The sequence below is a fragment of the Perissodus microlepis genome, chromosome 5 (assembly GCF_051167445.1).
Source record: "Perissodus microlepis isolate ML-2025 ecotype Zambia chromosome 5, ASM5116744v1, whole genome shotgun sequence".
In the NCBI taxonomy this organism is placed as follows: domain Eukaryota; kingdom Metazoa; phylum Chordata; class Actinopteri; order Cichliformes; family Cichlidae; genus Perissodus; species Perissodus microlepis.
The window spans coordinates 23,762,715-23,896,666 of NC_140465.1; the positions used below are offsets into that span (position 1 = coordinate 23,762,715).

The 133,952-nt window shown below is 39.9% G+C and overlaps 6 protein-coding genes across 9 annotated transcripts; 3 read left to right on the top strand and 3 right to left on the bottom strand.

Annotated features, from left to right (window-relative positions):
- Window positions 1–1,800: 1,800 nt before the first annotated feature.
- Window positions 1,801–42,578, bottom strand: arhgef3 (Rho guanine nucleotide exchange factor (GEF) 3). 4 transcript variants are annotated; one of them, XM_084928971.1, is made up of 12 exons: window positions 42,333–42,578; window positions 32,270–32,336; window positions 26,395–26,457; window positions 11,395–11,502; window positions 10,563–10,814; window positions 9,792–9,854; window positions 9,606–9,702; window positions 8,583–8,659; window positions 8,234–8,491; window positions 7,750–7,920; window positions 6,946–7,135; window positions 1,801–5,985 (listed from the first exon to the last, which is right to left on the bottom strand). In XM_084928971.1, exons 1-12 carry the CDS (start codon window positions 42,365–42,367, stop codon window positions 5,312–5,314), a joined length of 2,055 nt encoding a protein of 684 aa, XP_084785097.1. In that variant the 5' UTR covers window positions 42,368–42,578; the 3' UTR covers window positions 1,801–5,311. The 4 variants fall into 4 exon arrangements, with proteins under 4 accessions (XP_084785097.1, XP_084785096.1, XP_084785098.1 ...); XM_084928970.1 differs by lacking the exon at window positions 42,333–42,578 and having other exon boundaries at window positions 32,270–32,426; XM_084928972.1 differs by lacking the exons at window positions 32,270–32,336; window positions 42,333–42,578 and adding an exon at window positions 28,621–29,131.
- An 806-nt stretch (window positions 42,579–43,384) lies between these two features.
- il17rd (interleukin 17 receptor D) lies at window positions 43,385–77,424 on the bottom strand. The gene is made up of 16 exons (XM_084928967.1): window positions 77,291–77,424; window positions 64,363–64,417; window positions 59,401–59,523; window positions 55,983–56,101; window positions 54,770–54,890; window positions 53,184–53,228; window positions 52,698–52,849; window positions 50,255–50,320; window positions 49,965–50,019; window positions 48,922–49,032; window positions 48,295–48,479; window positions 48,074–48,189; window positions 47,086–47,334; window positions 46,448–47,002; window positions 46,026–46,303; window positions 43,385–45,829 (listed from the first exon to the last, which is right to left on the bottom strand). Exons 1-16 carry the CDS (start codon window positions 77,408–77,410, stop codon window positions 45,702–45,704), a joined length of 2,478 nt encoding a protein of 825 aa, XP_084785093.1. The 5' UTR covers window positions 77,411–77,424; the 3' UTR covers window positions 43,385–45,701.
- A 3,830-nt stretch (window positions 77,425–81,254) lies between these two features.
- On the top strand, window positions 81,255–86,930 carry LOC146387382 (kelch-like protein 10). The gene is made up of 5 exons (XM_084928977.1): window positions 81,255–81,433; window positions 83,595–84,084; window positions 84,530–85,141; window positions 85,641–85,790; window positions 86,577–86,930. The coding sequence occupies exons 1-5, from the start codon at window positions 81,288–81,290 to the stop codon at window positions 86,928–86,930; spliced, it is 1,752 nt and encodes a 583-aa protein (XP_084785103.1). The 5' UTR covers window positions 81,255–81,287.
- Window positions 86,931–89,381: 2,451 nt separating this feature from the next.
- Window positions 89,382–106,194, top strand: appl1 (adaptor protein, phosphotyrosine interaction, PH domain and leucine zipper containing 1). Its single transcript, XM_084928969.1, has 22 exons — window positions 89,382–89,573; window positions 90,965–91,063; window positions 91,173–91,232; window positions 93,703–93,774; window positions 93,921–94,008; window positions 94,271–94,312; window positions 95,549–95,607; window positions 96,243–96,389; window positions 98,061–98,143; window positions 98,237–98,398; window positions 98,612–98,800; window positions 98,910–98,952; window positions 99,025–99,081; window positions 99,500–99,591; window positions 99,854–100,033; window positions 100,360–100,412; window positions 100,786–100,960; window positions 101,145–101,181; window positions 101,282–101,422; window positions 101,507–101,557; window positions 101,638–101,727; window positions 102,302–106,194. The coding sequence occupies exons 1-22, from the start codon at window positions 89,520–89,522 to the stop codon at window positions 102,452–102,454; spliced, it is 2,127 nt and encodes a 708-aa protein (XP_084785095.1). The 5' UTR covers window positions 89,382–89,519; the 3' UTR covers window positions 102,455–106,194.
- Window positions 106,195–108,735: 2,541 nt separating this feature from the next.
- LOC146387384 (ADP-ribosylation factor 4-like) lies at window positions 108,736–112,568 on the bottom strand. The gene is made up of 6 exons (XM_084928985.1): window positions 112,303–112,568; window positions 111,598–111,678; window positions 111,362–111,471; window positions 111,184–111,255; window positions 110,810–110,932; window positions 108,736–110,635 (listed from the first exon to the last, which is right to left on the bottom strand). Exons 1-6 carry the CDS (start codon window positions 112,367–112,369, stop codon window positions 110,549–110,551), a joined length of 540 nt encoding a protein of 179 aa, XP_084785111.1. The 5' UTR covers window positions 112,370–112,568; the 3' UTR covers window positions 108,736–110,548.
- Window positions 112,569–113,173: 605 nt separating this feature from the next.
- LOC146387385 (ADP-ribosylation factor 4-like) lies at window positions 113,174–117,581 on the top strand. Its single transcript, XM_084928986.1, has 6 exons — window positions 113,174–113,442; window positions 114,739–114,819; window positions 114,929–115,038; window positions 115,145–115,216; window positions 115,547–115,669; window positions 116,040–117,581. Exons 1-6 carry the CDS (start codon window positions 113,376–113,378, stop codon window positions 116,124–116,126), a joined length of 540 nt encoding a protein of 179 aa, XP_084785112.1. The 5' UTR covers window positions 113,174–113,375; the 3' UTR covers window positions 116,127–117,581.
- The last annotated feature ends 16,371 nt before the right edge of the window (window positions 117,582–133,952 follow it).

A 133,952-nucleotide genomic window follows, 5' to 3' on the forward strand; every position in this document is an offset into this window, starting at 1 on the left:
TAACTACATTTATTGCAATAAATAAAAACATTTATAAGAAACAAATATACAAAAATGGAAATTTTACACAAAAAAGGAAAGAAAAGACAAAAAAAAACTTTAAATAAACTGGCATGTTTATGAGGAAAAACGTGTCCAAATTAATCGACCCTGACGGATCTAAGAGGGCTCGGGGAGGACTGCCATAAGGAGTGCATGCTACAGACAGGTCAGTCAATCGCAGGGCAGACAAACATAGAGACAGCCATTCACACCTATGAACGATATAGAATCACCATTTAGCCTAACATTGCATTTCTTTGTACTGTGGAAGGAAGCTGTAGGACCCACAGCTCCACGACGCAGACTTCTCGAACACAGAGCTTAGTATGAAGCAACGGTGTTTCGTACTAAGGGAAAATGTTTATGAAAAAGTTGCCAATTTGTGGTAAAGATGACAACTTCACAGGAAAAATTAAAAATGTATTAAAACTATTTCTTCTCTTTTCAGTGTTAGGTTGGAAAGAAATTCACAGAAAATGATTCAGCCATCTATTGCGATTAATCCACCCTCGATGTTGCAAATTGTGGACAGACTAAAGGGGAATTTTACGTAACTGTTTACTGTGTTACTGGATTAGTTCTGGATATAAAAAAATACACTAAATTATACGGCAGCATGTTAGTACAGTGATTAAAGTATGAAGTGATTTTGGGAGCAGTGCTCCGCGTGACAGGAAAGTCATGAATTTGTATGTCGAATATTTGTTCAGTGTTGCACTTAAACGGTCCCTGCATATCAGCCGCACATATAGTCCTGCTTTAAAGGACAGCCTGCTGTAATTTCCTGGAATTCTGATTTTACTAAGGGCTGTACTGGATTCAACATCAAGCTGTACATCAGTTACCCTGATGGAGAGTCAAAGGAAAGGGGATTTATCTATGTGCAGGTAGATAATGCCTTGACCGCCTTCATTCACAATGTCCAATCGTCCCGCAGTGAGATCCCGCCTGCACACAATGTACCCTTTATTCCTGCACATCCTGCTTGTTCATGCTTTGATATGGACAGACAGTCAAGTACTCCAGCCATCGAGGCAGCTCTGCAGCAGGGGGGCGAGCATAAACGGGACTACTGTTTCTGGTTTGGCTGGTTCAAGTAATACAAACAGACACATCAAATGTAGTTTAGCACACGGTGTCTCTTGCTTTCTAAAAATACAGTTTCTGTATTTTCCAGTTGGAAATAAATGTATATTTATAATAAACGTATTTTATAGTGAAAAAGAACTGAGAGGAAAAACGTGAGATTCGTTTTGAAATATTTCCAATGCGTCATTGTTATTTGAGCAGTTAGTTTATCTGTACATGATCTGATTATTTCATACTGAGAATTTTTTTTTTTACAGCAAGTGAACGAAAATGATGTCATGCTATTCTGAGGTTGTAATGAGCACTGCACGGTTAACATTAATTCGCAGTAGTGGACTAAGCTGGGTTGTCTTAATGCGTGCTCTGTAAGGAAATCACACAATGTTCTAACATCTGTGAGAGAAATATTTCCCGTCTAAGTGACTTTTTCAGTCTCAGCTGACTGTAGCTTTCCTATACCTTTGAAAAGTACTTTTGCATAATGTCCATTGACTAACAATAGGCTGTGAGCTCAGTTTCATGATCGTTAATATGCAAATTGGCATGACCATAGATCAATGTCCATGAGCAGTCATTCACAGAAAGCCGGGAAATGGCTGCAATTACAGCATTGTGGTGGAAGATGTACAAACCCCCCTCACTGGTTCAGAGATGGATTTTTACTTTTTACATCGATGGCTTTCTTTACTCCGGCGGTCCTCTCTGTCCAGGATGTGCACATTCTCATCACTGAAAGGGTGGTCAGTGGACTGTAGGTGTAACTAGACTGTGGAGCCTTGACCTGATGAGGAACTTGTTTGGGTTCCTTGATGTACACTGCTCAAAAACATGACAGGAACACTTTTTATTCATAGTATAGTGACAAGTCAATATAACTTCTTGGACACTGATCTGATAATTTAAGTAGCAGAGGGGTTGTTCATCAGTTTCAGCTGCTTTGGTGTTAATGAAATTACCAATAGGTGCAATAGAAGTGCAACAATGAGACAACCTCCAAAACAGTAATGGTTTTACAGGTGGAGGTCACTTGTATTTTGACTGCCGTTAGGTATTAAGATGAAATGCACCAGCAGTTGTTCCTGTTGGTGCACAACAATGCCATGAAAATGACACCCGTCGTGATCTGTCTTTTTTTTTTTTTTACTTACCCCTGGTTTGGAAGATTTGAAGGCAATCAGAATAGCTTGTTGTAACTGTAGCTTTTGTGCATTTGAGTGATTGCATTTCTGTGTGTGCAAGGCGATAGGAATTTTTTTTAAACTAACAGTAACCATCCATCCAATGAAAGGCTTTCTATTAAAACAATTTATTAATGCTTTGTTCCTCACAATAATACTTCAACTTATAATCACCTTGTTCGTTTTTGCACAATAGTGTTCTCTGAGCAGAGATGTCCAAATCTCCTCTTATAAGGACTTTGCAAAAGTTTTGAGCCACCTCTCATTTCTTTACATTGTGCTCCCAATAAGTGAAAAATTAGTCTTTTTGGACAATTGCTGCTATTTCACTAATTTTCAGTCCAGTCCTTGTACCTGAACATTTTCAGAAGAATGTTTTTCTCTGTTTATTTAACCACTTCGCATTGACCTATGAAACATTCAAGCACTAAAAATGCATCTAACTCAATGGATGTACCAGTGTTGTCTACATATAACAAGTAAGCAGAAATACACCATTTGGTCCCATTTCTTTTGGCTTAATCTACAAAAATATGAGAATGGAGCAAAAAGCAGCCAACATCCAAAGAAGAGCTTTGAATTTCATTCAATAGGAATGGAAAACTATTCCCGAAGACTGCATAAAGAAATTATTAGAAAACTTGCCTAAGAAAAGGTGTTCATACCAAATATTGACTTTCCAGGGGTTTTTTTTGCCCTATAAACACTATTTCCATGTACGCTTCTACATTTTTGAATAAAGTGCTGCACCTATTTCCCATTTCCCTAGCAAGATATATAGAAAAATGAAGGGTGGTTCAAAGCTTTTACACAGTACTGTAATTCATTTAAAAAAATGGCAGCCTTAATTAAGTGTAAATGTCATTATTAGCATCTTCAGCCTTGCTAACATTGACAGCTGACAGCAATCATTCTGTGTGTAATATGTAAGCACGTATATAACAAACAGTAGCGCTTGTTTTTTTCCCCCTTCATTCATATTACACAAATACTTCATATACATTCTTTATATACATACAGTACATGTACAACAGGCTCCTTCTTTAATACAGAGTTGAACACAGAGTATTTCACTTAGCAGCAGCTTCAGCTGCTGCAGGCTACTTCAGTTTAACAAAATATTGTTGGGATACATGATAAAAACTGTAAATCTACAGAACACAGAAGATAAATAAAATCTGCTAACTCATTAAAAGTGAATGTACAGCTGAGTTCTCTCCAGTGTTTTCAGACATGCTTTAAAAAGTTTTTGAAACACAGCAGCAGAGGAGGAAGCGATCCCACATCTGAGAAGAAAACTAAAACAGGAGATGAAAACCAAGTGACGCCCGCCAGAGATGAAAAATGAAGCCAATGTACAAATGCCAATAACTGCAGTTCCTCTGATGGCCGCTTGGGGCTAGCTCCAAAAGGAAATCAATCCCCATAGTCTCCCCATGCAAAAATGCCCAACAACCACATATTTACAGCCTGGTACAATTAATGTTTTGGCTTCATTGGCTCCATAACAACTGTACGGGGGGCTTTTGGGCTCAAAGTAGGGGATTTGTTGCTTTGCTTTTAAAGGAATTTATCTAAGAATACTGTAATTTCCTGTTTGGTACAAACCATCCAACACATCTCTTCTTTAGTTTTGGAGACTGAAATTGTGGCATTCTGCAGACTTATTTTTCCAACCAGAAGAGTCCATGTTTTACATACAGTCTGTGTCTCCACCAATCTATACAACAGAATTGGTATGTAAAATATACCAATGAGCAAAAATACATGAGATGATGGCATAATTAAGAGTGTTTTCACATTTCCCAGTTTTCTGTTTTCCACTACTGCTCACCCTACAGGACCAGTGAGGTGAGCAGTAGCCTATCCAGGAGAAGCCTGTCCAGGAGCAACCCCCATACTTCTGTGTTCATAACCCCAAACATAAGAGTAACCAAATAACTGATGATCTCTACAGTAAATGGAGACATACGTTTTGTTATCATTCGGTGAAAGTAGTGTTCTCAGCCTGGTCACCACTATAAAGACTGTTGAGTTCTGTTGCTGGTAAGGGGTGGTTGGAACAGGATTTATTTCTTCAAAGGCGGGTCCAGTACAAAATGTGAGTTAATGTTAGCTATGATGGAGCCAGGGGGAAGCTGGAAAGGAAACCTGTGAGGGAGGGCCTTTGAGCAGTCTTTCAGCAGTGTGTGCCTGGTGAGCAACTTCCACAGGGTGTGGTATCCAGTCCTCTTAACAACATCCATGGCTAACTGCAGTTAGAACACAGCAGATAGCAGCACGGAAGACGATTACTGCCAATCCTCAGTCTTATGACCAACCTGTGCATACACCATTTAGCAACTGCTAACATCATTTCCTCTATTTCACTTTTTCAATTCTCCTTAAACAGTCAAAATTCTAAATTCACCAAGGTTTTTATAGGGACTTTTATTTTTGCATCCGTGGGTCAACCAGAGTGGGTGCAGCAGTGAGACTGTCCTGGGAGTATTTAACCTAAGGGAGAGGAGTGTCTCACTGCCTGCCTAACAATGTTTTTACATTGCTAGGGAGTGACTGTTTACTCCGATGTGGAGAATAAGTGTGTATCCTCCTGACTCATCTCCTTGAGATATACTTATTTCTAAATGTGTAATGTTTGCTGTCATCTTATCTCTGTTCTCATCAGATACAGTGGCCAGTTGTCTTCTTTATTTAATGTTTTTGATCTAATGTTGTTTGAATTTGGCCTTTTCTGAGTCTTTATTTCACCTGGAGCACATTTATGTTACTTCACCTTATCTCCTGGACTTTACATCTTACATACATATCACAGTATAAGCATTTACCACCTTCAGCTTAATTCTGAGCAGTATGTCTGTGAGCAGTGAGCACCGGTTGGTCTCGTGACTTCTCCCAAGAAGTTTGTTCATATACGTTTCATTTGGCTTTTTGTTAGTTACATCATTACTAAATACCAAAGTTGGTTGAGTTTAGTTCCAGTCCTGATTCGTGCCATCCTATCAGCACCTGTGGCACTGCAGTGAGTCCATCTCGCCAGTGTCCATACCATCCTCTCTTTCCTCTGCAGCACTGCTCCGCTCCTCCTCCATCACTTCATCCTCCACTTGTTTGGGAATTGAAGAGGAGAGGAGGGAAATGGAGACTGCATCTTCACATTTGCTGAGAGTCTGCCCCGCTTCATCCACCTTAAAGTCTGCAGTGGCTCCTGGTTCAGCTCCCATCTCCACACCAACACCCTGATTTCCCTCCATCTCCACACCTGTCTTTGCTTCACTGATCACAAGCTGTAGTGCTCCGTCCATCTCTGATTTACCATGCAAACCCAAATCTGCCTCCATCTCCTTCCCCGTCATTGTCTCTTGAGTTAAACCCAGCCCATCTCCATCCCTCAGTCCAAGCTCTTGCTGTCCATGCAGACATGCCTCTCCCTCCAAGCCCTGTCCTTTCACACCCCACAGCCCCACTGTTTCAACAGGTGGCCCTGGTTGTTCATTGACCCCCGTCTCTGGACAATGTCCCGTCTGTGGCAGCTGGTCTCCAGTCAGTGCTGCAGCTTCTTTGGCTTGTCTAATGCAGTTGATCCACTGTTGTTTGTTGAAGGCGTCACTAGCCTGAAAGCAGTGGCTCTGCAGTTGGCCTCCAGTACGGTATGAAACCCGAAAGAAGTTCTTTGCTGTGTGGAGGAGAAAATGAGGAAGAAGAAACAGGAGACAGAGGTGGTGAACATAAGCTGGAATTTGATAAAAATCCTATAATAAACAGAATAAACTGATATGTAAACATTGTTGCTAAATTATTATCAGAAATAAAAACAAAAACAAACAAATGACCAATAAAGGTGTATATTTACTAAAGCAAAAGTGAGCTGTGCACAACTTTTATAGCACAGCACAAAGTCTCTTAGTTTTCCTTGATATACCATTTCACTAGATCACAACCTGAACATCATGGTTTGATGGTACATCAATACATCTATCATTTTTATTGTCACTACTAAGTTCAGAACCCTAACAATAACTTTAAACCTAAAAAATGGATTTAACCCTTAAAACAGCCCTTTAAAGGCAGGCGAAAAGATAACGCAGGTCAAAAAATCCAACATAATACAAACTTTAATCGCTCTGATTTTATACACCCACTGATTATCACATGGACAGCTCTACCAGCATGTTTTAATATAATTTAATGCATTTTTCTGTCTCTGGAGTCATTTGACAAATGACACACCTCTTATCAAAATTGTAACTTCACGATTGTTTTCATGTGGCACATTCAGGGACACCCATAAAGTGTAGCTACCTTCCCAGAATGGGCAGTTTAAAAAATCCTGGAATCACTCATGTAAATTTAGTGCTACAACAGGCTCCTCTGGTTTCAGTCACAGACACTAGACATTCAATCTTTTGGCTACACGGACGTCCACTGCGTTCAGGACAAGATCATTGAGGTCCAACATTAAATACTAGCTTACAATCAGCATACTAGTTCATGTGGTGAGTGCGGAATATGACACATTTAGTTTCTACCACACAGAACTACAAAAACACTTTTGTAACCTTAACTTTGGTCACAAAGACATCCTCAGCATGCAGCACACCTGACACTGATTTAAATAGCTGTGTCCAGTACTGACTTCGTTCATTGTTGCTGAAGGCCCCTCTGATGGATCCGCCCACTCTTATCTCTCCATCTGATAGGTCTTCCAGGTCCAGCTGACGAATGGGGATTGGCTGGCGGCAGAGCTGATAGCTGACTGGCTGGTCGTTTGAAGACATGGATCTGGTGATGACCAGGACGTCCTGGAAAAGGAACACGTGGAGCTTCTAGAAAGAGAGAATCAGACAGAGTACAGGTTTTAATTTCTTCCTCTAGAGATACCAATAAAATATATGGATGATATTTATGAGTGATTTTGGTCATAAAATGGTAATGTTATGAAAGTATTAGAAGCATTTCTGTATAGCATTAAAATCAACCAAATTAAGGAATCACCTTTAAAAAGCTCACGTATGTCATGAAAATTCATATAATGCATATCACTGATTTCAAGAGTGAGTTGAAAATAAACATGTTTTATTGATTGGATTTAATCAGTGTTGTTGTAAATATTTTAGCCATGGCAACAATCCTCTCTATGACATCATAAAGACCCAAGACTAAAAAACCCATCTGAAACTATGTTACGCCCCTCTGAACCCCCCTGCTGTATACCTTGCAGTGGGACTACAATAGGCTTCAGGCATGTCTTCATCAACACCTCATCAGGTGCAATTAAACAGCAGAGCAGCCTGAAGCCTGAGCTTCCCATTCATAAGGATTACTTTTACATACAACGATTTAAATATCTAAAACTTTGAGGTCCATTTTGACCTTTGGATAAATTAATGAATGGATAAATGGGGAAGGGAGGACGATAAAGTTGTAGAATTGTACTGACGAGTCCTCTGTTGTTCTTCAGCTCTCCATGGCAACTGAGGGTCTTGGAGCGGTCGATGAGTTCGTCCCTTTGTCCGTCCTCTGTGTACACCAGACGATCCTTGTAGTATTGACACTCCGACTCTCCTGTCTGCCTGTTGATGTCCGCCACCACGCTTTGAACCATCAGCATCTGTGGGGCAGACACACAAACACACTGTTATCTCATCTGACATTTTTGGTCAGCTGAGTTGATGGATGGTTGGACAGTCATGGACTTCTACAGCTCTCAATCTTCTGCCAACACTGAAGAGGCAGCCAGGATTTTCTCTGTCTGCATCTTTGTCTATTGCCTTACTGTCCCTCGACTGTCTTTGGGATGAAGGTGCGTCTTGAGACATGTCTGCACTAAGCAAGTTTATGTAACAGTCATGAGTATTAGTCTTTTTAAAGGCTTTATCTGGTGACCCAAACTGATGAAGTATTGCAATCTTAGTTTTCCTCACCGCTTCGTCCAGGTGCTGTCGATCCGGGTGGTCGTTGGCTGTGTGCTTGAGGATCTCTCTGAGCAGCAGTGGGTATTTCACCAGCCGGCTGCGGGGGATGTCCAGGAAGTTCCACAGGTCCAGCTTCCTGCTAAAAGGTGACTGGAGACAACGCTGCAAGAAGTCCTGGACTCGCCGATCTTGCTTCTTCTGGTCCAACAAAGCCTTGGCTTTGACCTGGTTACTGCAGTACGGCGTGTAGGCAGAGAGGCAGGGCAGCTACAGCGACACAAAGACAAACACTGTGATAAATACTTGGTGAAGAGCTAATATCTGGATTCTGCTGTCTGTTGATTAGAAAAACGCTCACCCAGTCAGTTAAAATATGTCCTACATGTTCTGTGGACCCGTCAGGTTTTCTGGCATCTCGGAGGCGACTCAGCAAATCTGAGGTAAGACAGAAAAGTTAAAATTTATAAAAAGAGACGTCAGAGTGAGAATAATGGATGCTTTAAGGGCATCAAGTAATACAGAGAAAGGAAAACTCCACAAAATGAAATTTAGACTTAAACTCTAATATTTTATACAATAGAAGTGTAAATATGTGTCACGGTCCTGGGTCATTTTGACACAGCTCTTTGAGTTATGTTTTGGTTTGTATTAAGGGTTATATTCTTTCAGTCTGTCTCAAGTCCGCGTCTTTGTAAATTGTTTCTTTTTTCCTGTTTTATTTTGATAGTCCCCATCCTATGTCAGTGCATTCACTTTTACTTCCCCTGTCTCGTTAGCCTTAATTTCTCCCAGCTGTGTCTCTCTCCTGTTTTCCATTTCCTGATTACTCCACTGTGTATTTAAGCCCTGTAAGCTGTGTGTTTTGTCTCAAGCGCCTGGTCCATGTCAGTCCTTAGTTTCGCCGGTCAGAGTTTTGTTTTGGTGAGTTTAATTTATTAAGAGTTTTTTCTAGCAATAAAGCTGCGTTTTGAGTTCCAGTCCCGTCTTTGAGAGTCCTGCATTTTGGGTCCTTTTTTCCTGCCTGCCTGCACACAGCCTAACATGATAATATGTAAGTGTATATAAAAATGTATCGACCAAAAATAAAAAAAACCAACAACAACAAAAAAAAAAACAACAAAAAAACGTGGCCAACCTAAATCACTAATTGTTTTACTTTAACTGCCATGACTCCTCCACCTGAACGCTAATGAGGCTCGGTTTAATTTTAGTTAAGAAAGCAATGAATTATCAAACATCCATTACAGATTGTTTTTATACACAGAGCATTAAGGTTGTTATATATGTCATTCATCTGTATGTCTACATAAAGATCATGCAAATGACTAAAGATTCCTGTGAAAAGATGATGTAAATGGTGGTAATTAAAATATTTTCCTACCTTCATGCAGAGGTATAAGTGATTCCAGAGTACCAAAGATCTGGTTCAGTTCTTGCTCGGTCATGATGGATAGCTTGAGCATTGGGTCGTGGTAGGCCTACAGCACACACATAAAGAAACACAGGTGACTATACTGACACTGAAGGCAAGTTCTTCATTGAAATATAAATAAACAAGTTACTTCACCTTCTTGGCCAACTTCAGATCCTCCACCAAATCCTGCTCGCCCTGAGCCAGCTCAAATATAGCCTGCAAAGGAAGAACAATTACTTTGAGAACTCAATGCTACAGATTGACTTTAGTGTTAGCTTGGTTCAGTGGCTGAAAAATGAACATGCAGTATCTGGAGTGGCCACTTGAGGCTGACTTAGAAAGTGAGTCAGCCCCATTGACTCCCATGTTAAAATGCCCAACTTTACAGCAGAAACAAACATGTTTACAGTGTGGTATATAAACAGCTTTAGAATCTATGGATATTTCCCCCTTTATAACGGCTCTATGGTGAAGTTAGGTATGAGGCCCTTTAATTGACAGGAATGCCGACACAGCTGCAGTCAGCCGCTTTTTGAGTCAGACTGGACTCATTTCTGGTGTTGGTGCCTGTACAGCTGGTCCACGACGCTGTGCTTCATTTTGATGGGTGACGTTCTCTTTTTTCTTTTTCTAGTTTTATCACTAATTATGTGGAGTCCAAAAACAAATGGGTGGCAACATTGGCTACTTCCATTTTTTATACATACAGTCTATGATTCAGGCCAAAAAGTTCATTCATCATTGTTGTTTGGCAGTGTTTCCAAAATTTCGTTGAACATGTACAGTGACAAAAAGGAGCTATTCTATTCTACTGATCATTCTTGAGACTATATTCTAGTATTTAAATTATAATAATGAAATGAAATAATGTACCTGAAGACTTTTAAATAAGAAATAAACTGATAAAAATTCACTGATTTTCACCTCTTGTCGTTTTATCTCTTTGGGGCTCAGAGGTTGTGCCGCTCCCAGTCGGACGTCAAATGTCTCGCTCCACAGCTTGCTGTCCCGACGCTTGGAGGCCGGAGCAGCTGCGGTTGAAACCCTCGGGGCAGTCATGGAGGACGAAGGGTTCGAGAGTGTCGCTGAGATAACACGTGTCTTTGTTGTCGAGGAGGAAGGAGGAGGAGGAGCAGCTCTCTCTGCACGGCCCTCATTACGAAGACTGATGGTGCGCTGCAGAAACAGAAGATGGTTTAAATATATATTAGAACTTATTTCTGTTTGTTAAATTGTACTGTTCTGTAGCCTAAAACTTTTGTTGCCATCCCTGATTCTGGAAGTAAAAACTCATCAATTTTCCCCATAAATGATATTACTAAATAATATTATTTGACTATAAAACTGTTTTTTGAATTATGACCTCCCTCCACTCCCTCAGCATAGGTGCCAGTATACTGTAATGTCACCTGCTATTGAAGTCAAGCTGAGTGTTTTGGGTGTTGCCATTTTTGTGTTTTGAAATCGGACAGGATCTGGCTGCACATTCATAAGGTGGCGATATCTTCAGAGATTTCTGTGTAACCAGTCGTCTTTTTGCCATTAGAAAGAATGCAGTTTTAAGGCACTTCCACACTCACTTCACTGCTATTTTCTACTCTAAACTGTAGTATTCATAGCTGCCCCTGCACGAGATCTCTGATCTAATTTCATCAAACCTAATACTTAAAATGGGAAGCAGGATAAGAGCCACTCTCATTTCCCATCTTAAATAACCTACTACTAAAAAAAACTGAAGACGTGATTGTTGGTTTACCTGCAGTGTCTGGCCAATCCTCTTCAGCGGCGTTGTCTTGACGGGGGGCAGCAGGCTGGCCAGAGACGCTACCCGGGATACAGGCTTACTGCGCTTGGTGCTGGGCTCCTGGAAGGGGTGAGCAGAGCCACATGGTTACATTATCTCACAAAATCAACACACCTGGGATACAAACGACTCAAAGGGTTAACAAGGACATCAATTAATCAACCAAACATCAATACCAGCAGACATTTTTCTTGTTTTATATCAGCCAGTCAGAGGTTTCTGTGTGTGCAAATGTTCTAGTTGATTGTGGGAAAGCAGACTCTGGTTTGTTGACATATTAAACAATAGCATGACTCAAAAGTCTTTCCCTCAGTACCAGACTTTATCACACACGCAGTCATGTTTCACTAACTTATGTCACGCACACACTAAACAGGACGGTTGTTATGGTCACTGTGTGAGACTGGATGATCATGGAGACAAGAGGCTGTTGTGGTTTCATGTAAAGCTTAAATTTAACATGGATTTTGCTTTAGCCAATTATTTTTATAACATTGAAATCCCTACAAATTCATGTATTACGTGTAGCAGCTGATCTCAAAGCGAATGTGGACATCCATGTTAGTTCTATATTATTGAGATTACATGTAGATTGTTGTTTGTAAATAAAAAAAAAATAAAAACAATTTTTAGTGCAGTGACACTTTGGAGTCAATGGAATAAGTTTTCATACATATCTTTAAATACATTTTCATCAAAGAATGACACTAATAGTGCCTGTTATTGATTACTTTATCTGAATCAACGAATATACAGCTTGCAAAGACGAAGAATATATGTATTTATTATTCAATTATTTTGTGTTGATAAACAGCCGTTTTTGCCATCTCGTTATATGCAGTGACATAATGAAGATAAAAAGAGTAAAATTATCATTTCATAATGATAAATGAACAAAAGAAGTGAAAAGGTGCTGCAGGACTAGGACTGTTCGATATAACGATATATCGGCTGACGACATAACGTCTATCGTTTCATTTTACGCTATCATTTGTTTCGTGGTGTGGCAAAATAAACGTTTACGGCAATATTTTTTCATCGTTTTGATGGTCACTGTAGTGGCTATATTAATTTCTTAAAGTTCTCTCTTCCTCTTATATTTGATATAACCACACTATAGACGGACAAGCGCTGTCTTTAGCAACAACAACGATAAAACCATTGCGTGTCCGCTTGTTTATTTTCCACATAAACCTCTCACAATAAAGCTCAAGATCCTGTTGAGACTTTTCAAAATAAACCAAATCATGTTAAAGAGTATGCAAAAATATTTACGGATAAGAAGCAAAAAAGAGACGTCAGGTGCTAAAAAATAAACCTTAGACTCAAACGTTAAGTTACAACTTATGTCTAAAAATGTATAGTTTCATGCATTGGTTAAAACACTCGACTCCAGGTACACGACGCTCAGCTGGAAACACTTCACGCAAATCAAGCCGCCGGAGATTCACAGAATTTACAGAAAATGTAAAATTTTTGTGATTTATATTGTTATCGGACGATAGATGTCTTATATCAGGATATGAGATTTTGGTCGCAGGACTACCAAAAACCGCATTATAACCATCCCTTTATTAGGTTATTGGCTCAGATTTCTGGGGAAGTTCCCATGATTCACTGACCTTTTCTCCTCTACCTTCCTCTTTTGACTCCCCTTGTGTTTAAACGTTATCATTATCTTTTTCCCTTTATCCATCTCTTCCCTTTCTCTTCAAAACCCAACTCAACCTCTTTCGAGGTGGTAAAAAATGTAATTAGAATGGTTTAAAATAAAATCGACACCGCGGGGAGTGAAATTATTTAAAATTCAACTGCATTTGTTCTCTTTATTGGCTGAAAAAAGTACTTCTACAGGTACTTAAATGCATTGGAAAACTGCTGGAGAGGGCTAGATGCTGACAAAAAAAACACCAATCCAAATCAGCAATGCAATATCTGTGATACAGGGACACAAAACAAACAACAACCATGTCGAATCCTTCAGTTGTTGGAGAGTTTTTAGTCTCATTCATTGCAAACAGTGTTTTATATGCTCAGAATAAACTTTACAGTCAAAATGTTTTTGCTCAATTTTAAGTTTGCAAATTAACTGGAAAAAGACATCTTTGTGGCTGTATTTTGTTACAACAAACTGCCGAAGGTTGAGTGTAAAGCAGAATCAGCATCACAGCTCGTTTAATAACAATGCACACAGTTGTTAATAATAATAATAAGCAAAGTTATCTACATAGGGATGTCACCCCAGCATTCATACTTTATGCTTAATGTTTTAAGTGTGGAAAATATCAGATTTAATGTATTTCAACATGTTAAATCTCCCAAAAATATTTTTCTATGGCACATGCATTGAGATGCAACCGCTCCATTTTCAGTTTTTATCAGAAGCAGCAGCTTGACCCAAGCTGGATCTCAAAAATAAGATTTAATATGTTGCAAGTGGTAGCTGATTGTTTAATTAAAAATCCATTTAAGCCTAAAAAGGCTTGTTAAAGACTAGGTACTTTTTCACTTGGTTATTTGTAGTCGTTAGTCGTAGTAGTGAGTCTGATGGATCTGAGTCTGTAAACAGACAGACTCAAAGCCCTGATTAGGACGGCATCTTGTAAACAATAGGGACACCTGGTGTGCACCTGGAGTTTCTGCAGTGGAAAGGGTACATCTCTTAGTGTGAAACTGCCTCTGGGTTATCTGCACTGAATGGAGACTTACAGTAAATCAGCGTGTTTGTGTGTCTGTGTGTGTGCAGCTCTGCCTGGCAGCTCACTGTCAGCTGACCTACTGGAACACAGGAACCATCAGCTCTCACAGCCAGGAACCAGCTGCCTAAAAATAAATCAACCTGTGAGATAATTTTCTTTTTTCCTTCACCTTTCGATTTAAGTTCACCCTCCAAATCTGGAAATAGAATTTCCACAGTTTTCAGCAACTTCTCAAAAAATGATGAGTCAGTGATGAGTCTCTAAAATACTCATGAATCACATGGAAATAAAGTCAGTGTCATTTCCTGGTGAAAGTTATGAGCTTAGATGCATTGCAGCTGTTTGGTGTTTTGTTTTGTTGTTTTTTTTGTTTTTTTTGTTTGTTTGTTTTGTTTTGTTACAGATTTCAGGTTGAGTTTGGATCATAAACTATCCGCTTATTTGCTTCATGCTCAAGAACTTTCCATTGGACAAACTGTAATGGGTTCTCTGTGGATGATGGTGCTTCAGCTGATTCGAACTGACAGCAATCAATTCAATACAGCTCGTCAGCAACTGGCTGGTTATTTAATTACAGCAAGTTCACAGCAGGTTGACTCCGGTCTGCAGTTTGAATCATTGAATCATTGAACTGCAACGTTTGTTCAGTCATTTGATATAAAGTATAAATAATAAAAAATAATAAAAAGAATAATAAAATTAAACGACTGAACAGACGTTGCAGTTCAGGGATTCAAACTGCATTTTTATAGGTCTTTAGTGATACCTAGCATGACCCCAGACTTTCAGGAAATGAAAATTACTATAAAGAACATTTTTGAGGTGTTGGTCATCATAGTTTCACTTCTCGTTTCTTGTTCAGTCTTTTTAGTTTAAAGTAAATGACATTAAATGTAACTAGTGCTGGTTTTGATATTAGTTTGTTGAATTAGACCATATAATATCAGATTAGATCACATTTGATTGATTCACATCAGTCGTGTAATAGAGTAAAGTAGGCCCAATCAGATTACATCATATAAAACCAGAATACAAGTTACTAGATCAGATCAGATTCTGTATATTTCTAATTAATTACTGTACAGATAAGTACATATGTGAATATAAATAAAGTGATAAATACATATTTAACATATACTGTGTTGATAAGAAAACTGATGTCACCTATTGGTTTTGGGGGGGGGGGGGGGGGGGGGGGGAACTATATGTGAGCATGTCTGGTAATAAATTAGACTGGTTAGTATGAAAGTGAAGATGTTTCAAAAACACAGACACCTGGTAACTACCGCAAAGTAACACATGAATAAAACACTGTTAATGCAATCAACTCCACATCAAGCCCCATTATTTTATCATTATTGTACCATCAGATATTCAGTGCACTCAAATAAGCAACAGCTCAAACAAGGTTAAAGCGCCCATTTCATTGACTTCGGTTAGAGGAGATGAGGCCTAGCAGCGAGCTATGGTAACTTAATACCATTAGAAAAACATAAATGGTCTAGTTTAAAAAATTAACCCCCTGTGCAGTGCATGAAGGTGGAAATGATGTAAAATGTCTTTTATGCTGGGCTTATTTTCTTTATGTTTATTTCTGCTGTAACGTTGGGACTCTAATATGACAGTCTATGGGGATTAACTCAGTTTGAAGTCAGCCTCAAGTGGCCAATAGAGGAACTGCAGTTTTGTCACCAGCTTCATTGCCAAGATTTTTTTCATTTGTGAAAATTACAAATGTTAAATGCTACCAAATCAAGAAAAAATGAATACATTTGACTGATGAAAACACACACAAACAAAAGAATCCAATTTATCTCACAAAATTAACACACCTGAATCCAACCAGGCTGAACAGAAGAGTAAATGTTTCATCTTACCTCAACCTCTTTTCCCATGCTGCTGTTTGCCACTGAGCATCCAGAGTTAAACTGCTGTACCAGCAGGCTGAGGGGTCCCTGCCCCGCCACCATACTGCTCACCCCAAAGCCAAGCACACAATCTGAACTATTCCCAGTACCAAGAGAGCGTCCATAAATATTTTCAGACTGGTAGAAAACGCAGAGAGGAAGGGAGTATGAAAGTCTAATGTCCAGAGAGAGACTGAAAACAGCAGAGGGTCCAGAGTGACACTAAAGAGAGTTTGGTACTGTTTTCTAGTATAGACACAAAGTCCAGGAACAATTCAGCTCGCTGTTCTAGCACTGAAGCGATGACTGATACAAGCTGGGAAACCAGAAAGAAAGTGCTATCAGTGGAGTTCCAAGCACAATTCTGGTGTTGGCACAGGTACAGAAAGAAAAGGATAGTCCCCTTAAAACCCCTGGTAATGGTAGCCGTTCAACTAAAAGCCTAATAGCTGTAAAGTAGCATCAAAGAGTTGACGTAACAGCTCTAAAAAGGCCTGGTGCCACAAGAGTACTGCCAGAGGCAAAATATCCAGTCAGACTCGGTGCTGGCAGTGTTCATAAAGACAAGTTGGCTTTGACCAGAGCTTTTAAACACACCGCTCCGGGAGGGCTTGAGGTTGAGAGCTGAACCATCAGACCCCAAACAAAAGAGTTCAAAAAGAGGCTGGATTTAGTTCTGTTCCCAGAAAATCATACAGGAAAAGTTTAGTCTGCAGTTTAGACCGTGTAGAGCTCTGAATCGTGTAATCCTCTCAGCGGTAGCTGTTCACTCGTCCGCCTTCGCACTCTCTCTGCAGCTAACTCTCTCTCTCTCTCTCTCTCTCTCTCTCTCTCTCTGTCACTGGCTCACTTATTCAGTGGCGCTCTCACCCAGTCACTTAAAACTTCCTTCCTTTCTTTATTCTGTACTTTTTCATTTCTCTGCCTGTCCCTTTCCTGTACTGTTATATATATGTGTGTATACAGTTTCTATTGTCAACAAATCCCAAGAAATGACCAACAACAACAATGATGAAGTCATCCTCATAAGTACTGTGTGGATCCACACCCTGATATATTTGATTCCTTTGTGTCATAGAGCTCTACTGTGGCCCAGAAACTAAAACTTATTAATAAGCCACATTTGTACACAGTTATTTAAAGAAAAACCCAAACTAATACCCCATTTCCTCCTTAAAAATTAAACTCTAGATATTCGGATATTGAACCAATTGTCTCAGTGCCACAGACACATTAGGCAATCAGAAATAAAGTTAAAAGAGCTGGTAGAAGATTTAAAAATATGAAAACATAATATGAATCCTACAGATAAGACATTTTGTAAATGCACTTAAGAAAATGTATATTGTTTTTCTTGTGTGTATTTAAAATGTGTCATTCCCTGAAAATGTTTTATGCCAGAAAAAGTAAATCTACCTTTAATGTGAAAGAAATGATAATGTAAATTGTATAAAGGTTAATATTTATATTATTACTCACATTATCTTTACTCAGTTTATTATTATGTATTTCGATAATCTGGACAAACGTAAATTGTGAAATCCCTGACTGGAACTGCTGGTGGTTGTGGGAAGTCCTCATCAGTCAATGCCAGTCCGAAGTATAATTAATAAACAGAGGCCTGCAGCCAACGCTGTGTCCTGGTTTTAAATTCTGAGTCAATGTGTTTATTCAGCCCCACTGTGGGGACAAAGAAACACTTGATTTTTTCATTTGTTAAAGCAAGATTTTATGTATTTTTTTTTAATTTACTGACTTTTATTTTAAATCAGTAACTCAAATCAATTTGTCCTTCCAACCTTTTTAAATGTGGAGATTTTGCTTTCGCTTTTCCCTTGTTTTTCATCATAAGTCACGGGTGAGATCCAGCCTTCCACTAGTTTCTATCCAGTCGGTTTAATGAGTCATACGGGTTCACAGTAAGGTTTCAGTTGTTCCAGAGTCCAAACAGAGGGGACAGGTGAGGCCCGTCCATCCATTCACCACAAGATTACTGTGTTTTACAAATAATATAATTTGCTTTGCCATATTGAAACCACATAATGAGTAATAGAATAGAATAGAAAACTTTATTTGTCAATTCCTTCAAATGTACTTGCCATACAAAGGAATTGAAATTACGTTTCACACTGTCCCATGCGTATACATTGACAACAATAAAGTGCAGATGCACAACAAAAAACAGCCCTAACAATAAGGTAATATTGAATAGGGACCTAAAAATAAATAAAATAAAGTGTTCCAACAGTGTTCTCTGGAAAATAGTATACTAGTCTACTATATAATAATATAAATAATGCTAAAAGAAATACTAAAAATATATAGCAGCAGGTGTGTGCAATTGCAATGCAGAGGTAGTTGTTTCCAGTCAGGAATGTTTTCCAGTTCTTGGTTCAGAGAGTGTTTTCTTGTTGGAGAGAGTGTGTGTGGGGGGAGGGGTAGAGCCCAGTCTGTCTTCCTATACTTCTGCCAATCTGGTGATTCTGCTGGCTAGGAGCCGGGAGGGAAGAGAGTTCAGCAGTCTCACAGCCTGGTGGATGAAGCTGTTGGTGAGCCTGGTAGTGCGGGAGCGGAGACTTCTGTATCTCTTTCCAGAGGGCAGGAGGCTGAACAGTGAGTAATGAGAAGACTTTCAGGGACATCCATCCATCTTTTCTTCTGTCACGTATCCATGTCCAGTCTAAGCACAGACACCCAGACCTCCTTCTCCCGAGCCATCTACTCCAGCTCTTTCAGATGGGTACTGAGCAGAGACATAATCTCTCCAGAGTGTCCTGTGTGGACATGCCTAAAACAACTCACTGAGGAGGTATCCTGAAAGAATCCATCTGATTCTCAAACCACCATATCTGGCTCTTTTTAATGTGGAGGAGTAGCAGCTCTACTCTGACCCCCTCCTAAAACAAAGAGCTACCTCCTCCTGTCTCTAAGGCTGAACTCTGTTCAGAGGAAGCTTATTCTTTCTGACGCTTGTGTCTGTGACATTATTCTTTTAGTCTCTACCTACATCTCATCACCATACCATACATGCGGATAGGAATATAGTAAATCATCCAGTAAATCAACAGCTTAACCTTCACAATCAGCTCTTTCGTCACCACAACAGATCAGTGCAGTGTCTTCATCACTGCTGATGAAGACACTGCACTGGGGTCAACACATCGGTCCATCTCCTCCTCTACTCCACTCTCACTTTTATGAAAAAGGTCTCTTTTAATTGTACTGCTTCACTTGATGTTACAAAGAGGATCTTCATCAAGCTTAACAAAGAGCTGGGACGTCCATCGTTTACTAAAGCATGTTAATGAGCTATATATGTTTATACATCAGCTTGGCTGACCTGATTTGACCAGATTTGGGTACATTAGGACCCTTGTTATAATCACGGTACATCGAAGTTCCAAGAAAAGTAGCTTTAAATAAACACAGACGTCCCGTCTCAGCTGAAAGCAACAAGACATCAGAAAAAGATTGCATCATTCACAGAAGTGTTTTCATTGTTTCCTTTAAAAGCTATGACCGGTATCAGAGTCAGAGCATCAGCGTTGGCCTCCGACACCTCACAGTCTGCTAACAGAAGCTGCTCCCTGTGACTAAGCTCTATTGTCTGTTATTGGGAGGCTTCGTTCGTAGACGCCTAGGGAGGAACTCAAATCAGCCTCGTTCAATCTGTACTGTGACACATCGACTGCGTCTTTAAACCTTACAGGGATGTGGTGAAGCATTTACAGATGGAAACACTCTTTTTGAATGGTAAAGATTTGAAAACATCGATCAATTATTAACATCTCCTAAAACTAATAAAAACACATGAAGAATACAGTAAATGGTACTCCACATATGTGCATATTTCAATCAACGTGCACATTTGGACAAGGAAACATTACAATCTTGTGCAACTTTCTTTCCTGTTTCTGCAGTAGAAACCCATCAGATTTAACCCTCAAGCCTCCAAGATAAATGATAGACTGGGGAATACTAACAGTCCTGGTTCTGTTTATCACAAACCTTACAATGTAGTGATTTAAAGTAGGAAACCTATAATGTTTAAAAAAAACAGATTTCCACAGATTTTTCCATTGTCCAGTTCCTGAAACCTATTGCCTGGAAAGTGGCTGTACAAGAATTTAAGTGGTGAAGCACGTATATCTAAACCAGTGTTTCCCAACCTTTTGGAGCCACGGCATATATTTCACATTAGAAAAATCACACGGCACACCACCAAACAAAAAGTCTGTGAAGGTTCTCAGTCATCCAGGTCATCATAGTCAAAGGAGCTTGCAAAGAAAAGCGTCTGGACTTCTTTAAGTTTACTTGAAGACGTTTCACCTCTCATCCGAGAAGCTTCTTCAGTTCTAAGGTCAAATGGTGGAGAGTCCCAGATATAAACCTAGTGGGAGTATCCCCCCACAGAGGGACAAAAGGACCCCCTGATGATCTTCTAATCGCCTGAGCCAAGGTGTCCTTTGATGTAGTCTCTCTCTTCACTTGCATACCCACCACGGAGGCCGTGGAGACTGTCAGAAAACGACTACAAGAAGACAGCTCCTTGGAGGACAGGACCAAGTTCACACCCGATCAGATTTGCACACTGTTAGACCTCTGCCTCACCACTACATATTTCAAATACAACGAAGGCTTTTACAGACAAAAACATGGCTGTGCCATGGGCTCCCCCGTGTCACCTGTTGCAGCCAACCTTTACATGGAGGAAGTGGAAAGGAAGGCTCTTGGCTCTTTCAAAGGAAGAGTACCCAGCCACTGGTACAGATATGTGGACGACACCTGGGTCAAAATCAAGACACAAGAAGTGGAATCCTTCACTGCGCACATTAACGCTGTGGATAAAAACATCAAGTTCACCAGGGAAGACACAAAGGACAACTGTTTGCCTTTCCTGGACTGCGCTGTGCACATTGAAGAGAACGGCAAACTCAACATCGAAGTTTACCGGAAGCCCACACACACGGACCAGTACCTCCTCTTTGACTCCCATCACCCTTTGGAACACAAACTTGGAGTAATTAGGACCCTACACCACCGGGCAGAACATGTTCCCTCTAAGCCTGAAGGAAAAAAGAAGGAACACACACATGTAAAGGAAGCACTCAAAACGTGCGGCTATCCTAAATGGGCGTTCTTAAAGTCAGCAAAGAGGCACAGAAAAGAAGACCAGACACCAACGAGGGAGGATAAGAAGGACAGACGCAACAACATTGTCATCCCCTATGTAGCCGGTGTATCAGAAAAACTTAGGAGAGTTTTCTCCAAGCATGACATCCCGGTGCATTTCAGACCCAGCAACACGCTCAGACAAAAACTGGTTCACCCGAAAGACAAAACGCCAAAACACAGACTTAACAATGTGGTGTATGCTGTACAGTGCAGCGAGGAATGCCCAGACCTCTACATTGGAGAGACCAAACAGCCACTTCACAAGCGCATGGCACAACACAGAAGAGCCACCTCCACAGGACAAGACTCAGCAGTCCATCTGCATCTTAAGGATAAAGGACACTCTTTCGAGGATGCCAATGTTCACATTTTGGACAGAGAGGACAGATGGTTTGAAAGAGGAGTGAAAGAAGCCATCTATGTCCACTGTGAGCGACCATCTTTGAACAGAGGCGGGGGTTTACGACACCAACTCTCTGCCATCTATAATCCAGTTTTGAGATCCCTTCCCAGACGCCTTAACGCCCACTCACATCCTGGGCCATCTGACCTCAGGAATTCGCATGATAAGGGTGGGGCCAGGTTTCACAATGAACACACCCGAAACTCTGGCTGATTGGGACCCACACCCAGTTTCACACCTTGGCTCAGGCGATTAGAAGATCATCAGGGGGTCCTTTTGTCCCTCTGTGGGGGGATACTCCCACTAGGTTTATATCTGGGACTCTCCACCATTTGACCTTAGAACTGAAGAAGCTTCTCGGATGAGAGGTGAAACGTCTTCAAGTAAACTTAAAGAAGTCCAGACGCTTTTCTTTGCAAGCTCCTTTGACCACCAAACAAAAATGTCACAAAAAGCAAATTGATAATTTTCCCCTGTGCACATGGCATAGTGGAGTTTGGCTCAGTTTGTCCCTAGTATACCTTTTTTGCTTGCTTCTGACCACTACCCATGCGCTACTAGCACTACTCATGCTAGGGCCTTCATCTGGGTCAGAATGTTCTCCAGGACCCTACTTTTTCTTTTCAAACATTTATCTATTGCTATTACGCACTGCGTCGTCTCACAGCATGACTATTATGTATTTGTTTTCTTTGTCTTCTTCTGTTTTACTGGCAGTTGGCAACCCATTTAATTAGAGCAGGTAATTGTACTGCCCACTGGTGGAAGAGAATGTTACTCACATCTTTAATCCACGGTTACTAAACCACATCAATAACGGCTCAATAGTGAATGCCTGTTTTAATTAACAAGTAAAAAAAAAATAAAAATCCAATGCCAAACAGAAACTTCCACAGTAAATGTATTATAATTATAAATGACAGCATCACCCCTTTAACAACTAATTTACATCTAGAGCAGCGTTTTTCACAAATAAAATAAAATTAATGGCAATAGCAAATAATTCCAGTTGAATGTTTTAGGTTTGAACAAAGATATTCAATGTCTCTGAGAGGGAAAATCTGATTAGTCATGGTTAAATTGTTATTTTTTATTATTATTATTATTATTATTATTATTATTATTATCATCATCATCATCATCATCATCATCAATAATAATAATAATAATAATAATAATAATAATAATAATAATAATAATAATAATAATAATAATCAAAATATAGTGGCCACATTAATCATTAATAAAGGAATAAATATTTACTTTAATGTCTGTTTACATCGATTACACTTCAGTGCTTTTAATCCTGTTTGGGGTTTTTAAAAAAATATTTTTTACTTTTTGTGAATTTTTCACAGTACTTACCTTTTGTATTAGAAAAAAAAGGTCTGCATATTGTTTTTATTTTTATTTTGTAATTATGCAATCAGAAGTAGTCACATTTTATTAAATCTTAAAAGTTTTAAATGCATTTGTGAGTATGTGGGCTGTGCCAATCAATTCAGGTAAAAATATTTGAAAACTGTCCTGAAATAAATAGATGTTATAAAGTTATTAATCTGCAGTAAATGTTTCCTAAACGGATGAACTGATAAAATATAATAATTCCCAGTGAATGAATCTTTACTGATCTCCACTCTGAAAACAAGCTCAGGAGGGTTAAATTATTGATGTAAAGCACGTTTCCCGGTGGTCCTTACACGTGTCTTTTAAATCAGATAAAGTGGTCTCTGGGTCCTGGAGTTTGAGTAAGAAAACAATACAAGTGTGTGTGATTCACTGAGCGACAGCACAGAAACAATAGAGTGTAATTCATTCCAGCTTCAGTATCTGCCAGCGCCGGTTTGAACAAAGTAAGACTGATGGTGTGTTTGGGTCTGTTTGTCCCCCTGGAGCCGCTGGAGTGTGCTGAACAGGCTGGACATCCTGTGTTAGACCGAGCAGAGGAGGAAACGCCCAGGAAGGAACAGGCTCCTGGCAGAAGGCTAAAAATACAGGAGGAGGGGCCCAACATAAGGGCCGGGGGCCGTTAATTTGTCTTCTCCTCTCTAAATGAATTTAGTTTTTAGGTTACCTATCAGCCCCCCAGCAAACCTGAATTGGACAGAGGGGATGCTCTAAGAGGAACATTTTTCTTTTCAGAGTTTATACGTGCAATCAAATTTCTGATGAGAAAAATATCTGTTAAAAGCAGGAAAATACTTTTAATTTCTGTTTTTCTGTGATCTCTGGAATAAACACTGTATCACCATATCATCTCCAACTGGTTGTGGCAGAAAGCCTGAGCCTGAGGTTTCGTCCTATTAAAAGGGAGTTTTTCCTTCCCACTGTCGCCAAGTGCGTGCTCAAAGGTGGTCATTTGATTGTTTGAGTTTTCTCTATATACCGTATTTCCCGGATTACAAAGCGCACCGGAATATTAGCCGCACAAGCTAAAATCAGGGGAAAATCCTGTTTTGTACATACATTAGCCGCACCTGACTAAAAGCCGCAGATGTTTCAATGTTGACTTATCATATGTAAGAGAATATGCACAAAGGGAATTGTCAGGAAAGAGATGGCTGTTTGGAGACACACCCCTTTTATTAATATTTTGAAAAACAAGTTATGGGTACATATTTGCATAACTTTTTAGGTATATGTACAAGTACCGGTAATTACAAGTACGAAACATGTACTGTGCTTCATAAATGAGTAACAAATGTAGTACATAACAATAACCTACAGCACACCAGAAAAATAGATTCGGACTACCTTTTAGGCTCAGGTGCAGCGACACGGCTTTAACAAGAAGAAAAGTCAGTCATTCACCACCATCTTTCTCTTCTTCCTGCGCACTAAAACCACCAAAGTCCTCTTCTCCAGTGTCGGAAACAAACAGGCTCAGGATGGCTTCGTCATCCACTCTCAGCTTCTTTCCTTCATTGTCACTTTCAAAACCAAAGAAATCCTCGTTGTCAGTGTCAGAGTCGAACACCCTCAGAAGGGCCGTGGCGGTGTCCTCCTCTCCATCATGCAGCAGTCCAGCCCTTCGAAATCCGTTGGTGATCATGGATGTTTTCACACTTTTCCACGCTGTCAGATTCCACCGGTGGAGTTGTGCATAACTTGCTTTTCGCAAGTTTATTGCCGCTCGTCATCCACGCCTCCCGCTGAACGCGTAGCGCTACTTTGAAGTTTGTTTTTCGCGCTACTTGTACGGCACTATGTTGCCTGGCGGATGGACATGTGACCAACATACCACTCTTGAACCCCGATACTGTGTGTCTGATCACATGCCCTTCCGCCAGGCAACGTAGTGCCGTACAACAGCGGAACAAACAAAACAAATCGTCTTACGATATGACAAAAATTATGGACAATCCATAGAAAAGCCGCACCTGACTAAAAGCCGCAGGCTTGTGCAAAAAGTAGCGGCTTATAGCCCGACAATTACGGTAATTGTTGGTTCTCTAACTTACAATCTTAAGGTCGTTGAGGTGACTGCTGTTGTGATTTGGTCAAATATTTTTAAGAAACTTAATTCAATATTACTTTTTTATAGATATAATTACTTTCCCACAGTGTGTACTGAAGGTTTTGTGGTATAATATTAACAGATACAGATTTCCAGCTGTATTATTTTATTCTCTTATATAGGGATGCATGTCATAGAACTCCTATAATTTTACAGAGGCATGAAACGTTCTATTTTAATTAAATAATCAGCTTACAAGGGGTGACCAATAAGAAGAAAGTTGGTGTAAAGAGGAGGAGCTAAACTGTCACTGTTGCAGACAGTTAAAGAATTGAGCCCAATGTAAGTTAAATGAGGATTATTTTCAAACCGTAAACAAGCCAAGCTACTCTGGTAGAATGTGAGATTAAATGTATGAGATACTCTTTGTCTCAGAGACTGTGGCTGATTTCAGTGACTGCCAGAAACTACTCACCAACCGGTGGCTAGTGGTTTCTGGCAGTCACTGAAATCAGCTACAAAGATGGTGCTGCATCAAAAACTTTCTTGTGAATACTTCAGTCGCTAGCAGATTGCTGCTGTTATATAGTTTTCATGGAAGATGCTGATGTTTTTCTACAAACACGAGCAACTCCAGGCCAAGTGGCAGTGAAACTCAAAAAAGGTCATCTCTGCAGTCAACGTATTTCAAAAGGCACAGCTTATACTTTGAAGGCAAACATTCCCAGTTTCTGGTCTGTGTCACACTTGTCACAGTTTCACTACAGCTAGTCTTTTTTTAATTAAGGTTCAACCCTGAAGGAAGAACAATGTCTCCGTTTTTGATTGTGCATAAGTGCATGACGGCATAAAAGCAAAGAAATCAGTTTAACATCAGAGAAAAATCTGACAATTGTAGGAAAATATGGACATTTTTTATCTGATTCTGTGGATAAAACCATTAAAATGCCTTGTGTTAAGTTTTCTGTCCTCAAGTTAGAAACTGAAATCAGTTGGCATTTTAAATCAAATGACGAAAGTTAGGTCTCTCATATACAGGCCATGCAACAGCTTCCTGATTAGAAGGTCACATGTACCGCCTCCTTTGTGTTCTGCATAAGAGGATAATGGAGACAAATACAGCCGAACACTTCCTGAGTGGTAGGACATCATCATTTTGTTAGCTTAAGGTTTGTTTTTTTTTTAGGTCATATTTTAAATGTGTGAAAACGCTGCCCACACAATGAGGAAGGCAGAGCTTTTCACAAACACATCATCATTATTTAAACGAGAGTAGAGTTTGATACACACTTGAAGAGGAGCTGAACTCACATTGATTTCCAGACTGCAGAGACTGAGGGAGTCGGCATCTCTGTTGGCCTGTTTCCTCTTCTTCTGCAAAACACAATAAACAGAATAAAACACATCAGAGAGAGAGAGCAGGTGTTGATTTTAAGAAGTGCGCTTTAAATTTGTTTTTATTTTTATTAAATCAGATTACATTCAGAAATGTGAAAGTCGAATTTTTGTGATGGATCCCAACCGCAACTCCATGCAGTTTTTTAGCTCACTGTTCTGGTTTCAGCTTGCAATCATTTGTGACTTATTTTTCGATAAATTACTATAAATTAAAATATTTTAATACAAAAAAAGCAAGCAGGCAAAAAAAAGTCTGTTCAGTTTAATTGTTCAAATTGTTTTTGTCTTGTTTCGATCAGTCTGGAGAGGAGATTTTAGCATTTTTCATCATTAAATAGTGTGTGAAGAACTTCTCTGGCTAACCTCTAACTCAACACAGAGTCGAACAGTAACCTGTAAGTATCCTGAGAGGAAAAACTTACAGCAAATGAGCAAGAATAATAATAAGAAGAAATTTCTCTGCTCAAGTCCGCTCAGATATCAACATTTCAGTAAGTTGTTACCCATCAGATAAACTCTGAGTTTAATTTACCCAGATTATAATGAATGGAAATAACATGCAAAAACATTTCAACCCTTAACAAAATATTGTGTTATATCTTTTTTCCGCATTTGTACAGGTTAAGGCTCAGTCATGGGGGGGTCACCAGACAAGAGGAGGGAACTGTGCTCTAATTTCAAAGCTAAGCAGTTTAAGTGGTGTTAAGAGGTGAACAATACAACAAGAAGTCCCTTGTTTCCTTTCCTTTGAGAGTAGTTTGTTCTGAATGAGATTTTAAATGGAATAGATGCTTTTTCCATTAAACAATGGACACAATCTTAACTCAAATCTCTGTGGATCCTGATTGGGAGTTCCTGCTTCTGTTGGAGAAAGGAGAGCATGTCCAGTAAATGCATAGATTTTCCAGGTGATGGGAAAATGATTCCAGATGGAGTTAGACTCCTTAAAAAGTGGGACAGGGAGCCTTAATGTGTGTCATGAAAGAGGCCTACAAAGATGGACATGTTTTACCAATGGCTTGTAAGGTCCAGTAACATCTCGAGATAAGCACTTTTGACCTCTTAGGCTACGTTCACACTGCAGGCGAAAGCGCATAAAATCTGACTTTTTTGACCCTAAACGACCCATATCCGATCATGGTATGACAGTGTGAACAGCACAAATCCGATCTGGGTCACTTTCGTATGTGGTACTGAATCCAACACATATCTGATGTTTTAGAAAGCGACTGCTGTTTGAACGGTAATGTCGCATTAAATCCATCTTTTACGTCACTGACACAAGACAGACCCCAATTAGCGCCGGAGAAGCGCCCGAGAAGACATCGTGAACGCTTCCTGGCCATCCAGTGTAGATGTTAGTGAAACTGTTGGGAAGACAGCGATGGAGAAACGTGAACATTTTATTTGTACTGTATAATCTGCAGATTGTGACAGAAATCTGCAACTATCCTTTGAAGCACTGCTCCTCTCTAAAACAGCAATAAGGATAATTATTAGGCCATATATAAATAACAAAATAACTTTACAACTTAAAGCAAAATTGGGAAACGTAAAGTCCGAAGTCTTTATATTAAGGGCCATCGGTCAAACAATATTGTTTGGTCTGTGTCTAAACAGAGCGTGTTGTGTGTGACGTCTTCTTTTGCGCATGCGGGCCGCTTTGAGGGTTCACACTAGAGCGCGTTTGCTGTCACATTTTATTTGTAGTGTGAACAAGCAGACAAAAAATCGGATTTGATCAAAAAATCTGAATTGAACATTAAGACCTGCAGTGTGAATGTAGCCTTTGACTTTGTAAAGTAATTAGAAATGCACGCACTTCTGCACGGGCTTCAATTTTTAGGCCTAAAACCTGACACCATCTTCTATATACAGTCTACTACAGGCTCCTATCAGCTGGACTAGGTGGGGGCCAGGTCCAACTCCACCCATTCTGACAGCGAGCCCCCACTTATATTTCCCAACAGTGCTGGATGTAGAAAGGGAACAAGCCCAGTGAAATAAACACATCTCAAACTTGTACTTACTAAATATAGAAACATGCACACAAAAAACAAATCCAGAAACATGTCCCCCTTCAGGACAACGTCAGTACTGCAGGTTTTTATCAAAGCGGTTCTGATTCTTCACACTCACCCGATAGTAAACAAACAAACAGCAGCCCATCATCAGGATCAGCTCCTCAAACACACTTGAAAAGTAATCAACTCTGCAGCTCCTTATCCTCCTCTTTCTTCCTCTCCTCTTCCTCCAGGTCCCTTTCTTTTAACCCCAAAGTCACATTCGCCCTCTTTTCTTTTCTCCTCTTTACATGCTGGACAGCACTCGAAATAATTTCTCCTTTGTTCGTCCCACCTCCTGTGAATCACCTCCTTCACAGTCACATTTTATTTCACCTCTTTTAGTTCTGTTAAAGTTCTCCAGGTTCTTGATCCAAAAGCCTCTTCTTCTGCACCTCCTCTTCTCTTTTCTGACCTTCTTTTGCCCGCTGCTTCTCTCCGCCTGCGTACTCCTGCTTCACCACCTCAGCCACAGTCTGAGCCTCCTCAGCCTCACCACCTTCCTGAGTGGATCTACAGACCCTCAGGAACAGGAACCCTTTACAATGTATGTGTGTGTATATGTGTGTGTTTGTCTGTCCCCTCGGTTCCCACTGGACAAACAGGAAATGACGGATGTTGGGGTGGAAACAAGATGTCTATAATTAGGAGCTGAAGGAGCACGGTGACAGCAGCAGGACAAACACTTACAAAGACTGATCACTTACATCTATTACACATTATTTTCACACAAAAAAATTAAAATAATTATGAATTTTCTTTCTTTCTTGCATTTTCATCAAATTATGTTAAAGGAAATTCTTCATTTTGCAACACAGATATTCTTTTTTCTTACAGTTTTTTCTGATTGCTTAAGCACATTTTTTGTAACTATTGGCTATTTTTGCAAAACTCTACACACAAATAAGAAAACCTGTCACCCAATTATCAAAACATTGTAGTTCTCTTGCAAAAGCGAACACAGCTAGATTAACTCTTCACACCTTCGTAAAAATGGTGTTTTCGTATCAAACAGTACACACAAGCCATCATCTACTAAGCACACAATGCGCCAACTGCACACTGATGGTATGAATACAAAACACATCTGGCTTTTGCTTTCTCTGTGTACAGATGCCAATTTGAGGTCACACTTTTGTCATAGTGTCATGTAAACATACAAGGATCCAAACTTCAAGTATTGGTGTTTATTCACACTCATCAAAACCAAGACAAAGTCAGAACACAAGATAGGAATTTCACAAAAAAAAAAGGAAAAAAAAAGACAATCAGCCTACATCATGTCGTCTCTCTGGATCTGGCCACAAAATTTTGTCTACATCACATGCAATGTCCTCTAGTCGAAGGCACTGGGGAAAATATCTTCTGGAATTTTACATCTATGGTGTTGTTGTGTTTCTCATTAGAATATGGCAGTGCTACAGATCTTAGTGCAAAGTGACTGTACTAACCGATTCTCATTTCAAAACGTCCTTATGATGCTTGCTACAGTGTAGCGGCTCGAGTTAGGCTGAACCCGTTGGCCAGCTTCCCTCAGGGTCATTCCACGGTTGATTACATGGTCCACTATTGTAGCTCTGATGTCATCAGCAATTCTATTTCTTACTCTTCTTACCCTTCCTCTCCCCCCTCCTCGTCCTCCTCTCCCCCCCTCCTCGTCCTCCTCTTGCTCGTCCTTGTCCCTGTCATCCTCTTCGTCCTGCTTCTTCACCTCCACGTCCTCTTCCTCAGCCTCCTCTAATTCTCACTCTTCTTGCTCCCTCCATTGTACTCCACATGGACAGCTTACCTGTAGCTCAGCGGTCCCCAACCTTTTTTGCGCCACGGACCGGTTTATGCCCGACAATATTTTCACAGACCGGCCTTTAAGGTGTCGCGGAAAAATACAACAAAATAAAACTAGTACCGGTACCGAAAAAAGCAGATTTATTGATAACACACGTGAAAAGACCCAGGAAGACAGAGTTAAAGATAAAAACGATAACAAAATAACGCTGAAAACCGATAAAAACCCTGAAAACCATACATTTCACACCTGAGCCTCAACTCTCGCGGCCCGGTACCAAACGACTCACGGACCGGTACCGGTCCGAGGCCCGGGGTTGGGGACCGCTGCTGTAGCTTATTTATAGTGCTTAGGCTGATTGCAAAGTGAACTACTTATCTAACACAGTTTTCACATGTGACAGTGTGCCAGACAGTTGGCAAAATAGTGTACATAATAGCCATAAATGTGTATAGTTTTGCTAGGAGTGTGTTGATCATTTGGAAATTGAGTGTAAAGCAGTGAGTTGTGTTTACAGTTCTGCAAAAAGAGTGCTGTGCAGTGGATTGTGGATAGCCACAATTTTGCAAGGTGTGTGTTACAAAATGGCAAACTTGGTGCAAAGCAGTGTTTGTGCTTTTAGTTTTGCAAACTCAGTGAGTGGTTTTGCTATAAGTATTAATAGTTTTAGAAATTGTGCTATAAGAATCACAGTTAGGGTTTAAGCATTCAGAAAAAACTTTAAAGCATATAATTTTGAGTAAATGACTTAAAAAGTGTGAATCACAAAAAAATCAAGCAGAGTGGGGCTAAAACTATTAACTGATGAACTGACAGAGAGAAATTCGCTTCCAGCTGTGCCGATCAGCAATGTTTTGCCTAATTATTAAAGGTGAAACAGCTCTAATTTCACTGGTTACACATTCTGCACAGTTCTTGTGTTTATTACAACATACATATTTTTAATGAGAATTCAGCCACAATATTACCATTAAACCCCTGATGGCTTTAAGTGAATCACATTAATCATCGCATTACAGTGCATTGTGTTCTGCTGGGAAACCCTGGGTCCTGGCATTCATGTTGCTGGCACTAACACACAAACACTTCTACAGACCAGCTTGAACTGTGAGTCATGCAAAGCCACTCTAGTAGAGCCAGAGAGCAAAAATATAATGCTGGAAATGACCATAATAGGTCTCCTTTAACATTAAAAATGTAATCACCTATCTGTTTTCTGCCTCTTTGCAGGAGTCAGCAGTCTAGGCAGAGAGGCCCAGACCTCCTCCACCTCGTCTAGGAAGACAAAATGAGGCATTTCTGATCCAGCTGAGAGACAGAAACTGTACAGCCTGTCCTGCGTCTTCTCGTGGGTGTCCTACCAGTTGGACATTCTTGAAACTTCTTATCTAGGAGGCCTCCAGGAGCCATCTGGGTCAGATGCGTCAGTAACCTTAATGTGGCGAAATGTCCAAAGCTAAACCCAGACACACACAATGAATCTGAAGCTGGTCGTGTCTCCCAAGGCAAAGTGGCTTGTTTTTGTGTTTTATTTAAATTAATTTAGTGATTATTACTAGAGGATTGTGGTTCTTGTGTATTGTTTACCAGGTTTCCCAGTAGGGACAATAACAAATTACTGAATTAAGCTGAACTGAACCAAATAGCCTAAATGTGCAAATGTGGGGCTTCAAAACAAGAATTTTGTGTGATGTTTAAAATGTCCTTCTCTCCAAACCTCAAAACATAAAAATCAAATAAAGAAAAGGTAAAATCACATAACTTAGGTGAGACACAGCTTGCTGCTTTTTTTTTTTTCTTTTTTTTTTTTGCTGCATTTGTTTTGTTTTTTTATTATGGACTTTGGCACATCCTGTGTTATATAATAACGGAGTCACAGCACAGTTACTGTAACGCAGGGAATAACATGACTAAGTTCATGTGTGGGAATTGTTCTTACCCCTCTGAGGGTCCAGCCATCAGGAGAGAGGAGAGAGAAGGAGGATGTTTTCCTCTGCCGCTTCGACCTGAAGGAAGAAAAGGAGGAAGGAAGAGAGACCGATGAGGAGAGGAGAGAAGCAATAAAGGATGAAAGGAACATGATAGCATGCTGTTATCTCAAACAATAACTAAAAGAAGAAAAAAAGATTTTCAATTTGCTTTTCAATTACCGTTTTATTTATTTTATTTTTTAAATAACTTCACTAGGATTTAAAAACTTTAAAAAAAAATACAGAAATTAAAATGTGAGCAGTATTGAAAGCTGAGTTATTTCATTGCACAGTTAGCAACAGAAGATTAAGTGACAACTAATCTTCATACTTGATTAAAAATTAAGTTAATTTTTTTAAGGTTTGGCTTTTTAACTATGCAGATTGTCACGATGAGTAAAGGAGGCAAGCCTTCAAAGGTATGTAAAATATGAAGTGGGCAGAGCTCCACCAGGTGGTTTCTCAAGGTCACTACACCCACGACCTTTTACCCAGTGCAAAATTTGTGTGAAGATCTTTTAGGTGATAATTTTGTGTAAGTTCGGTTAAATTCTTTACTGACCTTTAAATCTTATGAATTTTGAACAGATAAGGGAATGAAGGCACTCTGGCATGGCTTAGCCTCCATCAGATTTAACAAAGCTTGGCTTCCATTTATGTGTATGAGGCCGGACATCACTGCTTTTAAAGAAAATACAGGATATTTGTACTTCATTTGTTTTTATTATGGATATCAAACTTTTAAGGTAAGCAGATTAGTAGTAGTAGTAGTCAGACTTTCAGCAACAGTAACAACTGTAACCCACACAAACTCTTTGTGTCACATTTAGTTTGTAGACTAAACTATAAAGCAGCTCCGCTAAACTGACAAAGTGAAATATGGTGTATATCGGCATATGTATGTGGAAATAACTGGTGTGAAACTGCAAGTGTGTTTCCTGTCCTTATAACCTGGCAGCTTCCCTCCAACCTGAGCTTCTGCAAGTCCTGCAACTGACTGTGCAAAAATTAGAGACACAATAGAGATTCAACAAAGTAACAGAAATTGCAGCAAAGGCCAACTTCAGCATCTCCCAGAGCCATCCACTTTTATTTACTGTTAATAGCACATTCATCATTTCTAATCTGAACAAAAGGCTTATGAACGCTGGTGAAGCTGCAGAAGAATGAGCAGACAGAGAGGACACAGACAGCCAGAGACAAACATGTTACATCATTAGAGCCTCTCCCTCTTCTGTCTGTGTGACACAGAGAGTGACAGCAGTCCTGCTCTGTTTCCTGGCCTCTCACCCCAGGAAGCTCCTAACTGTGTCTGTAACTTCAGTATCTACCTTCCCTCTGCTGTCAGTGGCACGGTAACTGCTGAGGAGTTCTCTGATTGGATGTTTCTTACTTAAGGTAGAACTCACTTTTAGTCAGTTCTACCTTAAGAATGAGGCTTATGTAAGGCATGTGTGGCTCACTGATAAACAACTATGACAATAAATGAAGTTACATCCAAACAAAGTTGCTCCAGAAGTTCTTGTTTCACACTAAAAAATACAGACTGGTTTGATAAAACAAGATCAGTTTTGTCTGACTCACAGATCAGTACAATAATCATTCTTAAAAGGCTTTTATCTGAAATAAGCTGCTGTAAACTAACTTTTTAAACGCAAAAATTACTTCGGTTATGCTGACCTCACTATTAGAAACTTTGGCCATGTATGTATGTATGAACATCCATCACTGTGAAACTCCTAAAGAAAAACTAAAGAAAAGCATAATAGGTCCACTTTATTATTGAAAAATAACTTCATCGGGGTGTCTCATATAATCCTGTCGTGTCTCACACAATGTCCACATTAGGACGTTTTGGAGGGTGCCGGTGGCGTAAATATCAGGTTTATGAGCCTGCTTGGACATTAATGTTTTTGCACTTGGTTTGACCTGCTTTTTCTACTTTGATTTTCACTCGCTGTCTAGATTTAAGTACTAAAACTGTTAGGAGAAGATCCTTGTTTGGGTTTAAATACATCCCACTTACCAGTAACCCTTTGTGTTGAACAATGACTAGCTGGGAATGACATCTTTGTCTCATTATGCCATAACCCAGTGCCAACTTCTCCCAACAGATGACGCACTCGGGCTGAGGGATGCGTAGTTTTTTCCCCTCTTTTTTCTTTAGATGGTAGACCATTTGTGCTGGTGGTTCATTGTGATTTGATTCACAGTAAAAAAGTGATCATTCCCCCACCTCAGAAGTGATTCCCTTCTCTAACAGAGACTTTGATGTGTAACTCTGTAATAATTCCCACCATCTGGCATCTGCGACAAAGCCTACAAAATACTGATATCATAAATTAAAACCTCATTCACCGTTTTAGATGGTGATTGGATGGTGTTTTAGAGGATGAAACAGGTCTGAATTGGAAAACAGTGAGCAGCTGTAAAACAATAAGATCCGAATGTGTTTACACACAGTGTATGGTGGGAGATGGTTCAGCGATTGCTGGTTTTTCTCAGCTTTCTGTTGCTTCTTCATTGTGTTTTACGACAATTTTCTAACAATGACATGGATGGATCTGAAGTTACAGATGCTACCAGGCATCAGTATTTGTTTTGTCTTTTTAATCAATAGACCAAAAAACAATTTCTGTCTCATCATGGCTCTAAAGTGTGTGTGTGTCTCTGTGTGTGTGTGTTTGCCTTTATGTGTGTGACTCATTCATTCCTGGGAGTTGCAGGGCTTTTTCCAACAGTGCAAACCATCCCACCCTGGATGAACTCACACACATGCACGTGCACGCACACTTGCACACAGAGTTCTGTTTCCATCACTTCAGAGGACATTATGCCGACTTGAATACATGTACTATAACCCTTACTCTAACCTTAAACCTTAAAATGTTTTAAACTCAATTTTTTTCCCAAGAGGGAGGTGACGTGGTTGAACTCTCCTGCAGAGGAGATCAGAGGTGTGTTTGGCTACACGCTCCTCCAGTCTTTCCCTGCCTGTTCTCCTGGTAAATCTTTTATCCCCTCATCTGTTTTTAATATCTCTTTCTCAGCAAATATTCAGTTTTCAGACTAAAAGAGGCACTATGCTCAAGGAGAGGCTAGCTGTAGTGAGACTAACTGTGGGAGTCATTTTGGAGTTTTACATTGTTCTGTTGTTGTCATCATTAATAAACATGCAGATATGAAACTATCTGCAAATCAGTGGACTATTTAGGAGAGGTCCATGAAGTGGTATCAATCTCAAATGTCAAACCATTAAGGAAATCTTTCATTCTTTGTGCTGCTTCCACTTCCGTCAGCACTATAATCACAACACACAGCTCAGGCACAAAAACGTCTCATGAAACCAGCAGAGCGGCGTGCAGTGTGGGTAGGAACAATTATGTCGAAATGACAGACAAAAAATATCACCTGAACAACATCTTGCATTGTCCCTTGAAAGCAGCAGAACCACATTCCTCCAGAGATTAACTCCCCACACCCAGTTCATCATCTGTTTTATGACTCTTGAGAAGCATTTCAGACATAGCAAAAGTGGTTAAAATAAATTACACAGTGTCAGCCTGTTTTAGTTAGACAGCTGATAAAGTCATTGTAAAGTACCTGCTAACACCAATCTGCCAAACTTTTCTATATTTCTATATAACAAGTGAGAAAGTTCTCTCTGTTGGACTGAACCAGAGCTGAAAGTACTGCACAAATAGGACTGTACTGAGTTCATATCATTCATCCCTTTTTCATTACTTAGAAAAAGTACAAACAATCTTAAATAAATAAATAAATAAATGATTAAATGAATTTTAAAAAGTTGACCAAATTTAGCTTTTACCTACCTACAAGTAAAATCTTATTGTATGGGAACCATGAATACAGAAATGAACAAATAGACAATTACAAGGAAAAGCTAGGAAAAAATGTTTTAAAGAAAAGATGAAAAATTATCAGAATTTCAAGCACTAAAAAGAAAAAAATGCAAACTGCAAAGTCACATAAACCACATCTACACATTCTCTTTAACATCTCTTTTGATTTGCGAGTCCAACTTCTGGAATGGGAAGGCTCTCACGGGTGCCCAGGTGCCCGTTGTATCATTATTAAATGTTAATTCTATCTATAGAATTTATTTCTAAATTACATCAGCAGAGGTACATCCCATGAGCTGCATAATTAGCAGCTTAATGGGAGTAATCAGTCATTGTCTAAATGTTCAGCTTTCGCCATACAAATGCAGCAGCATTGCATGTGTCTTTGTATACGGACAGAAAGTTTTCGGTCTGTATGAGCTTCGGAGAAATCATTGAAAGTTTCACGCGAGCAGTAGAAGTTAGTGGTATTCAAACCACACAGGAGAACTGTGACTATTATCACATGCCAATCACCAATGTGGTGAAAACAAGTATCAAAGCAGCAGTTAATCAATTGACAGTCAGCCTTTTATGGACCCCTGAAATGTGGAGAAACTTGAGTAACTACACGTACAAGTAACTACAGAACACATTTGCGTATGATTCATAATATTACTGAAGCCCCAAAGGCAGAATTCCTGCATACAAGAAAGATTTGCCTATCCCACAGAAGAAATGCAGGTTGTATTTACTGCATGCTTTGTTACTAAAACTTTGTGTGTGTAGGTGGTGTTACATCTAAAAACTTGTGTATGGAAGGTCTTTCAGTGTCTTTTTATTAAGCAGGACGAGACTTCCAGGTGTGATGTTTGTAACACGGCAAATATTGTTTATGCCGTTATTTACAAATGATCATGGTAGCTACATCCATCTTTTAAATACAGTATATGATGAACCCAGCCAGGAGGGGGCCACAAGCCTGTGTACTCCTACTGCTGGTCCCAAGCTCAGATAAATGGAAAGGGTTGCATCAGGAAAGGCATCCGGCCCAAAATCTTTGCCAAACTGAACATGTGGCTCATAAAAAAAAAAAAAAATGGCATTTCCATATTGGATTAGTCGGGTTAACAATGACTGCCTCTGGTGCTGTTCGCCAACAAGGAGCTTGTGGAAACTGTGGTACTGATGGCTGAAGACAAAGCAACAGGAGAGGGGGAAGGCATGTTAGGAGGCAGTGAGAGAGAAGGAAAGGAATGAGTGTGGAGATGAGAGTAGGCTGATATATATGGATATATTGTGTGTACAGGAGACTAGGTGGAAGGGAAGCAAGGTCAGGAGCACCGAAGGCAGATTTAAGCTGTTCTATTATGGTGGAGCAGGGGCAATTTTGAAGGAAATGTATATGACGGTGCTGTGGAGGTGAAGAGAATGCCAGACAGGATCACAAGTGTGAGGCTTGAAATATTCAGTTCCATTTCAATTCAATTTTATTTATACAGCGCCAAATCACAACACCAGTCTCCTCAAGGCGCTTTATATTGTAAGGTAGACCCTACAATAACACATACAGGGAGTGCAGAATTATTAGGCAAATGAGTATTTTGTCCACTTCATCCTCTTCATGCATGTTGTCTTACTCCAAGCTGTATAGGCTCGAAAGCCTACTACCAATTAAGCATATTAGGAGATGTGCATCGCTGTAATGAGAAGGGGTGTGGTCTAATGACATCAACACCCTATATCAGGTGTGCATAATTATTAGGCAACGTCCTTTCCTTTGGCAAAATGGGTCAAAAGAAGGACTTGACAGGCTCAGAAAAGTCAAAAATAGTGAGATATCTTGCAGAGGGATGCAGCAGTCTCAAAATTGCAAAGCTTCTGAAGCGTGATCATCGAACAATCAGGCGTTTCATTCAAAATAGTCAACAGGGTCGCAAGAAGCGTGTGGAAAAACCAAGGCGCAAAATAACTGCCCATGAACTGAGAAAAGTCAAGCGTGCAGCTGCCAAGATGCCACTTGCCACCAGTTTGGCCATATTTCAGAGCTGCAACATCACTGGAGTGCCCAAAAGCACAAGGTGTGCAATACTCAGAGACATGGCCAAGGTAAGAAAGGCTGAAAGACGACCACCACTGAACAAGACACACAAGCTGAAACGTCAAGACTGGGCCAAGAAATATCTCAAGACTGATTTTTCTAAGGTTTTATGGACTGATGACATGAGAGTGAGTCTTGATGGGCCAGATGGATGGGCCCGTGGCTGGATTGGTAAAGGGCAGAGAGCTCCAGTCCGACTCAGACGCCAGCAAGGTGGAGGTGGAGTACTGGTTTGGGCTGGTTTCATCAAAGATGAGCTTGTGGGGCCTTTTCGGGTTGAGGATGGAGTCAAGCTCAACTCCCAGTCCTACTGCCAGTTTCTGGAAGACACCTTCTTCAAGCAGTGGTACAGGAAGAAGTCTGCATCCTTCAAGAAAAACATGATTTTCATGCAGGACAATGCTCCATCACACGCGTCCAAGTACTCCACAGCGTGGCTGGCAAGAAAGGGTATAAAAGAAGAAAAACTAATGACATGGCCTCCTTGTTCACCTGATCTGAACCCCATTGAGAACCTGTGGTCCATCATCAAATGTGAGATTTACAAGGAGGGAAAACAGTACACCTCTCTGAACAGTGTCTGGGAGGCTGTGGTTGCTGCTGCACGCAATGTTGATGGTGAACAGATCAAAACACTGACAGAATCCATGGATGGCAGGCTTTTGAGTGTCCTTGCAAAGAAAGGTGGCTATATTGGTCGCTGATTTGTTTTTGTTTTGTTTTTGAATGTCAGAAATGTATATTTGTGAATGTGGAGATGTTATATTGGTTTCACTGGTAAAAATAAATAATTGAAATGGGTATATATTTGTTTTTTGTTAAGTTGCCTAATAATTATGCACAGTAATAGTCACCTGCACACACAGATATCCCCCTAAAATAGCTAAAACTAAAAACAAACTAAAAACTACTTCCAAAAACATTCAGCTTTGATATTAATGAGTTTTTTGGGTTCATTGAGAACATGGTTGTTGTTCAATAATAAAATTATTCCTCAAAAATACAACTTGCCTAATAATTCTGCACTCCCTGTACAGAGAAAAACCCAACAAATTTATGACCCCCTATGAGCAAGCACTTTGGCGACAGTGGGAAAGAAAAACTCCCTTTTAACCTTTTAAATAGTAGGGGTGATGTTGAATGCTGTCAGTGAATATGAGCCACAGGCTGGATGTCAGCAGAGAAAGACTGTTGATTAAAGTAGACTTCAACTGACCTAAAAGCAAAGGGACCATAGGTGATGAGGAGGTGATGAGGAGGTCATGAGAAGGTAGGTTAGGTATGGCGTCAAATAGAGAAAGGCAGAAAAACACAAATGGTGGTGGATTTTGAAAAAGGATGGAAATGGCTGTGGCAAATATCCGCTTCAAGAAGAGGGAGGAACATCGAGTGACACAAAAGAATGGAGGAAGGTGCGGGCAGGTGGACAGCAGCTTATGCAGAAGGTGCCATTTAAAGACACAGGAGACTGTGAGATGGTGTCAGGGGAGAATGTAGCAAAACAGCACTGGATAACAGTCTGTAGGATTACTTTGGAAATCAAAAAGAGGAAGTGAGTGAAGACAGAGGCTGAAGAAGGAAGAAGGAAAATGGCTGCACAGAGTTCGGGGGGAGTTGACACAGGCTTTAAGTTGTAGTTAAGAGTTACAAGAAGAGTGTGAAAGTACAGCTGTAGTGCTGAGAGAAACTTCCAGAAAGGTATCTGATGTATCCTCTGGACAGAGGCTTGCTCTGGAAATAAGAAAGGGACTGAAATTCAGCAGAAATAAATAATAAATAATACATGTGTACAAATGAGTGGGAGGCAGATGAAACAGTGAAGTAACAGTGAAGCTGTGAGGAATAAACACCTGAGATCAACCATCCAAAGCAATGGACAGAGCACAAGAGAGTGGAGGCAGTGTGGAGCAGCTGTGACAGAATGATGGCAGCAAGAAAGAAAGGGAAGGTTTTCAAGACAAGTGAGTGAGGCCTGCTATGATGTATGGTTTGGACACAGTGACAATGACCACAAGATAGGACGCCGAGCTGAAGATGTTAAGATTTTCACTGGCAGTGACTAGATTGGACAAGGTTAGAAATGAGAATATCAGAGGCACCACTCAGGGTGAACCGAGTGAGTGAAATGAGTTTTCTACATGTGCAGAGGAGGGATAGTGGATATACTACTCAAGCAATGTTGAAGACAGAGCTACCAGTCAGAGGAAGAAGAGGAAGACCAAGAGAAGACTCATGGATGTAGTGAAGAAGGGGATGCTAGGGATAAGGTGGGACAAAGGTAGACGATCTGCTGTGACTACCTATAAAGGGAGCACCCAAAAGAAGAAGAAAAACTACAGTCTATGATGAATGCCAGTTAGAGATCACCAGTGGGTAAAATTTTTCAATGCTATACTGTCTTAATTTTAAAATTCCCAATGGATGAGAGCATGGAAATGACCGTGGTGGAACATATCTCAAGTACTTTTTGTTTATTTAAATATTTCTACGCTACACTAATATTTTAGTTTGTACTCTATAACTTTTATCTAAAACCTTTAGCTAGTTATAATTTTGAAGTTACTGAAAGGTGATAAATTATCCTGTATTTATATAGATGAAGTAGCATCCAGGATATTAAAATAATCTCTCACTGCAGCAATAAAGTGACAGTGATTATGCTACGATCCTCATACTCAGTCATTTTAATTTATATATAATGTTTGTACTTTACATAAATGACGTAAATACTTCTACCATTTCAAATGTTTAAAGTCTCTATGAAGCACCAAATTCCAAATATAACACATCTGTATGAGGGCACAGGACGGCAAATGAGGTTAAAACTCAGACACTGACTTCTACGCTGTATTTACTGCCTGCCTCACAGAGTAGGACACCTGCACCAAATATGGTTATGAAAGTATAATTTTGTGAGAAGATTTTTTTAAAAACTTGTTTTAGAGCAACTTCTGATTTGAGCTCCCAATGAACAGCTAAATTAGAAGTTAGTTCAGCTGATACTTATAAAAAAATAACTGTCCAAATAGAGAGGCTTGCTTCTAGAAGGACTATGAATCCACACCGCCACACTGTATCCGAAGAGAAGCAGCTCTCCATCCTTCAGAGACTCGCTCCACCTTCTGGTTTGATATTTGTGGAGTGGGATTCGCACAGCAGCGGGATAATGAGCCCCAAACACACATCAAAGCCTTGAAGAACTACTTAAAAACCAAAGTAGGCGTCCCAGCAAACATGAATTTCCCTGCAATCACATGATCTCAACCTCACTGAACATTTATGAAGACCGAGGAAGTTCTTTATGAGATCATCCTGGAGCAGCGTGGGTAAACACCAGCTTCAACAAATTCTATTTTGCATTTAAGTAACCAAAACTCACACGAACTAGCATAACATCACATCACTCCAGAGCTTCAGCTGCTAATTCAACAGTATCAGAAAACTGTGACTTAAACAGCAAACAAACATTAGCTCACACCAAACTGTCAGAGAGTCAAACTGTCTGCAGAAGGCTGTTTATCTGAAATGTACTGTGTGGTACAGGTTAAAATCATAGCAAGGGCCTCACAAGGACAGAAGTACCCAGTGTGTGTGTGTGTGTGTGTATTCCTTTTTGTGAGCACTAGCTTGAGTTTTACAGCTTGGGAAAAGAGAGATCCTGTCTTTTGGTGCTTGAAAGCTTTCTTTTATGGCTCAGAATTGAATGAGGTGAATGAGGTCCAGGTTAAGTTCAGGGGTAAAGCTCGGGGTCCTCACAGAGATAGACTTGAAGCCTTGTGTGTGTGTGTGTGTGTGTGTGTTTGCACAAGCTATAAGTCACCCTCTCATGCAAACTTGTGACTCATGAAGCAGCAATAAAAACCTCTTTCTTTCAGTTTTTTTCTCTCTTTGGTAGACTGACTGCCTCTTCAGAGTCTCTTGACTTTAAATCTTCCACATGTATAATAACACCTTATAATTAAACACACACCGGCAGTGATAGGGTTAATCATAGAATTGCATGTCTTTCCCCGAAACTTTTAATACATTTTCTTTACCAAAAAACTTCAGAAAAAACGTCTCAAGCTTCACAGAGGAGCTTCCCCTCACCTCGAACCCCGCTGACATCCATCACCTGCCTGCATCGGACTGCAGCTCCTCCCAACGAGCCGAAAACAAACCCTCTTTTTAAAAAAAACCAACAAAAAAAAAACCTGATTAAACAAAAACAGCAGTCGGATCAGCTGCTTCAGTGAGTTTAGCTCTTCCAGTGAGTGAAAACAAAAGTTTCTTCTTAAAATAAATGAAAGTCCAGCTTCAGTGCAAAGATTTGTGCCGGATAACAACCTGAGAGCGATAAATCCTTACTTTTCTGTACAGCCGAGTCTGAGCAGCGCCTTCCTTCGAACCTCGCCTTCAAAATAAAAGCATGGGTTGACTTTGAAGATAAATTGAGATATTACAACAATGAGTACATTAACATATGAAATGTGTTTTAGAATGCATTGAGGAAAAATTAAAAAACAGAGACTGTCAAGAACAAATAGTTTAACATAGGGTTGTATTATGCATTTCCAGATCGGGCTTATTTTTATTCTACAGTAGCTTTGCATGATTCAGTCAAAAAAGACTCTGCTCCTTGGTTGCAGCACCACAAATCCTCTCAAACAAGCTGTATTAGTTCCTCCACCTTTACACCAATTTTCTCCTGACTGGATGATACTCACTCATAAAAACAGAGGTTTGAGCAGCAGGTGGGTGGAGCTTCTGTGCCAAAGATGACCATATTATATCTGCTCTCTATGACCTCATACATATCCAAGAGTTCAAACTAGACGTGGGCAGAATAATCCAAATGTTTATATTATCATAGCAAAGTTGGTATTGTTATCGGACTGATATTAGTGCAATAGAATTGATACTTTTGTTTCCTCCAAGCTTTCAGTATGTAGCCTACTGAATTGTCAAATATTTTTTAAATTAATTGTTAAACATCTCTAAACCATGCCAGGGTTTAAGCTTTTATTCTGAAAATAAAAGCAGGCTGTTTGTAGAACATCTGAGTTTTAGTAGCTTCTGTTTATTTAAGCCTTGATGCCTCACAGCTCACAAACTATAGAGCTGTCCAGTGGCCTTTATATCAGGGAAGAGTGTTTGTTTCACCACAAGAAACTAAAACCTGTTAGTCAGCTTGAAGCATGTCACAGAGTACGATCAGCCATAAAGGATATTTTGATCCAAATTATATTTTGCTACAATAAAAGCTTGCTCATATCCAAATCATCCCCAGCAGGAAGTCATGAAAAAAGAAAGGAAATAGAAATAACTTTTTTTAATATGGATTTTTTATTTTCTATATAAAAGGTACTATAAAACAGTACAATTTCTAAAAACAAGTAGCTTACTAAAATAAAAGTCTAACTATACAAAATCATACCAGACATTTCCAGAGAAAAATAAAAGTTATATTTACAAGTAGGAAATGTTACATCGTCCCTTCCAGCCAACTCAAACCTGCAGATGAACCAGAAATCCTCACTCACGCATTCAGCAGCAACTCACTCTCTTGAGCTAGAAAACAATTTTTAAAAAGAAAAACTCAAAAAGCAAAATACTTTGTTCACGTAAATGATAGTCTTCCATCATTGTACATAACGTTAGCCAGGTGTACTAACATTTCACTTCTTTAAACAAAATATTCGATTTTATGATCCGATAATAGTGGTCATGTTACTTTGTTACACCAACAATAAATCTTTGTCAACAAATATAAGGCATGAGTATGTTGGAAGTATTTCAAAACAAGATGTGCTTTTAAAGAAGGTTTCTCTTTATGATGCAAATGTCTTTCAAGAAACAAGTGGGCACATTTAAATAAAAAAGGCACCTCTTAAACAAGCTTCATCTGATTCTTTATCTTATAGTATAAGTTTTTTCAGTATTTGGTCTTAAATCATGATAATACAAAATAATATTACATCAAAACAGTCCCCCCTTTTTTTGTATTTTTGCATAATGCAAGAACTAAAAGTGCAAAGGACCTTTTTTCACTCTAAGTAAAGCACAAGAGGAACCTTTTGAGTAATGCAATCGCCATGATAAAATAGGAATAGTAAACATTACCTATGTAAGCCAGAGATTACTAAAAATGAAAGACAGTAGACAAATAAAGCATCTGTTAAGTCCAGCCTGTATGTGGCAGAAGAAATGTGAAATCTTTACTAGATTTTCCTCTCGACTTGATACACTGATAAGCAAAACAGAGAGAAAACAAAGAGACTGAAACTGAGTTACAAGAATCACCACAACCAAAGTAGATTTGAACTGTTTTGGTTTACTTGATAACATGTTTGGTCAGAGAATAGGGAAGATTTGTTTGGTTATCTGCAGCAATAACAGCTGTGGTCACTGGAAAAGCCCAGAATTGGTGCTTCCCTTTAGAAAGTCTATATCTGTCCCCTTTCTAATGCCATCGCTGTTATGAAAAAAGTCACACAACAAACATACGGCTCCAACCACCGTGTTCTCCATTATGTAATTGTGATAGCTGTTGCTATGACAGCAGCCAGGTGGGTCAAACTTCATGCTAGCATTTTTACCGAAGGTGTGCATGCAAACAGAAAAAGAAAAAAAAAAGTGTGTCCTTGATGGTATGCACTTCTGTGGAGCAGTTACTCTGAGGGAGTTTCCCAGAAGTGTTTGGTCCAAAAGTGCTGACTGATGTCTTTAAGGTGTTTATACATTCAGCAGCTTTAAGTAAGAACTCCTTTGACAGTCCTGGGCAGCAAGTAAACTCTTTGATCAGGTTCTGCTTTATCTTGCATTTTCACATCAAAACAGTACTGGAACAGCTGGTTTGTTACAGCATCACGTTTTGGTACCTGACATCAAGTCATACATTTCTGTCCGCCAATCAGGACACTGTGGCCTGAGGCCATCTTTGGTTTGAAATGGTCACCTCTGCCAACATCTGGAGTTCCAGTCCTTCAAAAATCCTCCAGTGGACAAAAAAAAGAAAAAAGAACTGCAATTACCAAATTTTTCTCGTAATCAGTGATTAGCACAATTACCAGGAAATACTGCTCTAGAACACAGTGGCTACTATAGCAATCACAGTCATTACTGTTCTAGAACACAGTGGTACCACAGTTACAAAAGAATACTGTTATAGAATTCAGTGGTTCCATAGTTATCATAGCTATTTATCAACATTCTAGAATTCAAAGGTTACCATGGTCACTATGGTCAAGTGTTTTACAACATAGTGGCTACCATAGTTACCATGGAATAGTGTTCTAGAACTCAGTGGTTAACATAGTTATGACAGATCAGCATTCCAGAACTCAGTTTCTGTTTCCCACTCCGGTTCTTCAAGCTTCGCCTTCTTCACAAAGGCAACTTTTTGGTCCAAGTTGGCAAATTGATTTACAAGATGACATCACCGGGCTAGCCTTCTTTTGATTGGCTGAAGGCATACCCCTACAACGATGCCACAGGTGTGAGAACAGCGTCATTTTGCTCGAGGTGATGATGGTGGTGCAGCTCAGCTTTGCACACCGTGGCAGCGCTGTAGCTGAGCGATGTGGCAGCGGGTGCCTCTTCATCACCTGAAAGACACATAGCCAAGTGTGAGCACCATGATCACCTTCAGTCTTTAAGAATCATTTACCTTTGTGCAAAAGTCACATGAGGACATAAGTCAGGGAAATTTGGCACATGCATGTTATTGAAAATGTTGCTTTTTCTACAGAACAAACAGCAAAGTTCGATTTTATAAAACATTTGTTGAGGTTGAGGCCTTACTCAAACCATAGAAAGATGATTCACTCTCAGCCAGGGAGGAGGAGTCTGCCTGGTCATGTGACAGTCCGTCCATTAAGGGAATAGAAAGCTCTGATGAAGGAACAGATGAATCATAGATGCCTGAATCACGAGGTGGGGGGATCTCTGGAACAGTGGGGCGGCCTTCATCAGCCTGTCCCTGACCAGGGGAAATGCCATCCTGGAGGATGGAAGGACCAGAGGAGGACAAGGAGGAGGAAGAGTCTTCGGATAACAGTCCAGATATTCCAGAAGCAGACCTGTAACAGATAAAAAGCATCTGCAGTCAGAATAATAATAACAATAACAATAATAATAATAATAGTAGTAGTTCTATGTTACCTGCTGTTATATCAGTGAAATTAAAAGAAAACAAAAATGAGGTGTAACACACTTTCCTTTACCTTGAATTGGGATCTAGCATGAACAGAGAAGAGTGTGGTAGGTCTGGACTGGGACAGACACCAGGACTGGGACAGGGGTCAGGGGTGGAACTGGGACTCGGGCCAAGGTTGGGCTCAGGGCTGGAACCATGGGCCAGCTGGAGTACGTTCCTCCCCGTCACGCCCTCCCCACTCTCCAGCGATGGCATTCGCACCACCACCTCATTCAGCACCAAGCCAGAGTCAAACCTCTGCTCAGCCTGAGATGACAAGGAGCAGGAAGGTTTGGAAGGAAGGCTCGGAGCCTGGACAGCAGCGAGAGACGGATGTTTGGAGGAAGAGTCAGGAGAGGTAGAGGATGCTCCTGCAGGAGCAAGCTGCTTTTCGAACCAGTCGGGGTTCTGGCTGATGTGCTGGTGCATGTTGCAGATGGAAACGTAGAGCGAGCGCCCGGACTTGCTTCTGAAATAGTTCCTCCGGGAAATGTTAAGAGGCTGCTGCTCACGATCAGTCAGACTGGAATGACTCGAATGGAACCGACTGAAGAGCTGAGGCAGCTGGTCCATCAGCTTGAACCTAAACAGGAAATGAAATTATTTATCAGGCTGCAAGTATTTATCATTTTCATTAAAGTTTGTATTCATGGTTCCCGTCTTTACCTGGTAGCCAGACTCAGCATGGTGGGGATGTCGCTTTCTGTAGAATAGTCAAAGTAAACCGCCATGTATCGGTTCATCTCCTGTGCCCCGCTGTCTTCGCTTTGCTTCGCCTGCCGCAGCTTCTCAGCAATCATGGCAACCGCCACAATGAACAGGTCCCCACCAACCGCAGTAATCGAAGAGCTGCTGCCATTACTACGGCGGCTCACTGGCGTCTTCCCTCGACGGCTCTTCTTTTCCACATAATAGCTGCAAAAAAAACAACAGTTATGACAAAAGGGGTTGAAAAAAATATGGTAAGGAAAAGAATAAAGGTACATTTTTAGCTGACTCCTTACTTAACATTTTTTTTATTTTAGAAACCTGCAATGTTCTTGAAGAGGAAAAGGCACATGGGTATGGCAAGAAGACAAGAGAGACCAAAGGAAAGACGGAAACAAGTGAACACACAATGAAGAAAACATGACACCTGTAAAAAGAGGTGGGGCAGAGGGGTGACACAGGTTTAGAAACCTGTGAGCCTACCATAAATTAAATCATATATGCATCAGCATCTTTAACACATTTTGTGTTTTAATTCAACAATTTTAAAAGATTTTACTATAAAGTAACTACTGAACACCTGACTTATTTGTTAGTTCAAATTCTGATGTTTACTTTTGATAAAAAGTGTTAGAGGCATCTAGTGGCCATTTGAGGAACTGCAGCTGAAGGCACTTTCAGCGCCTCAACTGTAATATTCACAAAAAAATACAATTAAATATGAAGAAAACATTCACTCTGAGCCAGGGAGGAGAAGTCTCCCTGGCTAAATTTAAAAAAGAAGAATGAGACTTCAGAAACAAAGACTAATTAAAATTATACTGTACACTCATAAAAATTAAGCATAAAAAATAAATAAAACCAAATCAAACTAATGAAATCTAAATTCTAATAAATGTGATTGTCTGCTTATTTTTCTATAGAAACAGGAGGGTAAGGTGAGTACCGCAGGCCTTTGGAACAGACGGTGATGATGAAGTTTGCTTCATCCAGCTGTCTGCTGAGCCATGACATCTGACCCTCTTTGCACATCTCCAGGTGTTCCCACAGGTCCAACACAACCTGAACATGAGTGAAAATAATCAGTTTGATTTTTTTCATGTTTTCTATATATTTTTCCTCCAAGTCTTTTAGTGGTCCTCAGTTTCTTCTTCATGATCGTCTCACCTCACAGCAGCAGAAGTCCTGCAGGAAGAAGGCGAAGCTCTGGATGACACTGGTGTGTTTGGGACAGTCTCTGTTCGAGTAGCAGATGAAGACTTTGGGGCGGGGCCATGGCCGCTCAGTGGTCAGTGCTGCGCTGTGATTGGACGACTCGCTGCTCTCCTCATCCAGCTGACTGTAGATGTTTTCTAAAGGAGGGAAGAGAGGATTGTTTTAAAATGCAGCCATACATTTAAAGTATGGTGACAGAAATTCGGCAACTGCATTTGAATGACAAATGACAAAAACATTAAGATAGCGGGGATGTCGTGCAGTCACATTGATTGATTGACTGATCATTTATTCCGAGCATGAATACAGCTAATACTGTCTTCTAGTACAACAAGTGCTCGAAAAGGAGTGGAAAGAAGTAACACTTATATATTCCCACCCTTTTGTAATGCAAAGGTTTACAAGGGTAATTGCTTTATACTGTGTACACCTCTCAAGATAGTAAATCTGGGGTCAGTTGCTGTCTAAAGGAAAGAAAGTCATTTACACAGCAGATGATCACAATCACTAATCATTACTAACAACGTTAAAATGGGAAGAAACTGAGCCCCTTAAAATATGAATCATGGTTCCCCTCACCTTGCTGCTTCTTGCGACACATGACTGTGAAGAGGGTGGCAAATGCTGACATGACAACCAGCGGCACCGTGATGGCCATGGCACGGATAGGTCCCGCCCAGGGGGAGTGGACTGGAGGATGGAAACAAACATACCCATTTGTGAGGCAATTAGATCAGACTGTTATTTCAGTATTTCTTTCCCACAAAAAAATGATAGTAGTGGGCAGGGCAGAGTCAACGACTGAGCTAAATAGGTCTGAACTGAAGTTGATGTTTCATTGTGTGCACACAATGAGAACTGATTCCTGGAGTAACCCTGACTCGTTTCTAGATCCAGTGGATACATAATCTCTCCAGTGGGTTCTGGATCTATGTCGGGGTTTCGTCTTAGTTGAGCATGCCATGAAAACGTCTACAGGGAGGCTACCAGGAGGCATCCTAATGTCCAACAGACTTTTTTAAACTCGGGGGAGAAGCAGGATGCTGAACTTTATTTTACTAAAATTCACCTTGGACCCCTTTGTTGTGTAGAATCAATTTTGGTTTGTAGTTACACCTCCAGCCACTAGGTGGTGCTAATTTTTTATTATAAGGTAAAGAAATCAGAAAAGTCAGAGATCCTTAATGAGCTGACAAATTAGTGAAGAGGCAAACTCCTTTCTGGCTGCCAACATGCCATTGTATTTTATTGTAGTCTATTGCCTCAATGTGGACAATGCCTTGTGCTCAGCATGTGGTAAGATGATATACAGAGTCATGGACAGACCAGAGCATTCACTGAAAACATGTCATTAATGTCTCACTATGACAGCCCCTCAGTGGCTTTAAAAAAATGGATTAAAACTGTCAGTAAATCAGGAACAGCAGTGTTGCACAGGTGGGCTGTTCACAGTGGATTCAGTTAAATTATTTTTAGTGCAGTCATCAAAGGAATATTTATTTAATCGTGTATTTTTAAATCAAACTAAAGACCCAACAATACTAAAGATGAAATGGTGGGATGTCAAGGTGTCTGTGGCCGTCTTTTATATACAGCGTACTGTGTGGTTGTGCGCATCTCACCCTGGCTGACGTGGTGCTGAGTGTGCATCCTGGTGGTGTTGCTGTCATCTTTCAACTGAGGAAGAGAAGAGAAGAGAAGAGAAGAGAAGAGAAGAGAAGAGAAGAGAAGAGAAGAGAAGAGAAGAGAAGAGAAGAGAAGAGAAGAGAAGAGAAGAGAAGATTGTACAGTTTAAAACTGATCATTTTTGGTCTATAAATCATCTTCGGTGAGGACTAGGCTCCAGCAGAAACCAGTTTAACCAGCTGTGAATGCTCTAAATGGAGCTCAGCTCTGTGCTACATTCATGTACCTCTATAGTGTAGGTCCCTGGAGTCACGTCCTGGAGGATACATGTCATTCTGGGCTGATTCACATCCTGGAAATGGTAAAACACGACACTTTAGTTTTCAATAAAGACTAACATCTGCAATTAAATTTTAGCTTCCAGATTCAATCCCAAACTCCTTCTGACAACGCACACACTTTAACAAAAGCCTGCTCAGGAGGAGAGGAGGTACAACTGAAGGCCAAAGAAGTTTTAAAAATGTTTTCAAAGCACATGAGAAACAGTATATTCATCAGTTTATTGTACAAGTATTAAACAGTGGTGTCAGTATCAGTGGGGAGTTGGTGCCGCCTTAATATCAACCCTGATATAGTGACGGGACAGGTGTGCCTTTTTTCATTCTTCACAAAACTGCTTCTTTCTTTCCTCACAACCCCTTAAAGGACAGAAACTCCCCTGTGTGTGTGTGTGTGTGTGTGTGTGTGTGTGTGTGTGTGTGTGTGTGTGTGTGTGTGTGTGTGTGTGTGTGTGTGTGCGCGTGCAGTTTGTGTGTCTCCTGATGGTGTTGATACTGCGAAGACAGACAAAAGAAAAGAGCTGCTGGAGCGAGATCAAGGAGGATGCAGGTAGGACGAGGCTGGAACAAAAGCTTTTCACGCCACCTTCCAGTCCGGACATGATCAGGTAGAAACTCTGGATGTGGTTGGATGAGATTTAGGGGCGAATTATAGGCTTCCACATCAAATTCATCGCAAATAAAATGTGTTTACAGCTGCTCCACAGTGGCCACACATGAAGGCGAAGTGAAAATATGACCATTATATAGAGCCGGGAAGGGGGAAGGACAACACACATTTTCACAGAAAATACTAGAAGAAACTATGAGAATAGTTTGGAGAATCAGAGACAATCACATGTTTGTAACAGACTGCTAACTTGCTATTTCAGGGTGAATCTGCCACAAGAGCCCATGTTTTAGAGCATCACACACTCTACCATGAACCCCTCCACTGTAAAGCACCAAGCGAAGCAAAATAAGGTCCAATGATGCCTACGTCTATTAGATTCAGATAGGACTCCAATGGCCAGCAATCTCAAATGTTCTTTTCAGGCAAGTCCAAACAAATGTATTTATTGAAAGGAAAGAATTCAATAAAAACACGTCTTTACAGGGTTTCAGCAGCGACCAACAAAAGCATTTCAGTTCTTTTTGTGGTGGCAAACAAAAAAAAAAGGACAGAGTAAACCCTCTTCTGTAATCTAAATAAATACATCTCTGGAAACAACAGCATTCACTTTTTACCCACAAGCTGATCTGCTTCCCAAAACAAAGAAGAAAAAACATTCTTTGGTAATTTTCCATACAGTTTAATTCAGCTTTTTCCCTCAAACGATTAAACCCTTTTTCCAAACAAAACTTAAGAGCTTTCATGAGAAAATCTCTGGTGGTCTATAGGTACTCAATAGGCACCAATATAACCTCTTCCAGTTTAACTATCACAGAAAGAGTCCACCCAAGCTTATCTTCATATTTTTACATGCTGTACTGACTTTTTTTTTTTTGAGAAATTTAAAACTTACTGTTTATTGATAGAGCCCAAATTTTAATAACATGTATGTAATAAGTCCATAGTAACCAAATACATTACTAAAAGTGAAATAATTGGGCTTTTTTTTTTTTACACATTTTTCTAGATACAGAGTTGTCATGGGTGTGTCCCTCAAAACTGTAAACAGGAAATTTAGCTTGAGCGTGTTCATAAATTTTTGTGATGCACTCATTTTTATGAACTGTATTAAAAATAAAATAAAATGCATATGCAGTTTGAAGAAACACGGCATGTACAGCAAAATTAACTATTTCCAGTAGTGCACTCAAAGTTCTACGTGTTCAGCTTATATGCACAAAGGCACAAAATTAAACAGTTTTCAGCAGCCACAGTGGATCTGTGATAGGCCTTGGAGAAAGAAAATACTACAGCTGCTCGGAAAATGACATCATTTCTCCGCTGTTGCTGAAAACCACGTGGTAGTTCACGGTGAAAACGTGATGACGTATATTCCAAGTGTTGTTAACAGCTGGTCAGATTGATAGAGTACCAAAGGAAACAGCGCTCTGGGACAGCTGATCTCATGATATTTAAGTGCGGTTGCATGCAGAAAGACTTATTGCTATAATTTAGTTGGTCTAGATATGCAAATGGTGATTGCAAAGGGTTAAATATGATACCAGTTCCTCAGGTTTTGTCATCTCCTGCTACCCAGTATATTTTCATTCGCCTACACAGTCCTTTGAATTTGAATCTGTTTACGGAGATTTATTAGAGTATTTATTACAAAAACTGTCACGTTTCTCATTAGAGGTCACTGAAAACCTGCTCGAACATGGCGGGTTTTAGAAAACTTTTATAAATCTGAACTTAACTGACGATCAATGTCAAAATGTATTAAACACAGCTGATCTTACCGGTTTGCAGCGCTGCAGTTTGGAGGGTCCGTCCGGTCGTAGTTTGTAGTACAGGTAGTAGAAATGGAAACCAAAGGAGGGCGGAGCCTGATCAAAGGCCACATGAAGGCTCGATCCGAGCTGAGACACATTCAGCGTCTTTGGTGTCCAGACTGGAAACACAAGGAATAAGAACTCTAAACTCCCACGACTTCTTAGATATTGCAATAAAACAAGTACAATAAGAACCTTTCAAAAAATACAGCAACATTTCAGAAATTTAGGAACACATTGTTGTCTTTTTCCGCTTAAGGTCACCGTAGCCTCCCCTATTTCTCACCATTTCACCTACACAGGAAAACTTGAATCGTTTGTGCAAAAACTAATTCACAATAAACTGATCTAAGAGCGAGGCGGGGCTGCGTCCAGCTTTGGCAGTGTAACCAGCTCCCGACTAAGTCGGCCTACATGTGGCTCTGGTTATGACGACGACACTGAGGAACTTACATGGTTTGCAGACCAGGTTGTCTGATCCGAGGAGCATTTCACACGCTGTAGGGAAACAACAAAAAAACAAAACACACAGAGAGATGGTTACAAAGTTTGTTTTATTGTTCTCATTGTACAGCCTCAGTTTTGTCTCAGCTTATTAAAAAAAGGGGATGTTTTGGGAAAACTAGTCTGGCTTGGCACATAGTGAAACACACAACCTCACAGCAACTCCTAAGCTTTATGCATGTTCTGTCTTGTGATCCATTTAAACTTGCTTCCAAGATGGTGCATGCATCTCGGAGCAGTGCAGTAAATCTGTCAGTCTAGCAGCATTTTTGTTTTTATCTTGCTTCCAGTATTTAATGAACACGTCTCCATCTGACTCCACATGAAAGTAAACAGTTTTCTTCAGAACGGTAATTTTTAGGTGTCTCAAGAGGTGAGGACACTGACGTCACATCTCTTCATTGGCTCCCTGTTAAATCCAGGATCAAACTTAAAATTCTTCTCATATACAAGGCCTTGATAATCAGTCCCCATGTTATCTTAATGACTTGATAGTACCATATCACCACATTAAAGCACTTTGGTCTCAGACTGCAGGCTTACTTGTGGTTCCTAGAGTATTCAAAAGTAGACTGGGAGGCAGTCTCTCCAGCTTTCAGGCCCCTCTTCTGTGGAACCAGCTCCCAGTTTGGATTCAGGAGACAGACACCCTCTCTACTTTTAAGACCAAGCTTAAAAGATTCCTCTTTGATAAAGCTTACAGTTTTAGCTGGATCAGATGACCTTGAATCCTCCCTTAAGTTATGCTGCAATAGGTCTAGACTGCTGGGGCTTCCCATGATCCACTGAGTGTTTCTTTTCACATCTGTTTTCACTCACTGCATGTTTACACCTCTCTGCATTTTATCATGAGTTATTATTAATCTCCTGGCCTTTTTTATCCTGTCTCCCTCCCCTCTGCCCCAACCAGTCACTGCAGTTCTGACGGAGGTTCCTTCCTGTTAAAAAGGAGTTTTTCCTTCCAACTGTTGCAAAGTGCTTGCTTATCTGATTGCTTATCTGTATTATTGTAGGGTCTTCGCCTTACAATATAAAACGCCTTAAGGCAACTGTTGTTGTGATTTAGTCTTTATACTTTAACTTTATTGAAACTGAATTGAACTGATTTAAATAGAAAAAGAAAACATGAAAACAAAGCATCTTGTATCTTGTTTTTGTTTATGTCGTCACGGGTATTACATACCGGCTGTATATATAAACACTCACATGGTAGAGGCTTGTGCATCCTGAGGTAGCCACGCCCTAAATCATACTCTGTTTTATCGTCCCTTCGAAGCCTAAATGGGACAATTATATTATAACAAAGAAAACGTAAAACTATGCTCACCTCTAACCAGTCGTGGCAGATGGCTGCCCCTCCCTGAGTCTGGTTAAATCTTTACCTTAAAGTGTAAAGTGCCTCGAGGTGGCTTTTTGTGATTTGGAACAGTAAGATGATGTAAGAGGCGCCTGAAAAGGCTTTTCTAAACAATCAATGAATCAGCTGATCGGCTAAAAGCTCAGTCCCATACATTTGTGAGGCATGTAGGACTCACAGTTAGTTTTGAGGAAAGACGGAGGGAAGAAACTCTCGTTCATCTGAGATGGAAAGGGAACCACACGAACCATGTAGTCGGTGTCAAAGTTCAAACCGCTGAACGGCTGACTGCTCAGCTTCTGTACAGGAAAACATTAACAAACACAAACGTTCAACAGTGAAATTAGAAGGAAATGATGAGCGACAGTCTTCAGAGGAAATGAAGTAAATCGAAATAATACAGTTTAGCAACAATGGTAAATATCCGAGTTAATAAAGCACAAACATGTTTGCTTCATCCATTCATCGGGAACAGTGCACATTAATTGAGGTCATTGTGCCAACATTTTTTTTATCTGTGGACTGCAGGCATGCATTGATTTAAAGCAGTAAAAAAGATAAAAGCAGACTCTAATGAGCATGTATATGTGGACTTATTAAATACAACATCTCAACAGAAGAGTGACTCAGTGAGCCAGCTTACACTGTGTGGTAATTATTTCAAGGCTTCAGGGCCACAGATGTTTCAAGTATTCAAGTGTTTATCTTTATCCAGGCAGTCATGTGCGAGTTTATTGTCAGTGTCCTATAATGACGATATTTTGGAAGAATGAAGACTGCAGATAGTGTTCCTGATCTCTTACAGTACATTACCGTCAGCTTAGGAGGAGATTATTACACAGCCAGCCTGCAGCGGAAAGGATTGACTGAAACCACCAAGGGAGCTGAAGTAATTTCATATCGATCGAGGGCCAAAAAGCAACAAAAAACAAAAGAATAAAGTAAAACAAATACACAAAACTATATTCTGAGAGGTCTGCACAATGACTCAAAGTGCTGATGTTAAGCCTAATATGCATTAACAACCCAAGAAACTGCAGATGAAGATCCAGAGGTATGCCTTATGGAGACCCAGGCTCTCTGTCCACTCCCAAGCAAACCCAGAATGGTGTCAATTACAAATCCCTATTTTGAAAAATAGAAAGAATTAGGAGTGTTCTGCCTGTTTATGCATGTCTGCTTCATTTTACAAAAAGTGTGCAGGGATTAACATGCTTATCCCTCAAAACAACATTTTCTTCAGGGCTCCTTGTCCCCCAGTTCCAGCACCCTCGATAGCCGCCTCTAACATGCTTATATTTGGAAGAAGCATCTTATCCTTTGAGCGATGTGCTACTGCAGGAAATGTGAAAAGCCAGCAGTTCAAAGTGTTTTTGTGGAAATGGCCCTACCGTGTTCTTGTAGGAGAAGTTGAGCTGTCGTGGGTCTTTGAGGATGAGGTGTTGACACTGTTTCCCTTCTGGATTCTTGTCCTCCAGGTAAACTCTGAAGCCTTTAATGTGTTCAATCCCTGCAGAGACGCAACACCAAGTTCAGTCTCACCACGTCTGCATCCATCTTTTCTCTTCCTCTGTCCTCACCAGTCTTTTCTCCTTGCCTTTTACCAACACATCCATATCTTTATTCACTCTCTACACTACACTCCTAACCAGATCTAGTTTCATTCCTACCTTCTTCTTACTCTCCTTTCTGCCTTTCCTTGTTCCCTCCTCTTCATCCATCTTTCCCCTTTTCTCTGCTGCACTCATTTCTATTGCACAGTTAAGTAAATTTTCTACTATATTAGTACCCCTTTGATTTGAGGTGGGATTTTTAGGTGGTCATGGTAGAGTTGCATGAAAATACCTTGATATAAACACAGGAGAAATAGGTTTAATGTAATACCTTGTCAGTGCGTGCTTGTCACAGCTACTCGACAAACTTACTGGCAGAAAAAGGCAAAAGACTGAAAAGGTGGGAATCTGATGTGTTGTGCCACTTTTGAGTCATCTGCAGACGTATTCTCACTACCAGAAACACTCCATGTTGTTTTTGGTGCAAGTGTTGCCTGAATTGAGGCCACGGGTCAACTGTTGCTTACTGTGAACTCAGTGGACTATTACTTGTGGTATTCTCACTTTGTACTAAGGAGTTGGGAGATTAAAGACCACTAAATATCTTGCGATTTGCAGTGTCAACATTAACTCTAAACAGTGCTATAAAATCTTGCATTTAGTTATGAAAAATTATATTTGATGTAGAGAAAGGAAAGTAGCACTAATAAGCAGTAGGGCAAAGACGATGATACCTTAATCAGTGAATATAAATGGGCACATAGCAGCTAATGGCCTAATTTTCTTCTTAGAGTCTTGCCAACTCTTTCAGGATGCTTCCTTCAGCTAATCTTTTTGTGCCCTTTCCTCAACTCTTCTTTTCAGACCATGAAAGGTCTAACTGGTTTTGATACCTGGTACTTTTCTACAGCTTATTTTACATTACAGATAGTAACCAGTCAGTGTAGCTGGGAATCATCCCAGCTAAACAGCAACCAGTCACAGCAGATAGCTACAATTAAAAACCAAATAGTGTGTAGAGCTAATTCACACAGTGATAACAAGGCCTCAAACCTACCCTTGTTTCCTTCTTTCCTGTGCCTCCTTATATCTCCGCCTATCCCCCAGTTCTCATTTTTCTCCCCCCTCCACTCTGTTCCTTCATTTGCATGCATCTCCTCTCGTCTCCACCCTCCATATTTTCAGTCCTCTTCGCTTCTCCTACAATCCTCCACTCCTTAAACCCCCGTCACTCCTCTTTGAAAGCACACCTGTCTTTTAATTATACCTATACATCGACCGGACATGTTTTTCATATTAGCTCTCCAAGAGAAAGACAGGGAACATGAGAGAGAGATGCAGCAGAGCAGGTTTTTCTGTCCTGAGGCATATTTCTGAACACCTCTCTCGCTCCCTCTTTGTGAGTCGTCGATGTTTTGCATTTTAACAGCAGAAGCAGCCTGAGGTCACATTTGATCTGTTTTTCTTTCTCTCCTTCTCTTCAGTATAAATTTGGACAATCTTTATTCAAACTCAATAGCAATCAAACAAGAACCACGGGTATCTGTTTATCACAAATACAAATCTAAAACGACCCCTTTTCACCTCTTTTATAAGATTGGACACATGTAAAGAGTTTATTGTTTGTGGTGGACGGTATTTTTTGTAAGTCGATCGAGTAGTCTGAATTGTGGCAGGAATGGTTATGTTGCCTCACAGGAAAGAGTTTCTTGCGTCACCCGGGGCCTTTCTGTGAGGATTTCCTACAGGTACTCCGGTTTCCTCCCACCCCCCAAATACAAGTTAAAGTTAATCTGTGATTCTATATGGGCTCCGCATGTGAGCAAGGGAATAAAATCTATAGAAAAAAAGAGTGAAAGTACGAGTAAAAGTAGCTTGTAGTTGAGTTGCTTTGAGTGATCAGCAGTAGATGCTCTACTGCATCTCTCTCTCATGTTCCCTGACATTATTTTTGAAGATTAAATGCAGCTGCAAGAAGTAAAAGGCTAAGACTAGGCTCAGTTCAATGTGATGATGCTAAATGTCTCCAACAACTAGTCTTATTTATCCCTGGTACGTAACATGTAGAAGCTTTGCCTTCTCTGGGAAAAACACAGTGGAAATATCTAACCAGCTATCCATTCATCTGTTATTTGCCACTTATCCTGTGTCGTTTGGGCAGCAGCTTAAGCAGAGATACCCAGACCCTCCTCCAGGCCATGGCCTGCCCCCAGTGACCGAGCTGCTCACCCCAAGGGTCTCTAAGGCTGAGTCCAGCCACCCTTCCTACAGCTCGTGACCACAGCTGAGGGTGGGAACGTAGATTGGCCAATTGACAGCTTTGCTTTCTTTCATGCTTAGTTCTCTCTTCACCACAACAAACCTGTACAGCATCACTGCAGACACCACACCAATCACTCGTGACCAAGACCGCAAGACTCCTACTACTCCTACCTGGGGGAAGCAGCTTGTTCCCAAACCAGAGTGGGCAATCCACTCTTTGCTGGCTAGGAACCATGGCCTCAGACTTGTGACTCAGCACACGGTGGAGGTCATGGCTCAAGGAAGCTGACAGACTCACACAAGATCCTGAGACCTCTGAATCCGACAACCTCCACCCCTTTAAGAATTCTGTCCATGAAAGTTCTGAATGGGATCCGTGAACCAACTTCTACCTAGAATGAGTCCAACTTAATGCTGGCAATGCAAAACAAGCTCTCACTGCAGTTAACAACAATTAGTCACAGAGCTTATTTCGGGTGACCAAAAAAAGAAAAAAGTCTTCCTGTCCAACTCCCTAATTTTACTCATCTGGTGTGCCACAGCCTTCAGCCTTGTTTCAGATAAATTCTGGGTTTGTCGGTAAAGTCTTGGCTGTCTTACAGCAGAAACCTTAAGCTGTCCAGATCTCAAAGAGGAAATCTGGCAACATGTGAGTATGACAGGGAGAATTTCAGGGAGATTTCTGCCTCTCCCTCTCTGTGTGAGAAAACAACAGGCCGTTTTGTCACAGAGAGGGAGAGGCAGCAGAGGTTCACCTTACACTGTGCGCACACACATTCCTTCACGGTCAAATCGCGGCATTGTTGTGTGAGATGCGATCCTCTTTCCCTCTCTTTCCGGCCCCGATCAAAGGGACACACACGCACAGAGCTGGGTAATCTTACGATTTGAGCACTTTGAACTTTCTTGCTCTTCCCTCAACTTTCCCTGTTCTCTCTCTAAAACTGTCTCTCCGGATGATCGTGCAAAAAGGCAGGCTGACAGGTAAACAGACCTAGTGGGCTCGCAGACCAGTGGACAACCACGGCGGCCTGATCGTCGCAGGCTAGATGACTGAAGGAGACGTTGGTGACCTCACGGATCATGTGCTTCCCCAGTGGGTAGTTTAATGAGCAGTCTGCAGAGAGAAACAGAGAGATATGAAGAGATTAACAACCGCACTTTAACATAAGATTTAATGGTTCTTGAAACAGAAATCTGAGCCTGATGGACAGAGTAAAGATTAAACACTGCAGTTAACATCTTCACAGCCATTTAAGGACCATTCAGGCTCAATTCCAGATTCTTGCAGGAAGGTTGTGGACAACTCTGTCGATTCTTTTATTATAGTTTCCAGCTTGTTACCATTCATAAGTTAAAATTAGGTATCTTGAAATTTCTACTTTGCAGCTAAAACATCTGAGAAAACAACACAAAATTGAGAGAATAACTTGAAATTTGAGACATACATTAGTACAGTAATTAAAAATTACTGTACTAATGTATGTCTCAAAAATGGGAAAATAAACAAATAAAACCACAAAACTATACAAACTGATCAAGGTACAATAGACCAAGATCATGCTAAAATGAAGGATATGTAATTCTGAATTTAAAATATAAGAAAGTTTATGGTCCAGAGCTCTGGTGGGAGATGCTCTGCTCTACTGACCTTTCCTTAATGGTCAGGCTTAAACTCAGACATTTATTTCTATTCTTAGGTCCATCTTTTCATTTCAACAGCTCCATAAACCTCCTGGTTAAAGTTTCTGCAGCCAATCAGGAGAAAGTTAGACTTAAAGGGCGGAGCTAAAACAGCTTGTTTGAACTAAGTTAAAGAAGGCTTAATTTGAACTGTGAGTTGTTTAAAGCAACTTTAATGAGAGTCCAGAATGACTGAACATAACAAGTCTACTTTTTTAAAAGTCATACGATTGACATCTTTTGTGTGTCATTATCTTTAGACCCTCTAAGGAGATACTTTGAGTTAAATTAAGAAATGCATTATTAGCAGATTCCACAGCTGTCCGATCTGTCATCCATATTTTATTAACCGCACCTTCATTAATTCAGTCGCTCTGGGTTGTTTGTCATTCACCTCCTCTCGTCTCCAACATTTCTCTTTTTTTATCTTGAGAGACACGAAGTTGGAGGGGCGGAGGAGGAGGAGCAGCCAGCCATGAACCGAGAGGGATCGGAGGAAAAAAGATGGACTTAGGATGTAGAAAGAAAAGAGGCGTGAACTCAGACACGACTGACTGCTCCCCTTTCCTCCTGCTAACCATCTATTGACAGAAGTGAGGAAGAAGCTGGGAGAGAAGAGCTTATAAAAGATGGAGACGGATGAGAGAACGTTAGACACGAGTCACTGCTCCTCTTCCTCTCGCCTCTTCATCCTCCTCAAAGCAGGGTCATGTTCAGGGCTAAAGGAGAAGGTCACAGCTGGTTGCTCCTCTTCCTCCATCTTCCGTAGGATGTATGGAGGAGAGGAAGGCTGCAGTTCTTTTTACTCTTCTTCCTCCTTCCCTAATCTTTGGTTTCAGCATTTATAAAACAAAGCAGTGTAAAGACAAAAGAACGAAAAGAGGGCTAAAGTTCACTGCAAACGTTTTCTTTAGCTGTCCCCTTTTTTCTTCCTGTTCGCTTTCCAATTTAAGAAGCATAGGAGGAGGCGCTCACACAAAGCACAGAAAGAAGAGGAGGCTGAAGGAGACCATCACAGTTGCTCCATTTATTTGTGCATCCTCATGTTCTTTCAACGCTTCATCCTTCAAAGTAGAATTATGACAACTTGAACCTACTGTTTTTAAAGTATCAGCTTCAGCTGACGTTCTTCTGAAGCAGATTTCAGTCTGAGTAAAAAAAATAGAATTATTCAATGACAGTGAGGCGCTGTCAGATTTCTAAAATGCATAATCTTTCGTTTTGGTTAAATCCTCTGGAGCATGTGACACAGTTTGAGGCACTCCAACTGGATGCTCAAATCCTGGACATACTGTCAGCAAACGAAGACCAAAGCCAACAATTAGTTACCATTCAGTTAATTTTCTGAACACTTTTGTCAGCTAGGGAGGGCTGGAACCTATCCCAGCTGGAGCAAAATCCGTGGACATAGCTGTGTTGAGATCATCCATGGAGAATAAAACTCAAATAAATGTTTTGACTAGCTTTGCTTTTTAAAACTAGGCTCCAGTTTTGGCCCCCTGAAACTGGTGTATTAAGTAAGTGCTGAAACCAACAACAAAGACCTTAAATCTTTCCTCTCATCAGGAAAGTGTTTCCTAAGGTTATCGAAGGAGCTGAAGGATGGACTTCGATGCAGTCACACGTCTTTCTTATCATGACCAGAGGAGACATGGATTTGTACACGTATAAGGCACCTGTTCACTTCTATATGAAGCTTGCTAGCTTCATATTTCAGCCTCGGTTACACAAGAAAGTGTGATGTCAGGTTTGAAATCATCTGAAAGAGGAGGTCTAATATTGTGGCAAAAATGTTTTCACAATTAATGACGGCTGGGACGTGAGCAGTTTATGGTGCGTCTGTAACTTAGAGCTACAGAAAATATCCCAAACACGACACTGGACAGAGCTTACAAATGTACAGTTTTAATTTGAGTAAATATCCAGGAGTTTTTAAAAATCCTGGCCATCACAGTTTTTAAATGTGCATTTGTTTGAATGTGTGGATTTAAAAAAACATTTTGATCACTGGTGAGAATTTTCCACAGCAGGATGGTGTGTTTGCAGCAAAGATGATAAACGCATGACCAAATACATAAATAAATACATAAATAAATAATCTATCCTCAAAGTATCGCTGACCCTACAATCCTTTCTAGGGAACCTACTGGAGGTCAAAGGTCACCCTGCTTTATAATCCCCATGACATCACTTCCAGCAGAGAGAGTGTGAGAGAGGAAGCCTCTGGCTCTCCTTGATCCTCAAACTACTGAGGTGTGACACACACACACACACACTCTGATTGTCATGCTAAAACACTTGAGCGCTTCACTTTAGCTCCAAGCGTGTTTTCATTTCATCTGATCTTCAGAATTCACATGATCTTCTGACCTCTGACCCACACGTCATTGCTTACATAATATGTGTTAAAACTAGATTAAATGAAAATCAGAGAAATGGAAGAAACTCACAAGACGACCCTCAGACAAAAGAATCACATCCTGTTAATAATGCAGTTTGACATTTTGGGTAATACGGGGTGATTTGGTTTAATCTGCAGATAAATGTCAGCAAATACAAACCTACATAATGTTAACGTAGCATAAGTGAGGAAATAAGGAAAGAGCATAAGGAAAGAGGTGACCTGACTGTGTCCAAACACAGGGGAGGAAATCTTTAAGAAATCAGACTCACTCTAATTTTTTAAAAACTGAACCTGTGAATCAACTCAGAATCACTGAACACAGGAACTGCAGTTACGGCACAAACAGTTAATAAATTAAATCTGCTGCTGCACTTTTCCCTCATACACAATTTTAAACTAACTTTGAAAATATACAAAACATCTTGGACCTTACAGAAGGAGGAAGGAGGACTTTTTACATTTATTAGATGAAACACGGAATAATCTCCACCAAGGTTGAAGTTGTTGTCCACTCCATCCATGTATCAAGTCCCTAAATCCAAATACAGGTTTTCTTATTTAAATTTAATCTGTATTTGTGACAATATTTTTCCCCATCGCACAAATATAACAATTTTTTTTTCAAACTCCTCAATCAACACGAGCAAACTCCATAAAATAGTTAAACCGCATGTAGTTGTTAGCTGCAATAACACTGCAGACAACACACACACACTTTCGGAGGGATCTGAAAGCGTTTCCTCGCTCATGGTCACAGACAAAGAGGGGAGGCAGGGATCGGCCACGGTTCAGGAACTTGACTTTTACAGAGAAAAGAACAAAAGAAGAAGAGGAGGCGCAGGGTGATGGTGGAAAAGGTGGAGGAGGAGGACAGAGAAGATGATGTAGGCGAGGGTAAGGAGGGCTTGCAGATTTTCATATCAAATATGACAGAAAATAAACTATTTTATGATCAAATTGATCTTTGTGAAAGATTTTAGGTTTACCCTCAGAGGAACGAGTCACACCTGTGGAGGACTTTAAGTGTCAAATACAAAACGATCTCCATAAAATGCCTGCATGAAAGCTCTCTTCTAGTCTGTAACACTTCAAATTTGATATTATAATGTGATTTTATTTGGATTAACTAATAAATACCTTGAAATTCAAGTTATTTAGAGCAAACATAATCAGAACTAGATTAGATTATTTTTTGTTATATATTCTAGTGGCTGATGTTAAACATGACCAGAGAGTCCAGTAATGATGTCTGCGAATTGAAAGCTTAGTTTTCAACTGCTCTTAACACTTTGGACTGTTTTTTGCCATCTCAGGCTCACAGCTCAGCTCATTAAGTTCAAAGCTCATGTTTACAAGGGGAAGCCAATCAGAAAGAAGCTGACTTTGAGGGGTGAAGAGATGAAACAGCTTCTTTTATACATGGACTTGCTATGACCCAATGTAAGATAAACAAGGATTATAATTGAACAGCAACACATGGAGTCTACCTCAACCCCCTCCCCCCCCCCCTTTCAGACAACATCTGATGACCTCTCTTGTACCCATAGTGACAAGTTTTGACACCTAAGTATGTATCAATAAAGGTGGTTTCATGACCATTAGAATAGTTTACAGGTCATCTTCTTGCAAACTTCCAATGAACACCCAATTTTTTTGTTCTGTAAGCAGGCCTGAAATATGATGGACACCAGCAGAGCTTCGATGCTTACTTACTCCTAGTATGCTTTTAATGGGTAAAGATTTAAGAGAGTACACCTGATGCAGACAATGCAATGTGCAAACCAGAGGAAATGTACCATGTGTTCTACAATTTTTGCTACATTTAGTCAGCCACTTTGTGCAGATTTACGATGTTTAAGAGAAACTCACTGTCGGCTCTGAAGGTAACGGCCAGCCTGCGGCCTCCATCTGCACCTGAAGGCACCTGAGGGAGAAAACAGAGATATATGAGACATATGAAAGTAACCAGTCCTGATGACAGGCGTGAAAAAGCTTAAACTTTTAGCAGAAGATTATGCAAACCAGTCACCTAGCATGTCAAAGCATGGCTGTGTCACTCCTTTTTAACAAAATGACAATAACAGTGAACAGACATTAAGTCTACTTGCTTTCTAGCCATGCAGACGTAAAAGCCATGACTTGGTCTTAAGAAGGTGTTAGCAGTGGAAATCTTAGCAATAATTACATTTTTGTAAGATAAAAGCTGGCGCCTGAGAAAGGTCACCAAATCTCCCTTTAATAGACGGGACTGGGCTACCCTTGCAACCTCACCCATGAGGTCTATTTAATACAAAGAACAGCAGATAAAGTAACACATGATGAGCAGCAAGATAAGACGAGACATCAGCTCCCTTGTGAGCTACAATTACCCAGAAGCCCATTCTCCATGTTCCCACACAAAGATGAGAACTTTCTACTTTTTTATGTTCAGTCACACACACACACACACACACACACACACACACACACACCCCTCAGGCTTATTACAGAGGTGTCAGACTGGTCTCACACACCTGAAACCAATCAAAGAGACACCCAGCTGAGTGTGTGCGAGTGTTACTGATGGTGTGCTGTTTATTAGCAGCCACTGTACCTCACAAATACAACCCATCCATACAAAAAGACACACACACACTTTTAATGACATACTTGTGAAGTCCCTCATTGTCCAGATCGCAAAACACCTAAAGGCAACACAACAATGATTAAAAAAATAAATAAAATTGTCCGCACAGACACACACAACGTTTCATCTAATCATGTTTGCATTAATCATACGCTGTGCTTTAAGTTGGCCTCTGCTGTGTGAACTTTGACCTTTAGAAGTTTATATGCTGTGGTGTGTCCACGTGTCCCGCTGGCAGCATGAACTAAAAGGCTAATTAAAAATCAAGGGGGACGTTTTTTCCACCAACAGCACAGGGGAAGAAAAAAAAAAAGACTTCCTGGTTTCTTGCACTGACCCACAAAAACCTGGTTTTGCATGGAACTACATTTTTGCTAAAAATGTACGAGATAAAACATAATAACAAGTAAATAACTTTACGTCACAGGTCAAGTACTCATTGCGAACACACATTTAAATTCCTCAAATTAGATCGTTCACTCTGGTACGAATCAGTTAGAAGTTACAAGTTTGTCAAGTTTTAACAGCAGTGTCACCACAGCCTCTGTGATTGACAGGTTCAGTTTCCCGTGTCACACCGTAGCAGTAAGCACTGTTTACGGTGTTTGTTTACAATGCACGGTGCATGTTTACAATGCACGGTGCACGGTGTTTGTTTACAATGCATGGTGCATGTTTACAATGCACGGTGCACGGTGTTTGTTTACAATTTGGAAAACTGAAGTTTGCTGAATTCACTTGTCAACAGTTATTATTTTGCTGTGCTGCAGTGGAAAGACTGACAAGCATCAGTGGTTTTATTATGATTAAATAAAATAACTCATGAGAATCACACGTTGTCTAAGAAAAGGGAAAAAATACTTTTTTTAATCAAATAAACAAATGTAATATTCTAAAATGCGGAAAAATAAATGTGCCGTGACGCCGCTGCTGGCGCTTCTTAAAGTCACCAATGTTTACTTAACTTGACTATTCAAGATATCAGACTTTAGTCATTCTAATTTTTTATATTTTTTTCTAAGTAATAGTCTATTTAATAGTGATGTCTTAATACATAAATTATAATTAAGACAGTACTTTTGATCCGCTCCTACTCTGTTATGTGTTTTGCATTACAACATTTCCTGTACCTCTTTAAACACTCCAGCATCTTACAGGACAGAAACACTTGACTTGGCTCTGATCTTCACTGTCTGACAGCCCATTATGAATTTATTTGTTTCCAATCCAAAGCAAATGTTATTTTGGTAAGCAAATTTAAGGTTGATCATTTAACATGGTATAAACATTGTGTCTTCATTAATTAACAAATAAGTAAAAGCCATCCAATTGGGGGTCAGGCCCAGACTGACTATATTGGCCATCGTGCAAGGGCAGAAAATCTACAGTGGCACTAAGAGAAAAGTGAGGCCCATGCGACAAGCTTAGCTACAGGAAGAGCAACGAAGGGCCAAAGCAGCCATCCAACCAACACCTCGACTGTGTACCATTCAAAGCTGAACAGCTAGCAGACCTCTGTTGATCTGAAGGGAAAAAGCATCGACTGGTTCACCTACAGAAAAAATGTTGTGACATTTACTGAGATCCTGTCGACTAAAGGCTCTTTTTTTTTTTTTAGCCATTTTGGGTCAAGGTGAACAAAACAGCAAGAGACAAAGGCACACAGGAAAGGAAAGGGGTGCACCTAATTTATAAAACAAGAATTGGAAATTCACTGGTATTTGTGTAGCACTTTTCTAGTCTTACTGAAGACTCAACTTACTTGAAACTACAAGGTAGATTTAACCATACATTCATTAAGTGCTTTACCCACCCAGCCCTGACTCTAAGGGGCTAAATCTCAGCGTTTAGTAAAAGGTGTCTTGTTCATTTCACACTCCAACTAATGGCAACTCTAAGCTATCCTAAAGTTAACCAGCTGTGTAAAAACACCTGGACTTTTTACTAACTTGCATATTTAGATAATTCAGAATTAACAAACTATTTCTACCCCTCTTCACCACCAGTTAAACCGCCCACCGCTGTGAGTCAAACTTTAATACTTTACAGCAGACACACACACAAAAAGCTTTCTTTTTTCCTGTTGCCAGGTGTTTCTCACTAGTAATAATCATTATGCTTCTCCCCTGCAAATATCCACACACACAAAAATACGCACACCCCCTGAGGCCCGAGCAGACATGAATCCACATCAGTAAACAACTGAAAATACAAGTAGTTCATTATCACTCACAATAAATGACCGGATGAGCAGCTGTTTGACATCCTGTCTGCAGACACATAAACAAACCAGTCCAAAAAAAAAAATTCACTTTTTCAGACAAGAAGAACAAAACTCTTTAAACAACATAAAAACTTTTGAGAAACACTGAATTTCCCTTGGGAATCCCCAAACATCTCTCTCTCTCTCACACACACACACACACACACACACACACACACACACACACACACACACACACACACACACACAAAATCAGTTCCTGTGGTAATCAGACAGCTAATTGCAGGCTCAGTTAGTTGAAACAGTAATTAATCAGCGCACACAAGGGAGGAAAGGATCTAAGGACACAAGAGAGGAATGGGGGAGTAAAGGATGATGGGAGAAGTAATGACCGAGCCTGCAGGGAAGGAAAAAGGGAAGGAAGGAAGGAGGAAAGAAGAGAAGGAGGGATCTGATTAAACAGGAACTTCTTCAATTACAGCTTTTAAGGTTCACTTAGCAGACTTCTCCTCTGCTTCGTTTTGTTTGGGCCAGCCAGACCAGTTCCAGATGTGGGGACAAACTCCCAGCTGACCTCTAATCAACATACTCCTCCTGGGCTGAAGCATAAACAAAAGTTCCGTTCAGGGGAGGAAGATTAGAGGAAGATTAGAGCTGCACGATGAGCTGGAGTGCCTGCAGAGCAGAGCGTCTGTCAGGCACCATCACTTATGATTCTGCTCACTTGTTTCTCAGATATTTTCAGATTTAAATCACAGATTTCAAAACGCAGTTCCATTTAAGCTCATGTGCAGCTACTTGGGTTAAGACAACATTTTTTCCACTTCTTCCAGAATTCATAAATGTCCATCAAGCTGCAGTTCAGGCAGCTCAGGTCCAAATGTTCAGACTTCCCTCCAGTTTTGTCCATATGCTTTACTAGGGTGTAACATGCTCAACAAAAGGGGGGTTAAAACCTGGTTAGCAACCAGTCTTCATAGAGTCATTTATGTTATCTTATCTTTATCTGCTTGCTAACTCTGCCGTCATCGGGTATTTCCGTATTAAAATGGTCCTTGAATTCCAAAAAGCAAACAAACACTGGGCAAAAGCAATCACCACAGAGTTAAAAACAGTCCAAAGTCTTTCAGTGTTGCTGTTCTTCCAGGTGCTACAATAAAGTTTAACATCCTTCCATCAATGAAAAAAGAAGATGTAAAGCTTTCAGCTGAATTGCAGGCAGGAAGTCTCCATAAAAAGCTGATTTACCATGTACTAAGTGAAGTATTTCTAAAAATCATACAGCACAACTGTAACTTTGAACTTCACATGTAATGATGGGCTAACTAATGGTTAGGCTAATATACACATTAGATATGCTACACATGGACAGTGCTAATAAAAAGCTGAGGAGGCCGAGATTGATCACCGAATAGTTTTTCCAGGCTCGTGGTAATTAAAAATAAATAAATACAAATAAAACATGAGACTAAGCTCTTCAGCACATTAAAGCTGTATTTATCTTCAACACTTGGTTTCACTTCACTGAAAATAAAAGAAAATAAAGTTCTTTGTCTATTATAACTTCTAAGTCAATGCTAAGGGAGCAGCAAAACCACAAACATAAACAGGAGTAGCTTACAGGAAATGTGAAAAGCCTTTACATGTCTTTGACACTGCCCTCAGGTAACTACAACATGCAGATGTGGATCTCCAAAGCTCTGAGCAGCACCCGGAGACTACCAGCCCACTGCCAGGCCTGGATGTTAATATGCCACAGTAATCACAGCTGCTTGTGTGATGGTCCAGTAGGCTGTATCTTAAACCAGCCATCCTACATTCATGCCCAACTGAAAGGACCTGAGGGATAAAGTTAGAGCTGGTTCTCCTGTTTTATTTCTTTCAAAACTGCTAGGCACAATCAATCAACATTCAGAGAGGTCCAGCTGTTATATCAGTTCATTCAGTCTAATCAATAAATATTTGTTTAGATAGATCCCAAGGAATGATTTGGACTGCTATGATAAAAACATGTGGTCGGAGACATGCGATTGCTTTTCTTTAAGTGAAAAGTTGAGTTTGATTACTCCCATCATTTTAATCATGTCAATATTATTAAGCTATAATTAATGTATTTTTACTCATCTCCCCTCCTGAGTCCGTCTCTGAGTATTTGCTTCTAGAGAACTTGTTTTCTACACACAGATGACATAAGACACCATACAAACCACTTTTTAGCAATTCTGCAAACTTCCAGAGACTACCCCACCAAAAAAAATGCTCCTTTATGGCAACTACTTCAAAAAAGCCACCTGAACCTTTTTATCTTCATTGAAACTTCACTGAGGATTTCATTGCACACAAAGAACAGCGAGACCGTGTGAAGCTGATGAGGTCCTTGTTCATGCAAAAGCCTCGAGGCTAAAAACTCAGCCCTCTTAATGTCTTCCTGCCTTTTACAGACAAACACACACCTCCAAACACTTCCATATGGCACAACAAGGCCGCTGATAACAAAGCGCCTGAGTCGGAGTTGGATTCAGTCTGTGCTGGTCTTGTAGGATCTTGTTCACTGTGTGTCAAATACCGTTTTTGAGCAGATGCAGACTGTCAGTTCTGACGAATCGCTGCATCATCATCGTGATCATCATCACAGGGGAAAAAGGCTGTTTTTGAGGCGGACGGAGACCTTTAATCAACACTGATAATGTACTTTCCTTCTATCCTTCCCTGTAAACTGGTATTTTACACAAGAGAAAATTATGCACTTTATAATTATTATGATCACCTGGTGAACTTTGTTTTTAAAATCATGTCAGGACACATGAACTGTGTGGCAAGAAGTGACAAAGCAGAGCAGAGCAGAGCAGAGCATCGTGCTGTAGAGATCAAATCTTTCTCATGTAATGGAGTCATGTTTGATTTTATTCTTCTATCAGATGAAAAGTTAAAGGATTTATTTTTAGGGCTTTGGGAGTTTCAGCATGGACTGAGAAATAGTTTAACTTCATCCTCATAAATCATGGGAGAGTGATACTGATGAAAGAACCAGATACTGTTGAGACACGGAACAGATATTCAACATGCAATGCATAAAACACACCAATCCAACACACTATGAGTGTTTTTTTTAAATAACTCAAACTGATTCTTGCATAGCACAGTTACATTTCAATCCCCACTAAAGCATATTTAATACAAGGCAGCCAGTAAAAACACGGTTAAAACTGTTATGTTGAGATCTGTTCATAGATTCTGTTCAGTCAGCGTGAGTAGGATGGATGAAAGTGTTCCACCTTAAAAGTGCAGCTAGATTGTTGCCTCCACATGGCACTGAATTGAATCATTTCACGCATTTAGTGTATAAGTTAACCAGTAAAGATGAAAAGGCAGCAAAATATTCTGCTACTTATTAAATATACAAGACAGTAAAAGCCTAAGACTGAGGAAAGACGGCTATAGCTCAGGGGTAGAGCTACTCATCTACTAATCAGACGGTTGGTGGTTCGATCCCCAGCTTCTCTTGTCTGCATGTCAAGCTATCCTTGGACAAGACAGTTAACCCCAAGTTGCTCCCCAATGCTTACCCAATCGAACACTTAATTACAAATACAGTTCCCGTGTCCTAAAGATGGGGTTGTTGCCACATTAATTCACACCTTTTAGCTTATTTTCTCATTCTATTATAGTTTTGCTTTTAGTAAAATTTACTAACAGCAGACCTGCTCCTTTTTCAAGTTAACAGGCTCGCAGTTTGATAGGAAACCCTGTGGGATCATAGATTAAGTGAGGAAGTGTGCATCCATCCGGAGAAAGAACATAGAGGAGAGGACGCATCGAAAGTAAGGAGCATGTACTTGTTGATAAAGATGGTCAGACATGCTAGATGAAAATTGGAGACACAAAGTATTTCATAAACAGGCTGACTTTGGTGAATCATCTTTAGAAATTACCTAAACCGTGCATCATCAACGACTCTGGAACTGCCAATCAGTGAGCGCAGTCCAGTCAAAATGTTTTATTAATGGCTAAACACGGAGAGCAGGAACGCACGCATCTGTTGTCACATGACAAACTGCTGAACAGGAACATGAAATCATGTATGATCTCAGTTCAGCACCAAATCCAGAAAGAAAAAGCTGGAAACAAAAGTGAGGTCCAACAATACAAACTCTGTGTGAGTGTGAGCTCGGGAGCAGCCAACCAGAGATTTCCCACCGCAAGAACAAAACCTACGGCTTCCTCCTCCTGCATGACTGCTCCTCAATGTCTCCCAACCCCTCCCACCCCTCTTCATCAGGACTCCTCCTCCTCACCCAGGAAGAGCTCCTTCACTCCCGCTGTGACGGTTTGTCCTTTAAGAGACTCTGAGCAGGCCAAATCCTGACTTCCTTTGAAAATACACGACCTAGACAACACTATACATGTGTAGTGAGTGACGGTCCAAATCTATAGAACGAGGTCATGCGACGCTCATTTGTTACCTGAGAAAACTCCATTTTAATTTCATTTAGGATTTTAACATCCAACATCTTCCTTTCACTACAAAGTTCTTCTTTGTTTGAAGGACATAAAAATACACAATTAAATTCTCCACCACCAACACCGACGGGGGGCCATCTCTTTGCAACAAAACTGACTCTGAAGGAAGAGCTGTGGCCCATTTTTACACATGAGCTCCTGACAATGTCAGAGGAATCAGGTCGGGACATTGTCTGATGTTTCCCTTTCACACGTGTAGCCACACAGCAGGAGAAAGTGCACGCCCGACACGTTCTCACTTCTCAAAGTACACTACTTCCCAAGTAGAGACTCCATTAGCTTGCAGTGATTTGACCAATTACCTGCTCCATTCTCACAGGATTAGTCAAACCACGACAGACTTTAGACGATGGAAGTTGGAAGATCCACCGAAGACCATTTATATTTCTGTTAAGGTGTCTAGAAAAATTAAGATTTGCAGTACATGTGTTGAAATGGTTATTAAAACAAAAAACATCTTCACCCAGAAGAATAGCAGATACTTAGAATCCTAAATGGACTAGTTGTTATATAGCACTTTTCTTCTGTACTGGAGCACTCACCATCCACACATGCACTTTTTTCTTTACCTAAGTGCTGTCACATTCTGAAAAACGCAACATAGATCAACTGGAGGTACCAGGGAGACTTTGGCATGCAGACCGGAGCAGAATGGGAAGAGAATGATGTACTCAGAGCTTAACATCATTCACTCATGAAGACATGAAGAGATGGAATCACACTGAGGCAGCCTGAATCCACAGAAGAACTGTGGCAAATTTTCCAAAGGTTTAAGAACAAAATATTAACTCAATAAATCAAAACTGTTCGTTGGATAAGTTTTTAAAGCATCCTCGCTTTCCTTTTATTACCTCGTACTTCTGCTCAGGGCTGTTTAGGACATTTCCAGCGCATACGTAAGTAAAGTTCAAGTTGTAAAACTCAGTTTTTCCTCAGAAAGCCTCAGAGGACAGCGATGAAAAATATTTCCCTGAGCTGTTTTATGATAGAGGTGGAGCTCCAGCACTCACGCTTCACCTTCTGCCTGTTTCAGCCACCAGAAATCAGAAAACACACGTTTCCCATCCAGCGCCTACCCAGCCATGATGTCCTCTGAGGCTCCCTGATGCCAAAACCACACCGACGCCCTAGGTATGTGACATGGTTTCACAGGGGAAACCTTATTTGAAAAATGATGGCAGGGTGAGAGAGACGGGAGGATGAAGAATCCAGAGAGGAGGAAGCCGAATGAGTTCCTTCCTCCGCTGAGACAGATGTGATGGCTTCAGCAGATGTGTTTCACTACAAAAAGAGATTTTACGTTGACTTAAATCATCTATCATTCTAGCTTTCTCTGCAGTAACCGGGTTTCTGGATGATGTAGGGGAAAAAGGGGGTTTCCTCCATGAGTTTCAGGATTAATATCAAACCTCCTTTTAACACATTTGCAATTTTAATTAAAAAAAACTACTATTTTTCCATGTAGACAAACACAATTGTTTTCACACATAAAAGCTTGTTTAATTGTTTTGATGAATACTACACCATCTTTGAAAAAACTGCAATGGTCTTGCAAGGCTCCAGAGGGAGCTGAAGAAATCTGAGCAAGCAATTTGAAGACCGTTAAAATAAATGTAGAGGCTTGGAGCTTACAGGCTACATTAGCTAATTAAATTAAATAAACTTCATAGCATCATTAGATCATTAGATCTGCAGCCAACATCTGGATTACAAAGGTTTAATTGAGTTTGACCAACATGTAGCTCTTCAAAGCAGGAATGTTGAGTAGGTTTATCAAAAAAATCTGATATTAATCGGTACTAATAAACAGATGAGATACTTATTTGCACGAGTATTAATGCACAACATCACACACAATTGCTACAGACAGGCAGGCACACAGCCCCTCCCCTCACTAGCAGCTGAAGCAGTTGATCTTGACGCCACAGAACAAATGTCATGAGCAATTTCGGGAGGTCCGTAAAGTATTAAAGACACATCGTAAATGCAACCGTTAGTCTGACAGCCACATTAGCCATCTGTTAAGTTAGCAGCAAGCAGCTAATAATAAAATGATAAGGAGCCTTAAAGTCGTGCCCATCTGTAATGTTTAATGTCTGTAAAGTCTACCAGCAAAAAAGGACAACAGCATCCTGCTTAAAAAAACAAAACAAAAAACTCCAACTATTTAAGCAGCAACTGATACCACTGAAAATGGTATTGAGTATTTTCCAGGATATCTGTATCGAGTGATTTATATTATATATCGAGTTATTTATCATCACCTCTGTCAATCCGTGATATTTATTATTGAGCGATTTGTATATATATTGTTCATATTTCCTAAATTTCTTAAATCTCTAACATATTGTATTGTTAAATAGTTTGTTTCTGTTACTGGTATTTATAATGGTGCAACTGTAACCCACATAATTTCCTTAGGGATTAATAAAGTATGCTGACTCTTATTCTGAGTCTGATAACCCTAACAAAAAAAAGAAAGAGAGTAACATCTGCAAATGTTTCAGGACCAGAGACTGGGTATAAAAGATTTAGGTAGCTATAGTGACATCACCCACTGGCTTAAGACTGTGTTTTGACGCCTCAAAGTTTGGGTTTTTCTGGTGCTTTTCTGCTTTCAGAAGTTACCAGATTGGATCAAAAAGCCTCAGTCCTAATGCATCGGCTAGCACTAGCAAGTTGGGTTAGCTAGCTGCACCCATTAACAGACACAAAGATACCTGTTGATTAAGAGATTAATGAAATACTAAGATTTTACTCACAAAAACTGAATCTCAGACTTATTGCATGCTCTGTACCATTAAGTAAGCCAGAATATTAGTCTGATGGAAATACTCTACAAGGCACCAACAGCTTGAACACAGGGTAGATATACAGCTCAGTGACACTAGATGAGGTCTGGCATTCACAGCCTGTACCTGGACACATGACAGTCAAAGCGGCCACGTCCTTAACAAAGGAATGATTCCCAGTCTCTTCCTCATATAGCTTAATAACTTAGCACAACACAAAGGTATCAATATTCTACTGGAAGTGGAAAATGTTGGACAAGCGCATCCTTACATCATCCATGTCACTGGACTGTGGGAAGAAGATGGAGTGTTTGAAACCAAGAGGTTATTAAAATGACACTTAATATCTATCCTGAATCAGGAGCCTTTTCCTGCATGATGCTGACACGTAAAACTAGCACACAGTCAAACACACACACACACACACACACACACAGGCAGCTCTAATAACCTCACACCTGTAGAATAGCAGGCCCTCACACCCCCATCCAGCAGCCTTTGAAGTGTGTGTGAAAGGAGAGGAAGCAGAACAAGAGAGGGGGAGGTGGCAGACTGTGTGTGTGTGTGTGTGTGTGTGTGTGTGTGTGTGTGTGTGTGTGTGTGTAGGTGTGTGTGTGTGTGTCTGGGGAGAGGGGGGGGTGAGTGGGGGGGGGGGGATATTGCAGGAAGGAATGTTTCAGCAGAGTAAACAGTGTGAAGCTTCCTGTAGAAAACACTTCAAAGCCGAAGAGGAAACCAGGATAACACACACACACACACAAGGAGAGTGAGCGTATCAAAGGCATGTAGGACTCATCTATCAACATAGGAAAATTAAAACCTGCAGAGTGGACACACATGCAACCAGAGAAACTTTTATTTCACTTAAAAAAAACATGGAAACAAAAAACAGTTTCTTAACACTTCATAATAGAGTTATTATTTTATGGAAGATAAACTGACAAGTATATACTAACTTCAATTTCTCCATTGTGAGAGGTTGCTTATCTTTTTTTGTCATATATGACAGTAACTAGAGTATATGATCAGTGTAAATAATAGTCAACACTAAAAAACCTGAAGACGTCACATTTGGCACTCTTGGCAACTTTAATGAGCCAAATTTAAAATAAATGAATGAATAATTGAGATGGGTTTACAGATTAACTGGCAATGATTGAAACTCATCAGTTAATCTTAGCTTAGTCTGTGCTCCCTGACCTGTTGGTGTGATTCAGAGAAAGAAAATAAAAATCAATATTTGAAAGAAATAACTATTGACAACTCTTCCCTGCCTTTATCAATTTTTCTATATTTAGTTGTTTAATTATTTAATTGTGCAGCCTAAGCACATGATACAATTTTACTTGGCCAAAAACAACAAACGTTCAATGTTGAATTATCAACTGCAGGAGCTTAAGTCTAATGGCCACATAATCTACCTTTTTCAGTAATAAAGAAAACCCAACACAAACATGAGGTCCTTGGGACCTTTGAAATATACTAACATTTATGATGCTTAAATTCATTACAGAGAGGAGGAGAAAACAAGCCTGAGGATAGAAACTATAGAAATTCCCACAAATGAAAAATCTCTGAGACTTGTTCTTTTCACATTGCAGTGAAATTCATGCACACTGGCCTTTACGGAATCTAGAGACTTATTCTGAACTGGCACAGACCAAACACTGGTTCATTCATGGCCAAAAGCAAGGCTGCCGTGAAGTACAAAAGCAGGACAAGCGTTTGGAGGCGGTGGGTCAGCTCACATATTCCTGTTTTCCACATCAATTGCTTTTAAAAGATTACACAAAAGGCAGGAAATCAGCTTTACGACCTACGATAATTTACAGGGCCTGCAAATATCGCCTCGACTTTGGCTGTTGGGGTTAGAGTTTTAACCAAGTGATGTGCACTTTGTAGCATTACATAAATGGCGAACAGGACAAGGGAACACCAAACACTGATAAATAATAATTAAGGATATTAAGACTTGCCACAAAGCGACAAAACTTATATCGACAATATGTTTAAAGCGTTTTGGTTAAAAGCAGAAAAATACGCGTTCAACTCGTCAAACACGACACATAAATATCATCAATAAGGTTTTTTTTTGTTTATAAACTTTTAAACACCCCCCTTGCTATCTCTTTGAATTACGCTACCAACCAGACTGGAGATTAGGTAAAGGATAATAGTGTCAAGCAACTAAAATCATTTTTATTTTATTATATGCCGAATTAAACATGATATCAGACTCATTCAGACATTTGTCTGAAGTTGCTTATGAGGGGCTGCAAATTTCCAATAAAAGGAGAAAAATATAAATTAATTCTTGTTCCAACGGAGTTTGGTTCGCAGCCTTACGCAAAAGACCTGCAGCTAGAACCCCGCAGACAGACAGGTAAAGGTAACGCACCCTGAGATTAAAAACACAGCAAATTAAATAAAAAGTGAGCGTAACTCTAACATCACACGTGAATGTGTTAAACTGGCGGCTTATTCATCAAGAACCTGACTGCATATACTGCAGAAGTGACATAAAAACACGACCGTCTCCGAAAACGGAACTTTTTGGACACTTGAGACGTCGCAGCGACAGCTTTAACGAAAAGTCGCTGAACGCCAGGGACAAAGTTTAATTCTGTGCTTTACCTTAAACCCGCATCGATCCTGATTCGCTCTTCTGGTGCCCGATGTCGTAGATCCACATGGGAAATATAAAAGCAGGTATAAACCGCAGAGAGAGATGAAGAAACTCCGAGGGGCCGCCATTCCTCCCTCAAGTCTGAACAACTCTGAGAGCGAGGAGGAGAGGACGGAGGAGGTGAGCGCGCGTGCATGCGTGTACTACGCACGCATATCTTTGTGGGGGACCTACAGGGACAGTTTGGCCGGGGGAGGGAGAGATCTTTGGTTTGGAGCGAATTAAAAGCAGTGTGAATTAAATATGAAGAGTGGCGCTAATCATATTTAACTGACACTGCTTTCTGTCCATTTTATTAGTTCAGCGATGTGTGATTATTATGACAGTGTGACAACTTAAATATGTACACATCTTTCTTCAAAACTGTGTGTGCCACACCTCTTTCATACAGTCTGGGTAAATAAAATAAGTGAACCTTAAAGATTCTGTAAAGTATAAGATAAGATAAGATAAGATAAGATAAGATAAGATAAGATAAGATAAGATAAGATAACTCTTTATTGTCATTGCACAGTCATACATAGTACAATAGTACAATGAAATTGGAAAACTGTCCTACGTCGGCACTACTTGTAACACAACACGACACGATACGACACATCACAACGCAACACAAACAACACAACACAACACAGTATAATAACTTAGTAATAAAAAAGAAGAATAAGTGTATTTGTATTGCACACTGTTATTATTGCACATTAATTATTATTGCACCTTGTTATAAATATAAATATTATTATTACTACTATTTTTACCGTTGTTAACCCCCCCCCAAAAAAAAAGTCCAGGTAGGTAGCCAGTCAGGTCAGCTATTTGCATTGATCAGGGCTATTGCCCTGTTGTAAAAGCTGTCCTTGAGTCTATTTGTTCGGGACCTCAGCAGCCTGAACCTCCTGCCAAATGGCAGCAGCTTAAACACCCCGTGTCCTGGGTGTGTACCGTCCGTAGGATGCTGCGTGCCCTCTTGAGACAGCGAGTGCTGTACAGGTCCTTCAGGGAGGGAAGAGGATGTCCAATGATTTTTTTGGGCCATATTGATGACCCTCTGGAGTGCCTTTCTCTGTGCTGTGGTGCAGCTGGAGAACCACACACCGATGCAATATGTCAGCACACTTTCAATGGAGCAGCGGTAGAAGACGGTCAGCAGCTCCTTCTTCAGGTCCATATTTCTGAGGATTCTCAGAAAGTGGAGACGCTGTTGGGCCTTCTTTAAAACCGCAGAGGTGTTAGAGCTCCATTGGAGGTCTGTGTCTATGTGCACACCCAGAAACTTGAAACTGGAGACCCTTTCCACGCACTCCCCATTGATGCTGACAGGCTGCAGCTCAGACTTCCTCCTTCTGAAATCAACTACCAGTTCTTTTGTCTTGGTGGTATTGAGGCCCAGGTTGTTATCTACACACCAATCTGTCAGCCTCTTAACTTCAGCTCTGTACGCCGTTTCATCTCCCCCAGAGATGAGCCCCACCACGGTGGTATCATCTGCAAACTTGATGACTGTCTGGGTGGGAACTAACACAGTCATGTGTGTACAGAGTGTACAGTAGGGGACTCAGTACACAGCCTTGTGGAGAGCCGGTGTTAAGGCTGAGGGCTGAGGAAAGATGAGGCCCCACTCTAACTCTCTGTACACGGTCTGAGAGGAAGTCTCTGATCCAGCGGCAGGTGGTAGAAGGAAGTCCAATTTCCAGCAGTTTAACTATTAGTCTGTCCGGGAGTATCGTATTGAAAGCAGAGCTAAAGTCAACAAAGAGCAGCCTGGCATAACGGCCCTGCACTTCCAGGTGAGAGATGGTGGTGTGGAGCGTTGTAGCAATGGCATCTTCAGTTGATCTGTTAGCTCTGTATGCAAACTGGAGCGGGTCGAGGTTGGGTGGCAAGCAGGACATGATGTGACGTCGGACCAGTTTCTCGAAGCACTTCATTATAACAGGTGTTAGAGCAACTGGTCAGTAGTCGTTGAGGCTGCTAATGTTAGTACGCTTTGGCAGTGGGACAATTGTGGCTGACTTTAGGCACGGCGGGATGCAGGACTGGGACAGTGAAGTGTTGAAGAGCTTAGTGAAGACCCCAGCCAGCTGGTCTGCACACTCTTTAAGGACCCTTGCGGTTACCCCATCTGGTCCGGCGGCCTTCCTGGGGATCACTGCCCTCAGTGTGCGCCTCACCTCATATTCTGCACTATGAGGCTTGGGCTGCTGCTGATGTGCGATGTTTTTGCTGCTGCTGCCTCTGGTCCCTTCACCTCAAAGCGTGCAAAGAAGTGGTTCAGCTGCTCCGCAAGCGCCGCGTTACCCTCAGTCAACATGGTATTGCAAGGTTTGTAGTTGGTTAAGTGCTGAACTCACTGCCATACCTGTCGTGAGTTGTTGTTGCTGAAGTGGTCTTCGATCCTTCTCTTGTACGCTGCCTTGGCTTCTCTGATGCCTCTTTTCAACTCAGATCTGGCTGCACTGTAATGCATACCATCACCGTATCTAAAAGTGGCATCACGTTGCTTCAGCAGGACCTGGACCTCTTTAGTCATCCAGGGTTTCTGGTTGGAATACACCTGGAGACGTTTGTCCACAGTGACACTGTTGACACAGAAGTTAATATATGAGAGCACTGATGTTGTGTGCTCTTCAAGGTCCTGATGTTCGAACATGCTCCAGTCCGTGTTTTCAAAACAGTCCTGCAGCTGATGTGATGCACCTTCTGGCCAGGTTTTCACAGTTTTTGTGACTGGGGGGGCTCTTCTCCTAACGAGAGTGTATGCAGGGATCAGCAACATGGACATGTGGTCTGACAAACCTAGATGTGGTAGAGGGGTTGCTCTGTAACCTTTTTGGATGTTGCTGTATGCTTTATCCAGTGTGTTTTTCCCCCTCGTTGTACATTTAATATGCTGTTCAAATCTGGGGAATACTGACCTTAAATCAGCATGGTTGAAGTCCCCAGCTATAATGTGCACTGCGTTTGGATGGGAATTCTGCTGATTGCTTATTGTCTTGTGCAGCTCCTCCATGGCCGAGTTAGCATTAGCATCGGGTGGTACATACACGGCCGTTACCATGACAACAGTAAACTCGCGAGGTATGTAGACGGGTCTGCACTTCACAGTCAAATATTCCAAATCCGGGGAACAATGGCTGTCTGCCTGTGTATATCTGTACACTCCTGTTATGTCCTAGCTGAGACACCACAGGCAAGAGGATGGACGGCAGAGAAGACAAGGAAGTCCAGAAAAGAAAAACAAATAAATAAAAAAGAGAAAAGTGGTGCCCTGCTGTGTATGTTCTTACTTGGACTCTCAATATGTATCTTGTATTGTATGAGACAGCTTCATCTTGTGGCCAAACGAAGTAACAGCACTAGTCTAACACTTAAAATAGATAATTTTTCTTTTACGTTTCTGTTAGTTTTATTATCACAAAAGGTCAGTATTTGTGAGTGAAAAGATTTTCAAAGTTCAGAATAGGTATTACTTTTAAAGATTGGCTGTGTGACAGGCAAAAAGTGTCAAATGTAGGAGACTGCAGACAGGATTAAACTAGCAACACAGACACCTCAGTCTCAGTAAAAATTTACTAAACCAAAATGTTTTTTCTGAAGTTTTTTTTCCCCTTACTTCCCTTAAAAATGTTTTCCTGTTTACTTTAAATGGAATGTAGTTTAGTTTGAAAAGTACACTGTTTTGTTTCAGTTAGTCTTCATCATTCTTCTAGTTTTTATTATTATTATTTTTTAAATGGATGTAAATTAGTTAGTGATGTAACACATTTTGATGATTTTCTGTGATCTCATATTGTAACATTCTAGAACTCACAGGCTCACACTTCCAACTGAAAAAAAACCTCTTCATAGATTTACTTTACTAAGCTGACCTGGTTACCAATAGACATGTCAAAGAAGACAGAACAGGGAAAAACTTGCACAGACTTAAATTTTCACAGAAGAGAAATGGAGAAAAAGATGAGCGACTCGGTATGCACAGCCCTGAACAAATTCCATCTGGATGGAAAACTGTGTGATGTGGTGCTCGTAGTGGACAATGTTATGTTTGACGCCCACAAGATCATCCTCAGTAGCTGCAGCTCATACTTTTGGTGAGTAGGTTATCTCAGCAGGAACAAAGTATCAGCAAGAAACTCCGTGAGTAACCAAATTCAAAGGATTGTGAAAACTAATACAAAATACAGTTTAAGTCATAATTTTCAAGTCCTTCTTTCTATTTAGAAGAGGGGTCTCAAACTTAAATGAGCTGTGGGCACTGTCACCTCACTGGATGGCTGCTTTCGTAGTGCAAAAAGTAGTGCAAAAAACAAACAAGAAAAAAATCCACAAATATTTCCAAAAATGTAGTGTTTTGTTTGTTTTTTTAAATTTGAAATAGTGTGTAACAAAAAAAACCCCACCTAAAAACGTGAACTGAAATGTTTTTCTCTCACTCTTAACTAACTAAAGTCTTTCATTAAACTACCAAATAAACAAATTGGTACTCTCTTTCTGGCCAGACATGTGGCAGGACTTCTGCAATAGTTTTGTTTGTGTTTAACAAAATAAAAATGCAGACATAAGCATTCACATTAGCTTTTAACTGCTAGTGAAGATTGTTTTCTTTACAAAAACTCTCTCACTGAACTAACACAGCCAATCCCTCAACATGTATCTATTCTCTGCTCATATTGCCTTCATATTAAATAATGATTTGCTTTTTAAAGAACTTATTTTAACATTGCACTCAACAACAAACAAATCCTCCCTAACAAAAAAAGTAACTTCAAGGGCCAAACTGCATTATATTTCTTCACATCAATATACGATCCACAAGTAGGGGTGACGTAGGCCGCAAGTGGCCTGCAGGCCACGAGTTTGAGACCCCTGATTTAGAAATTTGTTTTGGTCAGCCTTTCTTGGTTGTTTGACCGTCACTATACCGACTGTGGTATGTGTGAGAACATAAGTTCCTCAAGGCTTACGATTAATGGGAGTATTTGTTGTGGTATTACAACATGTGGTATGGGAAAGAATCCTGGTCCAACAGATTACACAGTATGGGATGTTGAAACTTGAAGTCAGCACTGCAAAAAGTCTACCTTAAAACCATGATGGAGACAACTTTTGTCTTGCAGCAAAACTTCTACAAAAATTTGCATGGTCATAGAAGTGTTAAATGTTCATTTGTGAATATCTAGAGGTCCTTTGAGATAAAAAAAAAAAAAAACAACCCAAAAAACAAAACAAAAACCCCCCACAGTCACATGTACGTGTAAAAAGTCTTTTGTGCAGCCACCTTTTTTTATTTGTGCACCACTTTGGTGTAACCACACCTACAAGAAGAACCACCCTGGAAGTGGCGACACACTCACTGGAGGTTAATTGTGTGCAGATGCATCAGAGTGCAATACTTTAATAGTTCCCAGGATTGGTACGTTTTTAACTGTCAGGACCTGTTGTGACCTTTCGCACCTTCTCCTGTTGGTAGGGTTGCAAATCTGTGTATCATTGAAGAACCAGCTAGAAATGGAGTTTGGTCAGAACAATAAGTGACCATTAATATATCTGTGGGCACTTGAATTACATCACATTTCTAAATCTGCTGTTAGTCTGACTACAGGATATCCTCACATATTTAAGTAAGTGATAATTCCACTGAGTAAAGAAAAGAAACAAAAGTTTTTGTGTTCAGATATACTTAAGGTACCTAATGTGAAGGTTCTCATATTGCACAAACATAAACATTTTATTATTACACTGAAGAAGTCACTTGGATGAGTGATGAAATATTTCTCCCACTGAAAACGCTACGTCCAGATGAACAGAATCAACTTTTTTGGGATTTCCTTACTTGGATGATGCATGCATCAAGACATTATATTAGATTGCAGTTGGTAATTCATTAATGTGTACATTACTTTAATATTTCAGCTGTAGAAAATGTTATTTACTTAAATGTAAGCTTTATTTTTTTAAATATTAAAGCATAATCTGGTACTAAACTAATATTATAAAATTGTGTCCATTAGTCCAATGGCATTGGTATGGGATTATTTTAGGGGGGGATTGCCACTCAGTTCCCTTGCTCTGCATATGGTCATATTATTAGTGAATGAATGTGCACTGAAGATTGTTGGGTTTGAGCTCTAGATAAATTTTACTGTAAATAACCTCTTACTCATGCAAAATTAACAGCTTCCTGTTTGATCCAGAAGTAATTTATGTGCTACATATACTTCCTAAAAACCTGATGTCCTCTAAATCCCACAGCACTCTCTTCACTGGAGCCTGGGCCACTCCGGAGAAGCGGATGTACACCATACCCGGCGTGTCATCTGAGATGATGGACGTCATCATCAATTACGCCTACACCAAATCTGTTCCTCTGACAGAGGATAATGTGGTGCCCATTTTAGCAGCTGCAGACCAGTTCTTGGTCCTGGGGATAATTCAGGCCTGCTGTTTCTTTCTGGAGGACCAGCTGTCTCCGGAGAACTGCATTGGCATCTGGAAGTTGGTGGACTTCTACTACTGCCCTGAACTGAGGAAAAAGGCCTTCTTCTACATCCTGCATCACTTTGAAGAAATCATTGGTACCACAGAGGAGCTGCTTGATTTCTCTGAGCAGCAGCTAGCCGCTGTACTTGAGAGCGATCACCTCAATGTGAAATGTGAAAACAGAGCATTTGAAGTCATCCTCTTGTGGATTGACCATATGCCTGACCAAAGACAAGGAAGTATCTCTGTGCTGCTGCCCAAGGTAACTTAACCACAAATCAACTGTAGCTGTAGTCAGCTTAATAAAACATGTAGTCCAGGCACCATAACTGGCCTGGTGACTTCATGTAATACCAGATTGTACCACATGATCATAAAGTAAGTCAGCATAAAATGGGGTTACGGTTAAAAAGAAATGTCAAATGTTATAACAGCAGAATATTATATCTGAAAACATATCAACACATATGTTAAATTGCTCCCCACTAGTGGTTTAATTTGAATTACAATCTGTTTAGTCAGCAATTGGATCATTTTGTGTGAAAATCAGTGTGATTGTATTTTTTTTTACACTTAAAGCAAAATTTTTTTTAGAGGAGTGACTTTTTTTCATTGAGGTCATTATGAGATCACATTAGGCTACATGTGACTTAATTAAAAATTAGCCTGAAACCTTTGCCTTAACCCCTCATTCTTTATTTGTCCAGGTACGTCTCACCTTGATGACCTCTGAATACTTCCAAAACAGCGTCATGAACAATGCCATGATAAAGAACAATGCTGAATGCATGTCCATCATCAATGAAGTAGTGGAGGTGTTTCAAGCTTGTGGTCTCAACAGACGTCCACAATTCATTTACAGTAGCTTGCTGAGCCGGCCACGTCTGCCTTCTTCCATCTTATTGGTCACTGGAGGCAAAAATCGCTCCACTGCACGATGCAGCTATGAGGCATATGATTACCGAACCAACAGCTGGGCCACTGTGGCCTGTGACATTCATCGTGCTCACCACGGAGCCGTTACCCTGGACGGCTTTGTCTACTTAATTGGTGGCTGCAACCGTGAAACTAACTTGAAAACTGTGCAAAGACTTGATCTCAGCAGCTCTACATGGCAACTTGTGACACCCATGTACAATGCCCGGTGCTATGTCAGCGTTGTTGTGCTGAATGGATGCATTTACGCCATGGGAGGCTTCAACGGACAAATTTCCCTGAGCAGTGTTGAGTGCTACAAGCCTGAGACTGACCAGTGGACCTTCGTGGCAAGAATGAATGCACAGCGAGCTGCAGCCAGTGCCGCAGTTCTGCATGGAAAGGTAGGTGCAAGGAGACATGACTGAAAGCAGTGACCAAACTATGTTGTTTTCACTTCATTGTTCAGTCTGACAACATGTTTCTTTAAGCCAGACTATAGGAACAATTTAATGACTTTTCAGGCTCAGTGAATGGTGTAATATCATCCTAGAAGCAACCACTCCCATCAGAATAGAGATTTTTCTTTCATTTAGAGCACCATTCTATTGATTTGACACTTCTCTCCAAGGTGGACCCAAACAAAGCCACTATTAAAGAGATAACATATGCCCTTAAACTGTTTTCCAATTATTTTTCCTTGAATTTGTAACCTCTCTCTGTATGTCCTGTAAAAATGCAGTAATTGTTGATATTCCATTTCGTTTTCCGCAATTAGATAATATATCTTTATTCCTGAACCTGCCTACCAAACTCGGATTAGCTCTTCATGGATAATTAGCTTCTTTCCCTTTCAGCTGCTTCCTTTTACCGCAGGTTAATTTCTCTTAATCCTTTCTACAGGTTTATATCTGTGGGGGTTTCTATCAAACTTATAGCCTCCCTACAGCTGAATGCTACAATCCAGACACCAACCTGTGGACCACAATTGCTCCCATGATGTGCAGCCGAAGAGGCCTAGGGGTTATTGCTTACAAAAACCGGATATATGCAGTAAGTGTACCACAGTAATTTTATTGTACTCTAGAGTAACTTTGCAAGATTCACAGTTTAAAATAATTGTTATTTCTCTTAAACTGAGCCTCGGCACAGCTCCCAGTTCATTGCATACATAAAATCATGCACTGTGCATAGCCAAACACTTACACAAGCTGAAAGAAACATACCACCATGAATCCGACTTTAGCATTATAGGGCATAGATTGCATGACATAAATCATCCACAGTCCCCCCACGGTAGTTGTCAAATCTAAAAACTATCCTGGTGCTTTGTTGTCTGTTGCATGTCTTCTTCTTCCTTTACTTCATGTTCCTTTCTCAGGAGCTTCATTTAGACTCTGGTCACTGGGGTTATGTCATTTAAAGTGCTGAAGGTTAGAACGTGAATACAGAGAAGTCATTCAGACTTTTTTTTTTTTTTTTTTTTTTAATTTATTTAGGACAGTGCATGTTAATGAACATAAATGTAAAAAAAAAAATTACATGAATGTAAACATGCCAGATTATAGCCAAAGGCTAATTTCCATCTGTTGTCCTTAAACATAAAAAATAGACATAATAATTCATAAAAATTCATCATTCATTCATAATAAAAACTCCATCACCAAACTTACACATACACACCATTCTGTTGTTACTAACAAATTTTTCCTAGTGGCCACTAGCAGCATTGCAGTGAGGAACATAATGTCCGAAAGAGTTGTATTTCATAGTCTTTTTTTATTCAGTGGTACTTCTTTCTTCTGAAACTATGAACTCATGCCACTCTCCCACTCCCAGGTTGGTGGCACCATTAATGGGTACACCCCACTGCGTATTGTTGAGGCCTACAACACTATCACCAACAGATGGCGCGTCCTGCCATCTATGCGTCACCCTCGCAGCCACTTTGGAATTGAAGTTGTGAATGACCAGCTCTTTGTGGTCGGAGGATATAATGGCTATCACCCTACGTGTTCTGTGGAGCGCTACGATGGGGAGGCTGGTTGGTGGTACAGGACCTCGGACATTGCGGAGTCCCGCAGTGGCCTGAGCTGCTGCGTGCTACATGGATTCTACAGCTTGGCAGAGAATTTGTTCCCTCGTGGTCCCCTAATGCTGCCTAATATGGATGAGGAAGGTGGAACCTTCTGACTTCAGCTTGCCTGTTATCATAGTAGCATTTTAATTAATTAATAATAAAAGTTTTTTGCATTATTATTACTTTATCTCTATATTTTTATGTTTTATGTGTATTGTATTATAGTATGATTTCGGTCAGATTTATATTAATATCATGGATAAGTATACATACATACATACAGTATATATAAAGAGAAAGTGGGATAGTGAGGGAGCTGAAAAAATTAGGCAGGACTACTGGGAGGCTGGTTATACAGCAAAAAGAGACATAGCAAATGCACCTCTACCTCTAAAGCAGGGGTCTCAAACTTAAATGAGCTGTGGGCCAATGCTGGCACTGTCATCTCATTGGAGGGCCACTTTAGTACAAAAGAAACAAACAAGAAAATACCCACAAATATTTCCAAAAATGTAGTGTTTTGTTTGTTTGTTTTATATTTCAAATATTGTATAACAAGACAAAAATACAAACATGAGCAATTTTTTTTTTCCTCACTCTTAACTAACTGAAGCCTTTCATTGAACTACCAAATAAACAAATTGCTACTCTCTTTCCTCTTTGCTATAATTTTGTTTGTATATAACAAAATAAAAATGCAGACATAAGTGTACAAATTAGTTTTTGGCTGCTAGTTAAAATTGTTTAACTCTCTCACTGAACTAACACAGCCAATCCCTCAACATGTTTGTACTCTCTGCTCATTTTGCCTTTATATTAAATAATTATTTGCTTTCTAAATAACTTATTTTAACATGCCACTCAACACTAAAACAAATCCTCCCTAACAAAAGAGTTACTTCAAGGGCCAAACTGCATTATATTTCTTCACTTCAATATATGGGCCGCAAATAGAGGTGACGTGGGACACAAGTGGTGACACCCCTGCTCTAAAGGTTTATAGTAAGTGGAATCTGAGGCTGGACACTGACGAAGGAGAAATAACTTGTATTGATTGGCTAGGAAGTGAAATCAAGCTGGAAAGGATTAATCAAGAATAGAATGGAAATATACTAACAAGTGAAGAGAGTGTGTTGAGAGGATGGAAGGAGTACTCTGAGGACCTGATAAATGAAGAAAACGAGAGGGAGGAGAGGACGTGTTGGATGAAAGTTAATGGATTGGGAAGTGCAGAGGATTAGTGAGGAGGTGAGGAGCTATGAAGAGAATGAAGAGTGGAAAGATTAGTCCAGATGACTGCTGAGGTAGCGTGATGTCTAGCTCTGAGGCCACTGATGTTTGCAATGGTGATCACAGTGGTCAACAGAAGATGTAGGTAGGAGTCTCCCTGGACTATGAGGTTAGCAGATGTCATTCTGAGAGTATGGAGAGGTTGGAAGAGAGCCTGGAGCAGTGGAGGTGTAAAAATTAAAGTCAGCAGAAACAAGACAGACTACACGAGTATGAATGAGAGGGAGAAAGGTTTAACAGTGAGGCTACAAGGACCAGAAGTAGTGAAGTTGGATAAGTCTAAATATCTGGGGTCAACTGTCCAAAGTACGGAGACTGCACAAGAGAGGTGAAGAAGATAAGCATGGAGTAGGTGGAGACAAGTGTCTGGGGTGATTTGTGGCAGAAGGGTAGCAGCAAGAGTGAATGGTTTGAAGGTAATAAGACCTGCGATGATGTACGGTTTGGAGATGGTGGCACTGACAAAAAAACAGGAGGAGGACCTGCAGGTGTTAAGATTTTCATTGGGGGTGAACAGGATGGACATGCTTAGGAATGAGTATTGTATGAGAGGGACAACTCAGAGTGTTTTGGAAACAAAGTTAGAGCTGCAAGGCTGAGAGAGTTTTGATATGTGCAGCGGAGGGACAGTGGATATATTGGACAACGGATGTTGAATACAGAGCTGCCAGGCTGGAGGAAAGGAGAAGGAGCACAGAGAAGATTCATGGATGTAGTTATGGAGGACCTGCAGAAGGTTGAAGATGTCCAGGATAGGATCAGATGGAGGCAGATGATCCACAGTGGCAACCCCTAAAAAGAGCGGCTAAAAGAAGATTTATTATTCTGCTCATCATCATCATCATCATTTCTCAACAAACAATTATATTTGTAAACATGGTCATTTTATATGGTTTGTGGTAATAATTTTGGAAAGTTGAACATTTCAAAATTTAATTCAATTTCAATTCAATTTTATTTATATAGCGCCAAATCACAACAAAAGTCGCCTCAAGGCGAATTTAACTATCTGTTACAAAAATACTATCCGTAAAAAACGCGTTTTTAAAATATTGTACAAAATGTGGCGTCAGTAAATTTCTGAATAAGATTAAAAAATATTTCAACAGGAAACTCGCCGAAGTAGTTGCCATTACGGCTCTAACGTGTACGCACTATCCCTGTATCACTGAACTGATGGTTAGAGCCAAAATGGCGAATATTCCTTTAAAAAATAAGCCAATCACATTGGCTTCATTTTCTTCTATCCAATCCAAAACCCCGTAGAGGGCGTGGCATGTGGAACCGGGAGGAGCTGTTTTGGGGTGTTGTGAATCCGTGTAGCCCAGAAATCCTGAGTGGGAGTTGTCGGACCGATTTGTTGTGTGTTTGTCTTGCGTTTCTCAGAGATTATCAACACGCCTGCAGCAGCTATGCCCGGGATAGAGAAGCTACCGATAGAGGAGACGCTGGAGGACAGCCCGCAGGTAACAGCTCTACTCCCCGAGGGCTTCAGCTAAAAGCTAATTCTAGCCACGTCTATAGCTAGGCTAACTGTCTTTGTAGACTGTTTGCCAACATCCATCGGAATGGTGCTAATCGCTAACGGCACAGCTAACCACAGCTTCTCAAGCGGGATACTTCAGCTATGCAGTGGGATCATAAACTGACTGCTTTATGGATCAGGTGGTGGAAGCTTTCGCCAAGCTGCCAGATCCTAAAATGTCAGATTTAGTGCACATAAATCAACGGTTAACCTGCAACTTCCGTAGCCACTTCGCTAATCATTCCTCCCTCTTCCCCAGTAAATGTTATCTGGTCAAACACCAGTGTTGTATTTCTGTTGGTGTCACACCGTGCCCAAAGCTTCAACCGCACTGCTGCAGATGGACAGAAAAACAACTCGAGCAGTGATGTTGTTTCCTGAAAATCTTAGGAATAACACCTGCTGTGACATCACGGATTGAGGTGTGGTCAAAGTGTATAAACTTACTTGGTTTGAAGCTGCACACACCCAGAATTTACTTACGTTAACAGTCAGGATAATCTGGGTATCAGCTCTCAAAGCACAGGGAAATTCTTGCTGCTCTCAAGCACAAAAATCATTTGCAAGAGCCAAAAGAATTTGCATAACTGTTTTTTCAACCCTGAAAATGTAATGTGGCTATATCATGTTTCTAAGAAATTATAAGAGCATTAAAATAAGGGAAACTAATTTTGACAAATGCCTGTACTCTGATGGACTGAAACTCAGACATATTCATAATACGAAGATAAAGTTTTGCATGACCTTATTAGATATGTTAAAGTTATAGAGTAGAAAAAAATCAGCTGACTCTATCAGGGTCGGGTGGGAACTTTTCAAGCTGGTATGACTCTGGAGTCTTTGCAAAATCTTTTAGTCTATATAACTAATGATTTATGCTTCATCCACTCCAGTCTCTTATTAACTCTCTCGGTGTACATTAGGCGTCAGCTCTGTTATATTTGTAATTTAACAGTGGGAGCTGGAGAGAAACCAGGTTACCGCAGCAGTAAAATCTGATTTACAGCAAGGTGAAATACATTCAGGATAATCACACAACAGGTTGCAACCATTCAGCTTTCAGGAAAACAGCCCGAGAGTGTGATTTATTTCTCACAGTGAATAATGCCTTGAAAAAGACAGGGACCAGCAGGATGTTAAGACACACCTTGAGAGCAGCAGTAGTACGTGCAGGTGTTTGATTTGCAGAAATGTATGCGGGTGAAGTTTTTGACACTCGCATAGGAAATTTTCTGGGGGCAAGTAAGCTGAGTATGGTTTCATAAACGGATCGTGTAGTTAAGTCAGCTGCATGATGTTTGTTTGTTTGTTTTTGATGTTTTTTGTTTGCAGACACGGTCTCTGCTGGGAGTTTTTGAGGAGGACACTGCAGCCATCTCCAACTACTGCACACAATTGTATCAGGCCATGCAGAGGATTTATGATGCACAGGTACACATGCACACACACATACACTCACTCACATAAACACAAAATCAATAATGTGCTGCTGTTTGGATAGTGTGTGTCCAGCTCTTAGTGCTGCGGATTTGTCTTCCAGAATGAGCTGAGTGCTGCAACACACCTGACCTCCAGACTGCTGAAAGAATATGACAAACAGGTAGGAAATGCCATATTTGTCCCAACCGCAGCACAAGTCTACACACTCAAACACTAGATTATTTTATTATTTTTATTATTATTACAAAGAAGTGCTGGACACTAAATATCTGAAAGCTTCACAAATGAATCACCCTTGAACCAACTGAGATCTCAGTGTGGACATTAAGCTTAGGATCAGGACTTTTTCATAGCCAGCCAATATATAAATGACTAACTTTGTGTTGTGCATGGATTGTTTCACACATTCCCTTGGGGGAAGTTTGACTTGGCTGAGATACCTCACTATTAACTTCTAACTTGGCTAAACTTCATCAATCTTGTTTTATAATAATAAATTTTATTTGTGAGCGCCTTTTTAAAACCCAAACTCACCATACAAAGCATAGAAGACAACTGGTAGTAAGGATAAAAATCAGTGTAGTGGCGGCACTCCATCTCTATTTCACTCTTCTGTACCACCTTTAGGAGTCAGTCCGGCAACATGCATTTGAAACGCGAGCAAGTCCAGGTACTTTTCTTGCAAAAAAGATGTTTATTGAAACTTTTAATTTACATGGCAAGACTTGGTCAAAAAACTGTGTTGCTTCCAGCTTATCCGACTCCCCAACTACGTAATTACAGTGTGCCGGAAGCCCAAAATACTAAAAAGCGCATTAGAATGTCGCACTTCTATATTCTATACATTTAACAAACAGTATTTTGAAATCAACTAGAAATTATATTCTTAACATCAAACATGTATATTTCTCCTCTAATCATTTTACCAGTACCAATAAAATTAACCTTTAATTGGCTCTTACAAGCAGCATTAGACAATAATTGGAGTTAGGGCTGTTCGATATAACGATATATATCGGAAGACGATATAAAAACGTCTATTTCATTTTACGCTATCGTTTGTTTCGTGGTGTCGCAAAATAAACTGTTTAAGGCAATATTTTTTCATGGTTTTGATGGTCACTGTAGTGGCTATATTAATTTCTTAAAGTTCTCTCTTTCTCTTATATTTAATATAACCACACTACAGACGGACAAGCGCCTGTTTTTATGCATTGTCGTTAGCAACAACGACGGTAACAGCAAAGCGTGTCCGCTTGTTTATGTTCCACATAAACCTTTCACAATAAAGCTCAAGATCCCGTTGAGACTTTTCAAAATAAACTGAATCACGTGAAAGAGCAGATTATTTACGGATGAGAAGTAAAAAAGAGCCGCCAGGTGCTAAAAAATAAACCTTAGACTCAAACGTTAGAACAGGCTTTTCCCCGCAGCACGCTGTGTAATAAATACTCACAAAGAAAACGGCGGCCGTTACAACTTATGTCTAAAAATGTATCGTTTCATGCATTGGTTAAAACACTCGACTCCAGCTACATGACGCGCAGCTGGAAACACTTCCCGCAAGACGAGCTGCCCGAGATTCACAGAATTTACAGAAAATGTTATATTTTTGTGATTTATATCGTTATCCGGACGATAGAATTCTTATATCGGGATATGAGATTTTGGTCATATCGCACAGCCCTAATTGGAGTCACTTCTCTGGAGAATCGTTTGGGAGTTGAAAGAATTTGGACTGTTTTTAGCTCCCAGCGGTGCCTCACTATTTGACAGATTTTTGGAAATTAAGGAGGATTCATGCAATTCAAAATACTCCAGAAGCTGTCTGGCCCACTGCTACAGGCCATTCGATCCTTATACAACCGTTGCAAGAGCTTGGTCCACATAGCCAGCAATAAGTCAGACTCGTTCCTGGTGGGCGTTGGACTCTGCCAGGGCTGCCCTTTGTCACTGATTCTTTTCATAATTTTTATGGACAGAATTTCTAGGTTGTAGGCAAGTGGCAAAAGGCTTCCACTTGGGCGGTCTCAGAATCTCGTCTCTTGAGTTGAGTTGAGTTTTCTAAAAGTTTTCTTAATTCTGCCGTAGTTTCACTTGTGAGATTTCTTTTAAGCTACCCCCATTTCCCTAAGAATGCTCTGCTTTTTTGGAAGTCACTGTTCTGAAAAACATTTTTGGAGCCAGCTTTAAGTGGTCAATTGGGAGAACTGCAGGTTTTGGCACTGCTTGGTGTGGCTTCCCAGTCTTATCACACAAGCCACAGGCCACACAGTATAATAAGAGCCTTGCTGTTATAACAGCCTATCTTCGTTATACCAATAGACCCTTAAAAAGGGGCAATAAAATACTAAATGTCAGCCTTGTAATACCATCCATTATACTTATCACCCTAACCGTAATAATGTAACAACGAGCCTCTTATCTGTTACTTCACACACATCTGCCTTTACCACACCTCTGTGAAATTTAGTCTGGCCATTCCTGTCTTCTAGAAACAGCTTTGGATCAGCATTATTCAGATTTTTTCTTTACCATAATAGAAAATATTAGCGGTTTTAATAACATCCAGAAATCTATGTGTTAATCTCAGCTGTGTAATGTTTCCTTATTGTTGCTGTTGTTTGCAGCGTTTTCCTCTCGGGGGTGATGATGAGGTGATGAGTTCTACTCTGCAACAGTTTGCAAAAGTCATCGATGAAGTGAGTTGGGTTTGCATGTTTTGATGTCCCAAACAGGCAAATTTGGTGCAAAATAAAAAGAATAAGAAAAACTAGTGTTATATTTGTGTTTGTTCATCTGATTCATGGTTAGGATTTTAACTTCCTCCTTCTCTTCCTCTTTCTAGCTCAGCTCCTGTCATGCTGTCTTGTCCACCCAGCTTGCTGATGCCATGATGTTCCCCATCACTCAATTTAAAGAGCGAGACCTGAAGGGTAGAAAACACTTTAAGCTCTTTCACCCAGTTTTGAAACTGTTTTAGAGACGTTAATAATGCATAATGCCAATTTTCAGTTTACTAATTTTCTTTTGCCATCAACAGTGACATATAATGTAAATTATTTTCTGCATTGCTATGTTAGTTGTTTACTTTCAATATTAATATTTAATATTTATGGTAGTAGAATTAATCTGAAGCCCTTGCTACATAAACAGATGCACTTTGCTCTCTAATGTGAGTTTTTTTTGTCTCTCCAGAGATCCTTACTCTTAAAGAAGTCTTCCAAATAGCCAGTGATGGTAAGCTGTACCTCATAAACTACAGTCAGTGCACTTTATTGCCTACACATTACGCTTGCATTGCACCTCCAGTCATGAAAGCCCTTCCCATGAAGCCTCTGGCAGGTTTTGTGCTGATATTAATAACAAAGAAGTTTGGGATCTCTGCAGAGTGATGGGGACTTTTACGTGCTCTACCTTTTAGCACATGCCGACCTCGCTCTGTAACTTTATGTGGTCTGCCACATTGTGACGAATTTGCTGTGGTTTAAACACTTCCTGTTTGTAATAATACCACTTACAGCTGATAATAGCATATCTAGGACGGAAGAAATTTCATAAACTGACTTGTTGCCAAGGTGGCTCCTATTAAACTGCTATGCTCAAATGCAGTGAGCTCTTTAGAATGACCCATTCTTTCACAAATGTTTATAAAGACAGTTTGATTTTATACATCTGTGGAAATTGGACAGAAAATTCCTGAATTCAAACATTTAGAGGTGTGGTTCAGTACTTTTATAGTACATATACTTTATGTCTAGATAAATCACACATGTGCTATATAAAGCCATCTGTTTCTGACCCGCGGTGTTTGAAAATTAGCGTAAGAGGCAGTATAATTCTTGGGCAGTCACTGCAGTGAGACTTTACTGCTGTTTAATTCAGGCAATGCAGCAGTTCATACAGTTGACAAGACTTATATAAATGTTCATTTAACATTTAGTACTTTCATTTAACCTCTAACCATGTTTCTATTTGATCTTGGCAGTATGGCCCTCTGGAGGGGAAAAAAAGTTGCCTACACATGAGATTAAGTTTTTATCCTACCTCACAGAAATTCCCCAGTTTTTCATACTGGTTTTCAGTCAGTCAGATATATTTTGTATAGAATTAAACAATACAATTATGTAGTAAACCTTCATGTCTGTCCTTAACTATGGATATATCTCGTGTTATCACTCCCCCAAACAACACTGCAGCAGTTGAACTCTGTATATCACAGTGCTTTCATCTCAGCTTTCATTTAAATCGTTTGTGATCTAGTAAATACTTAACTTTAGAGCTTAAATTTTAGGCCCATATATAAAAGAAAAATTATTGAAATGGTACAAATAGAAGCTAAATTACTTGCAATTGTGAAATTTAGTTTGTTTAGGTATTTTTAGTGTGCATTTCAGGCAGTTTCAGGTTTTCTAACTATTAAGAGGGCAAGATATATTTTACTATTAAAAATCTTTTCTGTGTCTCTGTGTGCAGATCACGATGTGGCGATTAACAGATACAGTCGCTTATCCAAAAGGAGGGAGAACGACAAGGTAACAGCTTTTAGGTTTACCATTCATGACTTCATACCTCAAACTATACATTGACTTTCGTGGTAATGGTTTTATTTTACATGTCCATAAATGGTAAATCATATTCTGGAAAGTTTTCTATGTAACTGTAAAAACATCCACAGTTAGATGGATAGAAGCTGATAAGAAGAAGCTGCTTTTATGATTTAAATACAGCTGCAGGAGTCTGTGGATAATTTTCATATTTTGCATGTTCAGCACACTCATTGTGCTTTGTCAAAAAGACATATTGGTATGAACTCGGAACTGAAAGACCTAAATGCTTCCTCTGTTTTCCCTCAAACTTCCAAATCACTGAAGTTTATTCATTAAATTAGTAATTTTTGGTCATACCAACAAATCTGTCATTTTTGGTCTCTATTTTGGTTTCTATAAAAATAATTTTACAGAATCTGCTGTATTTAAAAAAAACAAAAGCAAAAACTCCTCCGCAGCTGCAATGATAGATGGGGTTGGGTTGTTTTAAAAAGTCTCTCATCAAGTTTCACATTCCTCAAAGCAGCAGCTTCCTAGATGATTATCAATACCAAATGATATTATGCGAGTGAATAATGTTATCTGGCTTTTTACTGAAATAAGAGTCTCGTGTGTTGCAGTTACGGGCGGAGGTGGTGGAGGATGTCTACACCTCCCGCAAGAAACAACACCAGACAATGATGCACTACTTCTGCTCACTGAACACTCTGCAGTACAAGAAGAAGACAGCTCTGCTGGAGCCACTGCTGGGATACATGCAGGCACAGGTGTGCACGCCTTTACTGCAGAGTAATTCAGTTCACATATATAAACTTCAGGAAAATCAGGCTCAGGAAGGGGCGGCCATCTGCTGCAACCGGTTGGGGGTGATGAGAGAGAGATGGGACTAGTGCACCTCAAAAATCCAACATTAGGTCTTAACCAAACGTTAACTGGATTCCATATCTGACTCAGGTCCGAAATTCTTTTCCCCCACAAAAAGCCAGAACAGTGTGAAATACACATCAAATCTTTAACTTGGCAAAATGTTAATCCCCCTGCTTGATTCTGGGAATTTTGGAAACAGCTTTGAAATTCTTTGGTAATCCTGCAAAACAATTCTGACAGACATTTTAAGCCTGACTGCTGAACTTTTATGTGAATAAATTAAGTTTGATTTCATTGAAGTTTTTGCACTATCAGTGCAGGCTGTGTATTTTGGAACACACAGTTTCATGTCAGGTGATATTCACACACACATGCGCACTAGTGGTGACACATTGTAATCAGGCTTGAATAGGGGAGGACCTGTAGCAACAAAGGTCAAGTAGTCTAAAACACGTGGGAAGCATCCAAGAATAGTTTATAACAGGAAAGAAACTCGATGGAAAACGCTTTGAGCTCAGAGAAGGATATGAAGGAAAATTTAAAGAAAAGGAAAAGATTGTGGTGCTCTTAGAGTCAGACTTTTTAATCTGATGGTGGATGTTGTTGATGTGGGTCTTAAACTAAAATGCCCCAAATATGGACTAAAAGAAAGTGCATTTTACATGTGGCATAGGTACTCATTTTATTTCTTTAACTTTCACGAAGAATGGTTCAGTGTATCCTTTGCTAAAGGAGGTAACAAAGGAAGCACTAAGGAGTGAGCTCTTATTGTGACGACCACACACACACACTTCCAGGTAACTTCACTCAGTTAGGAATTCTGAAAACTGATGTCATCCACAGCCGGTGAATGAGGGCAAGAACAAACATGGTTTGCCTTTACTGCCAGAAGGGGGAGACAGAGTTTCTGCAAAGGAGATTTAATACCAAAACAGTGTGAAAAGATGCAGAAAACTGTGAATGTTTTGAATATGGGATAGTGTGGTATTTAAGTACTGCTGAAATCATTGTAGAAGCTAGTTTTTGCTGCATTTTGTAAACGTCCATCCATTCTCTGCCGCTTATCCTTTTCAGGAGCTTATCTCAGCTGTCTTAGGGCAAGAGGCATGGTACACGCTGGACAGGTCACATAAACATAGTGATGACATAGACCATTCACACCACACGGGGAGAACATGCAAACTTCACACAGGAAGACCGCAGCCTCATGGTGGAATTGAACTCAGGACCTTCTTGCTGTGAGGCAACAGTGCTAACCACTGTGCTGCCCCCCGTTTTGTAAACAGTCATAGCAAAATAGATGCTGTAAGATTAATATTTCTTTGTAGCTTTAATCATGCAATGCTACAATTTGTCATCAAATATTCATTGAACGGTCTTACAGCTTTGGAAAATTTGATATCAGATAACTACATGTGAGTCCCTCAGAACACAACATAAACTGCTCACTGGTAGCAGAGAGAAACCTCAGACTGCTGCAGTGCTGCAGTGCAAAGGAAAGTGACTGTTAGACGAGTCACATTTATTTGAAGTCAGCTCTGAAGTGACCAACCTGTTTTTGTTCTCCTCAGATCAGTTTCTTTAAGCTGGGGTCAGAAAATCTCACCCAGCAGTGGGAAGAGTTCCTGGGAACTATAGGAACCAGTGTCCAGAAGTAAGAACTCCTTCATCCCCAAACTGTTAATTAATTGTGGAGACATGAAGATTTTAGCAATGAGTGACAATGAACATGTGAATGTATGTATAGTGTACGCCGGGAAATGGAGGAGGAGGTGGGGCAGATGCAACAGACCATCCAGGAGATGGAGAGGGCTTGTGACACCCTTTATGCACCATGTGACCCCGACCCCGCCCACTCACCTGTGTGTCGCAACCTGACCAGGAAGCAGGGCTACCTGTACATCCGGAAGTAAGCCACAGGACGACTTCAGTGTTTTATTTCTTAGTGAGCTTTAATCCTGTTTCACCCACAGACCCAGAACAGTTTTTACATTGTGCATCTCTTATTGGGGTGACTGTAGCTCAGGAGGTAAAGGTGGTCATCTGCTAATTGGAAGGTTGGTGGTTTGATCCCTGACTGTAAACACTGTGAAATCCTTTTTGTGTCTTTGCTGTCTCACAGTAAGACTGGGCTAGTGTCATCATCCTGGGAGCGACAGTACTTCTTTACACAGGGTGGAAACCTGATGCAACAGGGCCGGGGAGAGGTGGCGGGCGGGCTGGTCACAGACCTTGACAACTCCTCCGTCATGGCCGTTGACTGTGATGACCGCCGATTCTGCTTTCAGGTCACTTCCTTTGATGGGAAAAAGTGAGAGGTCCTTTTTTATATTTCTCTTCTCATATGTGCCCAGCCCCGCCCCTTTTTTTGTAATTCTTAGGTCAAAATAAAAATCATTTTCTTCTCTTTATTATGTCAGAGTGGTGACGCTGCAGGCGGAGAGCAGGAAGGAATGCGAGGAGGTAAAATACTCTAACTTTATGAAGCCTCCTTTGAGTTTGCTGCTGTTTTCTGATGTTGTCTCTCTCCACTAGTGGATCTCCACCATCAACAACATCTCAAGGAGGATCTACCTGAGTGAAAATGCAGAGGTTTGTGTCTGCTTCCTTCTTCTATCGACATTCATGTTGCTTACCGTTCACTGTCGTATACCTTTGGCAGCTATTTTAGTTGTAGTCTAGCCAGGGAAGTATGTGTTGTAAAATATCAGCATCAATATTGTGAGATGGTGCAGAAGACCTTAAACTCTTTGCATGGGAGATTATAGATTTTCTGAGGAAACTACTTTGATTTGACTATTTGGCACAAGGTACTGGTAATGAAGATCTGATCTAATATCTGTCTTCCCACAAGGTTTTTGTAATTGTGCGACAGTACGCCAGTGCACAATTTCTAGACTTCAAGCAGGCTTCAGTAATAAATCACAGTAGCTTGGCACGTACAGAAGCAAAAACCTCTCTATTAGAAACCAGATGATCACAGTAATTCCTAGTTACTTCTTGTTGGCAGGAGCTTGCAGCCAGAGTGAACCAATCCGCTCTTGAAGCCGTGACACCATCACCGTCCTTTCAGCAGAGACACGAGAGCATGAGACCCACCAGGTAGGAGTGTGCGTGGGTGAGTGGGTTGTCAAACTAGTTTGAGTTTTAGACTGGGTATTTCTACCTGTCCTCTCTGTTTGAGGGTTCAGATTTTTTCAAAATTAGGTTTAGGTGAGAGTATTGATTACCAACACCCTCACAACCTGCTGTCGGCTTCCATGATTTATTGAAGGAGGGCCGCAGGTGGTCCAGATTTCATTACGGAGCCCTGTCATCATCCTCTTTCTCTCCCTCTCGCTCTCTCTCTTTGTCTCCCATCCAGTAAGGGGCGAACGGGTCGAGCGAGCAGCATCAGCTCTGTGGGCTCCGAGCCATCGCCTGCTCTTTCTGTGCTCTCACTGGATGCACTGGTTGCCCCAGAAACACCCATCCAGTTTGACATAATTTCCCCCGTCAGTGAGGAGAACTCAGGACAAAGCAAAACAGCACCGCAGTCCAGCAGGTACGTGTCTGTCAGGGAAAATGATGAATCACTGTTTAAATTTCCAGCATGTGTTTCGCAAACTAGCCGGCATCATAACGTGGCGATACCGCCTGACTGCGCAGCACCATCTGCTCAGATTTGAAGGTTCTGTGCTGCATGTGCTGCAGACAGTGCTTGTGAACATTAGAGTTCAAGCAGCTCTGCCTATATCTACTGTTTACATGGTCTGTGAAGCATGCAATGACAGAACAAAAAGCAAGCTAACTAAACTAATAATGTGAAGACAGATATATCTGAAGTTATGAAAATATGACTGTTTTGTGTGTTTATGTGCTTCTCTGCAGGAGAAGTAATCCATTTGGGGAGTCAGGAGAGAGCACAGCAGAAGACAGTGAAGGTACTCATGTCTGTCTGTCTCGACTATTTTATCAATATTTATTTATTTATTTACGTACGTCTTTATCTTCTAAATAACATTTACGACTATGCAGAGGTCATGTTAATGTTATAACTGGGATTCTGACAAGATTGTATTCAGGATAATAACTCATGTAGAAAAAAGGCTTAAACTGCGTATTTATTTAGATTATAATGGGTTTTATTATTTCCATTATTATCCATAATTACAACCAGTTTAAAATAATTTAAAGTGATTTAATTATTAGAAAAGTACATTTAAACCACCAAAGAATCAGCTTTTACGCAACTCGAGTGGAACTACAGCCATACATGAAGTGTGTTTTGTTTTTTCTGGTTTTTGTGCTGCGTAGACTCGATCCTCCACCAGCTCTTTATCGTTCGCTTCCTGGGCTCCATGGAGGTGAAGACTGCTGAGTCAGTGGATGTCATCTCTGAGACCATGAGGCAGATCCTGGCTGCCAGAGCCATCCACAACATTTTCAGGATGACCGAGTCCCACCTGCTGGTCACCTGCGACTGCCTCAAGTAGGAACTGCAGTGATCATTATGAGCGTGTTGGATGAAGCCGATGTTTGTTGTGTGACTAACTTCTTTTTGCAAAGCAAGCATGAGCCACAGGAACCACATTCAACAAAAGATAAAATAAAATGCCAGCTTGAAATAAATTGCAATTATCCTCTTATATTAAAATAGGTCTTCTATTTTTCAGGCTAATTGATCCTCAGACACAAGTGACGCGACTCAGGGTACGGTGACCGCAGTTTCTCCAGTTTTGTCTTGTTTCTAAGATTTGAGTTGTGTCACTTTTGTCTTTGCTAACTGGCATCCTGCTGTGTCTCGCTGCAGTTCCCTCTCTCCACTGTGGTGCAGTGTTTGTCCCATCAGGACAACAAGAGGCTGTTTGGTTTTGTTCTGCAGTCGGCAAGCGGGCGGAGCGACAGCCGAGCCATGTGCTACATCTTTGAATCCAACAACGATGGAGAGAAGGTTGTGTGTCCGTTTATCTGTTTGGCTGGCGGTGTAACACATCCTTCTTTCTGTCTGATCGTCTGTCTTCTTCATGCTTTTCAGATCTGTGACAGCATCGGTCTGGCCAAGCAGATCGCCTTGCACTCGGAGATGGTGAGACTGTAACCGGGGGTCATTCATGTGTTGCTGTGGATGTTTACGCTTGTTTTCTTATTGTTGCTCTTGTGATGCAGGACCGTAAAGCGGTGGAGAAGAAAAAGGAGGATGATAAGGCCAAAGAGAAACAGAAGGAGGAACTGAGCAAGCAAAGACAGATCGAGAAGGTGATTTTTTTACCTTTCAACACAAACCTTGCATTATTCCCGTGTTATAACGAATGTGCAGAGTATGCCGAGCAGCCAGGGGGTGTTTTTAGTCTGTAATACAATGTAAACATGTGTTATGACCCCATCATCACCACTTTAATTGAATAGTCTGTGAGTTTGTTGGACTTTGGGGTTTATCACTTAAAGACATTTTTGCTTTGTCTGACTTAAATGAATGAAAACATTATGTTTTACACTGCTGTGCAAAAGTCTCAGCCACCATTTTTCTTCTTTGTAGTTTGCATCCATGGAGCCAATTTTAACTCTTTACCCCTCGGATTTACCCTTCAAGTGGTTCTTTTGTATTGGTCGTCAAACCACATAAATTTGTAATTAAGGGTACTGTGGCGGTTGTCAGATGTCATCTTTATAGTTCACTGTGCTTTTTTTGAAGGTCTTTCAAGTCTTTTTCCACGCATTCTCAGCCCAGGTCTTACACTTGCCCCATTAAAAGCTCCATCTGCCACCAAATGCTGAAAACAACACCACGCGCAAGAAAAAGTTCACTCTTCTTCTCTTGACTGACTTTCAGGATCTGGAGGAGCAGAGCCGCTTGATCGCTGCATCAAGTCGCCCGGCCAACCCGCCTGGCTCTGACGGACAGTTCCTAGTGCTTAGCAACAGCCAGTCAGAGGACAGTGACGCTGGAGAGGAGGGGAAGAAGAAGGGTGAGTCTGAAGCTTAACGACACTCAGAGGATGCATGTTTTACCTCCCAGGCGAGTCCCAGCTGGTAAAATCGAGACCACAGCTCAGGAATCAGAGGAGGGGAACACCACCCGCCCACCTATCCGCCCGCCCGGACTGCCTGGAACTGAAAAACATGTGCTTCCTCTGTGCAGGACTCTGAAGCTTGTGATGGAGGCCTGTCACTCTGAAATGGAGGATAAATCTAACGCACCCTCACTGTAAAAGGGAGGGAAGTAGGTGAGGAAACGCCTCATCCAGGACTCGTGTTTTATTCTGTGTTAAAAAAAACAAACAAAGGAAAAAAAAATGCTGCTTTTATACAGACTCCACTTTCAAGAAGCGACATGAATATAGATTAACCTCTAAGTTTCTGTTTTTATGTTTATTTTATAAGAAGAGCTAACAAAAATATGGAAGACGTAAAACAAAATGTGAGAAGAATATTGAACCTGGGTCTGTCGGTACCGGCTCTTGCATGAGTGCACTTTGAGAGAAAGTGATGGTTTCTTTACCCATGATGAAGGTCCCAGAGGGCAACAGGACACCTCATCCACTTTCTCCATCAGTGTTGTTGATTTTAAAAAAAAAAAAAAAAAAAAAAAGAGGTCAGCTGATGATCTGAAACACAAACAGAAGATAGAAAGAGAGCCTGAGTCTTATTTTGAAAAGGTCATTTAAGGATTCCTTCCTTCCTTCCACTGGCTTCATTTCAGCACATCACAGTAGGTCTTCACTGATTAGTCAATTAATTGATCAATAGAAAATTAATTTTTAGTAACTGCTAACCAGCTGTTTTTCCAACACCGTGTTCAATTTATTAATATTGTTAGATGTTATTTAGCTGCAGAAAAATGTGGCTAGATTGTTCAGACGCTGTTTAGACCAGGGGTGGAAAACGTATATTCTTTATAACGTTAAGTATATTTTTCTTTTTATGGAAACAGACGTATGTAAACAGCAGTTAGACCCTTAATGCTGATCAATTGACAGTAATGTTAATATAACTGTTAAGTAAAGTTTAAATCAACCCACTAAAGGGACATCTTACAGTCCACTGCAGCTCCATGTTTTTAATCTTGGACTTGAGTTGTGATTCACGGTTCAGAATCATCTTTATTTCTCTTATACTGGACCTCGATTAAGCGTTTCACTGTAACTATTGGTTTCTTTTTCTGGCATGCCTCACCTATAAATATATTCAAAGCTACACTTTAATGAGAATAATGGTCAGTTTTGGTCTGTTTGTCTGTTTTGGGGTTTTTTGGTGTATTTTTCCCACAAATATCACTTTAACTTAGTTACCTTGCATATTCCTCCTACAGTGGTTTAATCCTCCACTGACAGGGCCTGCCTCACTCTTTCAGAAACCATTAACAAAAGCCAGCTTTCTTCTGATTGGCTGCACTTTGGAAACAGAAAGTTTGAACAGCAGATAATAGATAATAATAATAATAGATTAACTTTAGAGATGTGTAACTCAAAACCTCCCGATTAAAATTTCACATTTTGTAAGCCATCCAGTGGGCCGATTTAGCCCCTTAGATTATATGTTTGACACCCCTGGTATAGACCAAATGCAAAAATGAAAAATATTTGGCCTTAAGTGTGCTTGAGCTTTTACTGATAGTACCTGAAAGCAGCGGCTGAATGAAAGGTTCAAAGGGAAAAATTCATCCTGTAAGTTTTCAGACTTTCTTGTCTTTGCATGATTTGGTCTTTGCTCGCTGACAGTGAAGATTGCTGCTTTGGGCACAGCAATCTTCTTTTAGTTACATTATATTCAAGAAATGACGGATTATACACCAAAATGATCTATTTGATAAATGGCACTACAGGATAGAAGAAAAACGTGTACGTTTGACTTGACCACTGCCTTTAAAGATAAAAAGTCAGCATACTTTCAACTACCTGCGCTCACTTTGTGCTTATATTTGATGGTTGAAAGTTTGAAGGATGGTGGGGGGTTTGTTTGTTTTGTTTTGTTTTTTTAGTTTTTGTATTCAGACACCTTTGGATTTGACTCCCTGACATGAGAGACCTATGTTGTGATTGTTACCTGCTGAGAAAATTTAGACCACTTAAATTACACCTGTCGTTTTACTTATTATGAATACAACTTAACTTTTGTTCCTTTTGGTTCAAAGCTGAGCTCCAGATGGATCTAAGGTCCACTTCATCGACTTTCAGGTGCCAATATTAAAGGAAAAATCCGCCTTTATTTTTATTTTTAAGTCTTGGTCTTGGACTAATTAAAGAAGCCACAAATTTCAGTTTACTTAAAGGGTCTGTAAGAGTCTGTAAGTGTCTGTAGAATGAAGGTAAAAATTTTCATGGCTTCATTAAATATGAAGAAGTTATTTTAACTTAAAAAAAATCAGCTGAGTGTGAGGAAGTCAGCTGGGAGCTAATTTTACATGGTGACTCGTGATGACGTTAACGCGGCCACATGAACTCATCGTACTGGTTACTAAAGGTATCTGCTTAAGATAGAGGAAGTGCTAAATCCACAGTCCTCAACAGCATGAATAAATTTGTTTTGTGCAGTAAAAAGACTTCATCTTTGGAGGATGCCCATTTGAATCTTAAAATGCAGGAGCCTCGTATTTGCTCGTCTTAAATATTGGAGTGTATTTTTGTACAGATTTTACAGCAAAAACACAACCAGTATGAACATAAATATGAAAATTTGATTTAAACCAGAAAAAAAAATTCTATTTAAACCAGACTTGGAAAAATTCTGAATTTTGATTTTTTTTTTTTCTTGCGTATTTATTAGTGAAGCCATATCATGCCATAATCAGTCCAGTATTCCAGCATTTCAAGCTGTTCATATGCAGTGTTTGTATGTGTGTGTTAGCGTGCTGTAAGGGTCGGAGCCCATGTAAATGAAAGCAGAGTTTGCATGACAGTAACACTCGTTAATGAGCTCTCGTACCAATTAACCGTGAAGATTTAAGGCCACGTCAGTGAGCCAAAGATGCTTTTCTCTCCTCTCTTGGGGCTGTTCCGGGTGTGAATTGCTGGTCTGACATTTGCAAAGTTGGAGGTCTGTTTAAATAAATAAAAGGGAGAAAAGCACAAATTTCCCTCAAGTTCCCTCAAACTGAAAGGAGAACATGGCTTTCTGTTTTCATAAAAGAAAAACACTAGACTTTAAGCGCCTCTGATACAGTGTTGAAAAACCAATAACCACCCGTGTGTCATAAAAAACAGACTCCATCTTCTTTCACATTGCCTGCTGAGTCCGTTTCTTCTAATGTCTTAATATTTACCAGGCATGCATACGTGGGTCGTTGTTTGGGGCCTTTTATGTTCATCGCACATTTATTCATTAACTTGCATTTCATTTCCAGAGTGATTCACGATGATTATTAATTTTTTTTTTTTTTAAGTTTCATGTTCTTCATGTAGGGATGAAAGAGGCCACAGACACACCTCTCCGTTTGTGGGAGGTTAAAGTAGTGGAGATGTTTCTAAAAAGCCGAAATCAACAGTTACTGAAGATGATTTTATTTTTATTTTAGTTTTTTGGGACACGTGGGGGTGAGATATTGCTTTCTTGTTTTTGCTGTAACCAAGTGAAAGGCTCGTGTTGACAGAGCTGCACTTTACAGACGAAGTAAACACGACAGGATCGCTGATGTTGAGCTGTAAATATGTTTCAGTGATTGATGTTCCCGTTGTCATGATTAACAAAAAAAAGGCTTTACGGTGATAATAAAGCACTAACTCCATCCGCCTGACTCAGTCTGCTCTTGTTTTTCACTTCAAGCAAACCTTCACCAGCAGCACGAGCTTCAGACAAACATAGAGTGAAAGGAACATTTAGACAAAGATTAAAAGGATTTGTCAGTTTTATTTATGTTTGTGCCGGCTATGACACAGTGGTGGTGCGGTGAGCTATACAGCTAGACCAAATGTATTTTTTTAATCTGTATTTTATTTGTGTAATGGCCAGCAGGGGGCAGCTGTTCTACAGGTCTATGAGCTGGCTTATTGGCAGTTTCCTGAAGACTTTATGGGCTCAATAACTTCATTCAAGTCTTAGTTAATAAAACATGAAGCTCATTTAGTAAATTTTAGTCATTATATTGGTATACCTTTAAAAAAAAACAAAAAAAAAACCCATCTCTACGTAAGGTGGATCTGCAAATTGTTTTGCATTTTCATATGAAAAAATTGTTTTATACTAGTGATGATATTTAATGATGATAATTTTCTGTCACATGATTTACATATTATTGTAGAAAATGATACTTTATGTAATACTGCAGTGTATATAAGCTTAATATATAAATAAAGCTACTTTTTTCCAAATTGTATTTGGAAAAAAGTAGCTGTGTTAAATGAAAATATTACACTCTGAAATGGGGTGGAGCACAGTAAAATAAAATTATGTGAAATGCAAATTAAAATAAAAGAGCAGAGGAAAGTGGACAGATGATTTTTTTTTTTAATTCTTAATTAAAATGTCATATAATGATTGATAAAGGACAGAATTATCTTTGTAAATAATAGGTGTGAAAGTCTGCCTACACTGGGGGCAGCTGTGGATTTGCTTTGTATCCTCCAAATCCCATTGAGTTTTAATACAGTTCATGCAGTAGCTGTGTCCACAGGGAATGGTCACCGGATCCGTCAGTAAATCCAAGCAGATTAAACAGCAGAATTTTTCCTTGTCCATTTTTGTGCTGTGCCATTTCACTCTCTCAGTGACTCTCGTTTAGTTTCGCTTTGTCTGAACAGAAACAAACTCTGTTCTCTGAAGGGAACAGATCTCTGCTCTCAACCACCTCCCACAGGAAATGAGGCTGAACTGCAACTGCTCTTGGCAGCATGTCGTTTAAATCCATCCTTAAAAATAGAGATCGGTAAAGAGGAAGTGCCATAGAAATATCGCGATAGAGCTACAAAAAGCTGTTATGAGATGCAGACTATGCTTTGCATGCAAGCATGACATGCTGTGACATGTAGCAGCTTAGAAATCATTTAATATTTTTTCTCATGTTTTGGAAAATTAGTTATCAAACTTCACATTTTGAATTTAATCTTAGTTTAATTCAATTCCGTTTTATTTATACAGCACCAAATCACATCTTTTCCATCTCTGAAAGTGAAGCTATTGCACTTTAACATCTTTTTATTTTTTTACCGTTACCTGGCAGAACAAGCCACAGTGGAGCCACCAAGTGCACTACTCGCACTGGTTCAAGAAAACAGAGGTGCACAGAGGTGGACTACATCTTGCACAGAGGGAGCAATCTGGAAAGGATAGAAGACCTAAGGTGTTGTCAGGGGAGAATGTTAAGAAGAGGAAGTAAATGAAGGCAGAGGCGAGGATTAAGTGGTGGAAGTTGAAGAAGGAGGAATGTTGCAGTTCAGCAAGGGGTTAAGACAGGCACTGCGTAGTAGAGAAGACATTTCACTAGGAAAAGTACAGCACTAGCTGTTTGGTGTATCCACTGAACAGAGTCAAGAGGACAAGGAGACTTGATGGTGAAATGAAGGAGGACAGGAAAGTATTTAAAGAAAGAGTTTAGCAAGGAAAACGTGGGCTGGTCAGGGAGATGAAGAAAATAGACGGTAGAATTGGGAAGCAAGCATACACAAAGGAAAAGGCTTACAGTGAGTTATATGTGAGGCTGGACACCGAGGACTGTGGGAAAGAGACAATCAATGAGCAGCACTATGGTTTCACAAGAAAGACCATCACAGATGCTTTGTTTAAGAGTCTTTTTGAGAAGTTCTTTCTCTTTGTGGAAACTACATACGATAGGGTATCAAGAAAGGAGCTGTGGTACTGCATGAGAAAGTTGAAAGTGGGAGAGATGTGTGGCAGATGGGTCCAAGGTGCAGCAATGATGTGTCCAGTAGACACTGTGATCTGCGGTGACAGTAGGAAGAGGGTGGAAGAGAGGTGGAGGTGAACTCTGGAGAGAAGAGGATTGAAAGTCAGTAGAAGCAAGACTACGTGTATGTGAACGAAGTTAGACAGTTCAGGTGAAAAGGCGAACATGCAAGGAATAGTGATAATAACAGTAGATGAGTTTAAATACCCGGAGTCAACCATTAAGAAAGACAAAAGAGAGTTGAAGAATAGAGTTCAGGCACAGTGGAGTAGGTGAAGGTGAGAAGGAAACACTTTTGCAAAGGTCGACCTACTTTACTTTATCTATATCATGGCAGTGAACATTTAGTGCATGTTACTTTATTTTATTGTGAACTCTCTCTGGTAATTCCAACAGTGTGTATTAAAATAACACAAAGATACACAACCTCTCCACCATGACAACTTTATTATACAATAATGACAAAGTGAATCTGGAAAAATAAACATGTTTAGAAAGATTTACGTAATTCATGTGAAAAATAACAATAGCCACAATGCTACAGAAACATCTTAATAGAAACATTCACCCAGAATTTTACCTCATACACCAAGTTTAAACATCACAGTCATGTTTCATAAATAACCACTAAATCATGTGTTTCTGCTACAATGACAAACGACTCCAACAGTTCATTTGTGAAATAAATGAAATCAATTAGAAGAAATAACCTGAGATAAAAAGTGCAGTTAAATTTTTTTTTTACAATAATGAAAGTTATAAGGAAGCTGAGAGGGACCATCAGAGTCTTCTGTTGATCAAATAAAGTGCACGATTTTGAATTTTCTTTAAAAAAAATCCTAAAGTTCTGATTAATTTCACCTCCTTGTGCCTTTAATTTTTTTAAAGAAAACACTCAGAGATAGAAAATCCTTCTTCAATTAAACTAAAGGCAAGTCATGTCTACATTAAGGCCACAGCTTGTAAATGGGGAACAAATCACAAATGAGGACTGTTCACAGTTAAAATCATTATAACTGAGTGAATTTAACCACGTTTTACATGGTTTGGTTTGGTAGTCTTTTCTAAAATTTCCCATCAGCATTTTGAATGTCTTTTGTCCTCCATGTGCCAACCCATATAAAAAAAACGGTGGCTTCACTGAACCATGACGCCCTCACAGTTTTTAAGTAAATGTAAAAGCCACCAGGGGGCGATACCTGTGGCTGCAAAAAGACTGATTGTCCTACAAAATCTATGCAAAAACATCCCTCTGCCCTGACCCCACTAAACACTTTCATGATGTCTGGTTTCGGGTCATACTGAATAAAACAGTCATTAATTTACTTAATTATGGTCATTTTAAGAGCCAGGCAATCATTGTGATTGACAAGATATTATCCAATGAGCTGATTGTTTCAAAACAACAATTTGGTGATGGCAAAAAAACCAAAAAACAAACAAATCTTGAGGCTTCACAGCAATATTTCATTCAGCAGTGGGTGATGTCCATCTATGCTGTGTCTATCAGAGATATAACAGTAGATATACAATTCTTTTATATCTTTGGTCTCATTCGAGCATATTTACAATCACACAGCAGGGTTCACATGACTGGCTGCATCAGAGGGACTGCTAAACAATTTTCATTGTGATGATGATGATGATGATGGTGCCAGCTAGCTAAGAAAGAGCAGCACTGAGTTTTTTTTGCAGGTAAAAACAACATAACACATGTTAGGGCGTTATTTGGCACGTGTAGTGAATTTAACGATCAAAGGCACAACTTCTGGCAGCTGTTCATAAAATGTGGTTTAAACATTTCAAACGTCATTTGTGGTAAGGATAAAACTCATCGTGGTCCATTTGAGACAATGCTAACCTTCGATAACTTACGTACTACATTAGTAAGTAAAGTAAGTCTGATAGATGAGAAAAATTAAAACACCGTTCTGGTGTGTCCGCTGGAGGCAGTTTTAAAGCAGCTTGTGTTGTCTCAGAAAGTTTGAACAAAAGTGATTAAAAAAATGAAAAGTTAATAACAATTCATGAAAAATTAGCCCCGTTTAGACTTTTATCTCCTGTTTTTGAGTCTCTTCTAGAACTCTGAGTGACAGCATTTCCCGTCAAATGTCTTTGTGATGAGGCCGATTTAACAGTTGCAAAGTCGCTGCTTCTGAATTCACCTCTCACCTCAGTTCATAGAAGACAGAAGACTCAACAAACAAAGTAAAGCAAAACTCCTCGTCACCCTGATGTCTGCTACCGTTTCAGGATCTCATTAGAGAGCCAGTCCAGACCTTCAACCAGACCGGTGCCGCTGACGGCGCAGGACGGCTGGACCGACCACTGCACAGACACAGAAGGATGAAAATATTAACAAGACACAGCACACAGCCGAAACCGTTTATGACTGCAGCTAACAAACCAAGTCACTTTAATCACACTGCTAACCACATGTGAAAGACAGAAAACTCTGGAGCCAAACTTCTCCCATGCTCAGCAGAAGCTGGGGACACCTACCGGCTGTGACACTCTTTTTAAACTCAGGGCCTCGATGATGTCACTGACCGACATGGCTCTGGGTAAATCCTGCTTGTTAGCAAAGACCAGCACGGCCACGCCCTTCAGCTCATCCTCCTGCAACTGCAACAGGACAGTAAAACTAACTTTAACACAAGTTTGATGATGGTCTATTTTAAACTCAGACCTCTGACTGGTACTGTGTGGATTAAAAGCTGAATGAAGCAGTGTCGAAGTACCAAAGTCGTTAAAAGTTAACTAAAACGAAACTAAACTACAAGTAAAAATAAAAATATTCTAGTTAACTAAAGTAAAAGCTAAATTAATGAAAACTGATGAAAAACAAAACTATGGATAAGTTTAAATCTTTTTACCAGTGTGTGCAGCTCCTCAGATGCCTCTTTGATCCTCTCCGGGTCGTTGCTGTCGACCACAAATATCAAACCCTGAAGACAAACAGACAATATTTAAAAGCTCCTCACTGCAGCTGCTTCATAAAACACAAACACAGACTCCTGGGTTAAAGGCCTGTGTTTACAGCAGCAGTCTCACCTGTGTGTTAACGTAGTAATGTCTCCACAGCGGCCTGATGATCGTCTGACCACCAACATCCCAAACTGTGAAGCTGATGTTCTTATACTCCACAGTCTCCACATTAAACCCTGCACACGCGCACACACACACACACACACACACACACACACACACACACAGAACCATGTTTATTATTATTTAACTCTTTTATATTTCTCTTTCATAACAGAAAGATGGAGGTTAAAAATGCTGACCAATAGTTGGAAGGGTGGCAACGACCTCGCCCAGCTTCAGTTTGTACAGCAGGGTGGTTTTACCTGCAGCATCCAGACCCACTGCAGAAACACAAACACACACAGACACACACAAGTGTTACTGTTGAAAATACAACACATATTCAGCTGTCAAATATGAGTTTGGGGGCAAAGGATGCAGACATTTTACTTAAGTGAAGGCAATACCTAAAATATCCACTTAGAACAACTAAACAAAGTTGACAAAAACCACATACGATTTTAATATTGCTCAGTTTTTTGTTTTTAGCTTGTTTTTTGTTATTAATGTTTTTGTTTTTTTTAATTTAATTAATGGATTGATTTTTCTTTCTTTGTTCAGGCCACACAAATAGTAATTAGTAATAATAACACTTATGTAAGTTATTATTACGAATATGCAAGGAAAATGTCTTCACACTGCAGAGGGAGTTCTCACATATTTTACATACTATAGGTGAATTATAAATATAAAGATCATTACTGTTAATGTTATTTTCACTTTGTAAATAAGAAGTAAGCAAAAACTGAGGCGAAAAATGGCAAAAACTGCAGAGTCAATAAGAACCAATAATCCTGAAAGCTTAGATAATTAAACTACACGAGACTCATGTCAGTTTAAATTACATCACAATGTGTCAGAAAAAATAAAATTGCATGTTGCTGTCATAACAAGTATTAACTCACCCATCAAAATCCTGACGGGATGCTTGGAGAAGAGTCTGGAGAAAATGTGTGACACGATGACGCCCATGGTTCAGGTAAGCCGCAGGTAGAAAGTGTCTCTCAGGTAGAAAGCCTCTCCGTTCGCTGTGCCTCTTTGTGTCTTTGCATGTGTGTGTCGGTGTTTTATAGCGCTGCATTGTGTTGTTTTGCTCTGTGTATGTGTTATCCATGGCGTCATCAAGACCGCTGTCAAATCTGGACACGGTGGAACTAGCAACAACACCGGAAAACGCTGGAAAACTCAACTTCCGCTAATCCAGCTTTCAAATTAAGAGCGCGTTCGAGCCGTTGGAATTATTGGAAAACAGAATCAGAGATATCAGAAGTTAGAACAATAAACTCAGGAACAAGATTACTGTTACACAGCACCGCAACATTTTTACTTAAATTAAGTCATGGAAATGCAACAAAACCTCATTCAACAATTTAAAGATTGTTTTATTCATATGCAAAACAAATTTAATTAGATAGCAAAACATTTCTTTAACAAAATGGGAACAGAGGAACAAAAACACTGTAATACATCTTCCATTTTTACCTTGTTTGCTAAAGTTAAAACTCTAAAGTTTTGTAAAGGCAACTATATGTGAAATGGAAAATTGTGCTCTTGATCCTCAGTTACCACTTTTTGATAAGCAAGTATTTATTTTCTTAATGTGAGTAGATTGTATGTGTTAGTTATGATCTCCAGTCGGGTTTCAAAAGTCATTTTATTGCTTAGTTGGTTCCAAATAATAATAATGAGAAGAAGAAGAAGAAGAAAACGAAACAATTCCAACGGCTCGAAAGCTCTCTTAGTTTGAAAGCTGGATTAGCGGAAGTTGATTTTTCCAGTGTTTTCCGGTGTTGTTACTAGTTCCACCGTGTCCAGATTTGACAGGAGTTTTGATGACACCATGGATAACACATACACAGACCAAAACAACACTCTGGAGCGCTATAAAACACCGACAGACACATGCAAAGACACACAGAGGCACCTCGGAGACGCTTTCTACCTGAGAGACACTTTCTACCTGAGGCTTACCTGAACCATGGGCGTCATCATCTCACACATTTTCTCCAGATTCTTCTCCAAGCATCCCGTCAGGATTTTGATGGGTGAGTTAATGTTAGCTTAATTATCAGAGCTTCCAGTATGCAGAGTTCTTACTGATATCGCTGTAGATGTAGTCCCGTACAAGCAAAGTCTGCAGTTTTGTTAAGTTTTCTCCTCACTTTTTGGTTGTTTTCTACTTACAAAGAGCAAATAAGTTTAAAAGTTATGGTTCTTATCTTTATCACCTACAGTATATATCTATAACATCTGTAATTATCTGTATAGTGCATCTGTTTGAGGGGTTTCTTTGTGGTGACTGATTCAAACGATTTTCACTCAAAGGAGACTATAAAGTCATTTGATCTTATCTCAGTTCAGGATAAGCTTTATTAGATAGTTAAGGTTGACCTTGAATATATTTGACTTTTAATTATTAATTAATCGTTTCAGACTTATATTTTTCTTTACTTATTAAAAAAAATATTACTATGACAATCAAACGCAAGCAAACAAAAAAAACAACAACAACATGTCATTAACAACGTAAAGAAACTTTTTCTTAAACTGAGCAACTTCAGAAGAAAGCTGTTGTGCAGTTTTTGCAAACTTGAGCCTCAGCTTTGATTCATTCAAATTTCTTCTAATGAAAAAATCTTTCTGGGATTCTATGATGCCCACAGTTTGCATTGCAAATGAATATTTTTACATAGCCAGCCCTTATTTGCTGTTGCCATATTATATAATACACTGAATACACTGGAATGTGAAGAATAATAAGTACTACAGTATGTGTGGCTAGGTATAAGTATTACGTACTTTTATTTGTATTACAGGTACTTAACTGATGATGGTTTACATACAGAACCTGTGTTCATCTTATAAAATATGACTTGTGATATTAAGTGATGGTAATCAGCTGCAAGCTACATAACTAAAATACTACTTTACGTTAATGCATCAGCAGCCATAGAATATAATTGATATTACTGATGTGTAGCATAACAATACACAAGTGAATGTTCTTGTTTTTGTTCTTAGACTCTGCTAGAGCAGCTTTGCATGATTGACAGTTCCAAATAATCCTTATTTGTTTAATACTGGGCCTTGGTGCAGCCAGGTTCATCCTCTGTCTGAGGCAAGATGTTGTAGTTCCTCCCCGTCTTCTTCCTTATTGGCTGCCCCTCAGAAACTAGGGGTTCTGAAATGAAAGTTGTTCTAAGTGGATATTTTATGTATTGCCTTCACTTAAGTAAAATGTCTGCATCCTTTGCCCCCAAACTCATATTTGACAGCTGAATATGTGTTGTATTTTCAACAGTAACACTTGTGTGTGTCTGTGTGTGTTTGTGTTTCTGCAGTGGGTCTGGATGCTGCAGGTAAAACCACCCTGCTGTACAAACTGAAGCTGGGCGAGGTCGTGACCACGATCCCAACTATTGGTCAGCATTTTTAACCTCCATCTTGTTATGAGAGAGAAATATAAAAGAGTTAAATAATAATAAACATGGTTGCGTGTGTGTGTGTGTGTGTGTGTGTGCGTGCATGCAGGGTTTAATGTGGAGACTGTGGAGTATAAGAACATCAGCTTCACAGTTTGGGATGTTGGTGGGCAGACGATCATCAGGCCGCTGTGGAGACATTACTATGTTAACACACAGGTGAGACTGCTGCTGTAAACACCAGCGTTTAACCCAGGAGTCTGTGTTTGTGTTTTATGAAGCAGCTGCAGTGAGGAGCTTTTAAATATTGTCTGTTTGTCTTCAGGGTTTGATATTTGTGGTCGACAGCAACGACCCGGAGAGGATCAAAGAGGCATCTGAGGAGCTGCACACACTGGTAAAAAGATTTAAACTTATCCATAGTTTTGTTTTTCCATCTATTTTACATTTTTATTTGGTGTTACTTTTTTATTTCAATGTGATGTTTGTTTGTTTTTTGTAGTTTTTAAGCTTAATGTATTGTTTAGTTTTTAGAAAAATGTTGTTTTTACTTCAGTTTACTAGAATGTTTTTATTTTTACTTGCAGTTTAGTTAACTTTTAACGACTTTGGTACTTCGACACTGCTTCATTCGACTTTTAATCCACACAGTACCAGTCAGAGGTCTGAGTTTAAAATAGACCATCATCAAACTTGTGTTAAAGTTAGTTTTACTGTCCTGTTGCAGTTGCAGGAGGATGAGCTGAAGGGCGTGGCTGTGCTGGTCTTTGCTAACAAGCAGGATTTACCCAGAGCCATGTCGGTCAGTGACATCATCGAGGCCCTGAGTTTAAAAGGAGTGTCACAGCCGGTAGGTGTCCCCAGCTTCTGCTGAGCATGGGAGAAGTTTGGCTCCAGAGTTTTCTGTCTTCCACATGTGGTTAGCAGTGTGATTAAAGTGACTTGATTTGCATAAACTGTACAGGGGGCAACACACAGACTTGCTGATTAGTGCTGAGAAACAGATTAATAACATACAAGAAGAACAAGACAGGTATTATCTGTGTTGGCACACCTGTCAGTCAAAGCAGCCATGCCCCAAACTGAACCCACATGCAGTTATTATGAAAGGGTAATTAGTTAAAATGATTCATTACAAGTTGAAGACGTTGATGAATGCTGTTTGTAGCCCTATTGTTTCTGTGTCTTGTTAGTATTTTCATCCTTCTGTGTCTGTGCAGTGGTCGGTCCAGCCGTCCTGCGCCGTCAGCGGCACCGGTCTGGCTGAAGGTCTGGACTGGCTCTCTAATGAAATCCTGAAACAGTAGCAGATGTTGGGGTGACGAGGAGTTCTGCTTTACTTTCTATGAGCGAGCAGTGAATCCAGAAGGAGCGTGTAGGATCCTTTGCAACTGTTAAATCTGCCTCATCACAAAGACATTTGACAGCAAATGTAGCGCTTCATGCAGCCATCATGTGAACCCAGCTTTGCACTTGTAAATATGGACGAATGAGATTTGAGACACGATTGTGGTTAAATCCTCAGCAGGAGAGACCAAAGATGGAGTATTTTATATCTGCTGTTATATCTCTGATAGAGACACCATAAGATGGACGTCATGCGTTGGTTAATGAACTTCTGCTGTGAAGCCTCGAGTTCAGTTCAGTTTTTTTTCACCATCACCAATGAGCTGATTGTTTCAAAACAATCAGCTCATTGGATAATGTCTTGTCAATCACAAGGATAGCCAGGCTCTTAAAATGACCATAATGAACTAAATGGACTGACGGTTTTATTCAATATGACCTGAGTGTTTAGTGGGGTCAGGGCAGAGGGATGTTTTTGCATAGAATCTGTAGGACAAGCAGTCTTTTTGCAGCCACAGGTATCGCCCCCTGGTGGCCATTACAATGCACTTACAAACTGTGAGGACTTCACTGTTCAGACCCAAAAACTATATTTGTCTTTCATATTGCCCGTGTTCCTACAGCAGACATTTAGTGTTTTGAGTCAGCTGAAATGTCTCCATTTTTTTTTTTTAATGGGTTGGCATGAGGAGGACAAAAGACATTCAGAATACTAATAGGAAATTTTAGAAAAGACTACCAAACCAAACCATGTAAAAAGTGGTTAAATTCAATCAGTTATAATGACTTTAACTGTGAACAGACCTCATTTGTGATTTGTTCCCCATTTACAAGCTGTGGCCTTAATGTAGACACAAGTTGCCTTTAGTTTAACTGATGTAGGATTTTCCATCTCTGAGTGTTTTCTTTAAATGATTTAAAGGCACAAGGAGGTGAAATTAATCAGAACTTTAAAAATGTAAAATTTTAAAAGCTAACGAAAATTCAAAATCGTGCACTTTGCACTCCCTCTCTGCTTCCTTATAACCTTCATTTTCGTAAAATCAAAATTTAACTCCACTTTTTATCTTCATCATTTTTATTTGAGGTTATTTCTTCTAACTGATTTCATTTATTTCACAAATGAACTGTTGGAGTCGTTTGTCATTGTAGCAGAAACACGTGATTTAGTGGTTATTTATGAAACATGACTGATGTTGAAACTTGGTGTATGAAGTAAAATGAAAGAGAACGTAATGTGCTGCTGGTTTTGGTGGGTGAATGTTTCTGTTAAGGTGTTTCTGTAGCATTGTGGCTATTGTTACTTTTCACATTTATTACATAGATCTTTCTTACCTTGTTTATCTTTTCAGAGTCCCTTTGATTGTATTTATTGTATAATAAAGTTGTCATGGTGGAGAGGTTGTGTATCTTTGTGTTATTTTGATAAACACTGCTCTTTTACTGGCTCTGCTCTTTGATAATATGGAAATTACTGTTTGAATAAAAAATAAAATAAAATTCACAGTAAAATAAAAGAAACATGCACTAAATGGGGGAATAGTTAGGATTACAGTAGGACATTAAAAACATTGTACGATGGCCACAGATCAAATATAGGCAGAAAGATAAACGAGGGGACAAAACAGGAAGTAAACAGGAGAGCAGTTTATAGCATGCAAAAGAGTCACGTAAAATCATTTAAGACAGTGGCCAAGAAAAAAAAAAAAAAAAAACACCATCACAGTCTGTTTCATTTTGGTAAGGATCTAACTAACTGTCCCTTTCTAAAGGCTAAATATTCGTTGTTAGCAGAATTTCTGTCAGTGTTTAATTAAAAGAACAATCAGGTTTAAACCACAATTCAAATAATTCATGAAGGACATAAAAACAATCAGTTGTCTTCTATAAAAATATAAGATGACATTTTAAGATGTTTTCAAGGAATTGTTTTTTAATACCACATTTAGTTATTACTCTTCTGCTCAGCAGTTTGGGGTCTTTTAGAAAAGAAAAGCACAAAGTTAACTGATGTAAAATTCTGTATACTCCAATTAATGACTCATTAATAATGAACCACTAGCATAATATCTCGATATGTTTTAATAAAGTTTGACTCAAACTGCTGCTAAATGTAAAGAACCTCAAAACTGTAAAACCCCAAATCTAAAAAAGTTGTTTTTGCAGTGCAGTAAAAATCACATAAGTGTAACTTGAAAAGTGTTTACTCTGATTACACAAACATTATGTAGAAGTAGGTGATGGACCATAGGTACTGATTTGTAAATGACTCTATATTTCTAACTAACTAGGGAGCTCATTCTGTTTATCTTGACAATACTTCCTTGAAAAAAGGCAGATGCGAAATGTAAATGTGAGGTCAGAGGTCAAATGTGACATCATATTTTAAAAACTTTATATGGTATTTTCTATATGTTGACAATCTACATCACACTTGGTTACAAGGATTTTTGTCAATTTTCAACCAATAACCCATTTACTTGACCTTGAAGACCTTGGTGGATGTCAGCCAAATTCTAACCATAGTAGGAGCACTGGTTAAAATCCAGTGTCTCAGATGGTGCATCAGTATCTATGAAAGGTACATGCAGGTTTTAGACCAACGTAACATCCCATCCACATGATTTAAGGGAAGGTGCTGCATCAGGACAGTTATTTACTGATGCAAATCTTACATGACAGCACAGCCTCTTATTACTGCCTTCAAATTCAAAAGGAGCTAATACTTTTCTTAAAATGTTACATTCACTCAGTTCAAACACTTGACATGTTTTCCATGTTCTATTGTGAGTAAAATACACGTTTATGAATCGTCGTAAATTCTGTTTTATTTACATTTTACACAGTTCACCAACTTTTTTGGAATCGGGGTTGTTCAGTCGTTGGAAAAGCAGTAGAAACAATGAGCTGATCTTTGTAAGAATAATATGTGTTTTTTCGCAGCCTGGGATAAAGACTGTGACAAATAAAGGGATACAATATGATGTAGTAACTAAAATGTCAGAATTTATTAACAAAGAAAAAAATGAACAGAACGTGTATTCATCCACCAGTCTGTAAAGTGATGATGTAGATCAGGAGTCTCAAACTTAAATGAGCTGTGGGCCACTGTTGGCACCGTCATCTGGAGGGCCACTTTATTGTTCAAGTAGTACAAACAAACAAATAGGACAACACCCACAAATATTTTAAAAATTTAGTGTTTTGTTTTTTTAAAATTTCAAATATTGTATAACAAGACAAAAAATGGAATTCATTAAACTACCAAATAAACAAATTGGTACTCTCTTTCTGGCAGCACTTCTGCTATAATTTTGTTCGTGTTTAACAAAATAAAAATGCAGACATAAGCGTTCACATTAGTTTTTGACTGCTAGTGAAGATTGTTTTCTTTACAAAAACTCTCTCACTGAACTAACACAGCCAATCCCTCAACATGTATGTACTCTGCTCATATTGCCTTCATATCAATTAGTTATTTGCTTTTTAAAGAACTTATTTTAACATTGCACTCAACAACAAACAAATCCTCTCCAACAAAAAAAGCAACTTCACGTCAGTATATGGGCCACAGCAAAAACAAAACAATTATTCAGTTATTATTATCAATTAGGGGTTCAACGATACACAAAATTCACGGTTCGGTTCGATACTTTGGTGTCACGGTTCGATATTTTTTCGATACAAAAATGTTCATGCCTTTTTAATTTGTCATTTATTAAAATTATAAATATATATTTTAACTCAAAAGTACAGTTTTTAAATTTAATGTTGCTGAAACAACAAAATAATTAAAAAAAACAAAAAAAAAAAAAACAACTCATCTTTGGAAAAGAGAGTTTATTACAGAGAAATGGCTCTTTCCAAAATTAAAGTTATACTATACGCTTCTTCTGGGCTATATTCTCAGCAGTAGGGATGGGTATCGTTTAGGTTTTATCCGATACCGGTGCCAAACCGGTACCGGTGCTTAAACTGTGCTCAAACCGGTGCTTAAAGAATGGAGAACACAAAATTGGTCCAGAAACCTCTCGTGTTCAGCTGTTTTTTTGTAAAAAGATAATAATGTTATCCTTTTCTGCAGCTATGGGGCATATATGGCATCACTCTTGGCTGGAAGCAGTGCTTAATCAATGGAAAAAACACAAACTTTGTCCAAAAACCTATCATGTTTAACTGTTTTCCACTTTTTCTTTGGTCGTTTTAGCCTTTTTGGCCAGGGTGAAGGGAGTATCTGCCATCAAACAAGAAGACAGCCGTATGTAGCTATGATGATGTTTGCTAGTTCACCTTACATGCATTAATGTAATGTGGTTTGCCTACTCAACGTAAATTACACACGAACAACATTAAGCTACTCACGCAGAGAAGAACGGCTGCTGCTGCCATCATCATCATCAGTCATCATTTCTGCTACACTGGCAGGGCTAGGGGCCAGGACTCTCCTCTTCGGGTTCTTGGGGGATGTTGCTAACTCCGGGTCTGATAACAGGCAACCCACCCGCAGTAGATGTGCACGGTGTGAGGTTTCGCAGCAAGCTATCAAATACGGCGCATTTCTCGGCTTTTAAAAAAACGCTATGCGTCGCCAGGTGTTTCATCAGATTCGAGGTGTTTCCTCCTTTGACAGTATCACAGTATCACCTTAAAGCACCTGTTGCAGGCTGCTGAGTTTGCATCTTTTGCTGTGAAGTACAGCCAGACTTTTGCCCGCTTTGCCTTGGGCATTTTTAATCTGTAGCTCTGCTCTAAAAGAACATACGTACCTGGACCCGCCTACTATCCTCGGAAACGTAAAATGATTGGCTAGAATCTAAAGTGTATCACAGCTCAGGAAAAACAAAGCACCGAAATGTGCGCTACTTTTCCGTCTGGTTACTACTGTTTATGTCAGAACCGGTGCCATCATGGCACCGGATACCGGTACCCATCCCTACTCAGCAGCATATTAAACATATCAGGTCCCCATAAGGAGAATCGTGCGCTAACGGCTGTCTAAATGACTCAGGTAAAGCTTGTAGCATGCATGCTTGTTGTTTTTGTCTGCTTCCACTTGTCTTTGCACTAGGATGATGTCGGCGTAAATGTGCAGTCATATTCGTTGTGTTCCCACTAGTGCTGTCAGCGTTAATCTCGTTGAAATGACGTTAACGCCACAACACGGCAAATCTCCGTTAACAAGCTACCGCGGATCGCCCCGTGTGTGGGGCTGGACGGCCAACACGTTAACGAGCAAACTGCGCTAACACACTAGTTCCCACCAATGTAATTGAGCATTGCGTGGCACATCCAACATACTGTTTTACTTTTGTCCATGACTCGCTTACCTTCAGGGTCATACTTCACATGAAAACCAAAATAGTTCCAAAGGCCAGAGCTGAATTAGGGTGGGGGAGGTTCAATTTGCCATGTTGCAACGAGAGCTTGCGCTCAGTGAATCTGCGTTCGACTACTCCGCCTAGGCTGCACTGTCGAGCGCAGATCCACTGAGCGCTCAACACAGACAGCATCGTCAGAAGAAAAGTTGATAAAATAAATTAAAAATTTTGTATTGTTCGATACATATGCGTACCGAACCGAAAGCACTGTATCGAACGGTTCAATATCGATACGAGTATCGTTGCACCCCTAATATCAATATATATTATTTATCTTAGTATTAACAAAATAATTTATCATCTTTAACCCTCCTGTTGTCCTGTCCCGTCGTACAGCTACGTAAAAGGCAGTGCTGTTATGTAAGATGTGCATCAGTAAACACATGTTGCATGTTTGCTGATGTAATTTTGTTACACTTGGGCAAAATATACTCTGTGGGCCAGACAGGCCTGCAGGCCTATCCACGTATATCCAAAAGCGAAAATGAAAATATCCTCAACAAACATCTACAAAAGCAGGTTTATGACAATTAAATTACATTTAGACAGAAAGTGAATGAGACAGGTGAAAGGATGCCAGGATACATAACAACAGTACAGCATGGTAAAAAGAAAGCACACCCTCTTTTAGTTCTACACTTTTATTTGTCAGGACATAATAAAAAGTTAATTGATCCAGGTTTTAAAATTAGTTAAAGACAACCTCAGATGAACAACACATGACCTATTACACCATCACACTACATGATTCAGTAGTTTTTAGAACCACCTTTAGGAGGAATAACTTGAAGTAAGTATTTTCATGCATGGCAAGTACACGAAAAAAAATGCTGGGAAATGTTCAGGAACACAGGATAAACTGGACTTGTGAGTGTTTACAAAAACTGTGTTAGCCAATTATGAAGCAAAGAGTTTATCAACTGTTTATAAAACTTTAAAAAGTTAATAAAAGTTGATCTGAGGCAAGGTGGACTCCTCATTCCTCTCCTACCTTCACCTAACCTTCTTTTGAGCCGTGTTTGTGGTCAAACTTACATTCAGTGGGTGGAGCATCAGCAGCCTGAAGCAGCAGAGTTTGGGATTTTTCTCTCCTGTGGCCTATCAACACAATTTAAAAACCGGTATAAAGTCCACACTTTTCCCGTCAATTGTTCCGTCTGTCCTGCTCACATCTCCAATGGTTGTACACGTTGTCATTAACGTGGCTTCACTCCACATCAGCCACGCTGCTTTGCTAGCTAAAACACCGGTGTCGGCACATAAGGACGCTGTCATAGCCTGTCAACGACATTGATTAGCTGTGTATATACAAATGTGAATCGCATCATTGGCTGGACTATGGGATAAGGTGGCATCGTTCTAATCCCATACGGGAGCAGCTAGTCACTTACTGACTAACACTGCAAAATAGAATTGTTAAAGTTTTAATTTTAATTTCAATTCAGGTTAGATTTTTTTTGTGTGTGTGTGTGTGTGTGTGTGTGTGTGTGTGTGTGTGTGTGTGTGTGTGTGTAACGAAGATTTTGTGTGCGCAGAGACCGTGCCAGCAGTGCGCAATTGCGCACGCACGCAGCTTAGAGGAAACATTGCTTAAAATTAAGTTTAATCACTTCAGCTGTTAGGCGCTGTGAACGCATCTTGTCTCCAGGCCTTTCTGTGTGAAGTTTGCATGTTCTCCCCGTGCCTGTGTGGGTTTCCTCTGGGCAACATGTAAAACTATGTAAAACAACTATGTAGAATTATGCAACCAAAAGCAAAAATGTTCTGAATCACATTTAGTGTTATATTTAAGACTATCCCAATAGATGCTTGGGATTCAGGTATTTGTATTAAGTTTGATTTTGCATGACCATTTGCAAGTAATGGCTGGTGCTGCTCTCTCAAAGTGTGGGGTAGGAAACAGTTAAAACAGTTTAACACACAGTATCTGTATTTACATTTAGGCTATGAAGTCATTTATACCTGAATTGATGCATCAAACAGGTACATTTAAAAAATCACCATAAGCAGAAGTGCGTCTTCTTATCTATCAAACTTCTTGTGCAGCAGCTGTGGCATTTTGTTTTTTGTGTCCAGTTTGTTTCAAAAGAAGAAGTCAGAGAGATTTTACTACAGAGCCACATTAGGAGGAAACGTAGTTGGAAGTAGATTTTAACTGTTGTCAGTCCACAGTCACCGTATCTCAATCCAATAGAGCACTTTTTCAATATGGGAGAACAAATGATGGAGCAAAGAGTTTTGCTTTGAGCCAGATACAGCAAAACTGATTGGAGACTCTTCACAGGTTCAAAACATACTGTGAAAGCTGCACAACAGATTCTGAAGGCAAGAAGTGTTTTGTTTGTTACCTGATATTTCGTAATGTGAATGCTATATTTATTCCTTTTTATGGCCATGGCAGATGCAATGTTATGTCTGTTCACAAAAGCAAACATAAAGGCAAATGTGCAGTCAAGGAATCTTTAAATTGAACTCAATCACCTGACAGTACAGCGAAGAAACAGAAGGAAATAGGAACGCCTGCTTGACTCCATTTTTTGTTGTCAGAAGTGGCAACAATAGTAGAGTGAAAATAGAAGTGTTGGACTCAAAGCTGCTGATATCATCTCAAACAGGAACATAACTAAATGAGCTGAAGTGAAGCCTGCTCAGATTCAGAGAGGAAGCAGAGAGAAAAACACATCCACACAGCACAGATGCTCAGACGCTTCACTACAGTGTCAGGGATGAAGATGAAACTGCTTCTTGTTGCCATTCTGATGATTATTCTACCAGCGATGGCGGTCATCGGTGTTGGACCAGCCCCACCTGGACAACCAGATGCATGGCTAACAACCACCACACACACACACACACACACACACACACACACACACACACGGTCTGTGATGTAGGAGGTATTCTTTTTCTTAAATGTGCGTTTGATTGCATGAATGAGGCTTGTAGTGCTTTACGTGTTCAGGTAGAGTAGAATTATATAAGTATCATAACAGGAAACTGACAGACACACAAAGAGTGAAAGGATCATTTTTATATTAGTTCAGGCTTTCTGTTTCTTTCTTCAGGACGTGCTGGACTAAATCTAAATGGGAAGATGTTCACTCTGTCTTCTAATAATGGAGGAGTAACCTTCTATCCCCCCAGTTATCATTTCCCCACTCCCTACCAAACCAGAAGACACAAAGACAGAGCTCCCATGACCACCGCAGCTACAACCAGAGCCCCAACTGCAGTGAGTCCAACTACAGGTGAGCAAGGCATTCAATTTTTTGTACTCCTTATTCAAACACTGACTTTTATGTTTCTTCGTTGGTCTGGTCTCTTATAGAAAGGTTTTTAAACAAAAGAAAACCAAGAGCAACACAATCTTTGTTACAGTTCATTTCTGTATCAAAACCTGATGTAATATCACGACATAATTTTGTGTGCATTAAAAAGGTAGCAGATGCCTTTTTTACTAAGCAGGTTTTCAGGGTTACAAAAACAGTTCACTTCTTATCGACGAGCTAAAGCTGTGAAGATAACCTGCCCCAGAGCAGACTGTGGAAAGAAGAGATCAATATAAACAGAATGACCTCCCTGATGACAAATCAGTTCTCTGGAAAATATCGTCCCCAATCCTGGGAGATCCCGGGATTCCAGCTAGGAAGTTCGGTAGTTCAGAAATCCATGACATTTTTTTAAAAACCTACATACACACAAAACAATTTGGACATAGCTTTTTTTAATCTGGCTTTCCCTTACTGCAACATCAGGAGTCCTACTAAGCCAGGGATGACAAACTCATATTACAATGCACATATAACCAACTTTGATCTTAAGTGGGCCGCACCACTTCAATTCAATTCGATTTTATCTATAGAGCACCAAATTGCAACTGTCTCCCTAAGGGGTTGGCCAGTGAAACTCTTTTCTACACATTTATCTCTGAGGTATCTTACCATAATTTTTAAATAAGTGTAATCTTACTTGTAGTTTTTCTACAATATAGAAAAATTCTGTTGTGGTAAATTAAAGAAATCTTAACAGAACTCTTTGGGCTCAAATTGTAAAAAAAAAACAAAACAAACAAAAAAAAAAAAAAAAAAACAAATGTGTAAAATTGCATAAAACATTTTGGTAGCTGATTGCCCAGACTGTCTTCGAATTGTAAAACAACAACAACACAAAAAAATTGTTTAAAAAAAAAAAAAAAAAAAAAAAAAAAAAAAAAGCGAATCTGAAATTTCTAAGGCAGATTGTGGGGAAAAAAAAAAAAAAAAAAAAAACCCTGTCATTTAATAGTTTTTAAAAACTTTTATTACTTGCAATTAACTCTCTTTACTGGGCCAAATCTGACCCCAGGCTTATGTTCTACATCCCTATGCTAAGAGGTCACACAAACGTGGACGCAAGGTAAATCTAGGGTTAACCATTTTAACTATGAAGGAGGCGGTGTTGATACATACATACATGGGCTGGGCCATATTATACCGCTCACGGTAATACTGGTACAGGGGGCTGCTTTCAGCTGCTCTGCTCCCAGGCTGTGGAACTCTCTGCCCCCAGAAATAAGAAATATTGGTTCTCTCCCCCAGTTTAAATCCCAACTCAAAACTCATCTGTTCAAATCTGCATATTCGCTGTGAATCCAGTTTGTTCATTTTATCTTGCGCTTTTATTTTATTGTTCTTATTCTGCCATTGTTTTACTAAGTGTTTTATCCTATTGTAAAGTGTCCTTGGGTGACTTGAAAGGCGCTCATAAATAAAATGTTTTGTTTTTTTTTAGTTTTGTTTTTTTAGTTTTTTTTGTTTTTTTTTTTTTATGTGGAGTGAATAAATAAAAGTATTTACGGTGGCCCCTAGACACAAAACATGTACAAACTCCGAAGCACGTACAAAAGACAACAAGTGCTCCAGGATGCTAGGGCCAGTGTTGAGCTTTTGTTACCTAGTGGCTACACAAGCCAGCAAGTACCATCGACTGGATTTGGTGTGTGGTAATAACAGGTAAATGAATTTTTTTTTTTTTTTTTTTAAATTTATTTGACTATATATGAATGCTTGTGTATAAATACACAAACAATACATATGCTTTCAAATGTGTAATTTAAGTGATCTAGGTAGCTCTGTTTTGGAAGTTCAGTTCATGCTAGAAAGGTGTTTTGGAGTTTGTACGTGTTTTGTCTCTAGGGGCCACCGCATGTATTTATATATAAACATATATAAATAAAACCACTTTTTTTTACATTAGTAATTCCTTTTGTGCATAATTTTATATTATTGTTAATAATAAATTAATTAAAGCAACAAAACAACCTGAGGAGCCGGTTTGGAGCCGAAAGAGCCGGCTCTTTTTAGTGAGCCGAACCGAAAGAGCCGGTTCTCTAAAAAGAGCCAGAAATCCCATCACTACTCTCAACATTTCTGCCTGTGCGTGCTCAACTCTTTCTGTACACCCTTATATTTGTGCCATAAAACCAGCCAATCACAGACTTGGATGCAAAAAAAAAAATCAGATTGGCTGTTTTCTTCTCCAATCAGCTCGAAATGCAATATCCCAGAATCCATTTCGTCCAAAACTCAAACGAGGCAGTGGCGGAGGAGCACAGAGTGGCGGAGTTTGAAATATTACTCTTTCTGGGTCACAAAATAAACTTAAGATATTTTCATGCGAGAATGGTGCTGTGTAAACTTCAAAGATCTGCTCGATTTATCAAGACATCACATATTTGCACAAGTGCTCTAACGTTTTCGGAGATGCCTATTACCCACCAGCTGACCGGGTGGTCACTTGGGTTAAACATAATATATAAGGCTGAACTGACCAAAAAAAAAAAAACAAAAAAAAAACCCACCAACCACGGCCGACTGCACCACCAGGTATTATAGGAAAAACCATAAAGCCTTTGAACTAAAACAAACGCTGTTGTGACAGTGATGTACACTGTCTTGTTTGGTATATATGTATACCAACGCAAATGCAAAAACTGAGCGAGAGGGGCTGCTATTGTGTGTGTGTATGGATAATAGCAAACACTGAAATACATTTTTTGCACGCAGCAATGAATTTGTGTTATTTCACTTTAAATTTGTTAAAAAGGAAAAAGCTGAAAATTTAAATAGTTGCTGTTTGTATTATATAATTTAGTTATTAGATTTTATGTGGAGTGAAAAAAAATAGAAGTATACTAGAGACAAAGCACGTACAAACTCCAAAGCACGTGAACGTCAACGGAAGTGCTCCAGGATCCTAGTGGCTGCACAAGCCAGGAAGTACCAAGGACCAGATTTGGTGTGTGGCAGTAACAGGCAAATGAACACACACACACACACACACACACACACACACACGAGTGTTTGTGTATAAATACACAAACAATACACATATGCTTTCAATTGTGTAATTTAAGTGATCTAGGTAGTTCTGTTTTGGAAGTTCAGTTAATGCTAGCAATGTGTTTTGGAATTTGTACGTGCTTCGGAGTTTGTACCTGCTTTTTTCTCTAGGGGCCGCCGTAAACATACTTTTATTTATTCACACTACATAAAATGTAATAAATAAATTATAAAATACAAAAACCAACTATTTACAATTCAACTTTTAACTATTTTAATTTTCAACTTTTTCTTTTTAAACAAATTTAAAGTGAAACAACACAAAACACTGCAAACCACAATACCATAAAATATAAATTGAAATGTGCAAAACAAAAAGAAGATGCACATTCTCTGTCATATAGGCCAGGGATGATTTTGGGGGAGAGTGTTTTCTTGCTTGGAATTGCATACATACGATTGACTGCATGAATAAACTTTCTGAATCCTTTATCATCTGGAACTGAAAATAATTGTGGATGATTACTATGCCTTTCTAATGTGATGATGTTGTCTCTTGTTGTTGTCCTTGGCTCTTTCACTCTCTGCTTTGTCTCTAGGGGCCACTGTATATGTTTATATATAAAAAATAAAACCACATTTTTTTACATTAGTAATTCTATAATTTTATATTGTTGGCGATAATAAATTAATTGAAGGCAAGGCAAGTTTATTTATATAGCACAAGTCAACAACAAGGTGATTCAAAGTGCTTTACAGAGACATTAGAAACAAAAACAAATAAAAAGCATGATTTAAAATTAAGCAAGAAAACAACCTAAAGAGCCGGTTGGGAGCCGAAAGAGCCGGTTCGGCTCGACTCACTAAAAAGAGCCGGAATTCCCATCACTAGAACAAAATGCTCAGTTTTGCTGGGAGAATGATTAGAGCTTTCATCTCCAAGATGAATTTTTTCAACATGAGCACTAATACCCGTCACTTCACTGATTCAGAGGAGGACACTAAAACTTTAGATAGTCAAAGTGTCCAACCGGATCAAGGACATGAAAGACCCATGATAGGCTCCCAGGATAGCTTAAATACTGCAAATTTGAAAACTGTGGAATTTGCCATGAAAAGGGCTGTTGAATAGTTTTTACCAATTTTGGATCAAACTAAGGATCCTCAGTATAACAAGGTGCAATCAGAAACAACTGAAGAGAGTGAGCTACTTGCAAAACAGCTCACTCATTCAGTTGAGGCAGAGATTGAAAATGCTGCAGAGAGTGGCGAAGTTATCACTCCTACATCATTTCAAGAGAAATTTTAAGCAGTCGTTAGAAAACAACTCTGGTAAGATCAAAATATTCTTTGTGAAGAAATTTGGAAAAGCAACAATTCTTCGCATTGCCAAAAACACCAGGGCTAAATTTCTGAGAAAGGGGAAAGTTGAAAGCAGTGAATTGCTTGAGCAGCTTGTTAATGATGTTGACTTACTGCTTTAGATTGTAAAAGATCACAGTTCAAATGAGCTTGAACTACTGAAACACATTTCGAAGGGCAAATCTCTGGACTTTACCCAGGTGCCCACAGACATGCTCAACAAATATGCTTCACGGGGCATGGCACCTGAAACTCTACCTGATCTTTTCAGAAGAACATACATAAAAAGAAAAAGATTCTTGGCACTCATGAGATGGTGGTGATAAACCCAGGCTGAGAGACATGGTCTGAGCGTAATGCTTGCAATACTCGGCAAACAGACAACAGCATCCCAGTTGCATCTTCCCATTCAAAGCTGGACCCTTTTGTACTAGAAGATCCGGTACGTAAAGCTTACATTCAAATAATCATTCACAAATTATTTAGCCGCATAGCTAAGAAATTAAACATGAAGTGCATTTGTGTATGCTCACAGAACATCCAAAATTGGCTTCTGATAGAAGTATGAGGTGAACTCCAGGCTTTAAAAAAAAAAAAAAAAAAAAACTTACAGCCCCAAAACCCATAAATAGGACAGGAACTGTGTTTGAAATAGCAAACTTGGAACTTACATTTTACACGCTTTCAACGTGAAAGTCCATTTAAGACACGTTCAACTCAAAACCTAACAAATAATCATTTAACCCAGCCTAATATACAAATATTAGAAATTGAAAAAGAATTCCTAAATACAGAGAACATTAAGGAACTGACAGCAGCTTGTGTTTGTCCTGTCAGCAAATCTTTTTTTGAAAACATGACAGCCGAACAGTGGCGTTCCATTAAATCAGGAAACCCCGACATAGCCACTAAGACACTTCTGCCAGAGGCCATTATAGAGATCATTGAAACTGCGTCGAAACACTTTCAAATGATCGCCCAGAATGCCAACATTGAAGTGTCGGAGGAGACTGTTTTGGACAACATGGGTACCATACTTCCAGAGCCTTTGGCAGAAGCTTTGAAAACGGATGATCAGGGCCACAAGGATAGCACTGAAAAACTTAGCACAACCTCTTTAGCAAACAGCTGCTCTGAGTGTTCAATCTGCACAGTCTGACACCAAAACAAGCTTCACTTCAGAAAGTGAGCACATCATTCCTCCAAAACATCTAAACAAAATTATCAGTTTTGGTGGGAGAATAATTAAAGCTTTCATCTCCATGATGAAGTCTGTCGGCATGAGCAGTGACACTGTTAGCTTCACTGATTCAGAGATGGACACTGAAATTTTAGATAGCCGAGATGTCCCAGAAGAACAGCTGGATTAACAACATGAAAGACTCATGACAAGCTCCCAGGACAGCTTAAATACTCCAAATTTGAAACCGGTGGAATTTGCCATCCAAAAGGCTGTCCCTCAGCTTTTCCCCGTTTTGGATTAAACTAAAGATCCTGAGTGAGCCTTTTGCAAAAGAGCTCACTCTCTTGAAATAATCTAATTATTTAGCCGCAGAGCTAAGAAATTAAACACGATGTGCACTTGTGGCTGCTTAGAACATCCACAGTTGGCTTCGAAAAGTACGTTCTTAAAGACCTGCACGATGTCTTTGGGAGTGTAGAAAATGTTCAAGTGAAAATAAAACAATAAGAACAAAAGGTTGATCAAATGCAGCGGTCCCCAACCTTTTTTGCGCCACGGACCGGTTTATGCCCGACAATATTTTCACGGACCGGCCTTTAAGGTGTCGCGGATAAATACAACAAAATAAAACTAGTACCGGTACCGGAAAAGAAAATTTATTCATAACACACGTGAAAAGACCAAGGAAAACCGAGTAAGCGATAAAAACGATAACAAAATAACGCTGAAAAACGATAAAAACCCTGAAAACCATACATTTCACACCTGAGCCTCAACTCTCGCGGCCCGGTACCGGTCCGAGGCCCAGGGGTTGGGGACCGCTGATCAAATGGACCAATACGGCAAGGCCGTGATGATCCATTTGGCAAATTAAATCCATTGGGTATCCTTGTTGGTCTTCAGACAACAATTCTGATGGCTAAGGAACCAAATGGGACAGGCAAATAAAAATTGTCAGGTTTTTCACTGCATTGGCCAAAGCCATCACCAAGCCATTTAGACGCACAGCTTGAAATGGTGGTTAGCCAGGCGAGTAATGCTAACTACTAGGGGTGCAACAATACTCGTATCGATATTGAACCGTTCGATACAGTGCTTTCGGTTCGGTACGCATGTGTATCGAACAATACAAAATTTTTGATTTATTTTATAAACTTTTCTTCTGACGATGCTGTCTGTGTTGAGAGCTCAGTGGATCTGCGTTCGACTACTCTGCCTAGGCTGCACTGTCGAGTTCAGATCCACTGAGCGCAGCGCAAGCTAGCAAGACAGAAGCTAAGCTCGTTGCAACATGGCAAATACCTCAACGCTACCCGAAATTGAACCTCCCCCACCCTCATTCAGATCTGGCGTTTGGAACTATCTTGGTTTTCATGTGAAGCATGACCCTGATGGTACGCGCATCATGGACAAAAGTAAAACAGTATGTCGGATGGGCCATGCAATGCTCAATTGGTGGGCACTAGTGCATTAGCGCAGTTAGCTTGTTGACACCGTCCAGCCCCACGCACAGGGCGATCCGCGGTAACTCGTTAACGGAGATTTGCCGCGTTATGGCATTAATGTCATTTTAACGAGATTAACGCTGACAGCACTAGTGGGAACACAACGAATATGACTGCACATTTACACCGACATCATCCTAGTGCAAAGACAAGTGGAAGCAGACAAAAAACAACAAGCACACATGCTACAAACTTTACCCGAGTCATTTAGACAGCCGTTAGCACATGATTCTCCTTATGGGGACCTGCTATGTTTAATATGCTGCTGAGAGTATACCCCAGAAGAAGCGTATAGTATAGCTTTTATTTTGGAAAGAGACATTTCTCTGTAATAAACTCTCTTTTCCAAAGATGAGTGATTTCTCGATCAGATAGATTTTTTTTAATTATTTTGTTGTTTCAGCATTAAATTTAAAAACTACTTTTGGGTTAAATATATATTTATAATTTTAATAAATGACAAATTAAAAAAGCATGAACATTTTTTTGTATTGAAAAAAATATCGAACCGTGACACCAAAGTATCGAACCGAATCGAACTGTGAATTTTGTGTATCGTTGCACCCCTATTAACTACCTCCTGACTACTGAGGACAGTGACGTTGTCAGCGAGAGACTGGTGATCAGCAACGCGGTGCACGACGTCCGAGCAGATTGTTGGGGGTTTCTCTCTTGCACTGTAGGGTCTTTATAATATAAAGAATTTTCAATCAGCTTTTGTTATTGGGCCCTATTTAATTACAACTGATTAGCATTTTTTACAACATTTAAAAATCAATAAAACAAATTCCAAATTTGTATTTCTGTCTCTTTTTATTTTTTTACAAATGTATTTTTAAACTAGAAAAAGTTGCATTTCCTGTGGATGCTGTACGTCTGAAACTGAATGCAGACAATAGCTGAATAAGCTGAAGTCAGTATTTGAAAAGTAGTTTCAAATTATAACTTAGCAGAAACATAATAACTTGGCATAAAACACTATAACATAGCAGAAATACTGTGATTTAGTAGAAATGCAATAACTTGGGAGAAATATTGGATGGCCAGTGGAGAAAAGCTGAACAAGGTGAAGTTCCCACAAAAACACTTGTTGTTCAACTAAGACAAGTTAGCAGAAACTTTAGAAAAGCAAGTCAGAACAGCCAGCAAATAAACAAAACCAAAGTACTAACCACACACACACACACACACACACACACACACCTCAAGTGAAGAGGGCTGTTCAGAGTCTGGCTTGGAGCTGCTCAAGTTGAATACACCAATCAGAGAGGCTGTGTAATTGTTACCGCCAAAACTGCTGCCCCTCTTACACAGACTCAGGGGGAGAGAGAGACAGACTTTATGCAATTGATTTCTGCCTGTTTTTAGGATTCCCCTTGAACAAATGACCATAATTTCCTAACTGGTGGGGCTAGAACGGTCATTCTTAGACCGGTTTGGTCAGAAGAGACGGGGAAATCTTTAAGTGTTGTCACTTTTATAATCAAAATCTGAATTACTAAAGATATGACTTTTAATGTACTGCAACTGAGTAGAGGTGAAGGGAAAACTGCCTTGACCTGCCAGCATCAGCATCCACACAATAACAGTGCAGACCTGAAGTCATTTATGTGAGCGTGGTGCCTGGTTGGTACCTGGTTCAGTGGCTGCAGCTCAGGAGGTAGAGGAGGTCATCGAAGGGAAGGTAGTTTGATCCCTGGCTGCTCCAGTCTGTGTGCCAAATATCTTTGAGCAAGACACTAACTCCACTTTACTCTCTGAGTAATAAGAAAAAAGTGACAATAGTTTTTAAAGTAGCACAGAGTGTCACATCAGCTCAAGTTCTATTTTATTTCTCTTCATGATATTATTCTGTTTCCTTTTTTTTTTTTTTTTTTTTATTTACAATGTAGCACCAAGTGAGGATATATACACATATACAGCGAGACAGATAACACGGGGCCCGAAGGGGGGGGGGGGGGGGGGGGGGTGTCCAAGGCAGGTGCACACATGGTCCTCTTCAACTCAATCCACAATTCACTTAAATAGTCCACTCCAG

Bases quoted from the DNA above. Each gene is read 5' to 3' on its own strand.
- arhgef3 (XM_084928970.1), bottom strand. From the start codon at position 32,410: ATGTTCCTTTCATCCTTTATTGCTTCTCTCCTCTCCTCATCGGTCTCT. The intron at 9,855-10,562 runs GTGAAAATCAGT...CTTCCTTTGCAG, and splicing joins AAGAGATAAAACGACAAGAG to GCTATATTTGAGCTGGCTCA. The intron at 7,136-7,749 runs GTCAGTACAATT...CTCTCTTTCTAG, and splicing joins TGAAGAACAACAGAGGACTC to AAGCTCCACGTGTTCCTTTT.
- il17rd (XM_084928967.1), bottom strand. From the start codon at position 77,410: ATGGCGGCCCCTCGGAGTTTCTTCATCTCTCTCTGCGGTTTATACCTG. The intron at 64,418-77,290 runs GTAAAGCACAGA...TTTCTCCCTCAG, and splicing joins AGGATCGATGCGGGTTTAAG to GTGCCTTCAGGTGCAGATGG. The intron at 53,229-54,769 runs GTGAGTCCTACA...GTTTCCCTACAG, and splicing joins GTCTTTCCTCAAAACTAACT to CGTGTGAAATGCTCCTCGGA.
- LOC146387382 (XM_084928977.1), top strand. From the start codon at position 81,288: ATGGAGAAAAAGATGAGCGACTCGGTATGCACAGCCCTGAACAAATTC. The intron at 81,434-83,594 runs GTGAGTAGGTTA...TAAATCCCACAG, and splicing joins AGCTGCAGCTCATACTTTTG to CACTCTCTTCACTGGAGCCT. The intron at 85,791-86,576 runs GTAAGTGTACCA...TCCCACTCCCAG, and splicing joins ACAAAAACCGGATATATGCA to GTTGGTGGCACCATTAATGG.
- appl1 (XM_084928969.1), top strand. From the start codon at position 89,520: ATGCCCGGGATAGAGAAGCTACCGATAGAGGAGACGCTGGAGGACAGC. The intron at 89,574-90,964 runs GTAACAGCTCTA...TTTTGTTTGCAG, and splicing joins CGCTGGAGGACAGCCCGCAG to ACACGGTCTCTGCTGGGAGT. The intron at 91,233-93,702 runs GTAGGAAATGCC...TGTTGTTTGCAG, and splicing joins TGAAAGAATATGACAAACAG to CGTTTTCCTCTCGGGGGTGA.
- LOC146387384 (XM_084928985.1), bottom strand. From the start codon at position 112,369: ATGGGCGTCATCGTGTCACACATTTTCTCCAGACTCTTCTCCAAGCAT. The intron at 111,256-111,361 runs GTGAGACTGCTG...GTTTGTCTTCAG, and splicing joins ATTACTACGTTAACACACAG to GGTTTGATATTTGTGGTCGA. The intron at 110,933-111,183 runs GTAAAAAGATTT...GTCCTGTTGCAG, and splicing joins CTGAGGAGCTGCACACACTG to TTGCAGGAGGATGAGCTGAA.
- LOC146387385 (XM_084928986.1), top strand. From the start codon at position 113,376: ATGGGCGTCATCATCTCACACATTTTCTCCAGATTCTTCTCCAAGCAT. The intron at 113,443-114,738 runs GTGAGTTAATGT...GTGTTTCTGCAG, and splicing joins TCCCGTCAGGATTTTGATGG to TGGGTCTGGATGCTGCAGGT. The intron at 115,217-115,546 runs GTAAAAAGATTT...GTCCTGTTGCAG, and splicing joins CTGAGGAGCTGCACACACTG to TTGCAGGAGGATGAGCTGAA.